A 137489-nucleotide genomic window follows, 5' to 3' on the forward strand; every position below is an offset into this window, starting at 1 on the left:
ACACACTGTATGTACTATGTCTTTTGGTGTCATATTGACCTCTTTGTCCTTCATTCAATACTGAATCATCTCCCATCATGGAAAAGGTCAGGTCCTATCTTACACCACGTCCTGCCTGGGTTTCAGTAGGGTATAGAAACATGTTTGCTTTTCTTTGTGTTACATCTACTAGCACTCAAATTGGCATCATTTCTTCCAGCTGCTAATTGTTTAGCTGCAGTGCCACGTTGGACAAAAGCCTCTGTGAAGCAATTGGGACTGATCTTCATTTGGCAAGTGGTCAGAGGACAATAGCCTTTTCCTCAGATCGCCTGTTGAGGTTAGAAAGTATTGCATAGCAGGGAAAAGCCTTCTGCAGTCCCTTCCTATTTGAGAATCTTGAACAGCTTTTCATTTGTCTTTCAAATAACATCAAATCCAACACCGTGACACACACAGGAATTATTATCTCTGTAGGAAGTCTCAGAAATGAAGAGAAATCAATTTCCCAGGACCTGCTGGAAGATTGCAACACTTTCAGAAAATTTTGTCTGGATTACAGGTTCGCATTTACTAGAATTGCCTTGCTGGGAACTCATGCTGTATGCCTCTCTCGTCCACTCAAACCCCAGAACTATCCTCAGTTCCTTCACCCTCTACACACTAAAAGCAAATAACGTGCTCCTTTTATATCCACAGAACTAGGTTATCATAAAGGCCGTCGGCTTTAGCCAGTGCCAGAGCCCATACATGATTATCAAGAAATATTAACAGAAAGGCAGTGAAATAGCATTTACTGTTCTTCCTGCTTTCACTTTTCTTTCTCCTTGACCTCTGCACAGCAGCCTGTTACTAAGTTAGGAATGGCAAGAGGTGTTGTCATTGTATGACGTATGCTTCACAACATGCTAGAAGCTGGAGCAGGAAATGTCACTGAATGACAGAACAAAAAGGCTAGAAAAGTCCTTGAGAGTCCATCTCTGTGCTTGGGCTGGATCATCCAGACTGAAACTACTCCTGGGAAACAGCTGCTTAGTAGTTTTTAAAACCCTGCCATGACAAAGGCATTGCAAGCTCCACAGTCAGTCTCACTGAGCACTGTCTATACCACTAGGAAATCAGTTCTAATGTCCAACACAAGTGGTGGAGAACAGATAATTCCTTTCCTCTCTATGGCTGTCTTTCAGTATTGAAGATTATGTTATACTCAATCTGTTTGAAAATAAACAAGTCTACTTCTTTCAGTCTCCTTGCAGATGATGTTTTGTATCCCGGGTCTTATTCTCCTAACTCCTTTCTACAGCCATTCTGAAATGCATCACATGTAGCTGGATGTGGTGCTCCAGCTGAGGCTTTGTCCCTGGCAAACACAATGGAAAGACTATTTAATATGTCTTATATTTTTACACATGCCAATAGCACATCGAGAGTTTATTTTTCCAACAAAGTCATCTGCTGTGTGACTGAGGGTCAGATTAACTCCTTCTCAGGTGGAAAGTGCAAACACTGAAGATAAGAAGGCTGTGCCAGCAAAGGGAGTGGTTGACTTCATGTGCCAGACTTGCTTTCATCATGCAGCCAATGGGACACGAAAAAACAAAGGAATTATGTGATTAATAAGCATGAAAGTTTCCAAGGGACAAAGGAAACTCTCCAGTGGTTACAACTGGTGACAAAATGACAAGGCAGTTTGAATAATGCCCATAACCATCTGGGTCACTTCACTAACCATTCATTTAAGCAACAGGACACTAGGCAAAACTGTCTTCAGCACTGCAGAGACCAGAAGAGAAATGATTTTTCACTGTAGGTAGCAGTGGAAAGACTGAGACAAGAATCAGTGCAGAAAAAGCAAGGTGCTCTGTTAGAATTTTTGAGGGTGGCCCTCTTTGGTTTAAAAACCCTACACAGCCCAGCAGGAAAGAACTGGCTTTTGGACAAGACTATGTAACCGGTAGCACACCGGTAGCACATGGACTGCTTAGAGACATGTGGAAAGAACCTGAGCACCAAAGTCAACTGCTGATATGGCACCAATGTCAGGCTCAAGGCAGCTGGCCAAAAATAGTCTACTAGCAGTTGATAAAAGCATTACGTATCTTGCAGTATGAATCAGATTTTAAAAAATACAAGAAAAGAGGTTATTCAGAGGAGCCATCAAAAAAAAGTCAGTAAAACTAACAAGATTTAGCTTAAATTCCTCTTTATTCAGAAGTGCGGGTTTAGTGCTAGCAGGTACTTAAGAAATACAATCAGGTGCAAGCTGTAATATGTGAGCAGGAGCTGGTCTGCATCAAAGATAATAAAAACCAGCTGCCTGTGGAAGGAGCTGGCCGAACTCCAGGAACAATTTAAGGTCAAACTGGGACTAAAGTCCTTCCTAAAATGAAATAGAAATTTGGGAAGTCAGAAAACAGAAGTGGCTGTCCTGCAAAATCCCTCAGTGTTAGAATCAGCTCAAATGATCTCTGTGCAAAAATAAAGAAATGAACTGTTCAAAGTTTACCTCAAAGAAGACCCTTCCTGCCCCCATCCCCCCCCCACCTCATAGATATAAAACCTGGGAAGTACCAGACAGTTCCTAGGAGTTTCAGGAGGGGATGTAAACAAGAGTACCAGTTCTGAGGTTTGAGGTTGTACCTACCTCCTGAGGGGCCCATCTGCAAAGACAACTTTGCAACACTGCGCCTGGAGCGTGAGCTCTGTGGGCTGCCCATTCCGCAACGACTGAAATGTGAAATTTCTGGGAGGTCTGCAATGGACTTGGATGGTTGTAGAGACCTGTTTTCAGTGTCTCTGAAACAGTTACAGCACACTGGGACCCAGATTTTGGATTACTTATGTTTTATTGGCAGATTCGTGTTAAGGCCGTAGCTGGCTTCTTAATGAGAACAGAATGGGAATTATTCCCTTCCTCCACCAGCTGGTGAGCTTAAAGTTTCTTAGCTGCCAGCCTGACCCTGAGATTAGAGCAAGGGGGCAATGCCGGATGATTTGACCTTTCATGGTTAAGGCGTGCCATCCACCTGCGAGGCAGTGGAGTGACAGCGGCAGCAGGGCTGGTGTAGGCAGATCCTACAAGCACACAGGGTTGGGTCCCATAAGCACGGCTGGCAGAGCACTTCTTCAGTGAGAAAGGGAAAGTGCTGAGTTGCCAGAACAGGCGGCACTTAGGGGCAGAGAAAAAACTAATTTCAACTGTTTCCCAGCGAGCCCTGGCCTCTGAACCAAAGGAAAAAAACAGTTCTAGTTCTCTTCCAGGCTTTGTGGACTAGTCACAGCTGCTTATACAGTGCCCTGTTGGATAGCACCTGTGTTCCTTCTCTGGCCAGGCAGTGTTATGGTGGCCACAGTTGATGTCCTGTACAGAACACAGGAATCCTTCTGGGAGGATGTTGGATATGCATTTACAAACCCCTATAAATCTTACATACAGACTGCATAATTTCAGCGCTGGTAATACAAAGAAATACAGTTAGAATCACACAAAACTGCGTAACAAAAATTAAAGTCACCTGTGAAACTATTTTGCTATGTAAAAATATCCAACAAGGTATTTTAAAGAGCGAGGTAGCTATTTAGCCCTGTTACGTTCCTCCACAGAGCCAGTATCTACGGCTTCTCTATCAATTTAAGGAAGTTAAACCCAGATATTGCTGTTGGGTCACTAAGGCAGCAGAGGCAGCCATGCAACTGCATATGGAGGGATAAAATCAATGTCATTATGGCTGGAGGAGAGAAGGCTCTGGGGAGACCTTTTATTGGCCTGCTGGTACCTTAAGGGTGCCTACAAGAAAGCTGGGGAGGGACTTTTTACTAGGGCATGTAGTGACAGGACAAGAGGGAATGGCTTTAAATTGGAAGGGGGAAGATTTAGATTAGATACCAGGAAGATATTCTTCATGATGAGGGTGGTGAGGCACTGGCACAGGCTACCCAGGGAAGCTGTGGATGCTCCCTCCCTGGAAGTGTTCAAAGCCAGGTTGGACGGGGGCCTTGGGCAGCCTGGCCTGGTGGGAGGTTGGAACTGGATGATCTTCAAGGTCCTCTCCAACCCAAACCATTCTATGATTCCATGGTTCTATGATTCCACTTAAACCCACCCTGCCCCTTTCTGTTCGTCCACAGCTTCTGTAATGATTCAAGTAAGTTAAACCCAGATCCTGCTGTCACGTCGCCAGGCAGCAGAGGCAGCCGTGCAACTGCATACAGAGGGACAAAAACAATGTCATTATGGTTAATGATGAGGAGAAACCCCCAGGGGCGGCCTGTTCATCAACCGAGGAGCACTGAAATACCTGACATACCCGTTCCAGTCTCCTGGGGCAGGATTGCTAGTGGGAAATGTTAATAGCACCTTGCCCGGCCAGTCAGAATTTTCCCAAGGGAGACTTCTGACTGGAAGGCCAGGGTGGTTAATTTTTTCCCTGGTTTATTACATGACAGATCGATAACCTCTACGCCGCCACCTCAAATCAAACCAAACCTACCCTCACAGCTGCAGCTTGGCAGGCCCTTTAAATCATAGAATCGCTTGGTTGGAAGGACCTTTCAGATCATCAAGTCCAACCATACCTGTCCACTACTAAACCATACCCCTGAGCACCTCGTCTACCCATCTTTTAAATACTTCCAGGAATGGTGACTCAACCATCTCCCTGGGCAGCCTGTTCCAGTGCCCGATGACCCCTTCTGTGAAGAAATTGTTCCTAATGTCCAATTTGAACTGCCCCTAGTGCAGCTTGAGGCCCTTCCCTCTCATCCCATCATGTGGCACCTGGGAGAAGAGGCCATGGCAGGGGTGTTGGAACTAGATGACTTTAAGACCCTTTTCAACTTGAACTATTCTATGCTACAACCTCCTTTCAGGTAGTTGTAGACAGGGATAAGGTCTCCCCTCAGCCTCCTCTTCTCCAGGCTAAACAACCCCAGTTCCCCCAGCTGCTCCTCACAAGGCTTGTTCTCCAGCCCCTTCACTAGGCTCATTGCCCTTCTTCGGACATGCTCCAGCATTTCAATGTCTTTCTTGTATGGATTATTTGAGGTCTAGATGCAGCAATACTGAGTACAGGGGGAGAACAACTTCCCTGGACCTGCTGGCCATGCCGTTTCTGATCCAAGCCAAGATGCTGTTGGCCTTTTTGGCCACCTCGGCACACTGCTGGCTCATGTTCAGCCGGCTGTCAACCCTCACCCCCAGGTCCTTCTCCTCCACGCAGCTTTCCAGCCGCTCTTCCCCAAGCCCGTAGCACTACATGGGGTTGTTGTGTCCCAAGCGCAGCACCTCGTTGAACCTCATCCTGTTGCTCTCAGCCCATCCATCCAGCTTGTCCAGATCCCTCTGACCTTCACAGACCAACCTCGCCTCCCATCCACCCTTTCCACACACGGAAACACCCACGCTCCCACCCCAGTCCCCGCCTCCTCAGGCAAGACCGCCCTTTTCCCGCCCTTTCCCCGCCCTTTTCCCGCCCTTTCTTTTCCCGCCCTCGCTCTCTGCGGCGCGAGGCGCTTCCCCGCCCCCCCCCCCACCCGCCCATCAAGGGCCGCCGGGGTGAAAGGCGGGGCGCGAGCCGAAGCCACGCCCCCTCCGCGCGCCCGCCCCACCCCCTAAGGCTATATAAGGCGGCGTGGCCCGCGGGGAAGCACGGGGCAGGAGCGGCAGAGTGTGGGAGGTGGAGGCCGTTGCGGCCGCAGCGGCGTCGGTGGTGAGTGGAGAAGGGGGGGGGTGGGAGGTTATCTCTGGGCCAGCGGACGGGTGGAGAGGCTCCTCTGCCGGCTGGGTGGAAAGATATGAGCTTCACCGATGCCCCTGATGCACGTCAGGGGGTTCCTAAGCTTCGCCCTCCCCCCGAGCTGCATCCATCTGACACACAAAATAGTTCTTTTTCCCCAAAGTGGAATATTTTAATTTAAGCTAGAGTTAAGTTTTCATCCAAGTAACTTTTTTGGAAGCTGGACAGAATGTCCCTCTGATTTTTTTGTTTTTTTACTTTTTTCCCAGTCACTGTTAGATTCTGTGTTCTCTTGGAAATAATCATAGAATCGTAGACTGGTTCAGGTTGAAAGGGATTTTAAGATCATTCAGTTCTAAACCCCCTGCCATGGGCAGGGACACTTCCCATCACACCAGGCTCCTCAGGGCCTCATTCAACCTGGCCTTAAACACCTCCAGGGATGGGGCAGCCACAGCTTCCCTGAGCAACCTGTGCCAGTGCCTCACCACCCTCATTGTGAAGAATTTCTTCCTAATGTCTAATCTAAATCTTCCCCCTTCCAGTTTAAAGCCATTTCTTCTTATCTTATTACTACAAGCCTTTGTAAGCAGTCCCTCCCCTGCTTTCTTGTAGCCCCCTTCAGATATTGGAAGGTTGCTACAAGGTCTTCTCTGAGGTACTTCTGTTCTCCAGGCTGAACAACCCCAATTCCCTCACCTTGTCCATGAGTGGTAGGTGCTCTAGCCCTCTGATGATCTTTGTGGCCCTCCTCTGGATCCCTTCCAGCAGTTCCATATCCTTCTTATGCTGGGAATTCCAGAACTGGACACCTTCCACTAGATCAGGCTGTCCAAGGCCCTGTCCAACTTGGCCTTGAACGCCTCCAAGGGATGGGGCATCTGCAACTTTCCTGGGCATCCTGTTCCAGTGCCTTACCACTCTCATAGTGAAGGAATAATGTCTTGTGTGAAGTATGATCTGTGCTGAACACATGACTCTCCTTCTCTAATCACCTCTGTTTGCAGTGTTTTTCTATGTGAAATGCAAGATCAAGCAGAGAATTGGAGCCAACTCTGAATTAGCCGGGGATTTGACTGCTGTGAAGTTCACAATAAAATTAGTCCTTGGAAAGTGATAGAATGTACATAAGGTTTCTTGCAACGTTTATACATGTAAATGTAAGTGGGAAATATATTCTGTAACCACCTCTTGTCTGATTGCATGTGATTGATGGAGCTAACACCCTCGTGTTGCCCAGTCCTGCATTAAAAGGATGCTTGCTTTCTAAAACTCCAAAACTAGTCTTAAAGACTTTATTTGCTGGCATTTTTGGTATCTTCTCTTCCTTGTTTCTTCCTGCCTCTGATGCTCATCACAGTAAGGCAAAGCCTGTGCTTTGTTTCGTAGGTGAACTCTGCCAAGAGAGAGTTGATAGGCGCCGTTGTTGTTGCCCCTTAATAGGTATTTGTGTCCTCCTTGCTCCAGCTGTTTAAATAGACTGGCAGTGCTGCTCTGGGAGGGCCTGCTGCAGGGGAGGAAGCAGGATGGGGGGTGAGTGGGGAAGTTTCCACTGGCTTCCCATACTTTGTAAGGCAGCTGGTATTTTGCAAGGGCTTGCTGTGATAGCTGTGAACTTTAGGCCTGAGTACTGTGTCCAGCTCTGGAAAGAGCCCAGAGGATGGCCATGAAGATGATCAGAGGGCTGGAGCACCTCTGCTCTGAGGACAGGCTGAGAGAGTTGGGGTTGCACAGTCGGGAGAAGAGAAGGCTCTGGGGACACCTAATAGCAGGCTTCCAATACCTGAAGGGGGTCTACAAGAAAGCTGGGGAGGGACTTCTTACAAAGGCATGTAGTGATAGGACAAGGAGGAATGGCTTTAAGTTGGAGGGGGAAGATTTAGATTAGACATTAGGAAGAAATTCTTCATGATGAAGGTGGTGAGGCACTGGCATGGGTTGCCCAGGGAAGTTCTGGATGCCCCATCCCTGGGGTTGTTCAAGGCCGGGTTGGATGGAGCCTTGAGCAGCCTGATCTGGTGGGAGGTGTCCCTGCCCGTGGCAGGGGGCTTGGAACTGAATGATCTTTAAGGTTCCTTCCAAACCATTCTATGATTCTATGCTTCCGTGCTTGAATAGGAAGTCTGATCTGTGTGTCTGCAGTGTAATCCGTGCAGGTAGAAAATATTGCCTGGATAAGTAGCTTATGTGTGCATGCTTGTATTACAGGTTATAACTTTAGTCGTAAAATCTCACATAGCATAAGCCTTCTGTAATGTTCAAGGGTCAAATCCGCTTTAAGTAGTTAAAACTACTGTAGGTTGGAGTATACTGTGTGCCTAGTATAGTAGCCTAGTAGCAATATTCTTAACCAATAAAGAAATTGATATATGACTCAGTATCTGTTCTCTAACAGGGAAATAACTAAATATTTGTTTTAAGTGATGCATCCTTTTATGGATCCTGGGCTTCTGATTTTTTTCAGTCATACTGCCAAATAAAAGCAATCTAACTTCCTTCTGACTTTTGCAAAGTGTGTGGATGAGTCGCTGTATTCGTTTAACTCCGGTGTCCTTTAGGGATAGTGTCATCTCTGTCATCTTACTGATAATCGAGGAACAACAGTTTATATTTGATAAGAACAAGTCTTTCTAGTAGAACTTGAGACCTTAATTTATTCAATAATGAAGTGTGGACCCCATTTTTAAGTAGCTTGCTGACTGAATTGCCACTGGAATTCTTCTAAGGATGTGCTTATTTTTATTGGTGTAGGAAAGAATTGGAGTGGGAAGCAAACCAAGAATTCAGAAAATGAGTCAACCGAGGTGAAAGGGCAAAATTGCTTGCTGTTTTTTTGGTTTTTTTTTTTTAAGATCTGCCACTCTGCTTTGATTTATTTTTTTTTGTCTTCTTCTCGAGCCTAGGAGGGATGCGAACCTAGAAATAAGTGGAAAGACTCACTCAGATTGTTAATTTGACCTAAATAACCAGAAAGGAGACTAGTAAGCCTTCCAGAGGTACAAACCTTGATAGTGCTGTGTAAGGTCTTCACCTTGGGATATGTCATGGGAACAGTCTACTATAAAATTTCTGCTTTAGGGTATCCTAGCTACATCAAAACTTCAGCTAGTATTAATAAATCTGTGAACAAACTGGAAACTCTGTTTGCCTGTGCTTGCATACTTTTGCATTGTCAGTGCCCCAGAATTAGAAAAACTGAGTAGTCTTTATTGTCTCAGCAGAGTGAAATACAAAAAAACCAAAAGTACAGGTGTATTTTAGTTTTCAGTGTTATGGTGTTTGACAGGTGAAAATTTGTTTTAATGTGTTAAAGGGAAAAGGTATCTGTATTTTCAGCTTTGACAAGTTTCTCAAAAGCGAAGAATGCGTGTGACTGATGGTGGGGAAACTGAACTTGGCTTTGTCTCTATTAATTGGTTGCCATTAATCCTGGCAGGACAGGAATATGAGGAGCTTGGAGCTAGAAAGTATTGTCCCTCTGGCACAGTGTCATAGCCATTTGGCTATGCTGCTTTCATATTGAAAGCTTATCTTAGTCTGTGCCTGCAGCTCCAGATCTTTGCACAGCACCCTTTTTGGAAGTATAGTGGGTGCCCTTGCTTTCCTTTTTCTTTGGTGGTGTTTTGCTTGTTTTACACACTTGGTGTTCTTTGAAGTGGCCTAAAAAGTAAGGTGGATTTCTGTGGGTGTTGGTGGTCGAGTACTTGAGATTGTGTGCTTTGAGCTCCTAGGGTTGTTTATTGTATTATCAAGAGACTGAAGGCCCAGGTAACTCTTTGTGAAGTAAAGAGTTCAAAAGGAAAACTAGGGCTGCAGTAACTACTTGGGTATGCTGAGTGTCTGCAATGTCTGTTAAAGTCATTTGGACGCTGGACTGGCATGTGTAGAGGAAGTTACTGGAGAAGGTTAGCTTTTACAAAAGGTGATGCTATGCAACTGATTGTGTTATTTTCCAGCTTGGCAGAACAAGTCAATAAACAAAGTATCTGGGAATATAAGTGCCAAGGGAAATAGTTTCAAGTACAGTTATTCCACAAAATTAATTGGCAAAAGATAACTGTCCAATGTTTGGGAGTTCTATTATAGAAAATAGGGAATAGAAAGTATATTATGAGAAAGGGGAAAAAATGAGCTGTAGGGAGGCCTACTTGGTTTGGGGAAGGGCTATCTTGTATTGGCTGGAGTAATGTGGTTTTGCATTTTTTGTCTTATCTTAGGTAACTAGTTTATTTTGGCATCTTGCAAAACCTATACCATAGTTAATTATGATTTGCAGTCACTGTCAAATTCAGTTAATTAACTTCTAAGTTAGAGCAGTCTTCTTCACCATAAAAGGCCCTATGCACCTGATTATACTATTTTCATGTAGTATTCACAAGAATGAGTTTTCTGAATGTTGACAGCAGAAATAGGCCTTTTAATGGAAGCAAAATGTTGTATGCACCCCTGTTTTCTGGGAAGCGTACCAGTTCACATGAGTATTGAAACCAGGAAAAAGAACAGAAGTTCAGTAATGACTGTCTGAAGTCCCATTTGGTAGCAGGATGTAGTCAAACTAATTCAGCTTGGTAAGAACCATTGGACATTATTCACTACAGTGCTTCTTAAGATCATGCCTGGTAGACAAACTAGTTAACATTTCATGGTGAGGGTAGGGATGGCCCAGATACATGCCGAGATACTGATTTGAATGCGGATGCCTTTGTGCAGTATTACTGACTTGCTTCTGATTGTGGAAGGTATTATATATCTTTATCCTCAGTATCTTTGGAAGGTTCATCTGAAACCAACAAGGCACAAAGTTTTAATGAACATTAGCATATGTAGTTTTATAACTGATGTACTTATAGAAGCATTAAATAGTCTTATTTCACAGAAAGAAGACTCAATAATGTCAGCACTAAACTGGAAGGCCTTTATCTATGGAGGTTTAGCATCGATCACTGCAGAATGTGGTAAGCTTTTCCTTTAACTGTTTGTGTGATTTCTTTTACTAGAATAATACATTTAAAAATGAGTTTGGTTCCATGCTACTGGTGACACAGTAGTATGTTGTTGTCTACAGCCTAGGAGTATTTTTCCTTTAATGCTGATTGAAGAGTTGCTCAGAACTTCATTACGATGTCAGACCACTTCTGTCTGCGAACTCTCATCCTTTGCAGCTTGTTTTTATACAATCTTTGCCTTTACATTTATTTGTTGTGTTGATATGTTCCTAGACAGTGGTCATAAGTATACACAGCTTTTTTTTTTTTTTTTGCTCGGTTAGACAAGTTAAGTTCTTCTGAGTAACTATGTTGCAGTTTAAATTCTTTTTTCCTGAATGTGAGTGGCTGATTAGATTTGAACACTTAAGTTCAGTTGGTGTGCAACATGGAATAATTGATATAGTGAGGCAATGCACCTTATGTTTTAGTGCCTCCTCTGAAGACAAACCTAAAATATGACCATCCTTTTCAAGTCTTTTCTGAAATGCCTGTACATGAAAATAAATCTGGATTTTCTTAGTAGCAGAGCATAGTCTGATACGTGGTGGGCTTGCATGTGAAGTCTGTCCAGTAAAATGTGGGTAAAATTATACTTAAAACTGTTAGTGTTGAGGTGATCTTTACTAAAGATGAGCACTGGAGAAATATGCTTTCTGAACCCTATCGTAAAGGGGGCATGGAGAGTATGAATCCAGCATAGCAGTAGGATGCAGGAAGAAAGCAATAACAGAAATGGCGGCGGCTGCTCCTGCTGCTGTTACTTTTCTTTAGATTGTAGGCTGGAATCTGTATACCTGGTCCTACGGAATTTCTTTGCCTTCAATGAAATGGTCCTCAAAGATGTTGGCAGAATACGCATGCGAAGTCTGTACTTGGTTGTGATTGCAGAGTCCTGTTCAGTGTGGCTGTTGCTTGGTTGTTAACATAGTGCCTGAAAACATAGTGAATCCAAAATGTAAACATAGAAAGTAGGCAAGGCCTCTGACAAGCTTTTAGAAGAAACAAAATTGACATAAAATTAATTACTTAAAAGAAAGTCTTGGTAAGAGACCTCTTTTCCCTATGGGAGTATATTTTTCCATATTTTGGTATATACTAAGTTATTGTTTCTTATATTTTGTTCTTTTTCTTTGGTCAGGTAAGTACTTAATTAATTTTCTATCTGAATTTTCGTACTTTCCCTATTGATTTGACCAAAACACGTCTCCAGGTTCAAGGTCAAGTTAATGATGCCAAATATAAAGAGATCCGCTACCGTGGAATGGTGCATGCACTAGTCAGAATATGCAGAGAAGAAGGATTGAAAGCCCTATACTCTGGGTAAAATTAACTGGCTTGCAATAATGGTTTATGAGCAGTGTGTTTAAGTGTAAGCCCATAGTGTGAGAGTCCTTGGTTTTCAGTTTTGCAAAGTATTTGTTTAGCCTTAATCTGGAAGTTGAAAGCCCAGTCTTGGAGTGCTTCAGTCTTTGCACTCTGCAATAGCAGTTCATGTGTTAAAAACAAAACCTACTTGGAAAAAAACTAAGCATAAAGTTTTTCTATAGAATATTGTTAAGGTTCTTCCATCTCGCAGGGGAAGAAAAACGGATTTAACCTGTGTATAAATGGGCCTGATTTTCTTTAAAGTGTGCAGGATGGTAAGAGAAAGATGAAACCTGAAATGTAAGCTGCAGATTACAAACTTGCCTGTTCCTTTATAGATCACAGATTGAGGCATGCTCTATTAGTCATCCTTTCACAGTTCATTCATGTTCTCACAGGCTTTATTTAAACAACCAAACACACAACCCAAACCTTGTTTAGTCTATAGAGAGTTTAAGTTGCTGATTTAAATGATCAAATTTTTCTTTGGTAGATGTTTTATGTTCAGTCTCTGCTGCTCTGAAATGTATATGCTAGCCAATCTTCCAATTTTGAGCATAATCGTTGCCTATTTTTACAGGATTGCACCAGCAATGCTACGGCAAGCTTCATATGGAACTATAAAAATAGGCACTTACCAGAGTTTAAAGAGAATGTTTGTTGAGCATCCAGAAGGTGAGTGGGTTTTTACAATTCAGTTGAAGTGATTTGCTTGAAGCTTGCTGTTTCCATTTGGTATCTTACTGTAGCAGTTTGAACAAGTCTATTGAGTAGATGTTGCTTGTACTAATTACAGTTAAGTGAGTCAGCAAGAAAACCTTGTCAGAGCCGTGAGCAGTTCTTAAGGTTTCTTTTCTGTAATTGTCATTCTCTGGTAAAAGGAGGGTGGCGTTGTCCTGCCCTGCTGCATTTTAAGCTTTGCAAATCTGCAGCTAAACTTTTTCTTTGTTTATGGAATAGATGAAACCCTGATGATAAATGTTCTATGTGGCATTCTTTCGGGCGTAATCTCATCATCTATTGCCAACCCTACAGATGTTTTGAAGGTAATTATGTGTTATGTGGAGTTTGTCCTTGGTGTTTGACCTCTCAGTGAGGAAATGCTGAATCTTCAGAGGAATGCAGGATTTGCTTTGTAACCCAATTTATTCTCATCTCTTGCCTTTTTAAAAATCGGTAGCATCTGGAATTAAGAGCACAAGAGCAGGCTGTCCCAATATCCCCATATGGTGGCATACAAGCTGGTGTGGAAGATGACCAGAGAGCTCTAGCTGGAACTCAGGAAAACAAAAGAGTTTATGGCCTTTGGAAGAAGGGGCAGGGAAATCAGGAGGACTAGAAAGGTGATGTGAGAGATTATGCAGGGAGAAAATTAGAAGGGCCAAAGCCCAACTAGGACTTAATTTGGCTACTCAGTTGAAGGTCAATTAAACATTTCTATAAATATCAGCAGCGAAAGGAAGGTTAAGGAGAATATCCAGCCTTTAGTGGATGTGGAGCAAAACATTAAGAAAGGATGAGGAAAAGACTAATGTACTTAATGCTTTCTTTGCCTCAGTCTTTAGTCAGACCAGTTGTCCCCTGGGTACCTGAGGTACCTTCCTGAGATGGAAAACAGGGACCAGGAGCAGAATGGAGCCCCATAATTCAAGAGGAAATGGTTAGTGGCTTGCTACATCAGTTAGACATGCACAAGTCTATGAGGCTGGCTGAAATCCACCCAAGAGTACTGAAGGAACTGGATGAAGTGCTTACCAAGCCACTTTCCATTATCAGCAGTGGGAAGGTCCCATTTGACTGGAGACTAGCAAATGGGTTGCCTATCTACAAGAAGGGCTGGAAGGAGGATCCAGGGAACTAGAGGCCTGTCAGTGTGACTGTGGTGCTAGGGAAGATTAGGGAGCAGATCATCTTGAGTGCCATCACCTGGCACTTCAGGATAACCAGGAGATCAGGCCCAGTCAGTATGAATTAATGAAAGGCAGGTCCTGCCTGACTAACCTGATCTCTTTCTTTGACAAGATGACCCACTTAGTGAATGAGGGAAAGCCTTTACTTAAGCAAACCTTTGACACCATTTCCCACCGCCTTCTACCAGAGAAGGTGGTGACTCATGGCTTAGGTGTACTTTTTGCTGGATAAAAAAAACTGGCTGGATGGGTAGGCCCAAAGAATTGTGGTGAATGAAGTTACAGTTGTTGGTTGGTCACAAGCAGTGTTTCTCAGGGCTCAGTGTTAGGGCCAGTCTTGTTCAATATCTTTATTAAGATCTGCATGGAGGGATTGAGTGCCCTCTTGGTAAACTTGCTGATGACACCTAGTTAAGCAGGAGTGTAGAACTGCTTAAGTGAAGGAAATTCCTGCAGAGGGATCTGGCCAGGCTGGATTGATGGGCTGAGGCCAGCTGTTTAGGGGTTCAGCAATGCTGAGTGCTGGGTCCTGCACTTTGGTCACAACACCCCCCTGCAATGCTACAGCCTTTGAGAAGAGTGGCTGGAGCACTGTGTAGTGGAAAAGAACTTGGGGGTGCTGGATGACAGCTGGCTGAATGTGAGCCAGCAGTGTGGGTGGCCAAGAAGGCCAGCAGCATGCTGACTTGTATCAAAAATGATGTGGCCATCAGGAATAGGGAAGTCATCACGCTCCTGTACTCGGCACTTTGAATACTGTGTTCAGTTTTGGGCTCCTTGCTGCGAGAAAGATACTGAGGTGCTGGAGTGTGCACAAAGAGCAATGAAGCTGTAGAAGGGTCTGGAACACAAATATTATGAGGAATGGCTGGCGGAATTGAGGCTGTTCAACCTGGAGAAAAGGAGGCTGAGGGGAGACCTTATTGCCCTCTGCAATTACCTGAAAGGAGGTTGTAGTGAGGTGGGTGTTGGTCTCTTCTCCCAAGTAACAAGTGATGAGGAGAAGAAATGTCCTCAAGTTGAGCCAGGGGAGGTTTAACTGGAGATTAGGACAAAATTCTTCACTGGAAGGGTTACTGGGCACTGGAACAGGCTACTCCAGGAAGGCAGTACCCTGGAGGTATTTAAAAGGTGGGTAGATGTGATGCTCAGGTAAATTGTTTAGTGGTGGACTTGACAGTGTTAGGTTTGTAGCTGGACTTCAAGATCTTGAAGGCCTCTTCCAATGTAAATAATTCTGGAATTCTGTGATTTTACGAATTCTTGGAACCTCCCTGTGATCCATACTAAGTAAGTACCTGGAAACTGATGGCTGGCGAGTTCTTGGTAACACTATTATACTATGATGTTTCTAGAGCTCAAAATGAGTTGAGATCAATTCAGAGGCACGAGTTTCAATGAGTGCTGTTGATACTGTGTGATGCTTTAATCCTGTAGAGAGGCTGCCATCCAGTGTTCCAGCATCAGTCACTTAGTGAATTGGTCATTCACCATCACCTCTAAGAATCTGTTAGGTTAATGATGGTCAATGACCTCTTTTCCATTTACTTAAAAAGATTAATGGTATTTAATTACAGAATTGTAGCATGTGACTTACATGGCTACCTCTAATGAAAAACTTAAGAAAATTTTCTGTTTTTGTAAAGCTACTAAAAACTTAATCCCTCATAAGGCTAGTGGGGTTACGTAGAGGCATTTCAAACATAAGCTTCTACTTCAAGTGTGGCTTCAGTTGGTTATTTCCCTAAATTATGTCCATGTACCAACTTGCTTGTCACCACACTTGTATTTGGTAGTTACCATTGCAGGTTCCCAAGGATGTTCTTAGAAATACACAAGTTTGAAGACCATGATTCTTGTGACCTGAAACCTTAGTCTCTTTAACATTTCATTTTAACCTGTTCCTGTGAGAACACTAAAATGGCCATGCTACAGAACCCATCTGTCAGTCTCACCTAAATGGAGTCATGTAGAAATACAGAAATAGAAGTGACTTAATGCATTTCAGAGCTACACCACATACTTGTTCAAAATTAGCAGCTGCATTAGGATAGTTAAGGTACTTCAAAAGATTGCATCATGGTTATAATAATACTGGCTATTAATTTGTATTCAAAGAGAAGTTGGATTTACTGCTTGAGAGACTGTTAATTAATGTTAAGAAAACTGTTAAACTGTCATTGGTTGTATGTTTGAAAATTATTTTTCCCATTTCTTTTTTCCAATCTTCAAATGCACCTCAGATCAGAATGCAAGCGCAAGGCAGTGTGATTCAAGGAGGAATGATGGGCAACTTCATACAGATCTACCAGAACGAAGGCACTAAAGGATTATGGAAGGCAAGTTTTTGCAACTGTATCCTACACTTTAAACACACCTCTTGCTCAACTGAATTTAATCTACTTCTACAGTATTCTCAGCTAAAATTAAGTCAGTAGCTAATATGTAATTTGTCATGACTGCTTCACTGCTGGTGTCTTTGTGCATTTTGCTAAAGGGCTACAGTCAGTCTTGCGTTCAAAGATTTGCCACTCCTGTAAAGGAGACACAAATGGAGGCTTAAATGCAGGTAATGGCTCTAGGATTAGTTCCACAACCCTTTGCAAGTTGCTTCTCAATCTGTGTGCTTATCTTTAAAACATAGACCAAAGAATATTTACAAGTAAAGGTGCTAATGAATGTTCCCTCTAGCTCATCAGTTCTTGCACTCAGTCTTGTAGTTCTGTTATGTCAATTATGCTCAGTAACTGTATGACTGACCAAGAATGGACAGTTGCTATGAAACAGCTGGAAAAACTGTTCTTCCATTAGCATGCTTTTCTTGGTAAAGTTTCTTGACCATTGCTTTTCTTCCTCAATCTTCCTTACCTTGTCAGTTTTTCAGTTAGCAGCAAGGGGACCAGGTATTACCTGGTTGCCGAGGTCTTAGAATTCTTAGATTGGTCAAACTGATTTTAAGCAGAGATGAAGAGGCAAAAATATACCGAAATAGATGTTTAGTGTGGGAAAGTGATCTGTTCATTTGAATCTGCATTTTTGGAGAATGTATATCTAAGACTTTTACTCATTAACTGTATCTGAATTAACCATGTTCTTAACATGTTGGTGGCATGTCGCTTTGTTCCAATAGCTAGGCTTTTCTAATGGCGAACAAAGGTTAATTTTAAACTTCATCTATATCTATTCTTTTGCCAGGGAGTGTCATTGACAGCACAAAGAGCTGCTGTGGTTGTTGGAGTGGAACTGCCAATGTACGACCTTACCAAGAAGCACCTAATTATGTCTGGGCTTATGGGAGATACAGTATATACTCATTTCCTGTAAGTTTGTATAATTGTTTGTATAACTGTTTGCATAGCTCATTGTTGGTTAATTATCATTATGGGGGATGAATCTTCTGATTTTTGTCATCAGTCTAGATGTAAATATACTTCTGATGTGTTTATACTTCTTAATGCAACAGCATCTCCAATTGTAGCACATAGCATGCAAGCTGATTTTACCTAGTATTTGGGTTTAACTTTCTTATGTTTTGTGGATGGTCTGAATAATTCAGCTTTGCAAACTGAGTTTAGAGTAAAATTCCGATTAAATGTTTGTGCCTCTGAGAATAGCAAATCTGTTCAAATATACAGAAACTGTATATAAGGACTGTATAGCAAATCTTCAAAATGCCCTGAAGGCCAGCCATATCCTGGGCCACATCAAAATAAGCATGGTCAGCAGGTTGAAGGAGGTGATTCTCCATCTCTGTTCTGCTCTCATGAGACCCCACCTGGAATATTGTCCAGTTCTGGAATTCCCAGCATAGAAAGATATGAAACTGTTGGAAGGGGTCCAGAGGAGAGCCACAAAGATCATCAGAGGGCTGGAGCACCTACCACACAAGCACAGGCTGAGGAAATTGGGGGCCTTCAGTCTGGAGGAGAGAAGGCTCTGAGGAAGTCTTACAGCAACCTTCCAGTAGCTGAAGAGGGTCTGCAAGAAAGCTGGGGAGGGACTGTTTACAAAGGTTTGTAGTGCTAAGATGAGGGGGAATGGCTTTAAACTGGAAGGGGGAGACTTGGATTAGACATTAGGAAGAAATTCTTCACAATGAGGGTGGTGAGGCACTGGCACAGGTTGCCCAGGGAAGCTGTGGCTGCCCCATCCCTGGAGGTGTTCAAGGCCAGGTTGGATGGGGCCTTTAGGAGCCTGATCTAGTGGGAGGTGTCCCTGCCCATGGCAGGGGGTTGGAGCTGGATGATCTTGAAGGTCCCTTCCAGCCCAAACCATTCTATGATTCTATGCTTTATAGTAAATGATTTTTCATGTCTATTAGCTGATGTAATTTTTAACTAAAATCATTAAGCACTCATTATTACTGCATGTGTTCTGGGGAGGGGGAATTCTTGTGCATCTTTAAATGTGTTAAGTCAAATTTCATTAAACCTTTCTTCTATTAGCTCAAGTTTTACCTGTGGCTTGGCTGGAGCCCTTGCATCCAACCCAATTGATGTTGTGCGAACACGCATGATGAATCAGAGAAGCCAGCAATATGGGGGACACTCAAATTACAACGGTACTTTGGATTGCTTGTTACAAGTAAGTAGTTAATGTGTCAACATAAGTAGGAACTGGTGCCATCAGGCAGTGACTTTGGTATAGAAGTTGAAATTGTTCCAAGCTTCCCTAGAAATTAATCCAAGTAGCTGGAATATGCTTTTTGCCCTTAAGCTCAAAAGGACTGTACAGCCAATAATGCACTTGGTATGAAATTTTTCTCCTGTCTTGCCAAAAAGGCAGGAAGGAAGTTAGTATATACTGCAGGCACTTGCTTCCTTTTGATGCTTGGATGGGGAGACTAAGCGTATCAACAGCACTGGCTCTTATTTAACTTTATACAAAGGTAGGCTGTTGGTAGGAAATAATAACTTCAAAGGTCATTTCTTGAAGAACAATGTCATCTGGGGCAGATAGTTTTCTCTGCTGCTTAGTGTGTAATGGAAAGCCAAGTAGCTGAATGTAATGTCAGTCTCTGATTTTGACTGTTTTGGCTTGGTTTCTTCAGTTGCTGAATTTGATATGAGGTGGGAGCATGATGTCTAATGTATGTTTCAGACATTACTAATCTTAGCTTCATCTAGTGAAATAATTCCTTGCCCCATCATATAACAAACTTAAGATTACAGCACTAAGCCATCCCCTTTGGTGGTGTAGAATCTTGTAGGCTGGGATGCTGTCTAGATTTCTCACTAAGGAAGAATTGCATTAGTGTGTTCTTGCTGTGTTGTTTGTTTTTTTTTCTCCAGACATGGAAGAATGAAGGCTTTTTTGCTCTATATAAAGGATTTTGGCCAAACTGGTTAAGACTTGGTCCTTGGAATATCATTGTATCCTTTTCAAAGGTGCATAAAACTAAGGTAGCCATACAGCAGCAAGTATTAACAGCCAATTTCAGAGTGCTCTTTGTGGAAATTCAGCGTAAATATTTTTTAATGAACAGAACACTGTGCAGTTGACTTTTTTCTTAGTCAGCTGGCTGTTGTCAGATTCAGTTATGTTCAGTGATGTGTTATACACAGTCAATATTAGAATGCAGTCATGTAAAATACTATTCTGTTCCTCCTTCAGTATCATACCTGTCCTCTTCCGTAGTTCGAGAAAATTGACTGGATGAGCTAGGAATGGAGGCAGTTTCCAGAACTGGTGAAACTGTTGGCAGTTAGCCATGAAATCTTTTTGTTTATCCTAGTCTCACACAACTTTGTTTTTGTCTCAAGAGCCAACTGATCAGAGCTCTGGGAAGTGGATTTACCTTGAGGGAACCCTACTTCAGGCTGTCAAAGCTAAGTGAGTAGACTCCTAAGGGATTTTGTAGTAGTCTCCTGCTTCTACAATCTTGTTTAAGATTCTGAGGAATAAGGATGGGAAAATAATTGGCATCCCCAGTCTTGAAGCAGGTTTCATTGTTCTGCCTAGTGCTGCATAACGAAAATAGCCAACCAGCAGCATTGCATAGGAGGAAACAAAGAGTGGAACAAAATATCATGAAGATGCAGCTGTCTTTCTAGTAGTGAAGTGACCATTTTACAAGGAATGGGAAATAGTTTTCCTTAATCACCTGTTCCAGTTCTTCCTGACATATGAACAGCTGAAGAAATTAGACTTGTGACATGCTGAACTGTCTACTGAATTCTGTAATGTACTGTTTGAGTTTAGAGCAGCTTGTAAGTTATCTTGAGTATCTGTTCTTGGTCTGAGATGCTGGCTGAAGAAAGAGGTCATCACAAGACTGCTGGGAATGAGAACTGGGAAGTGATTTCAAGGCAGGCTGGCTCCTGTAACAATGGCTTGCTTGTGCAGTTTTGTGGATGATGTGCACTATTTCCTAGATTGGCAGGAGGTGTTCCACCGTATTTGGTTCACTGTTTTAAGTGGTCTTGAACGTGAAGATCTGTAAAGCAATTTTATGCTGTTGGGACTTGGATGCAAAGGTGTAAGAAGTGAAGTATCTTTCTCTAAAGGAAGATGGTAGAACCAAAAAGCTGGGCTTTTTCTGTTTTCAAAAGTGTACAAAATTTGACTGCAATAGTTTGTTTCTAACTGGAAGCATCACAAGACATCTTTGTAGGCAATCCATTTGGCAAAATACCTTCTGCAATACAAAATGGACTTCTGGTTTTAGAGATTTCCTGTGCTCTAAGTCCTTAGACGTCTGCATAACTTGCAGGAATAAGCCAACTTTCATATGGCAGTGTGGTTGCTACAGTTGGCAGTTTTGCATAGCTGGAAGAAAGCTTTATTTTTTCCCAGTGTATCATTCATGGTTTTCAGCATAAGTGATTCTTCAACATATTCATATGTAAATTACAATTAGGAATGAAGTTCAAATGAGTCCAGGCTCATCTGCCTGTCTTGCAGAGAAACTTTTGATGCTTCTTCCATTGTTGGGAAGAACTATTTGTAATGGTGACTGGCTGTTATGTCATCTGAAAGATGCAAGTTTTACACTGAGCGGTTCAGGCTGTTGTGTGGGTGCCTGTCTAAAAAGACCCAAGCTCTCCAAAGGCAATTCTGCTGTAAAGGCTGTTCTCCTTTGTCGGAGACGACAAACGCAGAGCCACTGAGCACTTTTGTACAGCAAGCAGGCTCACACTGCTGTTACGTGCAAGTAAACACTTTAGAAATCAACCACACTTCCTTAAAGCATTACTTTTGGGGTTAATCAAAACTTCAGGGCTGTAATAGGTTGTGTCCAAGCTCTTACAAATGTTGCTGTTAATTCCAGTAAGGGAAATGTGAGATGCGAGTCACACTGTGTTCCTTCTGTGCTCAGTGGGTAGCAAAGCAGAATGTATAGCCTTGAGTTTTTGTGGTGTTGTATTAATCTCAAACTCCTTTGATTAATCATACATTCCACTTAAACTTCACTGATTTCAAAATTACTATAATCACTTAAAATTACTAATTTTGAATTCAGAAATGGATTTTCAAATGCACAAGGCACTTTCCTAACGCACAATGTTTTTTCTATGTGTATATGGGTATGCTTATGTGCTGTGTTTTTCCTTACAGCTGTTTCTATGCTTTAATAGAAATGTTTGTAAATATTTTTGTACACAATGTAAACTAAGCATATGTTTAAAGTTTTTAAAGCTTATTAAAAGTTATAATCTCTAATGACTCTGAAGTACTTGGTTTCTTGTTCTTTCTAACTGCAAGCTTGTTAAAAGTCCTTAGTTAAGCATAAGTGTCCAGGCACAGGCTAGCCAAAATTATGTTTCTATCATTATTCAAGCTAGTCTACATTTTAGTTATAAAATCACAAAATCTGTACATAATCATAGAATCACAGAATGGTTTGGCTTGGAAGGGACCTTCAAGATCATCCAGTTCTAATCCACCTGCCATGGGCAGGGACACCTCCCACCAGATCAGGCTGCCCAAGGCCCCATCCAACCTGGCCTTGAACACCTCCAGGGATGGGGCAGCCACAGGTTCCCTGGGCAACCTGTGCCAGTGCCTCATCACCCTCATGGTGAAGAAATTTGTCCTTATGTCTAGTCTAAATCTGACCCTGTCCAGTTTTATACCCTTTTCCCCTAATCACTACCAGCATTTGTAAACAGTCCCTCCCCAGCTTTCTTGTAGCCCCCTTCAGGTACCTGCAGGCTGCTCTAAGGTTTCCTCAGAACCTTCTCCAGGCTGAACAAGCCAAACTATCTGTCCTTGTATGCGAGGTGCTTCAGCCCTCTGATCTTCGTAGCCTCCTCTGGACCTGTTCTAACAGCTCCATATCCTTATGTTGAGGATTCCAGAACTGGACCCAGTACTCCAGATGAGGTCTCACAAGAGAGGAGTAGAGGGCCAGAATCGCCTCCCTTGCCCTGATGGCCATGATTATTTTGATGCAGCCCAGGATACGGTTGGTCTTCTGGGCTGTGAGTGAATGGTGCTGGATTTCAAAGAAATGGAAGAAGAGACATCTGTTCAGCTCAGCACAAAATGTTCCTCACACAATATGTTATCACTTTTAAAGAAAGGACAGTGTCTGAAAAACAGTTTTAAGGAAAATGTGCTCTCAGAGAAATCTATCAGAGGGACAATGTGTCTTAAGTTCCAAAACCCACGACTGCTTAGCTGAATCTTAACTGCATTTTAGCTTCAATTAAACTATTCCGCTTTGAAATATTCCACATACTCTATCAAAACAAAGGAACTTACACTGAATAGTTTAGTTTAACTCTTAAGACAGGTACTTTATACAGCAGTGGAGAAGACCCAGGAGTTGCCCTTGAGGTACTTCTACCCAACAGTGACTTCAGGGAACTTTATATATACACAGAGGTGAAGGGCCTGGAGAACAAGTCTTATGAGGAGCCGCTGAGGGAATTGGAGTTGTTTAGCCTTGAGGAGTCTGAGGGGTGATGTTATTGCTCTCTACAACTATCTGAAAAGAGGTTGTGGGGAGGAGGGAGCGAGCTGGCCTCTTCTCCCAAGTGACAGGGGACAGGACAAGAGGGAATGGCCTCAAGCTCCGCCAGGGGAGGCTCCCATTGGACATCAGGAAAGAATTTTTCACGGAAAGGGTCATTGGGCACTGGCACAGGCTGCCCAGGGAGGTGGTTGAGTCACCTTCCCTGGAGGTGTTTAGAGGACAGGTAGACGAGGTGCTCAGGGACACGGTTTGGCGGCAGGTAGGAACGGTTGGACTCGATGCTCCGGTGGGTCTTTTCCAACCTGGTGATTCTACGATCCCTTCCTTTGCCTCCTCGCCCAGCTGGGCGCACCGCTGGCTCGCGTTCCGCCGGCTGTCCCCCAGCACGCCCAGGTCCTTCTCCTCCCAGTCAGCTTTGCAGGCGCTCTCAGGGCCGTTCGCTATCGCTGCCTCAGTCCTTCTCCGCGCTTTGACACGTTCCCCGCCAGCCCCGTCCTCCCTCCTCCCCGCCGCCAGGGGGCGCCCTCCCGCCTCCCCGCTCCCCACTTCCGGCCCTCACTCCCCACTTCCGCCGCCGGGGTGACGCGGCCGCCACGCGACGCGCGCCCCCCCCGGAAGCGCGGCCGCTCGCTCTCGTTCCGCCCCAGCATGGCCGACCCGCCGCCCGCCGAGCTGCGGGATCGCCTCGGCCTGTGGGAGCGCCGCCCGCGGCCCGCCGCCCCTCTCAGCGACCGGCAGACCGACTCGGTGCTGGAGCTGAAGGCGGCGGCTGAGAACCTGCCGGTGCCGCCCGAGGTGAGGCCCCCGGGGGAGGCGCCGCGGTGCCACGGTGACAAGCGGGCCGCGGCCTGCGCCGGGGTCACCGACACTCCTGTGGGCTTGGGGGAGAGGCTGGAACCCGGGGCAGGGTGCTGGAACCGGCGGGGACGAGGGGTCTTTGAGGGCCTTTACATCCACTTCTGTGATTTGGCCTGGGTGGCCAAAAAGGCCCGCAGTGTCCTGGCTTGTAGGAGCCCCGGTGTGGCTAGCAGGAGCGGGGAAGGGATCGCCCCCCGGTACTCGGCACTGCTGAGGCCGCACCTCGAATCCTGTGTTCAGTTATGGGCCCCTCGCTACAAGAAAGACATTGGGGTGCCGGAGTGAGAAGAGCAAGGAAGCTGCTGAAGGGGTTGGAGAACAAGCTTTATGAGGAATGACTGGAAACTGGGGTTGTTTAGCCTGGAGAAGAGGAGGCTGAGGGGAGACCTTATCGCTTTCTAAAACTACCTGAAAGGAGATTGTAGTGAGGTGGGTGTTGATCTCTTCTCCCAAGTAGCAAGTGATTGGACAAGAGGAAGTGGCCTCAAGCTGAGCCAGGGAAGGTTTAGATTGGATATGAGAAAATATTATGTTGCCAAAAGGGCTGTCCAGCGCTGGAACAGGCTGCTCAGGGAAGTGATTGAGTCTCCATCCCTGGAGGTCTTTAAAAGACATGTAGATGTGGCATTCAGGGGCATGTTTTAGTGGTGGACTTGGCAGTGTTAGGTTTGTGATTGGACTTGATGATCTTAAGGTCTTTTTCATCCTGAGTGGTTCTGTGATCCTGTGGTTCTGATTCCTGAGGTGCCTCTTCTCATGGAGCTGCATTCCTGCCCTGTCCTGCAGGTGGTGGTGGCAGCTTTTCTCTTAAAATCCATAGGGCTTTCTCTGCCTGCCCTTACTGCTTCCCTACCTTCATCAAAGCTTTTCCTCTTAAAATTGAAAGCTTTAATCCTGGAGTTATGTGGTTTTGGGCCTCTTAGATTGATCCTGATCAATTCATAGCTTCTGGCACCAATGTTCTTTCCTGGTAAAACTGCCAGAGGCTTCAAAGAGCCATAGAAAGTCAGGAATAGTGGTTGAAAGCTTAATGGTTTGTTGGTAATGTGGCAGACGTGGTCTCCCACCCAGTTATAAAATGTCAAACTCTTGTCAAGATGAATATTTGTAAATGCTTCCTTGTCTACAAAGGGAGGGGGAACGAAATGTTGGCATTCTCTAACTGCACTTTGTGAGAGGTTTTGTATTTGAATAGAGTCATGGCACAAGATATAGTGCCGTAAAATCAACAATGCTGGCGCTCAGCAAGTGTCTGAAAGATTGAAATAACAAAGGGGAGGGGGCAAAGCAGTTCCTTCTTGAAATGTTTAATTTCATACTTCCTGGTTTCTTTTTTGTGTAACCTGTATGCAACTGTTCTAAAGTAAGTACTGGCAGGCATCCAAAGTGTTTGTAGAAGGATATGCTGCCCTCGGAGGGTGTTCTTAAGGGTCTAAAACAGTGGTGCAACAGGACAGGTACGGTATTTGCCAGTCAGGATGATGGGGATGCTGAGACATTGAGGACATCAGCTCATCTTGGCCTCTGCTGAAGTGGATTGGGACAGGGACTCCTCGTGGGTTCTGGAGAAGCAGGCTCTGATGGACTCATCTTTTCCTCAGCAGTAGCTGTCATGAGAGAAACCCTGGCTCCCCAGTCAGGGTCCTGCCAGTTTTGGAGGATGGGGCACAGGGATACATGGAATTTGAACAAATAGCTCAATCTATGTTTTCTTGTATATCTGAAATAATGACAGTTCTTTCTTTGTCAGACTAATATTACCAGACATTGAACATTTACTAAGTGAGTGATTTTTCTAGAGGGATACAACTTATTTTATTTAATAGTTTTTTCTAGTCTTATGTTACTGATGTTCTTCGGAATAGAAAACATACAGTACCTGTCAAATTAATTAAAAATGATATTACGCTAATGAATAGTATATAATGATATTCATTTACTTGAATGACTTTCTTCCATACAAACTAAATAATAGTCTCTAATCATATTTAAGTACAGTTTATCTCAAGTTACTTTTATATAGATGTGGCAGTTCTTGGTGTATTATTATATTGGTGGATAACATGTCCATTGCGTTTGTTTCTTCGAAAGTAGGTGCCTGTAATTTTCTGAAGTTGATCCCTTGGATTGCATAATTCTAGTTGAGCTGAATACACTCAGTCTTATTAATTTCTCTAACTAAAGTTTTGTGGGTTTTTGTGAGCAGCTTCCAATTGAAGATTTATGCAGCCTAACATCCCAGTCACTAACTGTTACACTGACGGCTGCGGTGCCAGAATCCACAGAGGATGTCCTGTTGAAAGGATTTGCTGTACTGGGGATGGAGGATGAAAGAATTGAAACAGCTCAGCAGGTAAATATTGAATAACCTCCAGGTTGCAGGAATCTTCTTTAGAGAATTCTCTGAGTTTCTGTCTCTTGCCTAGGTTTTAATGGGCTTGTTAATTTTTTTGTATGAAGAAACTTGGGGGGAGGAAATTGTTGAAGTTGTAGTCCTTAAGTGACAGGTACTTTTTGTGTACTGTCACTCTTCTGTGAGAGTCAGGCATTGTTTCAGTGAGGTAGTGTTGCTTATAATAAAGAAGAATGTTGTGCCCCTTCCTCCACTTTCTAATGTGACAGCCTTGTTCTTGTGCAAATAAAAATAGATGAAATTTGGTCTTCCCCATTTTAATTTAGTGGAGGAATAACACTGTAAGGAACCTGCAATGAGGAGTTATAGTTTGTTTTCTTGATTAATAATTAAGTTCTGAAACGTCTCTAATAAAGCTCATCTTCATTTCAAAGATAAGATCTTTTAATTTTTTTTTTAATTGATTGCATGTGATATCTGTGTTGTTCACACCATAAAATCTCTTCTAGTTCTTCTCCTGGTTTGCTCAGGTACAAACACAGATGGATCAAGATGAAGGTGCCAAGTATAGGTACGTGTTCTTCCTCAGTTCTTTTCACTAGCAATTTAAACCTTGAGGGGCTTCATCTTGTTCACACAATGTTAGTACTTGTTTGCATCCCACAGGTGGGGAATGTATTGGAACAGTTGAAGGTTTACAGGGCAGTATTCCCGACTCCCATCCTTCGGGGCTAACTGCCCTATGGCAGAGTAGTTTAAAGGTCTGCAGATTTCCTTCTGAACTGCCCAGGATATTAAGATACATTGAAATTCATTTTGGCTTATAGGCAGGGCTGTAGACAAAGGCAGCCTAAGAGCTTTCATATGCTCTTCCAGCTGCCACTGCCACTGCTGCTGCTGCCACAGCCTCACCCTCAGAGGATGCCATAGGCATGTGTGGCTTGCAGTCGTATATGCTATCACCATCTGGTTCATCAGTGCCTGTGGCTGTGACTCTGTATCTGCATTCCCTGCATTCTCTGACACTCCGCTCAACTCCAGTTTTGAGACTTGGCATTCTCATCTACTTTTGTCTAACTAACGTTTCGGTCAGGCTCAGAAGGCCCCCTTCCCACTGACTTTCACAGTTACTCCTCAAGAGTCTGAAGTACAGCTGAATAACTTAGTTTTAAGGAAACTGGCTGGTGTTTTGAGACTTTGCAAATTTGCCCTTGGCCACAGAGATAGATATTGCTGTATTCCCGTCTGCTGTTTTTCTCTGCCTTTCTTTGGTCTGCCTCTTCCTCTCTTGCCTCTGGCATGTGAGGATGAGGCTGTTCTTAAGAGCAGAAGTTTAAGCATATCTCAAACCCATGATCTAATGACCTAAAAAGAGTAGCACCCTTGCACTTTGTCAGTTGCCATGTTCCTAATAGCGCACACAGCTACGAGGGATGCCCTGGATGCAGAGGGCTGTGTATGGTGGGCAACACGTAATTGTTTGCAGGAGACCAGAAAAGCAGGTTCTTTGCCTGTTGTACTCGTAGGGGTTGCATATGACTACAGAGAATTCCGATTTTACTTGCTGCTGTGGGTGTGGTAAAGTAGAGTTCAGAAGTTTTAGCTGACATCCAGGAGTAATTAATGTTAAATGATGTTTTAGTACAGCTGAATGCTTGACGTATATTTAGGGATCATTCAGAGTTTGTGTCTGCATTGAGTCCTAGACACACTTTGTGACTTTAGATAGTGGATCTATTTCCTTTAAGCCTCTTTCAGTCCTCAGTAAGTTTTGAATCCTCAGAATGATTTCAGGTACTGTAGGAGAGTAAAAGTAATTTCAAAGTGGAAGCTGAAAATTGTATAGAAGAGACCCAAATTAACACCCTTATTGGAAGCAAGGCAGATAGAATTTGGCTGCTAGCAGCAGTTTGTGGTAGTCACTATGTCCGTGTTATCCATTTAGACAGTGTTTGCATGCTCTAATTGAGCTCTGGTGCATGCTGCTGCTGTTCCTTGCTTTAAGGAACGTTCAGAAAACGGAGTTAACTGCTATTCCAAACACTATAGCTCTGCTATTTCTGCTTACTGTGCACTCTTATGTGATGCAAGTGGTCTTTTATTGCTAGAGAAGAAAAGGTAGTGGCAGTGTTCCTGCAGGCAGCTGAATTTGCAAATACAGAAAGTGAAATTTTACTTCTGTTATCTGTCAATTCTCTTTTTCTAGACAGATGAGGGATTACTTGTCTGGGTTTCAGGAGCAGTGTGATGCAATCTTGAATGATGTGAATAGTGCCCTTCAGCACCTGGAGTCACTGCAAAAACAGTATCTTTTTGTGTCCACGAAGACAGGAACGCTGCATGAGGCCTGTGAACAACTTTTGAAAGAGCAGGTAATCTTTGACAGGAGGATTACTGGAAACTTCTCAGGTGCTGTAAACAAAAGTTTTTCTTAGGCTGTGAAAACTTGTGAGTGGTGGTGACAATTCCCCCATTTGCTTTGGACCTCATTCTTGGTGTGTTCCACCTGCAGCTAGCGTGCCAGCCTCTGTGCAGTAAAATGTTCATTCTGTCTTGATATGCACTTTAAATTGAGAAGGATGGCTAGCTGAGGGGACCTTTTATAACTTATGCCTGACAAGTGCAAACTTACGTTGAGATTAATAATTCATATCACTTACAGAGGTATTTTGAGCTGGTTATTGCAAGAAGAAGGATTTTTTTGAATTTAAAGCTTATTTTCCAGATATTTACTTTCTCCTCACAAACTGCCCCAACAGTGATCCAATAAAAATGCCTTTTTAGCATGACTTGATAAGGGAGAATTTCTAAAGGCTTAAGTCCTGAAATAGCTCATTTCTACAGTTCTCTTTAATACAAATAGCTGTGCTATCATCAGCATGCAGTAGAAGCTGTGAAATGCTCAGAAACCTGTGGATTATATGTTTTTAAATACACTATTGGGAGTAATGTGTCTTTCTCTGGTGAGAGAGAGCACACAGTGTTCTGTATCTTCTATTGTACTTAGGTAGTTGTAAGTTATCTATAGCGAGTTAGCACTGGTGTGTGCTGGGAGCTGAAAGGGAGGCTGAAATTTTATGTATATATAAGAATATATTTATTTGCTAGGTTGCTGATTTTCTTTTCTTTATTGTTTTTTAATAGTCAGAACTAGTTGACCTGGCTGAAAACATCCAGCAGAAACTTTCTTATTTTAATGAGCTGGAAAACATCAACACAGTAAGTATGTTTTCACTGTTAGTAGTCTTAGAAAATGAAACTGCTGTACTGATCATTTGAGCTTTGTCACCAACACTAACTTACTTGGGTTCCTTACAATGATGCTTTGTCTTATTTTCCAAAGAAATTGAATTCCCCGACGCTGTCCGTGAACAGTGAAGGATTCATTCCCATGCTGGCTAAGCTTGATGATTGTATTGCATATATTTCATCGCATGTAAGTAACTCTGTGTTGTTTTTAGTTAAATTTTAATAGTTTTACAACTATGTATTCGTACTAGTTTTGTGGTTTTTTTTTTCCTGTAAAATGTTCTGTCTGGCAAATGCAGTAAGAAAGCAAAGATGACTGTGTATAAACCTAAGAAATTTTAACTGAATGTACTTAATGTTCTGCTTAATTTTTATACAATGCTGCTTTTAATTTGTACAAACTAGCATTTCCAGCTAGTAAAAGAGTATATTAAGTTTTGATGAGTTTTCAACTCTCTTATTGTTTGTATTTAGAATAGATTTTTTTATTTCTTTCAGCCAAATTTTAAAGACTGCCCTGTATATTTGGTGAAGTTTAAACAATGCCTTTCTAAAGCTATGCACCTTATCAAGACGTACACTGTGAATACCCTACAGAACCTCACAAGCCAGTTAATGAAAAGGGTAAGGTGAATCAGTAAGTGGTAACTCAAGCTGTGCTGAAATGTCTGTTGTAAAACTATACAGTTTTCTTCTCTTTTTTTAAGATTTTTTTGAAGGTGGGATGTGTCAGCACTTTTGTGTGAAAATAGGTCAGTTCTATACCACTGTGTTTATTTAAATTAACCAAGTTTCAGCTGAATCTGACAAGAGATCATGATCCAAAAGATTTTTAAATAACTATTAAAAAAAATGCAGGATGTTGAAGAAGATGAAATAGGTGAATTGAGTAGGTGAACAGTAACCTCTATAAAAGCCAGGGATGGATAAACAACTGAGAGAGAGAGGCAGCAACCAGCTGGCCAGGCAGCATGCTTTCCTGACCCAGTTTGTGCGCCGTAGCTCTGGATCAGCTGCAGCAGATGCTGCTGTGTTGCCAAAAGGGGAGGGTACACAAGAGAATTACAGATAGTGTGGGGGTCTGCTCTGGAGATGGGCTGTTAGAGATGTAGAGAGGGGGTGCAGGGAATACTTGAAGGGTAACTGTAGGAACTGGGAATTGTAGGATGAAATCTGCTGAAGTGCAACAACTCTGAGTGTGTGATGTGACTCTTCTAGTATTGTATTCCAGTAAGTATTTTTGGTATAAAATTACTTTTTGTTTAAAGAAGATATTGTACACTGGTTTGATACCAATGGATTGCTGTGACCAAGCTGAATTCAAGCAGAACTGAACATAATAATAAGCGTGCTGATAACAAGCATGTCTGCAGAAAGAAGTGAAACCTCATTTCTGGATTTGAGTTGCTGCTTAGCAGTTTTAATTCAGGAAGGAAACCTCTTTTAGGAGTCAGATGACTTCCTCCTTCCTATCTACATGGGTATTTTGTGGATGCTTTTGCATATTTCTCTGAAATATCTGCTGTCTGCTTCTGCTAGAAGTGCAGTACTGAACCAGTGATCCTTAGTTATGATCAAGTATTGAGATTTCCTATTGCAACATGAGACCTCATCAGGACTGGAAAAGGGCTGATGAATCACAGAATCACAGAACAACCAGGTTGGAAGAGACCCACCGGATCATCGAGTCCAACCGTTCCCATCAAACACTAAACCATATCCCTCAGCACCTCATCCACCCGTGCCTTAAACACCTCCAGGGAAGGTGACTCAACCACCTCCCTGGGCAGCCTGTTCCAGTGCCAGTTCTAGGTGTTGTTTGTTACTCCTCACATGTGAGCATTTGGGAACTTTGATCTGTGTTTGTAGAAGGATGATCAGGTTGCTCACAGGGATGAAAGCAGGAGATGGGGAAAGTGGAAGAGTTTTCCTGTCCTCACCATGTTTCAAGGGAAGGCCAACTGCTTCTCTCTCTGTCCTTAGTAGTGATAAGGGGAAGAAAGCCAAGTGGCTAAATTGAGTCTCCACTCAGCTTCGCTACTGCTAGGAGATGTCTGAGATCAAGCTGTCTTTCTGCCCAGCTATGCTGAGGAGCGGCAGTGGGTCTGCCTTCAAACTTGACATTCCAATTGAAGCTTGAATGTGAGCTGGAACTCAGCTTCTCCTCTCTGGGACTGGCAGGCCAAAGGGAAATGTTACTCCACTTTAGTACTACAAATTAAGGAGCAACAGAATTTTTTTGTCTCTCATGGTGAATGCCGTAATTACTGAAAATGTTAATTTTGCTGCGGAGACTTGGTTGAAACTTATATTATGGGTTTGTTCATCTATCTGACTTTATCAGAGTTCTAAAACAAGCATGCCTTTCTAGGTGGAAAGCGGCAAAGAGCTCTTCCACTGGCACTATTAATGTAACCAATAGCCTGTGTTAGAGCCTAATTGTCTCAGCCATTTAATACTAGAAGCCAAATATAGTATTTTTCTTTTTAACCAATTACTCATCTTGTCTTTCAGGATCCTTCAGCTGTGCCAAATTCTGACAATGCCTTTACGCTGTTTTATGTAAAATTTAGAGCAGCTGCTCCCAAAGTCAGAGTAAGTAGACTGCTCATTAACTGTTAAAAAGGAAACTATAAAAGTGAGAGTTGAATTCATTAGTAGTGTGAATGCGAGGATTGCATATTGTGCAAGTGTGAATGTCCAGAGATTGTGTATTGTGTCCATGGAAAAATACTGCAAACTATTTTTCAATTATTAGAAAAAGTCATTTACTCATAATACTTTTTTCTTTTTATTGAGTAGACTCTTATTGAACAAGTGGAGCAAAGATCTGAAAAAATGCCAGAGTGAGTCTGTTTTCATGATTCATTTTCAACAATTTTAAGTTTTGAAAATCTTAACTTCTTTTTTTTTAATACTGTTTAACACATTATTTGTATAAATGAAAGTTTTAAAATTTGAAATTACGTTGACCTTAAAGAGTAGTAGAATGAATTTTATGTTTACTAGAAAATGAGCTTCAGGAGGCAGTTACTGCTTTAATTTCTTGGCTAGGTATCAACAAGTTCTCAATGAAATCCATCAATGTTACCTCGACCAGAGGGAACTCTTGCTTGGCCCAAGTATCGCTAGCACTGTTACAGAATTGACCAGTCAGAACAACAGAGACCATTGTGCTCTGGTAGGTAAAGTAGTAATGTGTTGTGAAGTTTTTGTTATGTTTTTAATCCCTCCTCCCCCAAGTAAAACATACTTATTTCATTCAGTTGTTTACATGCAGATTTGTCACTTCTGTTTGTGGTTTTGTATAATTGAAATTTTATTCAAGTAATGCATGTTTTGTGAAAGATCATTCTGTAAAAACTCTGCTCTGCTACAAACCTCACAAAGGGGTATTTGCAAAAGCATTAAATGTGGTTGCTTTAAGTTCATCAGAAATGAAAAGGGACAGAAGTTGCACAGCGAGGCTTTATTTCACTAGTAACATCTTTTCAGTCCTTAGTTTTATAGTTGATCTCAATAATTTCAAAATTCACAAGCTTCAGTTTAAACCCAGCTGTAGTAATGATACAGTATATAATATAACGGTATAATATAAAATATTATCTGTAATACCTCTTGTGGTACTGATGCAAGGAAGATAATTGAGCATTCAAGTATTTGTATTCCTTTGAATACAGGTACGAAGTGGTTGTGCCTTTATGGTCCACGTATGCCAGGATGAACACCAGCTTTTCAATGAGTTCTTCACGAAACCAACACCAAAACTGGAGTAGGTGGTACATGCTGGTTTTGTTTTATTGCATGTTGTATTTACTATGCTGTGAAATAGCTGGCAGTGTTATATGGTAAATAGAGTTGTATTGAGGTGCTGGTAAGAACTAGCAAGAAAAAACACCTTAATCACTTTATGCGTTGGAATTTGATGTTCTTTTGTTTGTGTGGGGTTTTTTTTTTTGTTATCTTCAAGTGAAGCTGGTATTTTACATTCTCCATAAGTAATCTGAATAATATAGGTGCTCTGTAGATGATCTGAAAGAGATAAAGACGCACAGTTGCTTTAGAAATAGCTGTAGGAATGCTGCAGCTCTCAGCTGGTTTTGTACTGCCTCGATTCCAGCCATTTGCGCAGTCAGATGCAGAACTACTTTTCATTTACTTCAGTGTAAAATTAAGCTGATGAACTCCAGACTTTTTTTCCATCAGGGATTTAGAGTTAGTTAGTTGCCCTTACTGTCAAGAAGTATTTGCATATGCCTGTATGCGGGCTGAACAGAAGACAGAGTATTGGACACCTGACAATGACAGTGTCTGTGTCTGTTCTCCTAGATCTAGACAGGTGGTTATCTTCACATGGTAATTGCATTATAAAAATATTTTAAGTTTTCTACAACAGGCCAGTAATATTAGAGCAATTGAGTAGATAATTTCCCTTCTCCAGTTTGCTGGTATGTTTTCATAATGGTATCTAATTTTGGAATTTGGGCAGGTCATTTTCTCTTGCTATGAAGTTAATAAATAAAGGATATTCCTAAGAATGTAATCTAGACACTGGTTTTGAGTGTTGTATTATCTTAGAATCAAATGCAGCTTGAGTTGAAAAAGTTTATCCTGGAAAAAATACTCTCCATGACTTTTCCTACCCTCTGGAGCTAAAGGATAACCATAAATGTATAAAGCCTCACTAGAAATAAGCCATAATGCAGGACTAGTAGCAGTCTTTTCTGAGAAATTGAGGTCTTACGTGAGACATGCTTAGGATTTGAGGTGACCAATTAACTTAGCTTGAGAATCAGTTTAGTTATCTCGGTCCAAATCCTGAAGTAAACATCTATAATTGAAATCAGCGTGCAGTCTGTCCAGATGGAAATTTTGTCACTCTTGCTCTTCACACCAAGAATGGGAACAGACGTCTGATAGTTTTTGAATCTTGATAGAAAGTAGGTACCTCCTTTTGCAAGAACTTGGTTCCCTTTTTTGCCTACGTCTAAATAAAATATTTTGAGGAAAATGTTTCAAATACTTGCTGTGTTATTAGGTTTTTCTTAGCTGCATAATAACTAGCACTTCAGAAAAAATTGAAGCTGAGGTGCCCTGAAGACGTAATAGCTAGCTGCCTATGTACAGGTAAAAGAGTTTACCAAAAAATCTACCCCAGAGTAGAGAGCTGAGGTTGAGTTTTGTACTTAAGACTGTTGAAACTTTCTCCTTTGTTTCTACTTTCAATGTGGAGAGTTGCTGGTTTATCAGCTTTTAAAGCTATAGAGTACATCAGAAGACAGAGATTAAAGATGTTTCTTCTGTGAGCATTCTTTTGTGAGCGTTTTTCAGTTGTACTGGGAAGTGTGCCCTGCAGCGTTGGAAGTTGTTGCCACACTTCTTCTGTGTTTCTCTTGGTGTGCTCCTGATTCTAATGAACTATTGACTACTTGGAATCAGATGAGTCTTTTTGCAAAGGGAAGTTGGGGGTATAATTCTGAGCTCAGCAGGGGCATTTCTTTACACAGAACTGGGTAAACTAGTTTGCAGTATCTTCTCTTTGTGCTGGATTGAGTTGTTGGTTGCTTTTTTGTTTATTTTTTTACTTTAAAATTAATTATTTTAAGCATTTGGCATCCTATATCTCTTAAAAGACTTTGTGGGAAATCAGGGTTCATGTTTTTAACGATCCTTTCTTAAGTCTTCTGTGATAAGTGTTGCATCATTTTCTCACCCTCCTTTTAAAAATCCCTGCCATAAAATAATCTGTGTTTGTGATAAAATTTTATTTTGGTATGGTGGCGTCCTAGAAGTGTTTTACTTTGTTTTGCTTTTCCTTCATAGTGAACTCTTGGAGAAGTTGTGTCTATCATTGTATGATGTCCTGAGGCCAATGATCATCCATGTCATTCACTTAGAGACACTTTCTGAACTCTGCGGGATTCTCAAAAATGAGATGCTTGAAGATCACGTACAGAACAATGGTAACTCATAGATGGAACCTGATTGGTTTTAACTATTTTCTTAACTGATAAGATTATTAAATTACATAGGAAAAAGAAATCCTTTTTTTCTTTCTATTGGGTCTTCAACATACCAAAGATGAGGTAAGGTTATTTAAAAAAAAAAAAATATGGCTTTTCATTTATAATAGAAAGGTCTGTATTTGTGGGTTTGTGTATGTCTTCATTGAAATTAATATACTGGCGTTAGAGTTGTATTTTCACTAGATGGATCAGATGCAAACAAGCATCCATCCAGTATGTTTATGTACACCAGGATTGATTGAAATTAATTTGTCTAATTAATTAATTGCTTTGCTTGTCAAAAATGCATCAATGCGATGCTAATCCATCATCTGTGTGGAGTTTTCAGCACGCATGGTAATAAAACGAAGGAATGCAAACCTGATTTTTTTCATTCTCGTTGAGGTAGTGTTTCCCAGACTAGAAATTGCAACTTCAGCAGGGAAATCGTAGAATTGTAGAATCCCTAGGTTGGAAAAGACCTTTGAGATCGTCAACTCAATTATACCTGTCCACTACTAAATCATATCCCTAAGCACTTCATCTACCTCTATTTTAAACACCTCCAGGGTGTTTTAAACACTCAGCTACCTCCCTGGGCAGCCTCGTCCAGTGCTTGATAATGCTTTCTGTGAAAAAATTTTTCCTCATGTCAATAGCTGGTAGAGATTTTTTAATTTTGTAAGTGGTCAGAGCTCAGAGTCACATAGAAGCGAGCTGACCATCAGAAAAAAATCTGGTATCTCATTTTCTTAGTACAACCAGTGTGTAGTGGAGTTGTTTCACAGTCTTAACCTTGCACCAAGCAATGAACAGAAATCATCCTTGGTTGCTGGCACATAACACAGTGTAGTTCTTTGTCTCTGCAGCTGTACTAGTTTCATGAGAAATCGCTCATTTTCCTGGAAAGGGAATTGAGATAAGAATTGGTGACATAATCTTTCAGCTGTTCTTAAGAAGTTACTTTCTACTACTTAAATTCAGGCTGATACAATCGTTCTTAAGTTTGATGTGAGCTGTTTTGGATCATCTGCTTTGGTGGGTAGGTAGGTGAGTCAGCTTGTCAGCTCCTGACAGTAACACTGCAGGCATCGGCTGTGATAGAACCAAAGCACGTTGGTTTGATATCCAAGCAGAAATGCCACTAGATGTGCCCAGGTCTCAAATAATTGGGATGCTTAATTCTAACGTGGCATCTGGTGTTGTCAGTGTGAGATTGCATTTTCACAATCTAATGAAAATTTAGGAAGCTGAAGCAATTGCAGCATAGAGCTCAGTAATTCCTTGTTTGTCACAAATTTGTCTTCATGCCACTGTTCCCAAAATAGCCTGACTTCATCATCACCAAGCCAGCTTTCTGATGGTTCTAAGCGCAGTACTTCAAATTTTTGTGCCTATAAGCTTGTTTGGTAACTAAATTAACAAATTTGTGCCTTTTTTGCCTTTGTCAGCTGAACAACTGGGTGCATTTGCAGCTGGGGTCAAGCAGATGTTGGAAGATGTACAAGAGCGTCTTGTCTATAGGACACATATTTACATACAGACTGATATCACAGGGTACAAGCCAGCTCCAGGTGATCTTGCATATCCTGACAAGTTGGAAATGATGGAGGTATAGCGTCAGCTTTTTTATTGTCCTTGATTGATTTTCTTTTTATATGCAGTATGTACAGTTGTGCTTTGCAGATGGGGTTTTCCAGTTCTAGGGTGTATTCAGTATTACTGACACTATCAAATTGGCACCTGTTGATTAAATTATGACTCTAAACTAGAAGTCAGAGAACACTTTATGTCAAACTCATTAAAACTGGCAATGGTTCTCATCAGTGAACAGTTTTATCTAAACTTGAAGTTTAAATTTAAATTTTCTTTTGTAACAGTACACTTTTATTTACTTTCATAACTAGTAGGTTTTACCTGGTGTATTTTCTAGTTGAGCTGGAGTTGATGAGAAGCTTTAGACAGGCACAGTTAGCTGCAAGTTTGTTTTCAGAACACTGGTTGAGTAGTGTTTGTTATGCATGTGTGTATGCTGTGCTCAGACAGTGTGAGAGGAGACTTGCTTAAACTTTTAGATAATTTAACATGTAGACTGTAGTTTCCAGTAGTCTTTTTCAAGTTCTTTTCAGTATTAACCATATTTGTAGTCATTCCAAGCCCTTTCTGTCAACGTTCCTGTTGAAAGGAATAAAACTAATTCAACTTACTTTAGAAGATTAATACTATATTGATGAAAGATTTCAGAATGAAATTGCACACAGAAATAAAAAAGTGGATGATGAAAGACTTTAGCTTTGAGTAAAGCGAACTGCATTTGATGTGCAACAGAAAGGGTAGCATTGCATGGAGGGGATTGAGCATAGTAACTCCCTCCCTCACCCCCCAAATAACTGTTGTTCTTCACTTTATAATGAGGCCCAAGCTGTCAAAGGATTCAGTTGACTAAGAAGGTTATGATATGAACTGGCAAGATCCAGATTTTATTATTCTTTTCTGCTTTCCATCTGTCTACCAGAGTAGCTGGTGGTGCTTAGAAGATTGTAGGACTTTGCAGCTGACCAGTTGGTAGAGAAGCTGTCGTTTGTTAGAGCATTACTTATATAAAATGTAGCTTTATATCTCTCTTTCTCTTTCTATATATATTTTTTTTTGCTGTGGGCTAGAAAAAATTAACATTGTATAACTGTACATTATTGTGTTCGATTGTTGCCTGTAAATAGACAAACACTGAGAAATTTCTTAGTACTGAACTCATATTGCTATAATCTTGGCCTTATACATGGCTAAAGCTTTTACTATGTTACAGATTACGCTTTGATGATTATAAGAGGTGTACATAGGTTTTTAGGAAGCATTTACAAATCCTGAAGCTATTGAGTTTGTAGAATACTTGTCCTTTTTAATGAAAGTTCAAGGACTAATAAGCTTTTGAAAGAGGAGTAAAAATAGTAATTGAGAAGCCCACCACACAAAATGTAGCTAAATGGGATCCCTCCTTTCAGAACAACTAGTAATCAGAAGTTTTACCAGTGTAACTGTTAGGAGTGCAGGTTTGTTTTTTTCTGCTGAAATTATGTGAATAGAACTCAGTGAAAAAAATGATTGTGAGAACTTTTTAATGTGAGCTATAACTTGTGTAGGCAAGCAGTGGAGATACTTAGTCTACAGAAGGCCTTGTTTTCTAACCAGGGTCCTATGGCTGTTCAGTTAGGAGGAAGAAGAAGAAAGTGACTTTTACAGTTCATTCTAAATCAAGAAATTACGCTGCTCTTCCTGTGTCCTCATAAGACATCGGTTTTGTCTGGTTTGAGATTCATTTGGCTACTTGATTGCTTTTAAAGCTCAAAACCTTGCTATTTAGAGAGACCTTATGTCTGAGTAAATGAATTATTAAAATGTTAAAAGCACAGGGCAGAAATATTTCTTGTGCTGTTCTGCTCAAATATTAATGCAGTTCTTTCCCCATTCTTGCTGCCTCCTGTTTCTTTGGAGCAGACCAAGTAGCGAAAAAGGTTGATGTGTGGAAATGTTGAGTGATGTTAGTGGAAAGCTTGTTGTTGAACTTCTGCAGGGAATAGAGAGTACTTTGGGGCCATCTGCACATATCATGCGTAGGAATAAAGCCATCATACAAATCTGTATGAAACCTAAGTGAGTTTTGAATTGGTTTCCCTTATTTTGAGCTTTTCTTTCTGGGGGCTTTATTGGATATTACTTAGAGGTCAGTAAAAGTAGACAAAATAGAAAGAAAAGTGTTTTACACAGATCTGTGTAATACTGGTGAATCTTAAGTTGATATTGAAATGTTTCTGCTACTGTTTTGGAAACCGATGCCTTTATTTGTTTTAATGTCTTTGAAACACTGAAGACCTGCGTGTAACCAACTCCTTTTGTCATTTACTATGCTTTTCTCTCATAATCGAAGCAGTGTAATGCTGCTTAAAGTAAGAAGAAAAAAAAAAATTTTGTTGTATATCTTTCTCTGCAGCAAATTGCACAGAGTTTAAAAGAGGAGCAGAAGAAGCTGCCATCTGAAGCTTCATTTTCAGATGTCCGGCTAGAAGATCCCGAGTCCTGCGGCTTAATTAAATCTGGTATGAAATATATCTCATGTTATCAAACTAATGCATAAAGCTCACTGAGAGTGAGCATTAACTTTAAACCATCAGTAAGAAACTTGCACATGTCTTAAAGTGTTATTTTCTAGAGAAGCTCATAACAGATTTTGAGAGGTGAACTTTGTCTCAGGGTTCTTAATAACTTTTTTATTCTTATTATTGAAAGAAAACCAACTTTATCTTGTTCTTTTAGTGGTATTTCTTTGTGCTTCCAGTATAATCCATTCTGTGAAGCAACCGCTTTTGTAGCTGACAGCATCTCTTGTACTTTGTGTAAAACCAAACTTCTATATTCTCTGCTGCAAAATAGCCCTACCATCAAGATGTGTACTCAAGGATGCTTCTGTTTGTTAGCTGTGCTAAGATGAGAAGGGTGGTTTGGTATGCCAGGCGTGTCTCTTAAACGAATGCTTTGAGCATCTAGGAAGTGTCCCTGTGTGTGCCTTTACCTGTGAAGGTAATGTCTTCCCTTCAATGCATTTCCATTTACCGAAACCAGTTAGTAATTTTAGCTCTTTTACAATAATTTAGAATATAGTCCTCGACTTTTAAAATATGTGACCCACGTGCCTGTAAATTACAGTGAACAGGAAGCAAATTCCATGAAATGTCTCTTTTGATGCCAGTCATTTGAGTGTTACAACCTTTTAAATTTTTAAAGCTTTGAAGAATTTCTCCGTTTATTTTATCATTGTACAGAATAGTGTTATTTTTCCCAGCAGCACTTTTCTCAGCAATTTGTTAGTTGTTTTTCATATTCCTTTAGATTACCTGGTAGTTTCTTGCTTTTGGCTTGTAAGGTCTGTGAAGGTCTTTCTGGCTGTTTTTAGCTGGACTCCACAAATCCTACCGGGAATGGAGTTCATCTTGCCACAAGCCAAGTGTGCGGCATTTGCAAGTCCTGTAAAGTCTGCCTGCATTTAGGAGACGGAAGGAACCAATATAATGTCATTTCAAGATAAGTGTCTGAGATAATTGGGATTATTTGCCCTTCAGAGGTGCATCTCCCCCATTTCAGCACCTGCAGGAGTAGCTGAAGTGAATAATAAATAGCCTGGAAACTCAAACTGATGACAGGCCTTCTGATCCCTATGGCATAAAATTATTGTTGCAAAAGGCAAAAAAGGTAATGCTGAGTTATTTTAAGACGATTTCCACACAGATCATATAAATATGTCAGGTGTTCTTTCCATTTCTTAAAAATAATTTTACTTTTTTTTTTGAATGCTTGCTAATTGGAATGAAAGTTCTGATGCTGTTGACTCATCTGTTTCCCAGGGTTTAAGGACAAAATGAAAATAATATAAGACCTCTGCCTGTCAGGTGTAGTGAAAATCCATTTTGAGCATACAAAATCATTACAAAGGTTACCCAGGAGGGTGACCTTTTTTATGATTATAGCCTCTTCATGGTTTTACCGTTATTTTTGGAGTTATTAACATGATGTTTAAACTCTACACTTTCTGCAATTGTTTAATCCATGTAGGATTATCCCCAGCAGAAAGGAATGCATGCAGAAGTAAAATTGATGGAATGTTGGATTTTTCTGAGCGTCTCCTGTAGTTCCATTGTTCACTAACCAATTTTTTTTCTTTTTTCTCCTATGCTTTTTTTTGGAGTAATTGTTTGATCGTTGCAGCTGTTGAGCTAAATGTGGGGGGATGTCATTGGAGACGCCTGCAAAAAAAATTAACTCATTATAAAATGCTGAGCTGGGTTGTCTGTGAAAGCAAATTCATGTCTTTCACAGCCATGTGCTTTATACACATCAGAAATATAGTACTCACCTGCTCAGAAGGAAAAAACCCAACAACCTAACCTGTTTGGGTGCGATAAAATATGTCTTATTACTGTGGATTCAGTATTAAGTGCAGTCAATAATGCAGTCCCCTTCAGCTGAGAGAACAGATGGGCAAGTTTTTCATTTGTGCTTTTTACTTTTAAACAGGTTCAGCAGAATCCCTTAATCTAAGGCACCAGACCACGATTTCACCAGCAGATCTGCATGGAATGTGGTATCCTACTGTCAGAAGGACTCTAGTGTGTCTCTCCAAACTGTACAGATGTATAGATGTATGCAAATATTTCTTAATCTAATTTTTTAAGGTGAAGTTATGAAGCACGTAGCAATATATTTTTACATTTTAATGTAAATTAGGAATGGACAAGTATTGGCCTCTGTTATCTCTTAGTCTTTTTGCTGCTATCTTTACATAAAACAAGTGAACTGACAAATTTAGGTCATCATTTCCAAGACAATTTTTTTTATTTGTAGAATTAGAAAAAAGGCACTGGTTTGTACATCTGTTGCTTTTGCTATTACAAAAATACTGCAGTGTCTGAAGCTCAAGATATTTTTTGCACCAAAGGTGAGGAATGAATACGACAAGAGAGAATAGAAAGTTCTCTGTTGATTGTTGAGAGAGCTCTTATTGCTGAAATTACTGGGTGAATGTGTTCCCTGCTACGTGCTTTGCAGGGCATCAGACAAGCTGATGTTTCTGGTCTTAAAATGGTGACTCTACTACTTCTGGATTTTGGAAATATTCCCAAATCTCTTTTTGTAGCACGTCTTTTCACTTTCCAAAATGGAGGAGGCATTTCCAGAGTTTAAAACAGTAGGACTTTTCATGTCTAACAGAAACTTCACAAGTATTTTGAGATTTGTCTTTTGGAGCTTGATTTTTATCTGTTGCCTAATAGCATAGAAAGCTAGTAAGTCTCTGAGAAACATAATGGAAGTGTTTTTGCTTTTCTGTACATGTTATATCTTTATTAGATGTATTTAATGCATTTCAAAATACCTTTGATAGGTGTTACATGAAGCTGCTACCAAGATGCTGTTCATTTGAAAAGAAGCAGGAAAATATTAGTACTTTATTACTTAATATATCAGTCTCATTAAAGATAAATGAGTATTTGGCCTTGCTTTTAGTGAGACTTTTGGAGAAGAGGTCATTTTTGCATTGCTCACGAGGCTTATTTATAGTATTACCTGCACAGTGATTCATTTTTTTTTTCACTGAGGTATTCTAGCAGAGCTGCCTTGCGTGCACCCTGTAGATAGAAGAAATGAGTGAAGTGGTGCTGGTGAATCTTGGGGCAGTCAGGGCTCTCAGGTACTGCGTTGGAGAGCTTGTGGAGGTGAGCTGTGCTACTACAGTAGCTCACCCATATAATCTAGTTGCTGCAGCTCAATGAGTTATTCCATGTCAGCCAGGCCATGGCAGCTGTCATGTTTGTTTATTTATCTGGTGAGAACGTGAGGTAATTCGAGTTTGCTTCAGGTTAAGGTCACTCGAATGATCTTGTGTCTATTGCAAGTATAAACTGCACAGACAGAGAGTTACTCTGACACATGAAGTGTCTAGTGAGGTTACCTGGTAAGCATCATTCATGCCGTTAGCTGTGAATCACTAGGTGTCACTGACCGTGTCGCTGCCCTGGTGCCAATTCCAAGCCAGAAGGTGAATGTGGCATTCTTGAGTGTGTTCCTCTGTCCAGTCTAAGTAAGTGCTGTAGCAAGCATATAAATAAGAATGCTCCATCCTGGTTTACTGCATTTAGATGACATGTTTATAGTGAATTACTGTAGAATTTTATGGGCTGGTAAGCACATCCTTCACAACCTGCAGCTCTTAAATTCTGCTTAAGCTTTGCTAACACCTTTTTTTGATCTGATTTCCTCTTCTCTGCAGAGGGCAGTGTTTCAGGGATTATCGCAAGAGGCCTTATCTGCTTGCATCCACTCGCTGCTGGGAGCTGCCGATTCCATCAGCAAAAACAAGGTCAGACTTAGCTCCCCATCCCTGTGTATATCTAAAGCCATGTTGCAGTTATTCAGAGTTCTGTTGAAATTTCAGTAAAAATCATGTTGCTCTGCCCTTAGAGACCTGATGGATTTGCCAGCTTTTAGTCACGGTTAATGGATTATAAAACAAAGATAGTGATTCACATGCCAGCCTATCTGTGTTTACAGGCTGTCCTAACTCACTTGATTGAATTCGTATGATACTTAAAGAAAAATTTCTGCTAGCATTCTCTGCTCCCTGTATTGGTTTTCACTGCCTGTTACTCTTTTCACTTTTTCTCTGCCTCCATTATTTGAATTTTCAAAAATCTTTCTAAGCATTAAATTAACTAAGAAGATTTGTTAAGTATCTCTGCTCAGAACTGTGTTATCAAAAGGTTTGATCTGATGTGTTTCTCAGAATTTGTTGCAGCTTCATCATTTCACCTTTAAGTGTTACTTTAAGTAGTTGGAGTCAACCTCCTTTCTTCCTGCCACAATTCCTTTAATAAAAATACTGTAGTAATTGGCTAATTCCTAACAGCCAGGAAGTGAATAATTAAAAAAAAAAAGGAAAATCTTAGTAGGCTAAAGTTGTTGGATTACTATAAGCAGTAAATAATCAGTAATGAAAAAAGTTTTACTTGCTATTAGAAATGAAGAGCCATTTTGAAAAATTTCTTTATTTTAAAAATATCTGTTAAATATGGTATCTTTAAAAAGAAATTCAAACCTTGTTTCCCTCTATCAGCAGACAACTATTTCACATGTAATTGATTCAGAGTTCTACAGTTAATGATCCATTCCAGCACTGTATATTGGGTCAGCATTGACTTAATGTATTGCAGAAAATGAAACTCATCCTGCAGTGAACCCTGGAAGGGTTGGCCCAGGAGTAGGATCTGTACCACTTTGTTATTGATGCATGTTAATTTAACATTGTCTGGTGAAATCATGCATGCAAGAATAAAAGAGATAAAAACTCAGAAAACCCTTCCGCCACTTATTTTTAGTAAGCGTTTCTATTTGTTAAAACTGCAGATCTAAATCTATTTTTTTTTTACTGTTTTATTTAACATTATATCAAGGGAAGTTCTCTTCCAGCTTGCAAAAGCAAATAAGAGTTCTTGAATCCTCCTCTATTTACCTCAGTGAGCCATGAACTTCAAAGATGAAAAGCAGCATGCAGTATAAAGCACACAGCTAAAATAACAAGCAGTCTAAAATTGATCATCTCGGTGATGTGAACTTGGCCTTGTTCTATTCTTTGTATCTTTGCTGTACTGTTTAGAAATTAACTAAGCTTTGTGTTTAATGATGTGCGAAAAATGCCCCCTAAGACCTTTGCATAAGCGCAGAATTAATCAAGGTTATTACAGAAACATGAACTGGTATGGCTTTTTTTTATTTTTTAAATCATAATGATTAAAAAACTTCAGAACCTCATATTTTTCAACTGTAGATTATATGAATTGCATGAAATAATTCCTGGCCCTTATGAAGACTAAGTTTCTGTCTTTCAAATGATGATTACCTGTACTTAATGTGGACATTTAGTAATACGGCTATGTAATCTAATTTTATTAAGAAATGTGAATAAACTCTGCCTCTGCAGAGCAGTGTGTTAGGAATAGTACGGAAGTGGGATTTGTATATCCCAGGGTGTAGTTAATGGCACTACAGGCTAATGGAAAAAGCTTGTTAGTAAGATTATTAGTATTAATTTTGTTATAGGAAGTAAATAATAAAAGCAGAGGTGTTGATACTTTACTCTTCATTTAATTGATTTTTTATTTTTCACATGTAATGCGTGTTCTTTCTCTTGTGCTGTAGACCCAGGTTGATGGACAGCTTTTCTTAATAAAACACCTTTTGATTCTTCGTGAACAAATTGCTCCTTTCCACACTGATTTCACCATTAAGGAAATTTCCCTGGACCTTAAGAAAACTAGAGGTACTAAACAGTTGCTGGCAACAGAATGGGGTGGATATGTCCCCCCTGAATGTGCCAGAAAAGGTTCTGGGTTTATTTTATGTTCACTTGCAATGACTTGTATGCTTGTGCTGATCTCTTGCTTTGTTTTTATCTTCTCTGAAAAAACCCAAAGCCTTTCCTTTGTTAAGGGTAATTTGACATATATCTAACAGTCTTTATTGTTGTATGAAATGCATTTGACTGCTTTTTGCTGCTGACCTAACTTATTTATCCAGTCCTTTTTAAGAACAGCTAAGTTACCTATGGTTCTTTTTCACACGGGGTCTTTCCCCTTTCTGAGCCTTTAAAAGAAGATCTTTCATTACCACCGTTCAGTAGGTGAACTTAAAAATACATAGTTGACTTGCCAGAAGGAATTAAGATTTCCTACATCTTTCTGTGCAGTTTTGTTTAGGAAAGGATTTCTTCTGTTGCAACTTCGATGAGCAATATTGCTGAATAGTTTTATGTAGCAACTGTATCTGATGTAGGAAGGGAGAATAGAGAATAGTGGCCATGGTCATGGTTTTTAAAATTGTATTATGGTTCCTTTGTAAAGTGCGGAAGAAACCCTCTCAATATAAAAGCAAACAGTCATGTACTTGTCAAGTTTATAAAGATAATGGTAAAAATAAGAAGCATGTCAAGTTTCACTACTTCTATTCCAGAAGAGAAAGCTGAAGAAATAACTTTTCTTTCCTGCCATCTGTGCTGCTGTTTTAACTCTGAAGCAAACAATTCTTACTAACAATTTCACCTGTTGCATTTGAACATCAATGAAAACTCCCACCTGTTGAGTAGTTTCTAGTTGACTGGAGGTTAAAGGGCAAATACATCCTTTTGGTGTCTTGTGCTGGCTGACACACAAGTTTATTCTCCATCTTCATCCAATTGAATAAATTTTTGTGCCAGCCAGTGCTTTGCAGGTGGTAGTGGTAAGTAATGGAAAACACTTCATTTATATTGGGGGTTGTTGTTGGTGTTTAAAAAATATGCATTGTGCTTAATTCCTTATGTAGTGTAGCATAGGCCTGTAGGGCTTTTATGTTTGGGATGAGTTGTAGAAGAAAAATAACATGGCTAATAGGAATTTTACTGTGTTCTGGCCAAGCTTTCTGCCTGAATATAGATTTAAGATTTAGCTTGGGCTATATAGGTAAAGGGACGCTTCTGGCCATTTTTTTAAAGTAGTATAATGCTAAAAAGTTCGTGTAGCTGAAGTATACAGTGGGGAGAGGCGACTTTCACACTGACTAGCTCATAGCCTTCATAGGCTCTTTTCGGAATCAGCAAAGTTTCTGGGAAACAATTCAGTGAACAAAATGAGTCTTTCTCTGCAGCCTTCTTTAAATGTGTAAGAGTGCATATTCTCAGTTCAGTACAGGACCTACATGCCTGTGTATCTGGTATTACCTCTTTATTTAATTCCTTTGACAGCCCTTCTTTAATTCGTATGTCTTGTTGCCCTCCCATTGTTTTATAGATCAAGAGGGGCACAGAATTACTTTCGAAATGAAAAAAAAAAAAAGCAGTTGGATGTGTGGGGTGATAAATGAATGACATTAGGATAGTAAGCCATACTGAAACTGTATTGATAATTTTCTTTCTCTCAGTTTGAATAGATTTCAGGTTGACAACATCCTGTTAACACTACAGGAATAATTTCAGTGTCTTGTGTTAATAACAAACATTGTTGCTTTTTCTGCTCATGAATTCTGTAGAGACTACAAACATGAATGTATGTCAGACTTGATGTTTTATTGTTTAGTCCTAAATAAATAATGAAGCACAGTGGAAGAAAGTGCCAATTCTAAGTAATTTCATGCAACTGTACTTGGTTTTCCCAGGCAACATGGGCCAAATTCTGCATATTGTTTCTGCATAGCTCATGTAAAAGTCTTTCACTTGTAGATACAGTTACAGAAGGAAAAGAGCTCACACAATTTGTGTGCTGGTAGCATTGCAGCTGGTGTCGGTCATTTGTTAGCTTCATGTGATGTATTTATCTGTTTAGACTGTGCAACAGTCAGGTTTACCATAGATCCAATGAAAAAATAGTGGATCTAGCTTTGTGTGCTTTTGTGCACGTGTACTTGTGCATCCATACCTAGCGGTATTGGAATCTTATGTTATAGTCCTAATCATTCTAGGCCATTTATTTATGCATAATGAGTGATTGAAGTTTTTAATTCCTGGAGCTGAATCCCATTGACTTACAGCTTGAGTGACTTTCTGATTCACAGATGCAGCATTTAAAATCCTGAACCCTAAGACAGTGTCAAGATTTTTTAGACTAAACAGCAACAACGCTTTGATACAGTTCTTACTGGAGGTAATACGGCATCTTACTGCATTAAGAGAAACCACATCATTTAAGTGGGTGGTGATCTCTGGCAAATAAAAAGGAGGGAATTGTTGTCTTCTGTTCAAGGGTACTCCAGAAATCAGAGAACATTATATCGACTCTAAGAAAGATGTAGATCGTCATCTGAAATCAGCTTGTGAGCAGTTTATTCAGCAGCAAACCAAACAGTTCATAGAACAGCTGGAGGAGTTCATCACAAAGGTACAAACATGTTTTATGTTCATTAACTTAATTGAAATACTGGTAGGACAAGGGAATTAGTGTTTAAATTTGGTATAGAAGAAGCTGCTTGTTCTGTCTGATTTGCTGAAGATGATGGCACTTCCTGTTGTATGGTTGTGTTTCTCTTTAAGTTCTGATAACAATTATCCAGGCATTTTTGAGACTAATGAATTAAAGGAACATGATATAGTTTGTCTTTAAAAGCAACCCTTCCCATACGCTCTTTGAACAAGAAGCTTTAATGTTTTATTGAGTTGAAACTCGTGTTCTTGAGGCAGGTCTTAGAGTATGACTGTGAAGTCTCTTAAAAGTTTATTTTCATCATGTTTTATACCTGTGATGTTCTGACTGAGCAAGACTTTCCTCCCAAGTCCTGTTTGTGACAGAAGCCTTGTCATAAGGCTTGGTCAGAAAGAACAGACATCCTGGAGGACAGGAACAAGAAAAGATATCTTGGTACTATACACTTTTCTAGAAGCTGCTCTAGAGCTCAGGGTTTCTAGGCATCTTGAGAATACCATGCATACAGGATCTGTTACGTGTGGAAAATGAAAAGAGATGTGGATCTTTGTGTACTGAGTATAAGTGATTTTACAGCATGACATCTCAGAAACTGGGACAATAGCACTGCATGGGAATGACAGATATCTCAGCTGCTTTTGAGATTTAGAAGATTACAGCATTACATTTACTGAAGTAAATCTACTGATACATACCATGCTGGGATGAGGGGCCAGTGGCATGCCTAAAATACAGATGGGTAACCAGTAAGATCGGTAAATGTCCAAGTGATCCCAGTGATTCATTGGGAATCTAGGGAGCTTGACTAAGCTGCTTAAGTGTAAATCTCTTTTGAGGTTTCTTTGTATACTTAGGTGCCTAAATGTCCCTGTAAATTTAATTCTATTTTGAATTTTACTTTAAAGAAGTGATCATGATTGTAATTTTGAATTGCATTTATGTTAAGCTGCTTCACCTGTGTGTGAGAAGAGAGAGCAGGGGAGATTGTGTACACTGCAGTATCTAAGAGACTTGTACAATTGTCACTTGGTCGCTTTGTTGTGAATTTGACTGAAACATGCATAATTTTGTTGATTGCATTTGTTTTAGGTGGCTGCTTTAAAAACAATGGCCACTCAAGGAGGTCCCAAATACAGCCTTTCGCAGCAACCTTGGGCCCAACCAGGTATTTGCTTTATTTTATAGTTATTTTACATCTGAGGTGCTTGTAGGCTAATAAGACCACTGATCATCTGCGACATTGAGACATCTTCTGTAAACTTCCTATCAAATGAAGAAGACAACCCTTTCCGTTCACCATTTTTGGTAGAACAATATAAGCTGCATAGCACGGGGCTCGAGACTTCAGAATGTCCTTTGTCTCTGTGCCTGACCTCTAAAGTGTAGGAATCTGAAAAGCTGGCCAGATTGATTAGGACTGCGTGATTTGGAAAAATACTGAATACCTAAGAACTGTCTATCTTTTCCTTGAAAATGCTGGCTTCCATTTCTACCTGTGTAAAAACAAAACTTCATAAACTTCAGAATATGCGTTTAATTGGCACAGTAGATGAATTACTTGACTATTTCTTAAGCTGTGACTGTTCTTGCATGAAATCAGCATTTCCACAACTGCATACAGAATGTTGTTAAGGAATTATTTGACTACATTAAGATAAAGCTTTTGCTTTTGTAGGAAGAAATGAATCTGCATTAAAGCTTGTCTGTACATTTGGTACCTACTTCCTTTTCAGTTTTCATGTCACTATGTAAAACTGGAATCCAGCTTTCTTTCCCTTTTCTTAAGAATTCAAATGTCAGTGCTTCGTTGGAACATTTGCAGTAGTTTAGGTATTTCTGGGTTATTTTGCTCTTCACGTTACAAAGTTGTGCTTCTAGGTGACACTGAGAAATCTGATTATTGCAATTAATATATTGGAACCTTCTGTTGCATCATGTTCTTAAAATGCAAAGCCATCCACATTCATTCATAATTCAGCACTGCTTCATGGGTCAGACTCACAAGGGCTAACTCAAGCTGCTACTTAATATCTCCTGCTTCTTCAGGAGTATTTTTAATGTTTGTTTGGAGATAATTATGTGCATAGAGGAAGATCTAAGCAGAGCTTCTGCTGTTTCTTGGAGTTGTTTGTTTGGAAAGCAGCAGTAGGTAGAAAATTCAGATATGGTAGAAATTGATGAAAAATATTCACATAGTATTTTAACTTTGGTAATTTAAACCTATGAATGGAGTTTCCCCTGCCCTTTAAGCAAAGATCTATAGCGCTATTAAAATATCTAGCAATAAAGAAAGAAGGCCTTGCCTGAGAGAGGGTTCCAGATGGTTGTGCAGCCTTTCTTCTTACAAACGTGGCCTGTTGTCAATAGGGAGAATTTGTTCTGTTCTTTTTACTAGCACTGTTTATGCCACAGTGGTTTCTTTTCAAGGCAAGTTTTCTAGGGGTAAGCACATGTAGAATTTTGTTGTTGTTGCAAGGCTGCAACTTCAGGAACTTTGGGAGGATGTAGTCACTTGCAGAAATAAATTGGATGCATTTTCTGCAGGGAAGGAAGGGCTGAGGTCTTGAGTAGGTCCAAAAATAAAAGCCTGGTCTCGCATGTTGTGCTCTTTCCCTTTCACACAACCCTGTGGTTATGATCAGCCCCAGTAAAGAGGAGGTGATCCTCTGGAGTGTAGATTTCAACTAGCAGACCACTGTCTTTCAAGACCACAGCCTTTTAAGCATGTTTTCTTTTACTTTCAGCAAAAATCAATGATCTGGTCTCTTCCACTTACAAGACAATAAAAACAAAGTTGCCATCAACGTTACGAAGCATGTCATTATACTTGTCCAATAAAGATACTGAATTAATTTTGTTTAAGCCTGTTAAGGTGAGTATTGCTAGATGTACTTCTGCATGTTGTCCTGTGGGTGTTGGGCCTTCCTTTAGCCAAAGATGTTAAACACATTTTGTGGGATCGATCACTTTGTATTTCTCTGTGTGTTTATATGTATAATAAATCTATATAAATGTATGTATGCATATATGTAAGTGTATACAGACACAGATTACATACATGTATCTGTAGAGTTATTCTAGGCTAGCAGTCCAGTCGGGAAACACGTGACAATTATCATGCACGTGGAACAGTGAACAGGTTGTTACAGTCACTCTGGTGTCTCTGATCTGAGAAGTTTGTTGAAAAGACACGTGAAATAATTGAAACCAAATAAATCTAATCATGTGTTTTATAATATGTTGAGCTTAAAAAAAAGAAAATGGCTGTCCTACTCTCCATTGTACTCAGCTTACATAACACATACGCATTATGGGGGATAACTGTTTCTATTCATTCTGCACATCTTCCACTTGGCAGCATATGAGCTACTGTAAAGAAAATTATCTCTCTCCCAGGCAAAACCAGTACAGCTTGGTCTGTTATGCATGGGCAGGAGCACGGGAGGCAGAGAGGATGCTATAGATTCAGTTGGGGACTCATTGTAAACCCACCTGAAAGAACCAAGCTTGAGTTTTAAGCTTCCAGTTTAAGTTTGTAGGACTTAGTGTTTCAGCTTAGCACATCTTCGCTGTATTTTTTATCTCACAGACAGCATGGGTTCCTTGTAGCTGTTTTGGGGCTTGTTTTCGAAGAAGAGCTCTTAAAGCTCAGCTGTTTCTTCCTACTTTGTCACGTCAGTAATTATTCCATGTGCATTGTTCTTATTCTGACTCATGTTTGAGATCAGTGCTGTGTGTTTTAAAAGTGAATTTTTTCTTCTTTCTTCTTGTAAAAGAATAACATTCAGCAAATGTTCCAGAAACTCCATGCTTTGTTAAAGGAGGAATTCAGTGATGAAGATCTCCAGATCATAGCTTGTCCTTCAATGGAACAGGTATATATTTGAAGCTTTCTTTTTTATTAGTTGCTCTTTCACGTGACCTTTTTCTGTAAACGTTAATTTTTCATTTTTAGTATTTTCAGTGTTCAGAATCCTTACTTCTTTATTTATTATCCCCCTTAATCCTGGATGATTAAACTCAAGGCTTTATCTGAACTCCAGCCTGTCAGCTAAAAGGGGGTTTTGTGGGGGTTTTTTTATAAATATCTAATACAGGTTTTGAAACTGCAGGTGGTGATTGATGTTACTGGCGATTGAGTTGTACAACATCGTTGCAGAGTCTTACCATTTTTGGGTGTTGTCATTTTAGAGAGATAGCAAAGCTAGTGAATTCATTTTAAGAAAGCCTGTGCGTGTGAAGGTAATCTTGCTTTTGACAAATAGAAAACCCAGCAACTTTTACATTTAGGAAGCATGAGGAAGGATTATAAGGATTCATTTGAAGTAAATGGCATTGAAAAGGTGCAGATGTTTATGGAAATGTAACCCTACATAATAAGGTCTTTAGTCTCAGAAATGATTTGGGTTAAGAATTCTCTGTATTAGGATGCTCTGATAGAAACCAAGTAGGTTATGAAAAACCTCACTTTGACCTTAGTGGTCCAGGGAATGTGGATGTGTCATGATTATCTAGTTTATGGGTTGGAGGACATTTGCCTGCAGTGAATGTGGCTGCAGGGATGTGTGATAAGTATTGTGAAGCATAGACTAGGAAGATGCATTGGAGCAAGATGGGGTTATCCTAGAGGAGATGGCTTCCTCTAGCTGATAATCCTTAGGGTCACTTCTCCCACTAATTCAAGGGTAAGAGAAAACATATTGTAACCTGTGGGTAACGAGCAATGGGAAGGATCCGAAATGTGTTCCAGATATCCAAGACCGATATTAACATTTTTTGCGAATGAGCAGATTTTTTGGAATTCCTTGACAATGCATGAAATCATTTTAAAAACTTTGACACATTAGGTTGCGACTACTTTGAAATGATTACTCAGCATGGCCAACAGTCACCTTTTAAAAAGACTGTGAGTAGGCATTTGACTGGAAATTCTAACCGGTGTTTTGTAGCTTATTCATCTCTATTTGCTTCCAAGGAGCAAATACAAGACATTGATTCTGAAACTACTGTATAATGTAGGCTTTCCTTTCATCTTGCAGGTGAACTTACTTTTGTCCATGTCCAAGTAGTCCAACAGCGAGGCTGCTTGAAATAAGGCTCAGCTGAATACCAGCAGTGAAGGGAATGCGAAGACATTTGCTTGAAGTGAACGAAGGATCCCACTGCGAAGACCAGTCTGTGTCAAAACTATCCAGAGGCTGCTTAACCCTGTTTAAGGAAAAAAACAAAAAAGAAAAAAACACAGTTTGTTAAAGGTCTTCCTGTTCATTGACTTGAGAAGTGGAGACAGAAAACAAAACATTTGCTGATCACTCTTATGGAAACTCAGTTACGGCCTTACCCAGATATAAGTCGAAATCTTGGGTTTTTTTAATGTAAAACTTTTCTTGCTTTCCTTAAATAAGCTGAAGTGTGCAGTAAAAAGCCGCACTTACAAAGTCACGCTGGAAATAAAGTGCAAGGAATAAAGTGGGAGCAGTAATAGGTATTTGCAAGGCTTGGAGACGAGCACATATGACCACATATGAGTATATGACCCATATGAGTTAAGCAGGTATGCTCCAACTTTTTTTCTTTAACTCCCCTGAAAATCCTGGTAATCCACCACATGCTTGAAGATAATTCAGTGATTCTTAGTTGGGAAAATTTCATTTCCTGCACGAGGCATTTCTTAAAACACTGTATGTGCTGTTTTTCTTATACTGTTGTGATTGGGAGCTGTGAGGTCTGATGTGCAGAGTTTTGTGCTCTAACCTTACTCCATGTAGAGAATCTCAGTTCCTTGGGATCTGCAATGGAAAGCTGTGCAATATAATTTCTCTTGTTTCTAAGGGAACTGCATATTTTCAGATGCTTTACTGCGTAGCTTAGCATTGAGATTCTCGGGTGCTTAGTTTTAGGTTAGAGTTGTTTTTTGGCCTTACCGAAGATCATAATGGTGTTGTGCATCATTTAAAGTGGGGACTGGGGCTTGGACTTGTACAGCCCTTGTGTGCTGGAGTAAGTGCTAACAGGGGTGTGTGAGGATGCCAGAAACTGAATGTGCAAGTCTGTCAAGTCAGCATAGTAAATAGGGGATGAATACTTGGTAACTAGTAAACAATGCATGGTGTTCAGTCTGCATTAATCGGTCACTTTTTTTGGAAAGCTGAATGCTAAACACTTGGCCATTGATCGAATGAAACACTACAAGCAGCTTTAGAAGGTCTTGATGTGCAAGTCTTTCTTTTGCAGTGCTGCAAAAGAAAAATGTGGTGACTTAAATGGCAGAATTGTAACTTATTTATAAAACCTGTTCTGTAGTTCTAAATCTGTAGAAACTTCCATGCACATCAGTGGTGTTTAGATTTAATAATTTTCCTGTTATAAATCACATAGCTGGAGACTAAGATGGTAGGTTGTAAAGCAGCTGCCATGACAAATGTTGCACCAGTGGTGCTGAGGTACTTAAATGGTACTCGTAGGACCTTGTAAGACTCCTTAAAAAATTAACTAAAGGAATTAACAAGGAAGAAAACTTACCCTTTCTTTTCCCTTATGTAGAAATACAGGCTGTAAAATAATGTCCAATAGACTGTAATATATGTATATTTGTTTTTTATAAAATTTTACAGAAGGACTGCATGGTCGCTGTACAGGTATGACTGACTTAATACAGATATTGTACAGAAAAAGACATGAAGGGTAAACCATTGCAGTAGTCACTCTTGGGCTTGGGATCTTTTTCTCTCTTAGAATACCCAGACAGCTCTAGGACAGCTGGCTGAAAGATTAGAAGAGCAATCAGTTTATACAGCCTGTTTGCTAAACAAACATTTGTTTAAACATGTACAGTTTCATATATTTACGTTTACAAATAGTGTAAATACTTTCAAAAGATTAATTTAAGATGCTTTATATTATCTGAGTAGAAACTTGCTGGTTTTAATTTTTTAAAATAAAAATGTTGCCTCCTATTTTGGTCCAAGAGTAAAGCTTTATTCTGTAATCTGAGGCTTGTCTGTCAAGATAACTGTAATACAAAGACAATAAACATCCTCTAAGCACAAGCAGTGCACTGCTAAGAAGAAGTGTTCTTTTTTAGCAGTAAGAGGATTGACTTTATTTGGCACAGATGTATACCTGAGTGCTGAATGTACAGCTAATTGTTAAAGTAATGTCTCTTTATGGTTACAATAAAGGTAAATTTGTATTTTCTTTACTGACAAATTAGCTCATGTGACTGAATGGTCTCGTTGCTTGCAGTTTTGGTAGGGGGAAGAAGCCACAAGTGTGACACACATTTTAACTCATTGTCTTAGTTACTAAGAGAAAACTTGGGAGCTGGTGGCAGAAATCACAAGTATTATTGTGTTTGATAGCTGTTGTTGCCTGGTTACTCACAGACTCACCTGTACTTCACTGCCACATACTATTCTTCTGGCCCTTGGTATTGTAGGAGCCCATCATCCAGAACCTTGACTTGTCCCCTCTAATGTCAATGTGCAGCTTCTTTTTGCCCTTTGGCTTTGACAATGTCATGTGAATGAACTAACCTAAGGAAAACCGCTGTCTTTGCAGTGGAACGCAGCTTCTGTCTGACTGGTGTGAAGCGGTGATGTGTGACTGTTGCTTCCTGGGCACTTGGAGCCTCCTTAAAGACGTTTTGCCCTTTGGAAGAGGCTGGAGAAAAAGCCTTAGGAGAGGCAGCTGAGTGAAATGGAGTTGTTTAGCCTAAAGGAGGTTGAGGGGAGACATCACTGCCTGCAACTACCTGAAAGGAGGTTGTGGTGAGGTGGGTGTTGGTCTGTTCTGCCATGTAGCAAGTGATAGAACAATAAGAAATGGCCTCAAGTTGCTCCAGGGGAGGTTCAGATTGGAAGTTAGAAAAAATTTCTTCACCGAAAGGGTTATCAGGCACTGGACCTGGCTGCCCAGTGAGGTGGTGGAGTCACCATTGCTGGAGGTACTTAAGACAGGTAGATGAGGTGCTCAGAGATATGGTTTAGTAGTGGACAGGTACAGTTGGACTCGATGATCTCAAAGGTCTTTTCCAACCAAACAATTCTATGATTTGATGATTGTATCTTACAAACTAAGGGAATTTCAAAGTGGCTGGCAAGGCATTCACACTTCCTTTTGTACAACAGTGATGCTCACAGCATAGTTTATGCTGTGCTGGGTGTTTTCCATGCAAAACCAGCAGTCCTTTCCTCAAACTGGATGTTTGCTGTTGACAAAGTGATGTGGGTAGGAAAAGGAGGGGCAAAAGCTCATGTTGTGGCTGTAGGTAAATCCAGCCCTGTGTCAACAAACGCTGCTTTCTCCTTCCCTTGTGCATTTTTATTCTCATTGAATACACCAAGCCAATACTGTGGAGCAAATCAGATCTTTGATACAAAGACCTATGAATAAAACAAAAAAGGAAAAAAAGAACCATCTACCATCAGCTGGAGCCCTGACACCAACAGGACCCTCATCTTCCCTCTTGGTTTACCCACGGTACCTGTACCCAAGCTGCTGTTCATCATTCCCTCTCCACCAGCATGTGGGTGTCCGGTGGAGAGCCAAAGTACAAGTTCCCAAAGTCTCCTTCAAAGTACAGCACACACGGTATATAACCCCACTGATCGTATGATGATCCATCAAATGAGATGAGCTTGGTTTTACAAGGACTTGATGTACAGGAAGATAGCTTGAAAAACAGAGTTTTATTTTCATCACAAAGTTACTGTTATCACCTTGATGAAGGAAAAGTTGATCTGAAACACGGATCTAACTGCTTACTGTGAGTCTTAATATCTTCATTTCAGTATTTCATGCAGATACAAGGTGATTAAACACAAAGAGTGATATCACTGAGAGAGGGGTTGCCACACTGCATCATTGTCTGTACTTTAGACAGCAGGCTCCTGAGATGAATCGTTTAGACTGGAGGAACAGCTGACTGAACATGAGCCAGCAGTGTGCCCAGGTGGCCAAGAAGGCCAATGGCATCTTGGCTTGTATCAGAAACAGTGTGACCAGCAGGTCCAGGGAGGTTATTCTCCCTCTGTACTCGGCACTGGTGAGACCACTCCTCGAATCCTGTGTTCAGTTCTGGGCCCCTCACCACAAGAAGGACGTTGAGGCTCTGGAGCAAGTCCAGAGAAGAGCAACAAAGCTGGTGAGGGGGCTGGAGAACAGGTCTTACGAGGAGCGGCTGAGAGCTGGGGTTGTTTATCCTGGAGAAGAGGAGGCTGAGGGGAGACCTCATTGCTCTCTACAACTACCTAAAAGGAGGTTGTGAAGAGCAGGGAGCTGGCCTCTTCTCCCAAGTGACAGGGGACAGGACGAGAGAGAATGGCCTCAAGCTCTGCCGGGGGGGGGTTAGGATGAACATCAGGAAAAATTTTTTCACAGAAAGGGTCATTGGTCACTGGAACAGGCTGCCCAGGATGGTGGTTGAGTCGCCTTCCCTGGAGGTGTTCAAGGGATGGGTGGACGAGGCGCTGAGGGGCATGGTTTAGTGATTAATAGGAATGGTTGGACTCGATGATCCGGTGGGTCTCTTCCAACCTGGTGATTCTATGATTCTTCACTCAAGTAGGTGACGTCTCTGGGTGTTTAACCTGCAAGAAGAGTCTGTGCAAAGTGAAAGGTGTCAATGCTGAACTCCACAAAGGGAAGCTGAGTGCGACAGCATCCCTTGTAACCCAACATTTTACGTTTACCCATGTAGTGTGTCCAGGATGCCCTTTCCCTCCATGCTAATGAAGGACGCTCCTCGTTGGAGGTGATTCTCTTCCAGCACACATACAAGGGGAATGAAGAGCTAAGCTTACAGCCCTGTGCTCTTTTGGTGGGAGTGGGCTGCCCAGAAGTAGTGGGGCAAGGAAGAGCAAGTGCAAGTTCTTTATTGTTCCACATTCTGACCTTGGGTTGTTGCCACCTTTCTGAAGAGCTTCTCCAGATGTCTGTTTCCATTAAACTACTGTTTCCAGTATAAACCACTGCTATGAGTGCTGCCAATGTTTGGTTTGTGCCTGCACCAAGGAAAACAGCTTGAATCCTTCACCCTGAGGACACAACCCCTAACCAAGGATGAGCTCCTGGTGACTGGGACCTGTGTCTCAGAGCTGACTGATTGTGTTTGCATCCTGTGGAGGACAGGAAAGCAGACCACTAGGCTGGGACGGTCACACTAGCACTGAGCACGGCTGAGCCCCAGCAAAATCATCGCAGCCACCTCCAGGGAAGGACTGGACGTGGGAAACCTGAGTAACAACAAATACTGGAGGATTTTGGTGCTCTCCTCCCCAGATGCCTGTTTCAAGATAAGTAAAATGCTGTTTAGATAAAATCAGGAGCTTTGTATTGACATTTAATATAAATGTTTTGAAAAGAAATAGTGTTTCAGAATGAATTTATGACAGTGCTGTTCTTGGCCTTTACAACAGCATTTCAATCATATCTAAGTGCTTTTCAGAAAGGGAATTTCATTAAGATTCATACAAGCAGGAAATTTGCTTTTGAATGAAATGGTGATTTTTCCACCTGAATATTTGTGACCAGTCCCATGCAGCAGCCCCAGATTATCTCCATCTGGCAATTTCCCTGCTGCTGCTCCCCAAGCAGGTGGTAGGCAGGAGCTGGCTAGGCAGGGCTACCACAGCAAGTGCTCACCATCACCTTAGAATCATAGAATCACAGAATCATAGAATCACCAGGTTGGAAAGGACCCACTGGATCATCGAGTCCAACCATTCCTATCAATCACTAAACCATGCCCCTCAGCACCTTGTCCACCCATTCCTTAAACACCTCCAGGGAAGGGGGCTCAACCACCTCCCTGGGCAGCCTCTGCCAGTGACCAGTGACCCTTTCTGTGAAATTTTTTTTCCTGATGTCAAGCCTGAACCTCCCCTGGCAGAGCTTGAGGCCATTCCCTCTTGTCCTGTCCCCTGTCACTTGGGAGAAGAGACCAGCACCCTCCTCTCCACAACCTCCTTTTAGGTAGTTGTAGGGAGCAATGAGGTCTCCCCTCAGCCTCCTCCAGGCTAAAGAACCCCAGCTCTCTCAGCCGTTCCTCATAAGGCCTGTTCTCCAGCCCCCTCACCAGCTTTGTTGCTCTTCTCTGGACTCGCTCCAGAGCCTCAACATCCTTCTTGTGGTGAGGGGCCCAGAACCGAACACAGGATTCAAGGAGCGGTCTCACCAGTGCCGAGTACAGAGGGAGAATAACCTCCCTGGACCTGCTGGTCACACCGTTTCTGATACAAGCCAAGATGCCATTGGCCTTCTTGGCCACCTGGGCACACTGCTGGCTCATGTTCAGTTGGCTGTCAACCAACACCCCCAGGTCCCTCTCCTCCAGGCAGCTTTCTAGCCAGACTTCTCCTAGTCTGTAGCACTGCACAGGGTTGTTGTGCCCCAAGTGCAGGACCCGACACTTGGCCTTGTTAAACTTCATGCCATTGGACTCAGCCCAGCGGTCCAGCCTGTTCAGATCCCTTTGCAGAGCCTCCCTACCCTCCAGCAGATCCGCTTTTCCACTCCAGTCGTAGCAGCCTGTCCCAGCTTGGCGGCAAGGTGGTGTTTGGCTAATGCTGACAAGGAGCACATGGCCTGTTGGGGCAGTGTCAGCGATGCTTTAGCGCTGCTAGGGATCACCTTGGCCTCTGGAAACCTAGCAGCTGGGTGATAGATGAAAGATTGGTGTGTCTGCAGGAGAATGGTAGGACTGCAGGAGTCTGAGGGAAGTGTTGTTGCAAAAGCTATTTAAAACGATCTCTAATAGCCAGTTAGACATTTAAGATGTCCATTAATTAGTCTCAACACAAGGAGGACTGGTAAAACTGAGATGGGATTTACTGATTCCCTCAGTTCCTAGCTTACTGAAGGGAAATTTTGGAGACTGAGGAGGGGAGATCAAAAATTAGCATTTTTTGGCTCAAATGCTGTCGGTCGCCTCATATTACAACTTACACTTCAAGAGAAAGGTCATCTAAGTTGTTCTCTGGTCAGGACCACTCACTGGATATGAGAAAAAAACAAAACCAATGTTGACTTTGAGTTAACTGACTCCAGCTATTGAAGTTTGCCCTTACATGGAGATAATAAACCCATGCCTTTATTAAGTGGCCACCTGGAGCTCTGTAAGAAGCTAGAAAAGACGATGCACTATCACACCCACACTGTAAAGGGGCCAAGCTGCCTCCGTGGCCACGTATCCAGCCTTGGCCAAAGTCAATCCTCACACCAGGGTCTCTGGACAGATGTCACTGGCAATTGAGTTGTGGTGATCTCCAATTGCCCTCATGCTGTGAATGCTGTTTGCACCCAGCACCTTGGTGCACAATGTGAAAAACCACCACTCTGGGGGGCTGCAGCACAGCTCTCCCTCCTTTTTGTGCACTTTCACAAAGAAAAAAAAAAAAAAGCCAGATCAAAAAAATGAACACGCGTGACCAGCAGGTCCAGGGAGGTTATTCCCCCTCTGTACTCAGCACTGGTGAGACCGCTCCTCGAATCCTGTGTTCAGTTCTGGGCCCCTCACCACAAGAAGGATGTTGAGGCTCTGCAGCGAGTCCAGAGAAGAGCAACGAAGCTGGTGAAGGGGCTGGAGAACAGGCCTTATGAGGAGCAGCTGAGAGAGCTGGGGTTGTTTAGCCTGGAGAAGAGGAGGCTGAGGGGAGACCTCATTGCTCTTTACAACTACCTAAAAGGAGGTTGTGGAGAGGAGGATGCTGGCCTCTTCTCCCAAGTGACAGGGGACAGGACAAGAGGGAATGGCCTCAAGCTCTGCTGGGGGAGGTTTAGGCTGAACATTAGGAAAGTATTTTTCACGGAAAGGGTCATTGGTCACTGGCAGAGGCTGCCCAGGGAGGTGGTTGAGTCCCCTTCCCTGGTGGTGTTTAAGGGATGGGTGGATGAGGTGCTGAGGTTTGATAGGAATGGTTGGACTCGATGATCCAATAGGTCTTTTCCAACCTGGTGATTCTATGATTCCATGATTCCCGTGGCTGCCCCTCCCCCCTCAGCATCACTGCTACTGGATCCTGATCACTTCCATCTAGGAACAGGACAAAACCACCTGTCCATCAGGATAACACCATCTTACAGGCTCAGGAAAACAGCAGCACTGCAGAAGCCAAACCAAGGGGGTGAGAGGCAGGTGGGGGAGCACTGAGGAGGTGCCTGCCTTGGACACAGGGGACAGGGATGCTCTGCCCCAGGCCTTCCTCTCCCTGCACCAGTACCAACCCCAGAGCACTGGCAAGCCAGACTCTCACATTTTGTGCTTTCCACCAAGCCTTGGGGTTTTTGTTTGTTTGTTTACTTACTTTTTAATTAAAACCATTTTAATACCAGAAAAAAAAATCCTTCAAATTCTGTGTTTTCACATTCCATGTACAAAGCTCAGCTCTTCTTATTTTATGTTATTAGCTGCTCGCTAATGATATAATTTGCCAAGAGCCCTCTTTCCATCAGACACACAAATAATTTATCCTGCAATGTACTGACAAGCGAAATAGAAACATTCCTTTGCTAAGGGCTTAGCTCCAAGCATTACAAGGGGGCTGCGTTTAATGCTTTCTAACAGGAATAAGCAGAATTACTCCAGAACAGAGAGCAGCTTGGAGAGGGAGGAAGCAGGGAAATCTTTCTGTTGCCTTTTAATATCATCTTTAAAAGCAGCGGCTAATTCTCATGTGCAGAAAGGGGCCATGCTCAGGTTTTGTCTGTTGTGGGGAGTTGAGAGACTCGTCCGCAGCATCTCCCAGGTGCAGGCATTTCATACACACGAAGTGTCTTACTCAGCCTGAGCCGCAGCACTGGAGCTCTCAGCCTGAGCTCTCAGGAGCGGCTGAGAGAGCTGGGGTTGTTTAGCCTGGAGAAGAGGAGGCTGAGGGGTGACCTCATTGCTCTCTACAACTACCTGAAAGGACGTTGTAGAGAGGAGGGTGCTGGCCTCTTCTCCCAAGTGACAGGGGACAGGACAAGAGGGAATGGCCTCAAGCTCCGCCAGGGGAGGTTTAGGCTAGACGTTAGGAAAAAATTCTTTACAGAAAGGGTCATTGGGCACTGGAACAGGCTGCCCAGGGAGGTGGTTGATTCACCTTCCCTGGAGGTGTTTAAGGCACGGGTGGACGAGGTGCTGAGGGATATGGTTTAGTGTTTGGTAGGAACGGTTGGACTCGGTGATCCGGTGGGTCTCTTCCAACCTGGTTATTCTGTGATTCTGTGATTATAACCTGATGCACATTTTGGCTCTGCAGGATAGGTAAGAGTTACTTCCTGGTGTAAGGGATGGAGTGGAACAAAAAAGCAACAAACGGACAATATTGCTCCTGCTTTCATTTTTTTCAGGCCTTTTATGAGGCTAAAAAGACAGACAGTCCCAGGCAGGAGGATTTGCTACCTCTATATAATGCACTTCTATGTCAAAAATAAAAAAAGCCAACAAAATCACTGATTGTGTGATAAATCACAGGTAATTTTCTCGCATGCCTGCAGAAACTGCAATGCCATCTGGTTTTTGAAGGGAGAATCAGGGGAGGGAAGAGAGAAGCCGTGCCACAGGTGGCTGAGCTGGCATGAGGGTCTCATCCAGACCCTGGCTGATGGAGCAGACCTCCACTCTCTTCTTCCCCTCTCAGGATCACTGATGCTGGAACAACAGGCCCTGGGGAGCTGCTTCTCATGGTAGCTCGGGTGGATGAGACACCCTATCCCTTGTTGGACACAGTGGTGACATCCCTATTGATGAATTTAAGACTGCCTGGACTCTGTAAAGCTTTTTCCTGTGCTGTTAAATTGTTGTACTGGGGCTTGGCATGGAACCAGGAGCACTACTTCTAGTGATTCCTAGCTGAAGAGCCTGGATCTGACCCCACTAGGGCAGCCTGTTCTAGAGCATAAGAGCTGCGAATGGTATAAGAGTGAGTAGAGAAGGGTCTGAGTATTCAGTATGGTTCAGGATCACTGGTTTGGGGAGAGGTCATGCATTCGTGGATCACAGCCTTCAAGCTGCGTAGGGTGCTCCATAATTAAAATCTTTTACACACACTCACTACCCCAGTAAAACCTCAGGGACACTAGATTTAGCCTTCCACCTCAGTCATGAACACCTAACTAGGTCCATCTTCAAACAAAAAACAAGTTTGATATGTCCTATAAACATAATGCACCGAATGAAAATCATTTTCATGTTTTGCTGAATCAGGTTCTTCTCCATATCTTGAAGGAGATATCTGAATGTGTTTCACTGGAAACACAGGACTCTCACAGGTTATAAGCAGACCCAATCCTGTGCAGCTCTGTACAATCCCTGCCTGAAAAGCAACAAGAAGAGGTCCCCTTCCCTTCCCTTCCCTTCCCTTCCCTTCCCTTCCCTTCCCTTCCCTTCCCTTCCCTTCCCTTCCCTTCCCTTCCCTTCCCTTCCCTTCCCTTCCCTTCCCTTCCCTTCCCTTCCCTTCCCTTCCCTTCCCTTCCCTTCCCTTCCCTTCCCTTCCCTTCCCTTCCCTTCCCTTCCCTTCCCTTCCCTCCCCTCCCCTCCCCTCCCCTCCCCTCCCCTCCCCTCCCCTCCCCTCCCCTCCCCTCCCCTCCCCTCCCCTCCCCTCCCCTCCCCTCCCCTCCCCTCCCCTCCCCTCCCCTTCCCTTCCCTTCCCTCCCCTCCCCTCCCCTCCCCTCCCCTCCCCTCCCCTCCCCTCCCCTCCCCTCCCCTCCCCTCCCCTTCCCTTGGATTCCCTTCCTTTCCCTTGGATTCCTCATGCCTGGAGATGTTTAAGGCCAGGCTGGATGGAACCTTGGGCAGCCTGATCTAGGGGGATGTTCCTGCCCATGGCAGCCCATGGCAGGGGGGTTGTAACTAGATGAAGATGGTCTCTTCCAGCCCTGACTATTCCATGATTCTATAAAATATGGCTTTGTGTAACTCGGTGTATAAATGACGGTGACAAACCCCATGAAGTATGCTTGATTTCAGGAAAAAAAAAGTCTCCAAGCACCCAAGGTTTGTGCAAACTTGAATAAACAATGTCTCTCAGTGATGTAGTTACTGGGTTATCCTGTGCAACCTTTGGGGTCAGAACGCTATGCTCTGTTCACCCAGCACTGGCCCCTGTTGTAGCGCAGAGCGGCACTGTGGAGAGTCTGTCTCTTGCCCAGCAGCACTACCTGGCACCAGGACCTCCCCTGGCAGCCTTGCTCGGGCTGTCTGGGCACTGTCCTCGACCCCAGCAGCATGTCCCACACGAGCCTTCTCTGGCTGTAGTGGGATGAGCCAGCTGAACTGCTGCCACCACTCCAGGTGAGCTCCTCCCAGGGCTGGGGACACAGCGGCACAACCAGACCCCGCAGCCGCCTCCTCTCTCATGCCCAGCACTGTCTGCTTCGCAGGGTCGAGCCTGACTCTGTGCAGCAGCGCACGCCCATCCCAGCGTCACCCAGGCCTTTGTTGTGCCAGCGCATGCAGGTGACCCAGGGCCATGTGATGAGAAAGAAGGACCTCTTCCTCTTCAGGGATGCCTTGGCCATTGCCAAACCTGGTAGGACACGTGGAACCCAGCTACGTTTCCTCCCCAGAGGTGGCCCTGGCACCAGGGCAGGAACAGCCAGGGAGCAGCCCCTGGCTTCTAGCATCCCAGTGCTGGATGCACCCATGGCCATGCCCATGGCAGGTGGACACCACAGGAGCGCCAGAGGGCTTGGCCACCTCCAGCTCACTCCCTGTTGCTCCTCTCTGCAGACGTGGCAACACCTGAGGGACATGGTTTAGTGTTTGATAGGAATGGTTGGACTCAATGATCCAGTGGGTCTTTTCCAACCAGGTGATTCTATGATTCAATGAATGGTCCTGGACCAGCTGCAGGTGCTGAGCAGTGGAAAGAGGCGCACGGTTATGAGGGGGAGGGAGACAAGGCCAACAACTCCCTTGTCTTTGTCTGACCTTGTGGCTGCTGCATGGTCTTTACTTTCTGGTAAGTCTCAGTGCTAAGCTGCACAGCAGGGCTGGGCAACGCCTCTGTCCTGACCCACGGGGCTCCATCCCAACTCCCTGGCCTTCCCTACAGGCAGGGCTGTGCTGGCATCTGTCTCTGCCCACAAGCTGGGGAGCAGGAGGCATCAGGCTGTTTCTCCTCTCCTTCTGCGGCTCCTGGGAGGTGAACAAGCTGTGGGTCAGCACACTCCTTGGGAAAGCCCTGCCTGGCAGTGCAGCCAGAGGGCTGTGCTCACATGACAGGAGGATGCTCCATGAGCAGCCCTGTGATGCAGAAACACCAGTCCCCAGCTGGGGAGAGGTGCTCCCATGGCTGTGGGCAGCTCTTGAGCAGGAAAAGCCAGCAGAGCTGCTTTGCCCAGATGTGACCAGTCAACACCTGCCCAGTCCCATCCCCCTCACTGCTGCCACTTTCCACTTGACTGCCAGGCAGCTTCAAGTGCTGGCAGGGAAAAGGCGACTTGGGTCTCACACAACTCTTTTCTGCACAGGCCACCAGAAGAAGTGGAGGGAGCTGAGGTGAACCATCTGCCTTCCATCGAGCTCCTACTGAAGGAGCTGAGTGGCTGCAAAATGGTGAGTGTCCTTCCTGCGTCCACTCTGCCCCCAGACGCTGCTCCAGGCCAGCATCAGGTGCATCGCTTCTCACCCTCTGCTCTTTTCCCCTTGCCCAGGTGACAATGCTATGTGCCAGGACCCTGGAGAGGCTCACTGAGGACCAGGCAAAGGTGAGGATTGCGTGAGGTGCAACCTTGGCCGTCCCCACCTCTCAGACATGGCCAGGGGCTGATGCAGCTCACTGAAGGCTCTCTCAGTGGGGCTGCTCAGTGAATACAGCATGTTTCTTGGAGTCTGGTCCAGAGTAGCTGCCACCTCTTGTCCCCTCTGCCAGCAAAAGTGGACTTGGTCTCTTGGCTGGCGAGTCTGAAGAAGACAGGGGCAGGACAGCCCTTCTCTTCTCTTGCAGGAGGGCACTGGTGCTGCACTGGGACTACTGCTGCCTTTCCCACAGGGGACATCATTCCCCATCACTCTGTGGTGGGAAGAGAGCTGAACTCCGGCACCTCTCATTCCCAAATGATGCTTTTCCCGGGTGCTTGGTGGTGGGGGGACATCACTGAGAGAGTCTGGGAGTGCTTCCCTGGTGCTTCCCAGCCAAGCAACTGTCCTCTGTCCCATGCAGGACCTGCTGACTCTTCTGCATGAGCACAGGCCATCCACAGAGGGGATCTTCTGGCTGGTGGCAAGCAAGCATGCCTCCTGGGAGCTCAGGGAGGCCCTTGACAACAGAGTCGAGGTCCATCTTGAAAGCCAGCCTGTGAACCTGCTGGCCATCATCTTGAAGGTGAACCCTGCTGACCTGTGTAAGAGACTGTTCTTGAACTGTTTTGTCTCAACATTGTTGAACCACAGACATCCTATTGCTGCTCCGAAGGAGACGAACTGTCCCCAACGAAAACCATGACATCCGCCCAAAGCAGTGCCTACCAAGCTGCACCTGCGCTGAAGCCGGGTAGAGAGGACCACCATGAACACCTGGGCATGCGCGCATGGAGGACAATGTCTTCCTGGAAATGGTCGGACTGTTCGGGGAAATAGTGGGGACTGGGGCGATAAATCGGGGGCCTCCTGCTTCTCAGTTGCTTCGGCCTTGTGTATGTTGCTGCGTGTGCCACCCCTGGTCTTCCTGGAGCTTGGAGCATCATCACCTGCACCAAGACCGATCCGACGGGACATTGCTGGATTCCTGGTGGTGATAATTAGCTGCATCTCTACCATTTTCTTGCTTAAGGACTCTGACTTTTCCTTTCTTTTCCTCTCTGTCCTATTGCTGTTATCAGTTGTTCCAGAAAATAAAGCACTCAAGATTGTACGGCATGTGACCTCGTTTGTGCCTTAATCTCAGACTCTTGGGATCGTTTAAGAACCCTCCCTGATATTGGATCAGGACAACCTGTAACCCACGAGCTCTAGGCTCTGTTGGGACCAGAAGCCAAAATCCAGTAGCCTGCTTGTGAACCAGAGTGCTGTGGATGCTGCCTCTGCTCCTGGTAGCAGTGGTCAAAGCCTCACTTGGAGCCCTTGGCATTGCAGGACTTCCTCCGTGAGCTACCCTCCAAGCCCCTCGAGGCTCTATGAGGAGTGAATGAGCACCTTGCAGAAGACCAGCAGGCAGGACCAGCTGGCAGGACTGAAAGAGTAAGAGTGGTGAGCAGACTGCCAGCTCCACAGGGAGTGGAAGAGGCTGGGAGTTGCCTATAAAGTGATGGCCTCCTTGAAATAGCTGTGTTTTCTGCCAGCCACCTCCTGCTGCTGGGGGGTGGGGTTTTGGGAGACATGGTACAGAAAAACATTTCTCTCCTTGGAGCATTCCCGAAGACTGGGAGGTGCTTCACCAAGTGCCTCTAGCCAGAAGAGAAGGGAGGGAAGTGGCCACATCCCAGTGAAGTCAGTCCCTCTGCTGTAGACCAGGACTGGCCAGGGAGACTTCCCTCAAGTGGTCTTGGGCGCGATCAGCTTGGGCAACTGACAGTGTCAATATCAACTTTATTAACAGCGTTCCGTCCTCCTCAGGCTGGCCAGCAAGTTGCTCAAGGCCAACTGACTGCTCCTCGAGCTGTGGCTGTCCCTGCTGGGAGACATCAGTAGAAACGTGGCCACCACCAGGATGACTGCTGGCAACCTGGCCATCTGCATGGGGCCAAACCTCCTGAGCCCATCCGAGGAGGGCGTGCTCCCCCTGGACATCCTGATGCAGGTGACAGCAAGTGTTTACTGGCCTGCTATAGTCTTCTGGGCCCACCTGAGCTTTGCTGTCCAGAGGTACCTGGCTGCTTGCTCTCTCCAACACATGCTGGTCAGAGAGCTGCCAGGAGGAGCAGCCTCAAGCCAGAGCTTTTTGCGCACAAGCAAGGGTCAGGAGTGGGAAAGGCTGGTTGACTCATTCTCAGTCATCTCAGTGGAAACCAATGGCTTGCTGTGTGCAGATGACGTGGCTAGTGGAGCTCCTCATTGAGTGCCACGGTGAACTCTTTGAGAAGGAGGTGCCTGGGCTTGCCAGTGCATGGCCCCAGGAGTCGGCAGCACCAGAAGCACAAGCAGATCCACCAGAGGTATGTCAGGGCCACAAAAAGCGTGACAACAAAAGCCTCCTCCCTCAGAAGGTGGGACTGCTGCTACTGCAGGCCATTCACCAGCTAACAGCTCTGCAGAAGCTCAGAGTAAGCCTGATGCAGGTTCGCCATCACACTTTGAGTGCTGATCCCACCAGAACTGTTTCAGCTGAACTGCACAAACCCATCCAAGGGATCTGCCTTTCATAGTTAAGGTAGCAATTGGGCAGGTAGGTCCTTGCTACCTGTGAACTTCCATGTTTCCACTGCAGGTGCCTCCAGTTGCTCTGGAAAGCAAACACCTGAACAGGTCATCCAAGGACATAAGTTAAAATGAGCTAGCATTGATTAAGAGCAGAATTAGTTCCAGTTCATCATGACTTTCCTGTCCAGCAATTCGATTGAATGGAAAGCTTGACAGGCTCTTCACAAGAAAATAGAAAGAGCAAATTCATATGGCAAAGAGGGGAGCAATGGGCAAGCAGACAGGAAAGTGGAGAATTGGAAGAAGAGCTCCCAGTGATGGACAACTGAGCTAATCCAAGCAGGCAGGAAGACAAGGGGCTCCGCTGTGTAACAGACCCTGCTGCCCATCTTTCAAAACTCTGAACGCTGCTCTGAGTAAAGGAAATTTTTCCGAGGTGCACAGCGATGGCCCCAGACAGGAGGCAAGAACCTGCCCTTGGGAGAACAGCTACGTCAGCAGAAAACTTCCACTCCAGTACTGGCAGTTTTCATTTTGCACCTGCTGAAGCTCTGCTTGTGCGAGGCTGAGCAAATGTCCCAGCAAGGCCACAAGACTCACAATTTTGATCTCTTTGACCACCACCCACGTAACAAGGCCAAGCCCCACTTTTCTGTTGGTGTCACTGCAGTCACTGCCAGTGAGGATTCTCTCTCCCGTGCCAGGAACAACCCCACACCACTGAACTTCCCAAAGAACGGGGGACAAAGTCATGCCTGAGCCTGCTTCCATGGTTTCATCAGTGCTTATTTCTGTTTGCTGCTCGGATTCCCCTTATGAGCTCTGATGCCTGAGCTTCAAGGGGGACGATGCAGCCCCAATACCACCTTGAAGGCAACAAAGACAGAGGCAGCCATGCCCTTCTGCTCTGGCCAGCAGATTTCATTCATTCATCACCCAGCTGAAGCGGCTCTGCACTGCCCTTGGACTCATCCCACCCTTCTCAGGAGGCCTCAATGGCTCCCTCATCAGCTCTGTGGGCAAATGCCCACCAGCTGGCCCATCTGCCCAGGTGGGGAGCTGGCATATTTCAAGGAATAAGCCCTATGATGACCCCAGAGGTCCTGCCTCAAGGGGTGTCTCAGGCAGCTGGGGAGAGAGAGCATTCCAGAATGTTCCTGGGGAGACATCTGCTGTTACTTCTTGTGACATGGCTGGTGCCTCAGCCACTCCTGATCTGGAGAAGAGAGCATTCCAGGGTGTTACAGGGAGGAGCCTGATGTCATGTTGGTGTCTCAGCCCCTCCCACAGCTGGGGAGAGAGAGTATTCCAGAATGTTCCTAAGGAGGCATCAGGTGTTACTTCTTGTGACAGGGGCGGTGTCTCAGCCCCTCCTGCAGCTGAGGCGGAGAGAACAATCCAGGATGTTACAGGGAGGAGCCTGGTGTCACTGCTCTTGAATGGCTGGTGTTTCAGCCACTCCTGCAGCCCTTCCCTGAGGACTCTCTACACCAAACACCCCCGCTGGCAGATCCAGTGCTGGATTCAGGACTGGTGATATTTCTCTCTCTTTTCCTGTCTCTCTTTTCCCCTCAAAGTTGTTAAGTAACACAAGATTTACCTTGAGCTCCCATAAAGCTGCACAGCCAAGATAGATTTGCAGGATGGTCAATGCATTCCAGGGTTTTTTTTCATGCATATGCAGTTTTTTTTTTTTCCCCAGGAGACACAGGTCTTTCCACAGCTCAAAAGACACTTTGTGCCTGAGTCACTGACATCAATCAGGTCCTGGTTTTCTGATGGTTAAGCTTAGGTCTCTTAGGAGAAACTCTGCCCTTTGGAGCAGTTTTTATTCCACAGTCAGAGAAGTGGCACTATCTTCCTTTCTCCCTCCACACCCGCAGGAGTATCAAATCACCTTCCCAGAACATTTTTCTGGAAGCTATGTGCCTTTTCCAGAAGGTGTCTTGCCAGAGATCTGGCAAATCCTTTACTGCCTGGCTCTAAAGGATGCAACAAGAAATTACCTGGGTCGGAGAGGAGCAGGAAAGATGCTTAGGGTGATCCCATGGCTCCAACATGCAGTGCTGGACAGGGATGAGGAACCCCCCATTGAAGCGGTTCACTTTCTCCTCTGAATTAATTTCACCCTCATGTTCAGAGCCAAAGTGATGCTCAGCCCAGCTCCTTTTGCCTACAAATAGCAGCAGCAACTCTCTAGATTCTTCCCCTAGACAAGGATATCCCCAGCAGAAAGAAGTGCCCCTCATTTTTGCCCTCATGCCACTGACCCCTACGGGGCACTGATGCAAGGTGCTACTGTCTGGGGTAAAAAAAAACGCCACCAAAAAAGTGCTAGTCATGGTAATTCCTGGTTCCTCTTACTAACAGACCATCTGGGTCTCACTTTGCTCCGGCTGAGGTCAGTTTCAATCCCAGTATCCTCACACTTTTCTGCCGTGGACAACAGCTCTTTGTCTGATTCCAGACTCTGACTCCCCTGGGCAAGCTCAGCAGGGTCACATGTGACTTTTGTCAAGGAAGAGTACCCAGTTAGCTCCTGTTTGTTCAAAGTGGCATCTCACAGCTTTGTGCGCAGAGATTTTCTCAGAGAAATGCTTCACCATCCATTGCTTCCTCTCTGTCTCCTCCCCTGGGGTCCCAGGACCTCAACACGCCTCCTTGTGCCAGGTCCCAGCTTCAGTAGGAGAAAGGGCCACCATAACCCTCTCCATCTCGCACTGGCCTTGTATAGTCTGGTGGAGCAGGCAGACATTTATTCCAGCAAGTGTATCACCCCTGCATCTATTTGTGCAAGGGAAGAGGTAGATGTGTTGGTTAAGCACAGTGCAATCTATTCCCAGAAATGCCAACTGATCTCCAGTGGCATCCTAAGAGCTTGGAAAACTGCATTTCTTCCATCTTCTTGGGACCTGACACTTCAAATTTGAGAGGGAAGGCTGCTAAATTAGCCTAAACATTTGTCCTATGCTTTTGAAATATTCATAAATAATCTGAAAATAGCAGTAAGAAGGGAGAGGAGAAGTTTACTGATGATATTCAGAGTGATTGAGGCAAAGGGATGACTGTGAAGAGTTGCAGAAAGACCCTCATGGCACTGAATAAAAGGGTAATAAAATCACAGATGAAATCTGATGTAGATAAATGTAAAGTGATGCGCACGGGAAAAGACAATCCTAGCTTTATGTATGAAATAATGGGCTCTGAGCTGGTTATTTCCACTTGGGAGTGAAATCTTCAGGTTATAATAGATAGCTCTATGCAAATGTCAGCTCAACACTCGGTTGCAATCAAAAAAGCAAACAGAAGGCTAGGAATTATTAGGAAAGATAGAGAGAGAGAGCAAAACAGAGGAAATCATTATGCTGCTGTATAAATCCATGGGCTCCCGTCTCTTGAATACTATTGTGCAGTCCTGATTCACCAATCTCAGATATGATACAGAAGAAATGGAAAAGTTACAGAAGAAGGCAATTGGAGATGATCAAAGGCATTAAAGGACCTCCATTCAGGGAATGACTGAATAGATTAAGACTTTTTATCTTGGAAGAAAAAAAGACTGAAGAAGAAATATGACTGAGTTTTGTGATGGGAAGAGTGGCGTGGCTGGGGAACAGCTACTCACATTTTTCAGTGCTCTTCAAAGGAAGAGAATGATCATCAAAGGAAACTATTAAGTGACAAGTTCAAAATAAACAAAAGAGATTTTGAGCTGTGACGCTCCTTGCCATAGGGTACAGTAGATCTTTAAAGCCTGAGTTGGTTCAACAGGGTGTAAACTAATCTATGGAAGAAGAATCTGTCAAGGGCTATTAAATGCAGAGATGGGGTCTACAGTTCAGGGGGTTCCTGAGTCACAGACAATAGTGAAATGGAGAGTATTCTGGGAAGTATAAAGAAATGTTTGTTCTATTTTTGTATTGCTTCCTGAGCATCTCCTGGCTCTTATCCAGGGCAGGATGCTGGGCCAGGCGCGCTTTGTGGATGACTCTTTGCAGTCATCCCTGTGTTCTGCATTTCACACCAGTCTATGTATCCCACTAAGGCAAAGCAACTTGAATGTAGCCAAAGGTGTCTATTGATGCTGCTCTCACTGTTTCTGACACAGCCCCTTGAATCACGGAGATATTGCTGCTTGGTGGCATACCAGCCTGAACACACCAGGTGCAATTTTCAGATTAAAAACCCTTCCAACAGGACCCACAGACAGGTGCATCTCTTTTTTCCTTTCGGTCCAAAAGCAAAAGCCTTTGTAGGCCTGACACTTCAGAGCATGGACCACTTCTCATTGGATGCCCGTAATGTAGAAGACAAAGCCATGACCTCTGTGCCTGCTGGTGGCAGCCCTGAAACAGACCTCAGTGACTGAGGCAAAGCACCAGGACACCTGAGTGTGGACTATCCCCTGTGAGCACAATGACATACAGCAAAAGGCACACGCTGCAGGAGCCAAGCTCACACCGTCTCCTGTCATTGCCATGTCTGGGACCTGAGGACGCTTGTCCAGTCCACTGTCTCCTGCATGGACAAGCCTTCTCTGCAGATCCTCAGCTGGTGGCCAGGTTGTTCTGAAACATGGCACACCATGCTACATGCAGACCTCTAATGCACATATTGCCTTGTGGTAGAAATGTGACCTGGCAGTGGCTGTGTCTCACAACAAGGATGTTTTATGACAGTCAGCTCACCTTCCCGCAGCCTGACCTGGATCATCTTGGTTTTTATTCTGAGACACCACTGAAAGAGAGAGGCTCCTGTTCTGCCTGTGATGCATGGTTATGAATGATGGGAAAGCAAAAAAAACCCAAAATGTACAGCAGCGGCTTGAATGGTCAGTCCAAATCTGAGTGACTCACTCAGGTTTTCCCCATTTAAATTAGAAAAAACCACTTGGATGCTCTAATGACACAATATATAACTGTCTTTTCTGGCTGAAAACTCACCACCTTAATGACAGGGACATTTGTGTCCCTGTGCACTTTCCTAAGATTGCCTTAAAAGCCATGCCTTGGCTTTTTACCAGCTGATGGATACAAACTAGGAGCTTCATTTTGTGCCTCCTTTCCAGCTAGAAATGAGAATGAGGGGTAGTAGCTATTACAAGGTAATCACACCCCAGGGGGAAATTCCTGAGCTAGAGTATCTCTGTTCCCCAGATCAGAGTAATCTCCTTGTGCTCTGCTAGCCATTGGCAAAGATTGTCAAACCAGGCTGGCTTGTCTGTCTCAGCATTTAGGAGCCTGCCCTATTTCTGAAGGTTGCTGCATCGCCTAAGCAGCCTCATGTTGACATTGCATGCTCAGTAATGTGGGGGAAAGGTTTATTTTCTGAAAACCTAGCATTCTTATCCATAAAGCCTAATTTAAAGCAAATCTAAGGCCAAGTTCTATTCTTATTGACACTTGTGCTATTTTGCAGCAGCTCTGAAGGAGTAATGGTGATATAAGTTGAAACAGGAGGACAATCAGACATCCGTCTGGTCGATTGATCTGCAAGAGGAGGAGCACAAAACCCGCTACTACACACACTGAAGCAAATAATATGGTAGTGATTATTATGGGGGAAAAAAACCACCGGCATTTCTTGCCCCTAGGTTTCCATAAGGAAGGAGGCCCCATTGTATTTGGCTCTGTAGGACAGCGAGGAAGACAAGAGTACTGTATGAACTGATAGTGCAGCATGAACTGCAGATGCGCAAGGGCTGGAAACCCCAGCTTTTAGCTGAAACCCAGGGGAACCACGTGGGTTCCTTTCCTTCTTCTCTCCTGTTGTGGCTGCCCCTCTCACCCACTCCTCCTCCTTGGGTCTCCCCATCTGTCACTGGCTGGGGGTCTTGCCACTCCTGGGGTGCCCTGTGGCACCACAGCTGAGCAGATGAGCCAGAGCAAACTCCAACCCAATTCGCACATGTGGGCTGACCCCATCTCGCTGGGGCTGGAGGGAGTTTTTAGTCACAGAAAGGCAGAGCCCTGGCATTTCAAGGCCACAGCCCTCATGCATGGGCTGCTGGTGCAGCATCACTGACTCGGGCTCCTCACTCCCGCAATGGCCTTGTTTTAATGTGTTTACACTGAATAATACATATTTCTTGTGAAGAAAGGCAAGTATTTCTGTGCAGCGGAAACTTGGCAGCTCTGAATACTGAGAAGCTATTTCCTCAAAGCAGTAGGATTCAACATGGTAATAAACCTATTAGCATTAAAAGGAACTGTCTAAATGTCAAGCCAGGTTCAATAAATAAGCACTAACACATTTAGAAATAGCTTAGAAAGGGGAATTAAAAGTTTTGCTGCTAATTATTTTTCTTATTTTAGATTTTCTGTCAATTCTAGCTCTTCCATTCAAATGAGACAATCACTTGCTGCCAAGATGAAGGAAATGAGATGGCCTGAAAGCTGAGGGTGAGCAAAGCTTCCATAACAGAGAACTAATGCGGACCTCGGTTCCTCTCACAAGCCTCTGGAAGTTCCCTAAGGATGGGGTCAGCAAAACATTTGGTCAAGCACCCTACAACCTTCTGTTACAGTGTGTCCCAGATCCTCTTATACCTCTTGGTCCCACCAAAGTTGGGAAATAGCAGGGGATGATGCAGCTTTTTGTAGGCCATAGAGCTTCCTCTCTGACTGCAAAGTATCAGAATGGTGATGAGGAGCCCCAAGAGTCCGTGTGTGAATTGGGCTTCTGAAAAACCATGTCATAGGATGATGTTTTATGGGACAGCAGCCTATATATTGTACTGCAGGACTTGGCCCTTGCAGTAGCAGCAGGGGAGGGCTGTGTTTGGCTGTAAGAGGATAAGGAAGTAAAGGATTGGCTCATCTTTTGAGCCGAAGGCATGCAGCGTGCTGTTCAGGAGGTGGGTGAGCAGAAGCAGGGAGCTGGAGGTGCATTTTGTAAGCACATTCAGAAATCTGTGCCAGTTTTAACAACCAGCTCTACTCCTCCAGACTCAACCACCTCCAGCGTTGCCTGAATGGAATCGGCTGGTGCTTTGATGCAGTAATGACATATAACTGGTACTGATGGCAAAGGCTAATCCGCTCTGCCCTGTAATGTCCCCAGTCAATCATGCAATATTCTGTTATTGGAAAAACTCATTTTTGCCCCTTCAATGGTAATCAGTGTATCCCCTGAAGCACAAGGCCTGATAGCCTGTGTAATTTGCAGTCACACTAAGTGTAACTGCAGATGTTAATCCTATTTGTACAAATGCCTGACAAGCAAAGTAGGGATGGAAGGATGGGCAGTAAAGTGGTAGAAAGTTCAGAGCAGGGTTTCCAGGAGTTCTTCTCCTGCAGATTTCAAGCCATTGCACCCCAGTGATGGGTGGCCGAGAGGTTTGGAGTAGGCAGAGGGGAGGTGGCACAGGCAGTGACTCTGCAGTTGTGCCCCTCAGTTTGCCTGGTACCTGTTCTGGGAAGTGCTGGACCAGACTTCACTGTGGGGCATGTCCCCTGCTCCGTGCTGCCACTCTCTACCTATACAAGTGTGTGCCAAAGCTGCTTGTGAAAATAAATAACTTTTTTAAAAAAAAAAGAGCAAGAAATTCTTCTTTCTGCCCTTTCCCCTTTTGTCCCCAAAATGAGCACTTTTTATCCGAAACAGAAAGGAAATGCTTTGCAGTCCCAGATTTTTTTCTTTCACAGCCTGGTTCCTCTGAGGACTGCTGATATCCAGGCAGAAGAAGAAAAGAAGAATAGCCTTATCTGCACAGTTTTGTTACCAGACTTTCAATGAATGACCAGGAGTGCTGTCTTGCTGAGCCTGTCTCCTCTGCTCTCTGGAATTAGCCACTCTTCACTTTGCTGTTTTCATTTTGCAAATTTGCTTATTTCTTCTCTAAGTTTTGCTTCTAATTTATATCCACCTCCCCTTTCAAAGTCCCTCCCTCTGTTTTCCCACATTCCTGTCAGTTCTCTCTCCTAATCCCAATTCTTGTTTTCCTCTCTTCCCTGAGGTCTGTCTGCCTTAGTTTTTCATTCGTACCCCCACAGCTATTGATATTTTTCCGTCATATTTCTTGCCCTCTTCGACCTCTCAGATTCCCAGTTTTCCTTCTTTCATCTCCTTTCCCAACTGCTTTTTTTGTCCAAATCACAGGTTTTTCTTGCCTCCTGCAGTCCCTGACATCTCATGGCCACCCTGCTCAGATATGGCAGAACTGAAACCCACTGAAACTGATGAGGAAGGCCAGAGGAGGAAGGTCTAAGAGGTTGGTGCTAGGTTGGTGCTCCTAGGCATCCACTTGGCCCTTTCCTAGAGGCTAACACTAGGATTCTGACAAAAATGCTCCCATTCACATTTCCCTCCTTATTTTAGGCTCATTTTGAGAGTTGGGCTTGTTTAACCTAGAGAAGAGAAGGCTCCATGGACACCTTATAGTAGCCTTCCAGTATTCAAAGGGGCTTATGGGAAAGGTGGGGAGGGGCTCTTTTGTCAGGGGCTGCAGTGATAGGACAAGGGGTAACGGTTTTAAGCTGAAAGAGGGGAGATTTAGATTAGATATCAGGAGGAAATTTTTTTCTGTGAGAGTGGTGAGGCCCTGGTGCAGGTTGCCCAGAGAAGCTGTGGATAACCCATCCCTGGGGGTGTTCAAAGCCAGGCTGGATGAGGCTTTGAGCAACCTGATCTAGTGGAAGGTGTCCCTGCCCATGGCAGGAGATTGGAACTAGATGATCTTTAAGGTCCTTTCCAACCCAAACCATTCTAAGATTCTATGAATTTTTATTATGGCCCTGGATGACTACACAGGATCACTTGTTCTCCATGGCCACCTAATTGTGTTGATCTCTGATCCATGGTGACAAAAGGAGGACTTAAAATGCTTTGGTTGTGCTTACGAACAAAATGATATTTAGTTTAGCTTGGGATTTTCAAAGGATGGCAGATGGACATCTAGAAAGCTCAAATTTATCTCACAGTGGTTGTGATTATTCCAACTATCTCCTTGTACCTTGCTCACACAGTCCTGCTTTGTTATTATCCTCTCCACCTTCAGGTGCTGCCTCTTACTTGGTTTCTGCTCTCCCCTTTCTCTCTCCTGCCTTGAGGTACCGTTGGTATCCCTGGAGAGCACCTCCATGGCTGGAGGCTGGATTTTCCTGCAGTGTGAGGACACGGTGCTAATGCTGCGTCTGCACCACCACAGCCTCCAAGGGGTTCCAAAGTGGGGTGGGGACCACGCAGCCCCACTGTGACCAGCCAGGGTGGAGGACTGTGGTGGCCAGCTGAGCATGGCCGCCTTCTGCAAATATTTCAGCTGGGCCTTTTGAGAAGGGTGTCCCACTAGTCAGGAGACCTGTGCAAGCTGCACTGAAGCTCAGGGTCGCTCCTGTAAGTGAAGTGCCTGAATTAGGAGCTTGATATTGTCAATAGCAAGGAACAGGCATCTCCAGCAAGTGATTCAGAGGAGCAGGCACCTAGCTCAGGGCAGATGAGACAGGGACACAGTTGTCTGGTTGCACACTCCTAAAAAAGCAGAAAAAGGCGCTTCCTCACCTCATCAGGGTGCAATGAGACCTAAACGTGTTAAATAACATATTCTGGTTGAACTGTGCCTTGAAGTGATGCTCAGTTTCTCTACTCAGCTGCTCAGTACTGAAAATAGTCTCCTAATTGCCTGGTTAAGGACTAAACTGTGGGAGGAAGGGTCATGCATTCAGAGCGGCATGAAGTCTCCTCCCATCACACGTGTGTACTCGAAACACATTTGCACTGGTGATGGGACCTATGCCTGTGATTATCCACTCTGCCTATTTCACCAAGGAGGGAGAGAAAGGGAGGCCACTGCTTTGTAACTGCAGGAAGGCCTCAGTTTCTAGGAATTCACACCTTTGAGTGAAATGTGGCCAAACATGTATCTCAGGCCTCACAGAAAGGGAAGGTTTAATGGCAGCGAGCCTAGGCTTTGCAGAAGTTGTGACCTGCCAATGATAACGATCTCATCAGGACAGGAGGCACTCAGTGTCACAAGGATCCAGCTGCCTAGCAGCATCTGACTGTGGATTTCCCTGGCTTTGCTCGCCTCCCAACAGCCCTACAACACCCAACACTTACACCTCAAATACGTTACTGCTGCCACCATCCCTTGCCCTACAGGATTAATGAAATAGCTGCATTCCACTGGTCTTATTCCAGGTTTAGCTAACCTAAACTGAACAAAAACAACAAAAAACCCCCAAATCCAACCCTTGAATGAGAATGGCACCCCTGGAAAACATAATTATAGACCACACTGAGTTTGTTGTGCTTTGTTTTCCTGCTGTTCATCTGTAGGGATGTCTTCTACTTGGGCAAGAACTAAGAGCCCACACTTATGGGTGCACACCAGTGCATACGCTCTGCTTGGTTACACTGAGTCTTGTTTGCCTTTTAGAGCAAGGCATGTTTCCATAACTCCAGAAGCCCTGTGTGTGGCCGAGAGTCCCCACTTGCTGTGGTTTTAGCTGCAGGGTCTAAGGACGGCAGGGAGGGTGAGCTGGCAGTGAACGGTAATATAGTTGGAAAAGAGCAGACAAGCATTTGGGCACTTCGGCTTTCTTTCAGACCTGAGAAAGAGTTGATACAGCCAAGAACATTTTCCACCCCAACTGCATATTATAATTTGTTTAATAATAATGTATTTAATTTGCCTACAAAATTCACTCTTCTGGGCACTTTACAGCTGTAAAGCTTGCTGTTTCCTGTTCCTGGCTTCTTTTCAAAGACCAGGTCTTGCTGTTTTTATCCGTGGATGCACCAGACATGTTATAGCCAAGTGAGCAGTGCTGTAGGAGTCTTCACATTACAGTTTTCTAGACTCGATCCTCCATGGGCTTAAATTGATTTTACACTGATGGCACTCCTGGGACACCTAGGCAGATGCTTCATGTTTTCACCAGTGTAAGTAAGATTAGTCTCAGACCCGGGAGCTTGTGTGCCTTGCAACAGCCTCCAGGTCGCAGGGAATTCTATCTCAGTGAACTCCTATCTGAGTTTCCAGAGGACAAAGAGTAGGACTGGAATCTGCGACTGGGATGCATGCAGAACAGATTGTTAGCTAAGGGAATGGGCAAGCAAACCCAGATGAAAATAGGCAAAACCGTTTTAGGATCTGGTTGAGATACACATGCCAGCAAGTAGCATTTGGTCCTTTTGGCATCCCTGAGACCATGGCTGAGAATGGGTCAGTCAGAAAAGGTGTATTAAAACCAGAAACTCAGTGCCACTCATCTTGATCTTCTGAGGGTTTAATGCTGCTCCTGCCACCCGCAGCCTCATAGCATTTCTTCTAATTTTCTATTACTGAAACAGCCTAAACATCATGTCTTAGTTATAGAGTGAGTTTAGTGGATGGAAGGGTGGGAGAGAGAGGGGGATTAAATTTACTGCCTCAGTGACTACAGATCTGAAATAAATCTCCAATTCAATGATAGATCAATAACAACAAGATTGGGTTTAAATTATTAATAAACTATGAGAAACAAGATAATTATTCTGAGTCACAGCTCTCTAATGCACTGCACATTTTTTTTCCCGAGACATCTGCATTGAAGCACAGCCTGCTTATCTCTTGGCAGAAAACTGTAGCCAAGAAGCAAATGCTTTTTGTTTTGCTAGCTAAGCATTTCATAAACCCTCATAGGCTGAGACAGTCTAGTGACAAAGTTGTGCTTCTTTCATAGAGAAACCCTTAGGTAAGGATCCCCTAAAACTTCTCAGTGTCTAATTTATTTGGATCACATTTGTGAATGGTTCAGAAGGCCCTCAAATGTCCTTCTGAAACTGGATGGCTGGAGATTCAGGAATTGCATTAGCCTAAAAGGAAACGCTGGCCTTGAAAAGTGACCTTGGGTGGTTGCAGAGGCCTGTACTGTTGATGGCAACTTGGAGGGTCAACCTCAGGATTGCAGGAGGCAGAGAAGGAAAGGAATAGCTTTCACACATTGTTGGTAGCCTACAGTGACAGCACCATAGAAGCACTTGTGAACTTCAAGTGAAGTTCACTTCACTACTTCTCTTTGAGCAGTAAGAGGAGAATTCATCATTCTAAGGAGGCCTATTAAAATCAAGAAGGTGAAAACTAAAATATTCCTCCATTGTGGGTCATGACCACCTATGTTGACTGAGACAAATTGTGCTGGTGCAACCTGGGCTGCGGGTGCTGAGCACCACTAGGCCTCCTCCCACCTCAGGAAGAGTCATCTCTCAGCTCCAGCATCATGGGTTAGGGCCGTGATGGAGAGCAAGTCTGATTTCAAGGGGCAGGTCACTGCAAAATCAGCTCATCCCTGCGCCTTGACACAGTGGGCTTGGGTCATACGGGTTCAGAGTGCTCTTGATGATGCTCATCAGCTGCTGGACTATCAGGTGAGGTGCTCAGCTTCACCCTGGCTTACCCAGAGAGTACCTTAATAGGAGAGGAACAGAACTCATGATGCTGGGAACAAGAGGCATTTATCCTTGTCAAAGTGCTTCAACCGAACCAAAATTTCTGCTGAATAAAGTCTACCTTGTGAGCATTATTTTTTTTTTTTTGTAAAAAGGCCAGTTTCAAAAAGAAATCTGCAATTCTGAGTACTTGGGATGTTGGACAGGGCTGCTTTAAATGAACTTACCATCCTCCCTGGCAGCCAGGTACTTGTCTGAATAACTTCACTGTGTCTCAGTCATCTTGTCCTCGATGCTGTGCCTTCTGCTGTGGCAGGAGATGGGAAGGCCCTCTACATGCCATCTGCAAAGAAGCAACACTGGGTACGATCCTCAGAGGCAGTTCGTGGCCACGCAGATTTTCCCAGCTGTTTCCAGTGATTCTTGGTGACATTATTTTGGGCAAGGAGCACCAGTGACCTTATCTGAGTTCTGGCTCAAAAGACGTGAAAGTTCGGTTTTGCAGCGTGCAGAAGGGAGAGATGTACTTGCAAAGCTAAGGGCAGCAAGATGCAGAGGGGTAAGTGGGGCTTTCCAGACCCTTTCCCACTCTGTATGTCCAGTTGTCTGGGAGGGTATGAAATCATTCTCAGCCTATGACATGGAGTTCCCAAGGTGTCCAGCTGCTTCTGTCTGTGTAATACAGGGAGAATTTTTTGATTGTTCCTGTGATATACTAATTTAAAGGTGCCCATGGCCTTGGCAAATGAAAAAAGGGCATGAAATAAAAAGACGCCGAACAAACTGTTGTTAGAGTTTGACTTGATCTGACTCAAGCGAAGGAGTGAAGGGTTTTTGATTATTAGTTTGGGGTTTTTTTTGTTTATCTTCATTAGTAATTCAACTGGACCTTTACACATCGCTGCTTTTTTATTAGTTGCCTATGAATTTTAAAGGATTCTGGACACATTGCACACAAATTAATGCTTCTGTGGATGCAAACCTTTAAGGAATAGGGGTAGAAGCAATATTTTGGTGCCTCCATTACGTATTTGCTCTCCCAGCTGTGCTGAGGTAGCAAAATGCCATCATCTCTACCTCACACACGAAGCACAAAGCCCAGTAAAAGGCTGTGTGCAGGTTAACTGGGACTGGTATTAAACCCAAATGTTACAGGAGTTCCTGGGACTGGGGTGCTAGTGGGCAACTCAGGCTGCTCCATCGGTCAAGCTGGTTTTTATTCCGGATGTGTGACGTGCTCAGACCAAGCCTGGGAAGAGTCTGGATGCAGCCCCAGCAATGTGCAGGCAGCAGGCTGCATGAAGTATTCACTTAAAGAAGGTTTAAGACATCCCTGTGGGGAACTAGGTCTCCTCCAGCTCCCACAGTGGTGGCTCCACACCTTGCAGGAAGGCACAAACCTCTCATGCAGGTTGGAGATCTCATTTTTCTTCCATTTGTGTAGTGACTTTCTGTTAGCCTGGAAACCGCAAGACTGATTTCCCTTGATACTGCAAACTCAGACCACAACATTTTCATAATTTGGGGAAGAAATAGAGCCTATGCTCTTTCTCAGGCTGCAAGTTATGAATTTATAACCCTGTAATGAAATAACCACCTTGCTGCACGTTCAGATATCCCTGCAACAGCCTTCCCTTAAACAGGTGTTTATATCCATTTTCCTTGGTACCAAGTACATGTGGTAATGTCTTTAAGGAAAAAAAGTAAAAAATTCCTTTGGATATTCATATAAGGAATGTTATCAATGAACTGAGTGCCATTTCAAGTACCCTGTGGAAGAATGTGGTCTTTATTTGTCTCTTGAACAGGAGCTGCTATTCAATTTCTCTTCTCTCCCCTTCTCTCTGCGTGCAAGGAAAATTAGGTATGTACGTCTAATGTTTATATCACAGGAGTGGGCAGCGTCTTCGGTCACTGTAAATCCACGTTGCTGCCGCAGCATTGGTGGTGTGAGAGGTGGTGTTACACTGATTTACCGTGGCTGGGGAATGGGACCTCCCTTTCTTCTCCAGCTGGAAGAGTAGACTGCAAAATAAAAATTACATGTTGCAGCTGCTTGGAGAGATGCTGCATGGGATTTATCTGTCTAATAACAACAAAGAAAAATTAAAAAAAACCCAACTCTGCAGAGGCCGGCAGCATTCCTTTTAATAGAGCAAATGTTGAGTGGCCAAAAGACAACCCCTTGGACAGACATAACTTCCAGTTTATTAACAGCAGGGGGGCAGCAGCGGCTGTCAGGCTGTGGCTGTCTCAGGCATACCATAAATTTCCAGTTGTTAGGTGTTCCTGCTGCTCACCTGCTTATGGCATAAATACAGCCTAACGTGACTGAATTATATAGAAAAATGTTACCAATTACTCTCCTTACTAGGATTCCTTCAGCTTAGAGCCAGGGGCTGAGCTGATGGGGAATCTATCACTGGTGCTGGAGGAGAGAGAAAAAGCTTTCTTTAAAAAAAAAAAAAAATTCTCTTTTTTTTTGTGTAGAACAGTGGGGTTTTTTTCCCCTTACCTTGTGATTTCTTGCCATTTCATTATTTTATATTTCAGATAAAACCTTCGCACCTTAACGAGGAACATTTTTCCCCATCGGTTTTAATGGTATAATAAATTGTGGGAGAGCGAAGAGAAAGCCCCTAAAAAATGAACTGTAAAAAAGTTGCTGGTGACCGAGAGTGGGATTTGCAGAGGAAGAAGCAAGAGTTACAAGCTAATTTGTTTTGCCTTTCCGCTGAGGTTTCATCTGTAAGCATCTTGGGTCTCTTTATTTTACTGACTCTTTGGGAGGGCATATTCCCAAGCGTGTTTCACCTTCACTGCTTGTGCCAGTGTGGCTGCACCGGGCAACAGGGTGATAGGGACTGGGTCTGCCCCTCTATGACATGATGCTACAAAAATAGGGAGGAAACCAGGAATTTTGACCCAAACGCCTTTTACAGGCAGGTGGAGTGCCATGGGAGGTTTTGCCAGAGCAGCATCCTTCTCCTCCGTGTTTGCCTTAGTGGCCACAGGCTGCATGTTTCCCCCTGCACACAGAACACAGCAAACCCGGTGTCTGTTGCAGCCCCCATCTACTGGGTTAATTGTACATCTCAGCTCAAATGCACTATCAGATAAACTGCTGCTTATGCGGCTGACCTCACTGCCAACATCCCAAATGGTGTTATTTCCAGAAGAATTAGAGACAACAGAAGGGGAGCTTTAGGGGGTGCAGAGGTCTGGGGAAAGAACATGGACAGGGAGTCATTTGGGGAGGACAGTAGGGTGGTGGAAAAGAAAATGTAAAAGAGTAAAAGAGACATGGAAAAAGAGAGGCATGGCTGTGACAGGGAGATAGGAAAAGAATTGAAATGAAGGTTACCGTTCAGATTACATAAGACAGTCATGTAAAAAAAGAAAAGAAAAGCAATTGAAAAAGGTCAAAAAAGCCCCGTGAATCAGTGTTCCGTTCAAATTCTTGAAGACATTAACTGTGCACTCTGGGTCCCTAATGAGGCATTCCCATATTTGATTTTTCTTGATAAATCTACTTGTGCCTAAATACCAGCCATCTACTGAAACAGATTGAAAGAAACTTCATACTTCATCTGAATTTTAAATTGTGATGTGGAAATCCAACAAGTGATTGCCTGGGATAGCACCGAGTGAGGTTTCTGCTTGCATTTTCTTCCAGTCACTCGTGGCTGTTTCAGATCCTCAGCCTCCTGCAGGAGCAGATTTATCCTCAAGGATGCAGCTCACGTGTATGTCTGCTAAGAATACTTGATTTCCACATGGAAAGCTCTTCAAAATAAACCTTACATGTGCAAACAGTCAATTTTTCTTATTCCTGGGAGCTGGCAAATTTGCATTGAGAAAAATGCGAAGTGAGAACAAAACACTTCTGTTGCCTCCCAAGGAGGACCAGTACATGAATTCTCTAGGAAATAGGTAGCCCTTTGCTTCAAGGGTTAGTGTGGGGTTTTCACAGCAGCTGTGCACTTCTGGTTGTGCCAAGGCAGGTTGTGAAAAGGGCTTTCCTATAGCAGCTGTAATGCATGCTCATAGCACGTTCAAACTGAAAAAAATGTAAAAGTCCAATCTTTCATCTAAAAAAATATAAAGCCAATAAAGCCAAGTTGTCCCACTTAGATCCCAGTTTGGGATCCAGTCTCTGATGTAGAAAGCTGCACTCTCCCTATGTTGGGAGCCAGCCAGTTGCAGTTCTTCACAGCTGCTGTGTGGTTTGCTTCCCGTGGCTTTCGAAGGGGCTAGTTGTCCCCTCCTTACCCACTCACAGGGGACAGCTGTGACCCTGTCCTGCATACAATCACAAGCCACATCCTGGCTTACAGGCAGAGGAGATGGGCTGTGTCACCACAGGCAGCCAGATCTGAAATGGGACAAGTTCTCATCATCCTTAAAAAAGTGGATTTTTTATCCTGTAATTTAGAGTTTTCCTTTCCATGCATTAATTACAATTTTGTCCCTGCTATCTGCCTCCAGACATTGGCTGGATTACTTGGTGAGCTGCAAAATATTATTAAAAGCAGGATACATAAATATATAAAAAAGATAAACATAGCTTGAGATATCTAATAAGACACATCATTGTCTAATATTAATTCACTGTTATTTACATTCAACAGAGCAGCTTTGCTCCAGGACAAACTACACCACAGTGTTTCAACTCTGAACACTTTGGTAAGTCGGAAGTGGTGCCTAAAGTGGATGTGTGGGTTTTCTGTTTGCACTCTGCCTTAGCTTCACTCTGCTTTTGTTTAAATAAGTTACTAGTAAAATCCCATTTTTTTCCAGCTGGGGCACATAGACTAGTACCTTGCATTAGTGATGAGCTCTCTGAAAAACTCCATGGCTGGTGTTCAGCTCTGGGTGCTGGTGCTCCTCTCTGTGCTCTCACAGCTAAATACCTTCGGCTAGCACAGCACAAACCAGTCCAGTGGCCCACACTTCTGCAGCCCATGCTGGCAGACAGGGAAGGGCAGGCACACATTGCTCCTCAAAATCCATCACCATTTTAGGTGCCCGTGCATGGTACTCGCATTTACCATATGCAAATAGAAACATAGAAAAGATCAAGGGTAGCTGTCTGAATTCTCTTCCCTTCCCACTAACAGATTGCTGAAAAATACCTGTTAATAGCTTATCTTTCCTTGAAATTTCTTCGAAGGTCTTCCAGCACACTTCTTTGCTGGTTTTGCTCAACTTCATGGGAAAGGATGAGGAGGCTTCTTCAGTTTCTGCATCCCAGACAATCTCTGTGCTGCTTTTCCTAGTCATCGCTTTGTTGAGGAGAGCAAGATTAGTCTGCTTAATATAATCCCATATTCTCTGCTTACTGAATGCTCCTTGAGAAGCTGTGTATGTCTTTTCCAGCCTTTTCACATTTTCTACTGTGAGAGCAGAGTTGGAATCTGATGAACCAGTCCCAGAGGGAAATATTTTTGGTTGGATGTGGTTACTGCCAAAACTTGACAGCTTGCATCCATTAAACGTATCTGCAATGCATTAAGGAGATGAGAATCTTCAGCAACAGGCAAAGTCAATTCATCATTCTGGTAACAAAGAAAGGAAGAAAAGAGAAATCCCATTAGTCATTTACTCTTGACGGGCATATTGATTGATGTAGTTAAAATGTTCACACTAAGATAACCTTATTAGATTGAAAATCACTTTCTTTTCAAGAGGATCTACTAGGCTCCAGTTCAACAAAGCACTTAAACAAATACCTGATACTAAGGGCATGCCCAAGTCCCATTGGTGGGATTGTCTTAAACAGTTTCCACCTAACACTTAAATGCTAAATCTTGAGACAGCTAAAAAAACCCTTATAATGTCTCTCTGTGCTTAGATAGGCTTGAAGTTATGCAACAAAATACCTCATATTGTAACATGCAGTGGTACCCTTGTCCCCATGAAGGCTGTAGTAAAGTTTGCATCTGTGATTTCATTATTAAACCAGTTTGCTTTGGCTGTAAAACATTGAAACTTGCTGTGTGCAGGCTGGGACAAAGTGCTAGTTTTGTATTCATTACTAGTACTCAGACAAATTATTCTGGACATTTTATGCTATATGCTGATGAAGAAAAAAAAATGTACAGTGTAATCTATTGAATCTGTTTAATTGGACTTGCTGGTAGCCATCCAACCATGCCAATTAAATAAAGACAAACAATAGCAGCTCTCAAAGGACTTATAATGAATAAACCCAGGGTAAATGCCATATGATTTTTATTATTTCATTATTCTGTATAGTTGTGTGTCTGAAAACATAAACTACTCATAAAAAACAACTTGCCCTCCTGTTTGCAATATCTGGTTAAGTGTGTCTGCATCGTCCCTTCATCCACTCAGCCTGTTTAATGTCAAAAGAGAAAGGAGGGAAAAACAATAGGTTAGTTTGGCCGAACTAGTGCTTTGCAACATCCTCTTCTACCTGCCCCCCCTTGCCAGTTCCCATCAGGCATGATGCTCCTCTGCTCTGACAGACTGCAAACTGAGACAGCTATTTCCAGATGTTTTTCTGGTGCAGGAGGCCCAAGGACTACTATTGCCCTGTTTCCATGTACACACATGCAGGCGCTGTGGAAGTGCAAGGAATCACTCAGTGGGACAAGCTCCTCACCCCTCAGCTGGGCTTCTCCAGTGGGACAGTTTCTGAGAACAGGGTAGGCAAATGTCAAGCAGGAACAGCGCTGTCCATGTTGAAGACACTGAGAAGGTGAGGTTCTAGTCAGCACTGTTTTTGTGGTACTCTGGCAATGGTCATCTGAAATTATTTAGTGTGTATTAAAGACCATAAAATCATAGAATCTTAGAATGGTTTGGTTTGGAAGGGACCTTAAAGGTCATCTAGTTCCAAGCCCCTTGCCATGGGCAGGGACACCTCTAACTAGATCAGGCTGCCCAAGGCTCCATCCAACCTGGCCTTGAACACCTCCAGGGATGGGGCAGTCACAGCTTCCCTGGGCAACCTGTGCCAGTGCCTCACCACCCTCATGGTGAAGAAATTCCTCCTCATGTCTAGTCTAAATCTTCCCCTCTCCAATTTATACCCATTCCCCCTCGTACTATCACCACAAGCCTTTGTGAACAGTCCCTCCTCAGCTTTCTTGTAGCCCCTTCAGGTACTGGAAGGTTACTATAAGGTCTCCTAAGAGCCTTCTTTTCTCCTGGTTGAACAACCCCAACTCTCTCAGCTTGTCCTCATAGGGGAGGTGCTCAGCCCTGCTGGTCTGAGACCTGCTGGTTAGTGCATTTTAATCCATAAATGTAATGTAGTTTAGTTTTTTAATACATTTGCCTGGCAGAATCAACTCAAATGCTACAGAGAAGAAGATGTGTAGGGTATCGGTACTTTTGCCTTTGTCAGCTGAACTTCTGAATCTTATTAAAACAAATCACTGAGCTGGTTTGGCAAAAGCCACACTCCCTAACTCTGTGTTGATTCACATTAAGGACTATCTTTATTTCTTCTCTTGTCCTTTCAGGAATATTTTTTGTTTCCAGTTCTCTAGAACTTTCCTTCTGATCCAGGACTTCCAAAACCCATTACCAATGGCCCAGAGAGATCCCAAAGGTTTCCCTTTTACTACTATTTGGTTTAGGCTATCTGTCTGCATCTGATCTTAAAGTACTTAGGTTTATCAGTGGCAGTCTAACTCTGTGTCCTTCATTTCTGGGACAAAAAGTATCTCATCAGACAATCTAATTACATCATTCAGTTATCATCTCCTTAGAGAATTAGCTTTGGAAAAGTCTGTAATTTCTGCCTTTCATGAATAATTCTGTAATTTCTCATTTAAGAAATCCATGTTAAGATTTCTTTCCTTCTTCATCATTCTTTAAAGCATCTCTGATGTCATTGACCCTGTTGATCATTGTACTGCTGTCCTTTAGCTTCCTGTGTCAAGTTTTCGTGCTCACAGACTGTTAGAACAAGCCAGGTTGGAAGGTGCTTCTCGAGGTCATCTGGTCCAGGCCCCTCCTCAAAGCAAGTCAACTAGATCAGGGGCCTCAGGGGCTTGCCCAGTCAAATTTTAAATATCTCCAAAGACTGAGATCCTACAGCTTTTCTGACTCCAGTATTTAACCTCCTTCATGCTGAAAATATTCTTGCTAATATTTAATTGGGGTTTCCCATGCTCCAGTGCATGCCTATTGCCTCTCCTCCTACAGCCACACAGCTCTGAGAAGACTCTGACTATCTTCTCTTCACCCTCTCATTTGGCAGCTATACACAGGAATGAGGTGTCCCTGAGCCTTTTCTCCTCCAGGCTGAACCGTCCCAGTGCTCTCAACCTCCTCTTATGCACACAGGCTCCAGTCCCTATGTGTCTTGGTGACCCTTTGCTCCAGTACATCCATGTCTCTCATACTGGGAGTCCCAAAATCATAGAATCATAGAATAACCAGGTTGGAAGAGACCCACCGGATCATCGAGTCCAACCATTCCTATCAAACACGAAACCATTCCCCTTAGCACCTCGTCCACCCATGCCTTAAACACCTCCAGGGAAGGTGAATCAACCACCTCCCTGGGTAGCCTGTTCCAGTGTCCAATGACCCTTTCTGTGAAGAATTTTTTCCTAATGTCCAGCCTAAACCTCCCCTGGCGGAGCTTGAGGCCATTTCCTCTCGTCCTATCTCCTGTCACTTGGGAGAAGAGGCCAGCACCCTCCTCTCTACAACGTCCTTTCAGGTAGTTGTAGAGAGCAATGAGGTCTCCCCTCAGCCTCTACAAAGCAGTCCAGATGTATCTCACTAGTGTCAGGCAGAAGGTAATAATCACGTCCCTCCACTGATGTTTGGAAGACAGATCTCACTCAGCCATTTTGGTTGCTGCTTCTTCCAACCCAGTGTCACCTTCGTCTCCCCACTCTAATGCTCTATAATTTCCATTTTCCTTGGATTGCATGGCATGGACCCAGGCAAGGTCACAGGCTGCTCTGTGACAAGTCACTTTGGCAATGTCTGCATGGCAGGGACTGTCCTAGCTCTGTGTCTGTGCATGGTGCTTCTCTTCACCTCCAGCCAGGTACCACATTTCACGTAGGCAAGTCCCTGTGCACCATCACCACTAAAAACTGACTGCCACCTTTGAACTTTTCCTTTGCTCAGTGTCCTTTTCACGTATGTTTTAAAGGACATTTTGTGGTGCATTCTTAGAAAGGCTTTTTAAACATTTTCTTTCACAACTGCAAAACCAGGGAGTTTGGATTAATAAAAGCACAAATGAAACAAGTATGTGGACATGCCAGTTTTACTCACTTGCCCAGCTCCACGCCCCAGCAGCATCTAGGCACGGGTCTCATCGTTAATATAGTTTGTCACCCTTCCTACCCTAATTTCCCCCTTAAACAAAAGAGAAAAATCAGCTTATACTGCAAGTGTGGAGAATTTCCAGCAGTGGAAAGTAATTTCAAATGGATTTTCACATTCTCCCAATGCCAATCCTCACAAAACCATATAGCTGACCCTATGGGAACTGTATATCCAGGAGGGTAAAGCCTCCAGGACAGGTGGCCTCTGACTCTGTGCTCATACTTTATCTGCCAAGCTGAGCTTTCATGCTCATTGGGACAGTCCTACTGCATAATATGATTTTCAGTAGGTTTTAGAGGACCCTCTCTTGGCACATGGCACAGCAAAGCTGCCCAACCAACAGATCAGCAGTTTCCCTGCAATTTGAAGAAATGCAGTACTTGAATGTTCATGTTGAACTTTTCCAGGAAAGAGAAGAGGATCAAATGAAGCGTATTATTGAATTCTAAATAGGATTTTTTTGCTGTTTGCATGCTTGCTTTCATCAAAAGAAGTGTTTGAAACAAAAAGCCTATGGCAAATTAGAGAGATGAATTGCCACATTTTGAAAGTGCCAAAATTAAAGATTTCTGCTTTGGAAGTTCACCTCCCCCTCTCCATCACAAGCTGTTCTGGGATTTTGATATTAAACGATCACATTTTCACTTGACCTGATATGTATTTTTATTACAAAGCCCAACATCTTTTGCAAAATGCAAATGAAAATTTTGCTAATCTGGCCAGATAGAATCGCCACACAAAGAAGAGTGCTCTTGCTTTTGTAAGCTTACAGTTTGTGGGGCTTGGTATTAAATAGAAAAATCAGTCACATCAAAATGACAGGCTTAAAAATCTGATAGATAATGGTAAGCTGCCCATTACAATGTCACAGGATATTGTCCACAAAGTATTCACAAACACATCTGCAGCAGAGCAATGCATCTTCTCCAAAGCCATATCTGTCCCTGACATCAGAGCTTGCCATAAAAAGCAAGTGAATTCAACGCAACATTTATTGGCTATTTCCTCTGTGAAGCTTCACTTTTTCTATAGCTTTTCTGTTCTTATAATAATATGCTGAAATCTAGTCAGAGTATTTGAATCTTAGGGAAACAAAACACAGCTGAAGTAGCTGGAAGGCAAATGGCTCAGGAGGCAATTTCCTCTGATTCATCAGGAGACAAAGGCAGGGTGATGACTGTGTTTGTGTTAATAATAGTGGAATTGCCTCCCTGTGCCATTACCCCCATATTTCTTTGGCTCTTGCTGTCATACCCCATCTTGCACCTCCCCTCCAGTCTTCTACTCCCAGCTACAGCTGGGCTGGATGTGTCCATGGGAAGTCATGGACCTCTTGCCACCTGTCCTGATTTTGGCTGGGATAGAGTTAATTTTCTTCCTAGTAGCTGGTATAGTGCTATGTTTTGGATTTAGTATGAGAATAATGTTGATAACACACCAATGTTTTAGTTATTGCTAAGTAGCATTTATGTTATGTCAGGAACTGTTCAGCTTCCCATGCTCTGTCAGCTAGGAGGTGCATAAGAAGTTGGGAAGGGGCAAAGCCAGGACAGTTGACTCAAGCTGGCCAAAGGTATATTCTATCCATATAACTGGGGAGTTAACAGGGGAGGGAGGGTGGTCACTGCCTGGGGACAGACTAGGCATCAGTCATTGAGTGATGAGCAATTGTTTTGTGCGTCACTTGTTTTGTGTACTCTATTATTATTGTTATTTTTATCATCATCATCATCTCTCTCTTTTGCTATCCTATTAAACTGTCTTTATCTCAACCCATGAGGTTTTGCTTTTGTCACTCTCCTCCCCATCCCACTGGGGGTGGGGAGTTAAGCAAGTGGTTGCATGGACCTTGGGCTGGGGTTAAACCACGACACATCCCTGTCCTGGGGCTAAACCACGACACATCCCTGTCCTGGGGCACTGCCCTGAGCTTGGTGAGGCTGGCAACCTGAGCTGCCGGGCCCTGTGGGTACTCCCATCACAGCTGCCTGCTCTGCTCAAAACCTTGTTTTCCTTACTCTGAGCAGTCCTATCACCCCCCATTAAAAATAAAACAGAATTCTATTTTTTATAGAAAAATAAATTTCTAAATTTATTTAGAAATAAAACCCATTTCTATGCCTATGGTTCTTGTATCCCCTTTTAGGTGGAAAGATAACCAGTAAAACATTGGCTGAGTTGAAGATGATGCCAACCCCCAGGATCAGTCCAGGGGAAATGGTATTATTTGCGTGACTATAACTCCCCAGGCATTGCAGAAGGCAGAGAGTACAGTGCCATCAAATGAGGATTAAACTCCGCGCTGTTCCATAAAATGTCAACTAAATTAATTCCGGTTGTAAGCTCCTTGCACATATCCCAAAAGGTAGAGGAGTGCTATGTACACAGTGATAGAGAGACTTTCATACATAGACATTGCAGGGTAATTTCCACACTGCAATGGGTCTGGAGACAATGCTGTGTAAATACGAGTTTAGTCAGCCTCTGCTTTTCTTTGCTATTTTCAAGACATTTGTGCTTGTTCAGGGAACCTCTCCCTCTAAGCAACACCTACTTGATCCTACAGGATTTACAGTCTCCTGCTGTACAGTCTGCCGCAATGAAAATCTTCTGACGGTGTCTCTGTTTTGCTTAGATGTGACTCCGTGGCAGGACTTTGCAATGCAATATCTGATCTTAGGAGTTTTCGGAGGGGCTGAAGCCCCCGGTGAAGCACTCCCATCGTGGTATCCATCCCATTTTGTTGTAGTGGAGGGACCTGCTCACACCACGAGTGCTGCGATGTGCAGATCTACAGCTTAATTCTACCTACCAAGAACAGGTTGGGCTGGTGTGAGTCTACACTTCCTTAAATGCTAAAGAAGCAGCTATGTATGTAAATATATGTATATACACATGCATATAGGTTTATATGTATCTATTTACAGATCCAAGGAGAGTAGGTGACTACTTGCCTAATAGTGTTTACATTATATACTCACAATTATTATTATTATACACACCATATCATTTTTTTATGTGTAATGTAATACAATATAATATTACATATATTTTTTAAAGTGTTTATGGGCTTTAATTGCAGAACAAACCCATTAAAAACAAGCAGGGTATTTCCTGTATTTCTGCCTTTGCAGCTGTGTCTAGACTAGTTCTTCAAATTCTGAGTTATAACCATTGCACTTTTAGAGAAAATAATCTCCTAAAATAACTCTGCTTCTGCACTTCACACTTTCAAACACATCCAGAGAGCAATTGGTCACCGTAAATTACACAGAAAACTCTTCAGTGGTCTCTGGTTGTGCAGCCCTTGTGCCTGTTGCATCTCACCAGTCCCATAAGCACTAGCAGAGCCACTAACAGTCATCTCAGCAGTGTCCTTCAGTTTGCAGCACTGCATCTCAAAGCCTGGATCTCACCATTGTGGCAAATGTCTCTGACCAAGGGGCTGCCTACCCCTCTGTAGGCAGTCAGGAAACACAAATACAGCAAATATGCATTGATCCAGGGCCTAGTGAATTCACTCAGCCTTCAGGTTATAGAGACTATGCTATTTCTGCAGGTCTGTGAATAAGAACCAGCTGCCTCTGCCTGCAGCAACTAACACCTGCAAATTAAGAGTTAAAACCCTTTATTATGGTAAATCAGGTAAGAATTATAACTTCTCTCTCTGTGTGTTTGTAATACATAGGCACAAGCAGCAATCCTGCTTAGGAGGGGCAAGTAGAATCAGACTATCAACTTTTACCACCGGGATTTTAAAGCAAATCTGATTTTAGCAGTTCCCATTGTCTGGGCTATGAAGCACATAGCACACACCCTCTACTCACAGCTACAGTCCATGAATATTCTTCAGAAAGCCTGGCTCTTCAATAGGATAGCAATTACACTACATGGTAAAACAAAGCAGCTCAAGCTGTGAATCATGGTTATTAGTGTGTGTTCTGGGATTTGTGTTGTGGGAGACAAGAAGTAAACTGAAGTTAGATCATCTGAAAACACAGAAATCTCCAATTAATGTTACCAATGGTTCTGGCTCTTCCCTGCTCTGGAAGTGCAAAGGACTTGTCCAACAGCACCGCTAGAGATTTACTGTGTTTGGCTCTGGGTAATACAGAGCTGAAGTTAGGGTAATACAGAGCCAAAGTTACTGCCAGCTGTGGGTTTGATTTCTAACACTGCAGTGAACTGCTGGGAAAAACATTTTGTGTTCATTTTGGCAAGAAGCTGATCCTCTCATCCATGCAAAGTTCTTTCGGCAGAGGAGTCCCTCCTGCTTCACACCCAGCAGTGTAAAATGTAAGCCCAGTGCCACTGCTTTTCACCCAACCCTCCACAGAAGCCAAATATTTTAGCAGAAATCAGAACAGCATTTGTTACAGGTGGCAAATAATGCTTAATTGATCCATTAGCCCCTAAACACAGAGCTAAAAGTTGCAGTCACAATGCACCCAGTGAAACACTAGTGGTGTAAATTTGCAGCATTAACTACCATTAATCTCGATTTGGAGCAGCATACATCACAAATTCACAGAGTCACACTGAGAAAGGACTAAGAAGCTCTCTGATCTCTTTTCTGTCTTCTCCTTCCCCCGAAGGAATAAACTATACTTCTTCTATTCAACTGAAACCCTCTTTTACGCTATGCTTGCTAAAGTATGCATACAGAAATAAAAACGTTGTGGTAAATCTCAAGAAAAAGTACATATATTCAGAGACATGTCTATTAAAACTACAAGTTCTGACACAGAAATTTATGACGGCATAATCGGAAAAAAGATAAGAAGATAAATTAATGTGAACATTGTTTATGAGAATGAAGCCAAGAGCACTGACCGTGCTGAGGCATGGTCCTACCAAATGCCCTAATAACCACCCGATGCGCACTATGCATAGGCACCTGGGCAAGAGGTTGCCTGCAAGGCTGTGCTGTCCCCGTGTGCCATTTGGAAGGCCTGCCAGCCTGAGTTTTTCTGTTTTTCTCCTTTTCTATTTTATTAAGGTATGTTACAGTGTGGTCTAGCCTACAGTTGCTCCTACATTCCAGGGAAGTCTGATTTCAGGGAGGGTTGAGGGGGCTGAAAGAGGAGGTTGACTCTATATCGCTCTCCTCTCCCATCACCCACTCTTGTGTTTCCACCTCTGCCTGCTGCAGGGAAGATAAAACCCCTCTGGACCACCTGCAGCTTCCTCCCTCTCCCTCCATTTCATGCAGGGGTTTGGTTTTCATCTGCCAGGAAAAATGGGAAATGAGAGCAACAAGCAAACCGGGAGAAAATGGTAAAGCAGCATCTGACAGTCACAGTAGGGCTCCAAGAAGTTTTCCCAATGCCTAAAACGCTGGACAGGCATCCGAGGACAGGCTTAGCTCTCTCCAGGAGGAGAAGCAACTACTCCAGGCAGAGACCTGCTTGTCAGGAGGTGCCCAGGACACCCTCTTGGACCTCAGTGGTCCTGAGGGTTGGTGGATTTCTTCTTCTTGTTTTCCCCTTGGCCCATTGTTCCCCCATTCTGTCCAGCCACTGGTGTTATGGTTCCCAGGTCTGTAGCAACAGTGCAGACAGGGAGATGGGAGCTTCTGCCAGCTTATAACCCTCCCTGGAAAGTTCAGCAGGGCTATGGGAGATGGAGGGGACAGGGACTTGCTGTACTGGAGGGTGTGCAAGACCGTGTCCAGAGAGGCTGGGGATGCCTGGCTTGCTGGAAGTGGGATGCCAACCAGCAAGCTTATCACAGTAGAAGGTCAGCATCAAGTAAAGCATCTTGCCCCAGACAAGCCCTGAGAGGAGACAGGTGAATTGGCCTTGTGTGCTTCTCCATAAGGAGAGCCTGGGCATCTCACACTTGGACCCATCCATCTCAGTCATGGTGGATGGTTTTCATCCAAGAGCTCCCTCACTGTTTTTTTTGCCGTGTCCTGCATCCTGAGCACTCTGGCATGAGCTGCCCCCATGGTCCCAGCGCACCCTCCTCTTTGCAATCTCTTCTCCAGCTGCTGGTGCTGGAGTGTGGAGTGAATGCAGAGAAGAGCAACGAAGCTGATGAAGAGGCTGGAGAACAAATCTTATGAGGAGCAGCTGAGGGAACTGGAGTTGTTTAGCCTTGAGAAGAGGAGGCTGGGAGTGACCTTATTGCTCTCTACCACTACCTGAAAGGAGGTTGTAGAGAGGAAGGAGCTGGCCTCTTCTCCTAAGTGACAGGGTACAGGACAAGGGGGAATGGCCTCGAGCTCCACCAGGGGAGTTTCAGGCTTGACATCAAGAAAAAATTTTTCATGGAAAGGGTCATTGGGCGCTGGAACAGGCTGCCCAGGGAGGTGGTTGAGTCACCTTCCCAGGAGGTGTTTAAAAGATGGGTGGATGATGTGCTGAGGGGCATGGCTTAGTGGTTAATAGGAATGGTTGGACTCAATGATCCTGGAGGTCTTTTCCAACTTAGTGATTCTGTGATTCTGTAGTTCTGTGAATTAGTGACCTCCTACTGTCCTCAAAAAAAGATCCTTCAGCACTTCGGGGTTTGGGTCTTTTGCATATATGCCTCTTTCACCCCTATTCCAGAGGTGAAATAAGGTTGCTTCCTATTCTGGCAGCCGAGCATCTGAGCTGAAAGAGCTTGGGGTCCTGGGGAAGTTGCAAAGGACAGTGATTCAGGCAAAAATTGCTTTTTCATTTCGTTCAGAGATTTCTTGAAAGGAAAGCCAGGTTTAAAGAGACCACTTGCTAAAGTCAGCTGTGAGATGTACTGGTGTCATCAGGAAGTTTGTGGCCTTGTCACTGCTGTCTCCAGCTGTGTTTTACCTTTTATAACCAGTTCCTTTGAATCCTTCCATTAGACTGTGGGATATTTTCAACACCGGCTACTGTGCTCACAGTGAGCCTGCTGGATGATGTTACAAAATGCACAGAGAAGAATTTTCCTTGTACTCAGCAATGCCTTGGTGTTTTTTTTTTTTGTTTGTTTGTTTTATAGGGAACACATTACAATAGGCAAAAGTTAAAACCAGCTGGCTGCCAGTCAAAATTGGTGTTCCCCAGGGCTCTGTACTGGGGCCAATTCTGTTTAATATGTTTATCAATGACGTAGTTGAGGGAATTGAGTGCACCCTTAATAAGTTTGCAGATGATACCAAGTTGGATGGGAGCGTTGATCTTCCTGAGGGTTGGCAGGCTCCACAGAGGGACCTGGACAGGCTGGATCAGTGGCTGAAACCAACTGCATGAGGTTCAACAAGGACAACTGTTGGGTCCTGCATTTGGGTCACAACAACCCCATGCAATGGTGCAAGCATGGAGAGAAGTGGCTGAAGAGCTGCCTGGAGGAGAATGACCCTGTGGGTGCTGATTGATAGTCAGCTGAATATGAGTCCAGGTGTGCCCAGGTGGCCAAGAAGGCCAACAGCATCCTGGCCTGCATCAGGAATAGTGTGGCCAGCAGGACTGGGGAAGTGATCACGCCCTGTACTGGGCACTGGTGAGGCTGCAGCTTGAATTCTGTGTTCAGTAGGCTGCAGCTTGAATTCTGTGTTCAGTTTTGGGCTCCTCACTACAAGAAGGACATTGAGATGCTGGAGTATGTCCAGAGAAGGGCAACAAAGCTGGTGAAGTGTTTTGAGCACAAGCTTTATGAAGAGTGGCTTAGGGATCTGGGGTCACTTAGTCTGAAGAAAAGGAGACTGAGGGAAGACATTACTGCTCTCTTCAACGACCTAAAAGGAAGTTGTAGTGAGGTGGGTGTTGGTCTCTTCTGCCTGGTGGCTACTGACAGGACAAGGAGAAATGGCCTCCATCCCTGGAGTTGTATAGAAGAAGAGTAGGTGTCATACTTGGGGACGTGGTCTAGTGGCGGACTTTGCAGGGCTGGATCAATGTTTGGACTCAGTGATCTTAAAGGTCTTTTCCAACTCAAACAATTCTGTGATTCTGTGAAACAAAACAAAGCTTGACAAGGTCAGTGGGCACACAGCTGGGTTGCGTGCAGAACCCTTCATCTCAGCGCTGCAGCCTGGTTTTCCTCTTTTGTGGGACCAATGGTAAAAATTGATGAAAATGTCAGTGGATTTGACCTTTGCATGTGGTCTGAGAAGTTACAATTCATAAACTGGCAGCTGGAGGGCTGGTGGGCTGCTTGAGCTTTCCTCCTCCTGGTTCCTGCTGCATAGAGTGGGGAGAAACTGTCAGATGATGGTCAAAGACATGCTCTTTGGGGCTAGGGACTCACCTCCTCTCCTGGACAGCTGTGATTTAGATTTTCACCTTCTGTCCTCAGAATTTCCCTAAGGGTACCCAGATGTGGGCACTGGCTCATGCAATGGAGGCTGGAGCTCATCTTCCCATTGCAAAACCATGAGTGGTTTTGTGGAGGCAGGAGACATTCCATAATATATAGTAATTTAAATCAAAATAATGTATTGTACAGTACATACCTCTAATATACTATAAATATTATAATTGACTTGAATTTCTCACTAGGAAAAAGTGAATTCCTGCATGGCAGGGCAGCCAGAGGAAAGAATGCTTTAGTCTGCTCAGCAAACGAGGACCTATTTTTAATCCAAAGGCCCTCTGTTAGCTCTTACCTATTAAATATAAAAGCAGGATTTACTACACATACAACTTAATCCCCTTTTTATATTTGCACAGAGATCCCAGAGCATGTGTACGAACAGTTTTTGAGATAAGAGAGGGAAGGCCTCAGGAGTCAAATTCATTATGTTTGCATGAAGTATTTAATGCTAAACATAAATATTGAGAAGAGTGAATTCCCTTGCACTTGCAGACTTCCTTCTTGTGCTCCTGAGGATTTTTGTTTTACATCCAGTTATTAAGCACATGATTGTAAGTGAATGAAAAAAAACTTAGAGGAAGCCTTTGTAGCAAAGACACGTAACAAACTTCATTTCCCAGTTAAGAGGAGAGACAGGTAACAGACAAAACAAAAGGAAAGGTAGTATCTTTCTCATCTGACCAAGAAGAGCATGGTTATGAGTGGATGCGCCAGGCAGTAGAAATGCAGCCCTAGGAAAGGAGTTTCTCCAGTGATGACCTGAGAACGGATTGAAACCAGAGTTTCTGTGTTGCACATTCATCAACAGCTCGTTGTAATCTGCATGATTTATGGGAGAATGGGTACATCAGGATAAAAGTTCCACTCCAGTACCGGCAGTTTTCATTTTGCACTTGTAGAAACTCTGCTTGTGCGAGGCTGAGCAGGCATCCCAGCAAGGTCACAAGACTCAGAATTTTGATCTCTTTGACCACTACCCACATAACAAGGCCAAGCCCCACTTTTCTGTTGGTGTCACTGCAGTCACTGCCAGTGAGGATTCTCTCTCTCCTACCATCTTGAAGGCAACAAAGACAGAGGCAGCCATGCCCTTCTGCTCTGGCCAGCAGATTTCATTCATTCATCACCCAGCCGAAGCGTTTCTGCACTGCCCTAGGACTCATCCCACCCTTCTCAGGAGGCCTCGATGGCTCCCTCATCAGCTCTGTGGGCAAATGCCCACCAGCTGGCCCATCTGCCCAGGTGGGGAGCTGGCATGTTTTAAGGAATGAGCCCTATGGTGAGCCCAGAGGTCCTGCCTTAAGGGGTGTCTCAGGCAGCTGGGGAGAGAGAGTGTTCCGGAATGTTCTGGGAAGGGCTCTGATATCAGTTCTCTTGACATGGCTGGTGTCAAGCATTATAATCTGCATGATTTACATTCTCACAGTCATGATTAGGTGGTGAAAAAAATCATGTACATGCTGGTTGACTTAGAAAAATGAAATTCTCTGCCAAATCAAGCCCTGTGACAGGCAGCCCTTTTTATTTAGCATTAATTTTAAAATGTGTGGCCCTGAAAATAACTCTCCTAGCTTTAGGAACCTTGGAGATGAAAAGGCTATTGGGTAAGTACTGGGTAGAAGATTATCTTCGACAGCTGTCATTTCTTCCTCCAGAGGCAGTTTTTGCTGGAATGAAGAATGGGATGATGTACTCGTCTGAAATTCACCTCAAAAAGGTAGTCAAAAGCAACTTGCTGGGGAAATTTACTTCCCCAAACCTAAAAGATGGTCTGGGGGAGCTCTATCAGAATGGCTCATGGAATTTTTGTGGACTGCACAGTGTAATGCAGTGAAGTGTAGACTTAAGCCTTACAGGGATAATGCAATCGGATTAATTTTTGCTCTTTTGCTTCTAATGGTTGTAATAAGACACGCAAAATGTCTTTACCTTTGGATGCAAAATCTCCGATTCACTTGATGTTGTGACTTCTATAGCCCAAGATTTTCTGCTGATACCCCCTGCTGCTGCTACTCAAAGCTTTTCAAGATAGTCGAATAACAACCTGGTTCTTGCCTGCTGACAACTGGGCTCTCCATTACAAATCAAAGAGTGGAAGCTGGAAAACTGCATAGACATTCTTCTGGTTCTTGCTTCTAAACCAGGAAGGCAAAACCCCAGGCAGCATCTCTCCAGGATGTCATCTACATCACCTTGCTGTATCAAACTTCAGAAGCAAATCGTGACCAGTGCTAATAAGCAAGAACATTCTGGGGCCAGTCATTCAGGCAGACAGCTTATGGGTACGGGGGAGGAAGAAATCAGAAGAAATGTGCTACTTAGCTACTGCAGGCTGAGAGAATGAGCTTGAACCCAAAATTTGAGTGTGATTCAATCAGACAGACAAATGAACAAGAGCATTTTTATTAGCATACTACGTAAGAAAATTAAGGAACCATTCTCTCTTAATAACATTTTTGAAACCATTAACCAGTTACATTATGCTGGTGACAGCTCTTTCCCATGCTTTTGAGTGGTTCTCCCGCCCTACAGTTTTTCTCCTATGAGCAGAAAGCTGTAGTGCTGATTGCAAAGGACAGATACCTAATTATAAGGCTTGTTATAGTAGAGTCTGGCAAATAAAAAGTCTGCCGTTCATATAGCGTAGAGAATGATGAAGCATCTCAAATCACTAATGTAACTGAAAATGGCGTCTATGGAATTTTTACTTTCCCCACCATTAAGTCCACGGGAAAGCCTTTTTGCAGCAAGATTTGGAAAGCTTTGCAGTTATTTTTCTTGACTTTTGCAGAAACTAAACTTTAAATATTTTCCTGAAATGTTTATCCTGTTGATCTATCGGTCAAGCTCACAATGCCCTTCATTCAAACCTGTCAGGGTGTTCCATGATCCAGTGTTTAATAGATGTCTTGAAGGAAGAAACGTTTGACAACACCTCAGAGGCTTGAGATCCTGCTGCGCTCAGGCACATCCCATCGAGTTTCTGGGACAGAGTATCCTTTTGCTACCCTTGGTGCATGCTCATGGCTGATCACAGTGTTGCAGGCTCATTGTCCTCAGGTGTAGCTAACAGGGAACGACCTTGGGAAGGAGCAGAAGCTGGGCTGTTTCCAGTCAGCACGCACCTCTGTCCCTGTTAAGTCTGCTTTATAGTTGTGCTTAAGCCAGATATATTGTTTAGACTAAAACAGGAGGGAGAGAGGGAGAGGGAGGGAGACAAGAAAGCATCCAACATAAAGATGTGAAGTGAGGGGAAACGGGCGCTTCTTTCTGTGTTGCTGAAGGCTTTGTAAAGATAACAAGCCATTAAGCTTTATGACAAAGATCTCACGGTAGTGCTGGTTTGGTTTTTTATGCTGCTGTTGTCTGCACAAGTTCTGGACTACTTTTGACCCCTCTCCTCCCCTTCTGCATTTTCCTCCCTTCCCCCCGTGCATTTCTGTGAGATATTTGGTCCTTTGAATAAATTGCCCCTATTCATTTCTCACGGGCTTGTTGTCAAGTCCAGTGCCTGTCTCTTAAGGTCAGTCCATCAGGCTGAGTTAACCTCATTTGGTGATGGTGTAAAGCACAGCTGGGCTTGTCTCTTTTTAGTGGATGTTCCTAGAAATTTTCTGTGCTGGTACTCACTTGGCTGATGAGCACTGCGTCTTTACAGTCTGAAATACCTGACTCCAGTGTCTCTGTTACATGACACATGGTATGCATGAAAATAAAACCTGGGATTTCTCTATGATTTCAGTCTGGACAAAAATACAGGGGAAAGACTTGTTTCTAATTCAGGGCTTTTCAATTTTCACAAGAAAAAATATAGATCCTCCAACCTTTCTTCATTTTCACATCCTCTTCCAGAACTGTTACATCTCAGGCTTCTTTTAAACTTTGGCCAATATCCAGAAGATATACAGCTCATAATCAGCAAATTACAACTTGCCAGACCCAGAGGTACTAATGCAAAAGGAAAAAAATGAAGAAAAATAAGAAGAAAGAAAAATGGAACATTCTTGGAACTGGATGAAAGGAATTAGACTTTAATGTAATGCGCAAAGGAGTAACAGAACATCTTATGTTAGAAAGATGTGGCAGTGGAACCCACTTAAATGTTGGAAATTTTGGTCCTTGTAAGTTTTGTAGGAAACCCAAGACAGTCTCCCAGAAGAGGAATAATGTTATCTTGATGTTGCTAATGAGCTGGTGGCTGTCGGATCCTGAAACAACTGCAGATAATATAAAGAATCAAAGGAAATCAAAGATGAGAAGAAAGCTGTAAATAGAGAGACAATGACAAAATTATGTTTCAAGGATTCTGGTTCTCCTTGACATAACACGTCAAAAGCTGGAAATATCCAGGCATGGGCTGTAAACAGCTTTGACAGTCTGATTGATGTGGGCATTAACTGAAGTTACAACATAAAATATATGATCTTGCAAGTGCTTCTTTTTCCCCATGAAAATGATTACCATGAGCACTTTGCACAGTGACATGTATGTGAACTTGTACCTGTGGTTTCTCAGGCAGGCTGCAGAGAGATGTCGGTATAATGAAAAGCCACTATCTCTATCATTTATATTATATGTATATGGAAGTGACAAGGCATTTAAAACAAGTATCTTCTAAATAAACTCCATAGTCAGACCATATTTTAATTCTAGTCTCATTACCCACATCTGGTTTTTTTTTTTTTTTTTTTTACTTTAGAAGTTTTTCAGTGATTCTGTCATTTGGAAAAAAAAAAGAAAAAAGTTGTATGATGTTACTTCTGAGGTACTGATGTTTTATAAGCATAATTTGGAGGAAATGTGCTTCAGATTTCTGTAAGGTTTGTGTTTCCAGTGCTATGTATTTTTCTTCCCCAAGAACAAAGGTCTCCCACAACGAAGGATGCAGCTTCACTAACATTCACCTAAATCTCAGAAACAGTTTCTTTATTAGGCCTCCTAGGCAATCTGCAGCTCAGCCCAAGCCATCACTGAAGTATGTCTGTGCTTTGGTGGCAGTTGTGAATCAAAGAAGAAGTGTTTAATCACAGGGTGAGCAATTTCTGGTCTCATGCATGTTTATGGCATCTGAATTTTTGCCTTTAAACACTACCACCTGGAGCTTCCTCAAAAAGGAAAACCTGAGGGTTATAGGTAGGTGTAAATGGAGGTGGTATGAGGTGGTTTTAAGGGCTCAGTATTTAGTGGGGTGAGGCTGGTGCAAAGAGAAAGAAATTGAGGTAGTGGCAGGTAACAGAACTGATAGGACTGTAAAGGCTGCTGATTACCCCTCTGGCCAGAGGAGCTGGTGGTAGGTAGCTGTCTAGTCATTTGCTTTTCTCTTCTGAGGTAGAATTGCATGAAGTAGGTGCTCCAGAGTGTGGTCTTTTACTTCCTATATAACAAGGAAACATATTCTGGCAAGGAAATCCCACAGCAAATGTAAATATGGCAAAACAACGACAATCATTAGGCAGATGACTCATTATTGTGTAAGACAGTATCCACTGTCATCAGATAGAAAGTTTTCTGTCTCCCAGGGCTGTGAAGGAAATTTGATCTCTAAAATGGTCGAGAACCAAGATGTGAAATAAAAAGAATCCTACCTTTTATTTTTTAAACTATCTTTATTTTCAGAAAGTTTTATGATCATTGAAGGTTTGGGGTTAGCAAGGCTGAACCCTGTCAATGAGGCTGTAGAGTACAGCAGATAACGCCTTTGATCAAGCAGGCAAAGCAGATAAAGATGCACTGCAAAAGAATTGTCCCACAAGCCACAGAAGTATATTTTTTTCTGTCATTCATCAGTTCTTGGAATGAGACTTGTAGAAATTTATCAGCATTGAGGTGGAAGGTGAGGGAGATATAGGCTGATAACATGTACCTTGTCTGTAAGCTTATGACAGGCTTTGGTTCAGTCATTTCAGATGAGGCTTCCCAGGTCACTGGAGTGCACGTTTCTGCCTCAAAAAGGCAGTGTTGGGATGCTATCTTCTTATTAATGTCAGGTAGAAATCTTTCCTGGAAATAGGAGGACAGTCTCCAGGTACCTTGTTAGACACAGAGACACGACAATCACAGCAGCAAATAATACAAAGCATTTCATGGCTCAGAAAAGACTTTGCTGTCTCATAAGAAAAGGGTTTGCAGAGATTTTGCAGCCAGGACAACTGTTCTTTTCTATGCAGTTCAAACTTGTGATTAAACATGCAAGCAGACACACATTTAGAGGAGCAGTTATGCAGCTTTCCCCAAGCTACAAAGTGATGACAAATTTGCTTTAGAGAGGAACAACTGACCTGTTATTGTCTTTCTATTATACATATGGGAACCAGTGTCCTTGTCGATTGTCCATTCAGCAGTGAGCACCATAGTATTTGGTCTGTGATAACCTGCAAAGCACTGATGAGTATGAACAATAAATCGTATTCCTGATATCAGGAATCAGGCTTAGGTGGTGGCCATGGAGTGCAGAACACAGAAACACAGAATCACTAGGTTGGAAAAGACCCACTGGATCATGGAGTCCAACCATTCTTATCAATCACTAAACCATGCGCCACCATAACATGTGTACTGTCCAACAGGCTTACTTACCTATATGTAAGCCTTGGATCACTGATTTACAGTGTAAGTTCTCATCTGTAAGGTGTCTCCTCCAACATAAATCATTAGAGCCAAAGTGTTGACTTGCGCCAGCTGCCAGTCGTCTCAGACACCACGAGGCATCCCTCCTGGTCTGAGCAAAGCTGACTGTGCAAGAAGTAAAACTAAGCCTCTGCTGTTTGGGGAGGAGACAGTTCATCTCTTCGCAGCTGTGGAAATACATGGTGCCCATTCAAATATTTTGCATAGTATGTAACTTGACCATTGTGATAGAAACCATAAGTCACCTGGATAAACATACAATATGTGGCAGTCAACCCATTAACTGAAATACTGTTTTACATGATACAAACACGAAGGTTACACATTGTGCTGATATTACTCTTCTATCTTACCTAAGTCACTTTCTGCACTCCATGGCCACCATATCACAAACCTTGTACAAGGGGTCATTGCCATTGCTTGAGTGCGCTGGTGAATAGCTTGTTTAAAAGAGTCACTGGAGGGGAACCAAGGACACGTGCAAGCTAGTAGCACACACCTAATGTGCAGCTGTATGGTCACAGAGACTCTCACTTGGCTCCAGGAGTAAGGTTACCTCCTATACTCTTCCCACCTGTTGTGGTAGCAATCTGGCTGCAGTTCACATTCAGCAATGCAGGACAAGGTTACAGCTGTGTTTGATGAGTGTCTCTCCTCCATCCCATCCCATCCCATTCCATCGCACCTCACCCCACCTAAGTCTTTTTCTCAGACTTTGCTCACTGAGTCATTGACATGAAAGCAATGTGACTGTCTTCAGGGAATTTGTCCCTTGACCTAGCTGTGATCTGTGCTTTGACTCTGTGACATATATACTTCCTTTCCTTCTGGATGGTTAAGAGTGAAAGTGCTGCACCAAGTAAAGAACAACAATAGGAATAAAAAGTGGCGTAATATTTTTTAAAGCCCAGTAACTCTATATTTGCTCTTGGTGAGATACACCTTACTACAAAGCTTATACCTGTGATAGGACTGTTCATTTGAGCATGGCAAAGCAGCAGGGACATCATAATTAATAATGCTTAGCAGGAAACAAATCATTGTGCTTGGTGTGAGAAGGGGAAAACTATTCTCTATTATTTTCTTAAGAGTTAATTGGTAGTAGGCGAAGATTTGCTGCGTTGAGCCAGCAGGTGCTGCTTTATGACTACATTAATGTTAATGATATCCTCTGAACACATATGAAGACAGTTTAACGTATTTCTTTCTCATTGCATTTCTCTGTGTGTGCATGTGTGTGTGTGTGTTCTGGTTCTAGTTATATTTTGAGTGCCACGACAGAGCACTTGGGCAGACAGTGACCCCAAATCTGCACAGATGCTTGCAGGCAGTTTTGTAAAACCAGGTAACTTTTATAACCTCCAAACACCCTGTGACAGACTTGGCAGATTAAAGGTTGAGGGAAATGGGTAACAAGGGCTGTGTCTCTGGCATAGAATCATTCCTAGGGGTGGTATAATATTTCTAAAATTGCCCATTTAACTGTTCCTAGGTGTGCTTAACAGTAGTACCTGGGACCTAACTGTTTATTCTCTTCTTTTATCACTGAAACTTCTCTTTTTCTGGCATATGGTTAAAGCAGCACTCTGGCAGCAATTTAAACCCTTAAATGAACAGGTGCTAAAATTGTCTTCCTCTAAGCAAAGCATGCTGTGGCTCGTCAAAGCACAGTACGTGCTACCAAAAGTAAACCACTGGCTCCACAGAGCTTGAAATGGTCTCGTTTCAGCATGTGAAGTTTATTTGTTAGCCTATATTCCCTGTTTTTTCCAGTACTTTTTGCATACCTAGTTTGGCAAACCTAGCAAAAGGCTTCAGACACTTTTCAAGCTATTTATACTTTCAATAAGGTATTTGTTTGGCACATGTCCATCGTGTCCAGTCAAAATCTGAGTGCCAAAGGAGTAGGTAAAAATGCTGTGAAAGGACAATCCTTGGAACTGGGGGTATAACTCTCAAAACTTAGGTGACAAAGCTACCATTGCTGAAACCCACTGGATAGAGGGTATTTCTGAAAGCCAAACCTGATATTTTAATAAGATTACCAGATGGGTCCTGTGCCCCATTAGAAGTCTGCCCATGCAGATCTAGTGATAAGAAAATGGGAGAATAAATCTTGCAAGTCTATAAAGACCAAAACATTGTACGCAGCTGTGTTTGCCCATCAGGGCAACTACAAGTAAGTTATTTCATAATTTATTGGACGGTGAAACATGGGCATTTGGTGTATGTAGTTTTAGAGAGACATGCCAGAAATATGAAGCAGCAAGAGGTGGTACATGGAGTTAAGAGCAGAAATTGGTTAATGAGGAAGAGAGGGAAGAGGCTGCATAAAATCATAAGAAGCAGCATGGTGACCTACGTATTCATCTTTTTTTTTGGAAATGGAATGTGTCAGATGAAATGCTGTTTTGCGAGCATAGGAATAGGGGAAAGAAACCAGGAACAGCAGTGACTGGGGAAGACAAAGAGGAGGTGCTGATGGAGCTGGGTTGTTGTGGAGAGCTACTAGGAAACCCCATATATCCAACAGATCCGAACCTAGTGTTTTGGGATCTTCAGGTTCCTTGGTAGTCACCACATATCTGTGAAATTCATTGAGAGTATAGCTATCTCCTTGCAGCATGTGTGTTCTGTAATAAAAGAATCATTTATTATTGCTATAGCATATACAACCTCTTTAATTCAAATTGTGGAGATGTTACCAGTCCTACCGGTGACATATATAGAGATCAATGCAGTTGTATATAATCTAATTTTCTTGGTTCATCTCTTTAAAAATGAAAGAAAATGCACAAGCACAACCACACTTCAATTGGAAAATTGGCTGTAAAGTCAAACAGTCAAGAGACTGGAAGTACCTGAGCTTGCCAGTATTCCTAAATGAGAAGTGTTTTTTTACCCTGGTAGGTTTCCACCATGCTTTGCCATCTAATCATCTGGGTCAGCATCCAAATGGATTTTGTACATTGTTTTCATGATCCTTTGTATAACATTTTTTGTAGCATAGCATATAGTAAATCCTAATGCGATACTCATTTTGTAAGATCTTAACTTCCTCTTCTTTACAGCTTTTAAAATAAAATGAAATGTTTAGAGTGCAGTTAAACAGATACTTATTCAAACAGGAGCTAGTCTGATAATGACTTAAATTGGTGCTATGTGGCCATCACATGTTATTTGATAAGCATTCCATTATAATTATGAAGTGGCTAATAGACAATTAATATACAGAATTACACACCTAACTAATTAGATGATTTTTTTTTGTTGTTTTTAGATTGAAATGTACAGGACCCCATAAATCACTATTAGAGATTGTTTAATAAGCCTGAACCCTCAATTTTCTTCCTGTCGATCAGGAATGGAGGTGCTAACTTTTCCTTTCACCCGGTGAGACTTGTCTTGTAGAAGAACCACTGTGTTCTAAAGGACTTGGAAAGCCCTTGACTCCCAAACATCACACCCATTCTCAGGACATCACAGCTTGAGTCTGTGCTCTCACGGTCTGCTTGTGGAGACTCTCAGCTCCTGCACTTGTGCATGAAAGGGGACGCTCCTTACTGTTCCTCCCATCCCCACATCTTTTGCAGTTTCTTGCTTGATGCCTGTGAGGGACAGGGATTTTGCACATGGCAAAATGTTTTGAAACCCCTGGGGAGAGGGTGCTTATTTTTCACACAGGTCTTTCAGTTCTGCTCAGCTGATCCCATTTAGTCATCCCAGGCCACGCAGCAGCCGTGAGCTTGGCAGCACCTTGCAGGATGCGTGTGCAAGCCAAACCACACTGCAGCGATCTGTGTGTGATGCTCTACTTTACCCTTAATCACCTAATAGAGGTGGTTAACCACTGCAGACTCTTCTGCGAGCCAGTGCAGGGAGTGACAGCTGCATCTTTAGGAAGTGGCACACTGAGGCCGTCAATACTGCAGCCCAGGGAGGGTTCACCCCCAAACTGTAGACACCTGCTTTGAGCTCTCTACACATGCCTAAAGGACAGAGAAGTGTTTAAGCTCTTCTGCAGTCAGCAGAGACCTAATCATAGAATCACAGAATCATAGAATCACCAGGTTGGAAAAGACCCACCAGCTCATCAAGTCCAACCATTCCTATCAAACACTAAACCATGCCCCTCAGCACCTCATCCACCCATCCCTTAAACACCTCCAGGGAAGGTGACTCAACCACCTCCCTGGGCAGCCTCTTCCAGTGCCCAATGACCCTTTCCATGAAACATTTTTTCCTAATGTTCAGCCTGAACCTCCCCTGGCGGAGCTTGAGGCCATTTCCTCTTGTCCTGTCCCCTGTCACTTGGGAGAAGAGGCCAGCACCCTCCTCTCTACGACCTCCTTTCAGGTAGTTGTAGAGAGCAATGAGGTCTCCCCTCAGCCTCCTCTTCTCAAGGCTAAACAACCCCAGCTCTCTCAGCCGCTCCTCATAAGGCCTGTTCTCCAGCCCTTTCACCAGCTTCTTTGCTCTTCTCTGGACTCGCTCCAGAGCCTCAACATCCTCCTTGTGGTAATGAGGGCTGGAGCATCACTTGACTGATGAGCCACCAAGGGCTCAAGCCTGGTGCCTGTTGCTGTTCAGGGTATGTGGCTATTAAAGATCAGGGCCAGCAGATTGGCCAAAGCCTGGTGGCAGGCTTGCCCCAAAGAGTGGCTGCTGCAGTCCACATGGGATACTTCACAGTCACACACAGCACGTTGAGGTAACTGTAGCCCTCCAATTTGTCCCAATGTAGGGGAAGACCAAAGAGTTTCTTTGGATGCAATGTCAGCTCTTCACCTCCATCACCCTTGGTGAGCACGCCTCTGGTGTCTCAACAAAAACAAGTGCAGCTGCAATTATTGCTGCCAGTACTCACTCAGCAACAAACAACTAATGGGCTTTTTCAGCAACGCAGTGTGTGCTGTGAAGTTTGGGCAGACAGAAGCATGAGAGTGATACAGTAATTGGGCTGTGAGTGTTTTGTTGGCAAGGCTCATGAGCAGTATATCACACAGACATGGCACAAAGGAATAGCATTGACAGGGAATGGCTTAGAGTTGACCAAGACATTGTACATAGTTTTGATATAGTTTTTTTTTTTAATATTCATAGCTGAAATAGAATGAAAGCAGTCTAGGAGCGAGATCTAAGATGGAACACCACAAAGCCTGACATCTCTGTAAGATGTTGGTTACTTGCGAAAGTAAAATGTTTTGTTTCAGCTTGTAAACAATGTGTGCATTACGATTGTGGGGATAAATAAGAATGGTGTGTTGGCTTTGTGTTCAAAGCGCTTTACAAGTAAAAATTATTTTCTTTTGACAGTTTGCATCATGAAGTCAATATCCCAGACTGAGGACCCCATGTCTAAAATGAAACTAGGACCAGAGGCCAGGTATAAAGGCAAGTGTTTCCACCTCTCATTTCAGCTCTCAGCTGATGCAACCATCCTGGCTGGTGTTGACGTGAGCATGTAGAATGGTGTTTTGCACAGCATGGCATGCATGAGGGTTACACTGCGATGCACTGGCAGCAGCACTGTGATGCCATCCCTGAAACGAGAATTAGTCTGAATGTATGGTGACAAAGATGTGTCCCTAAAGCCATTTCTCTCTCTGAAAATAACCCACTCTGGAGGTTTTCATAACTGATTTTTACACTGCCAGCCAAGCACACTCACATCTTCCTGAGCAGAAGACAATGCTGAGGCATCACCACCTCTCCTCCCAGACACTTCATTGCCTCAAAAACTAAGAAAACATAATTTGTACTCCCTATCAAGTTATTCAGGTCAGGAGATGATTCAAGATCACTCAAATATGCAAGAATTTTTAGTGACTCAGTGGGATTTGCATCCAGGCTTAATGGCATGGAGAACAGTAGGCAAGTGCAGTGAGACCAACTTGTGCTGACATGAACAAAGTCAGGCATTTCAGAAGCACAAATCTAAATAGGATGGTTGAAAGTGGCAGTGGATGCCTTTGTTTTTATCAAATAAAGATTCAGGAGTATAACAGACTTATAAAAAGAGAAAAAATGGAGAGTATGTTCCAAGTTCCAAGTACTATTATGCTTTTGCTGAAAAAGACCCAGATTATTCTGATTGCTCAAGACCAAAGGAAGGATAGGATTCAGATTTACTGTAGGTACATGACACCACTCCTAATGGGAAGGAGGATAGGATGAGGTTTCCAGAGTCCTTCCTGCAAGATCTTCGTGGCAGCAGCTCAGACCTTGCTCTTCCATTTCCAGCCCATCACTGGATGGTGACCTCTTGCAGCTCAACATGGAACTGAGTTTCTAAACTGAGGAATATTGTATATGTGTGTAGGATCATTCACTCTCTCCCATTGGATCCTTTCCAAAAGCAGATAATCTCAAGAGAAGAAGGACAGCAAGGTCACCTGAACAGCGGTGTAAGGTGTGCAGGTAGGATGTGGGATGTGGTTTTGATTCCAATTAATATTTAATTCTTTGTATACTGAAACAGCTTCAACTGGAGATATTGAGAAACTGCAGCTGTGGACAAAGCACTCAGTTGGGGAGTAAATTCAAACCCTTCTTACAGAGCAGGGGTCACTTGTGTCTTGGCAGGGAGGGGAGCACACTCAGCATTATTTCTGCCTTTGTGATCTTCTGAATGACGTCTCAGTCCGTTTGAGAGTCCAGCTCAGAATCAGTGTAGCAGCTAAAAAGAATCTGCAGCGAGCTGTTGCAGCATTTCCAATTCTGATTTATGCCTCTGTCTATGCGTGTACACATTTGATGATATTCACTAAATTTGATCCAAATATATTAGTATATGAAGGTGTAATTTTCAGCAAATATATTCTTCTTACCAAAAGAACTTCATCCAGGTTTAAGGAGAATATTGCTGAAGGAAAAGCAACTTAGTTCTTAACGGCTCTGGATTAAGCAGACTTTTTCCTGCTGCACTTATCTCTATTAAAACAGTTTCCAGTTGGCCTTTCGACCCTAAAATGTTCATCAAAGGTCAGTTGCAGTGGTCCATAGTTTCAGTTCTTCAGAATTCAGACTGACCATTTCAGTCACCTCTTCTGAAAGCTGCTGCACCTGGGTAGCACCCTTAAATTTCCATCTAATGGAAGGCCTAGCACAAGCACCTTAAGATAAAATCTTTTTCTTTCTCTTTTGAAGACATTTTCCTGCTTTCCTTTGCAAGATCCTGGAGTTCAAATAGAGGAGAATGCTCCCTGGGGAGTCACCATAGTAACCTGGGATGTTTTTTTGTTGTCTGAAATTAAACGTAAGGAATGGAGAATTCACAGAGAAGAATTTTATACCTGAGTTTATCATCTTTATGTAACACCAAAGCTGACCTGTACCTTGAACTTCCTAAAGAAATAACAGTCACCTTGAGACTGATGTTAAGTTAGTAATTTTCACTGGAAAAGAAATTAACTGCTATATTTATTATTCAAGAACCCTGATTAGAAAATAAAAAAAATCCACATCTGAAAGATGTGGCAAATAACAAAGAGAATGAGATCATTAGAAATCATAGATGTAAAGACATGGAAGTGGGAATAGCTGCTATAATACAAATAATATCTAAACTTGCAATGCATGAATGCCCTGCATATTTTCTTCTTAGTAAGGTTCAGTGAGAGTCTGCTCTTAACCTTACAGTCAAAGAACAGCTCCAAACCCACACTGTCCTTGGAAAATAACTTCAAGTCTCATAGTGCATACAAGGAAGTGATTTTTGAAGGTATTGATATTAGTTCAGCAACAAATATAATTTGAAGATTCAGAGTAAAACCAAAACTTCTTTTAAGAGGGCGTGATAAAGAATCCACCCAAACTGCTTTCAGCTATGAACATCAAAAGCAGATCAGGAAGTCCGGGTTCAGGAAAGGGCATGAGAGCTGAGCTACCAAAAAAGTAATTTCCATGAGAAATATCTCAGAGCCACTGGAAAAAATCAAAGATGATCCTTGGAGGCCAGTGGGGAAAAAATGCAGATGAGGACTGTGTGAGAAGGGTCTGTGGGAGCTCCCAGCCCCTGGGGGAGGGGACAGGGGCTGGTTCTGAGGTGAGGTTCCCCATCCATGCTTGCATCACAGTAGGTCCCTTCTGTGCTCTGCTCTGCACCCCAGTCCCCTGCTACCTTGACAACAGCAGAAGCTCACACAGAACTGCTTGGCATGGGAGGGAGAGGGAAGACCATTGGCCCTGGGGAGCAGGCGAGCACATGCTGGGGCATAATTTAGCGCTGCTGAATTATCCAACCTGGCTCAATTTCATGTGGCTTCCCCCATCTGGCTGCCCTGCCTGCCCACACCAGCTGCCCAGCATTTCCCAGGATGATTTAGTTCAGAGATGGGGGGAAATGATACAGGATGCCGGGGAAGTTGGAGCGTCTCTGTGAAGCCTGGGTCGATGTCTCCTCTGCAGTGCAAAAGAGCTGACAGAGATGCTGTCAAGTTTAATTTTCCCCAAGATAATGTCCTTCAGCACCATATATATTAGATGTTTCTGTTTATCCTGAAAACATGCCATATAAAACTTCAAATATATGTGACTTTAACAACTCCAGCTGCCTTCCCAGAGCATCAAGAAGCTGGATGCTTTCTGCTTCTCATCTTGTTACTTAGGGGTTAGTTCCCTCTGTGGCTGATTTACCTCCCTGTCTTGAGGTTGATGGTGGAAACACTGAGACTGGAACATCTGGAGGGGATGGGATGGTTTGGAAAGGCTGGGAGGGAGAGGGTGCAAGGGAAGGAGCGATATATGGCTCTGAGCGCGGCATAAGTGGAAACAAAATCCTCCAAAACTGAGAGTTTTGGGGAAAATCCCTTTTAGCAGGGGAATATATAAGGAAAATGCAAGTCTAATGTGAGATAAACCAGATGGTGATGCAGGAGACAGCCCTGGAAGTCAGACTGAGATCCTATTGCATTAAAAGCTAGCGTTACTGCAAACAGACCTGTATTGCAATTACCCTCTTCTTCATTAAGGGATTTGGACTTTGAATGTGACCACTAATTCTTTGAGATTCTGGAGAAGCTTGGGAAGGAGGCAAAGGAAGCATGTATAGATGTTGGCTCTCAGAAGTGACCTGGAGGACCCCCAGGCTGCAGTGCTGCATGCTGGAGATGGCAGGGAAAGGAAGGAACAGAAAGTTTTGGAAAAGAGAGTGTGAAAACAGGGCAGAAGATGCACAATGTGATAGCTAAGCTGGAGGGTATGAGGAGCTTGTGCACAGTTGTAACCTTGTGCCTAATGCTCAGGTCAGAGACATAGGGGCAAAAATCATGAAGGTAAAGCTCTCCTGACTTGCAGAAAGGCAGAATTTGGTTTAATAAAGAACAGGAGTGCAGCTGAGGGACCTCAGGACAGGAAAGAGTAGACCTGGGTGAAATTTGTTAGCCAACTTTTTTTTTTTCCGACTAGGAAAAAGTGTATTTGTGCTGTTAGAATCACTGCACAGAAACCCTAGGAATTGCAACAACTTGGTTACAAAAAATAATTCAACTTCGGTTCACAGGATTTCATTTTTAAAATAACAGAAATTTACTTTAGTAAAAACTGCAAAAACCAAGGTTTTGTTTGTTATGAAGTATTTTGTGTGTGTGTGTTTTCTTTTGTTCTTGTAAAAAGACTTAAATCCTTCATTTGCCCAGGTTTACTTAGGACTAGATTTAAGCAGCAACATTTTAGGCAGAAGGAAGGAGGTAAGAGTGTTGAACAGATAAATCTAAAGCTTCTGTGATTGAAATGAGAAGCATCGGAGGTGCAGACCAGCAGCATGGATTTTAAAGATGAGGTTTCTGGTAATGAGAAAAAGAGGCAGACAGACTGTTGGAAAGAGATGAGCAATCACTATTGCAAGGCTAAAAAAGCAAGAAAAATAATGGAGCTTTCAAAAGAAACAAGAAGGAAAGATGGAGAATTGCTTATGTGTTGTGACAGGTTTTGGACCATGGTGATGGGAACTTGTTAGAAAAACATGTAAAGAAGGACAGAGGTCTCCTGGTCCTGATATTCTGGGACTGTGTTTTGGATTTTTAATTATTTGTGTGAATTGTATCATTTGCTACTCTTCCTGTGGATTTTAAGATTGAAAGGCACAACTGCCCCAACATTTTTGTGGTGTCTTGTTAACACAGCCTACTCATCATCAATGAGAAAAAGCTGCTCTTGAGGTCAGTATTTCACTGTCATCCTTTAAAAATATTTTCTTTTGAAAAATTGGTTTTGGCCTCACAACAATTTTTCATTTGCTTGCCTGTCACTCAGTTGAGACGAGCTATTCAGAGGTACAAGATACTCTTACCTACTTACATGTTTGTAAAAACAAGGTAAAGATATAAACGGTGAGTCCAGGTTTATATATCAAAGCATGTGGTTCTGCCATATTGCTGCTTTATGTACCAATGCCAGTTTTCTCAGCTTCTATAAACTATGTTTCTGGTTTATTTCTTCCCTTCCAGAGTCAAAGGGGCCACACGGTCAACTGTGAGAACTGACTTATTTGCTTATTCCTGTTGTTCAATGGACTTTAATCCTGACCTTGAATTTTGGCAGTAATTCTGTTCATTTGCGTTCCCTGTTCTTTCTGTCCTGATCAAGCTTCTCTAGCTCCACTGTGTCACCTACTCTGCCAGAGGACAGTGGCCTCTTAACTGAAGTCCTGCGAGAAGCCTTTTCACACAAACTGCATCCTCCTCAGTTTACTACAGGAAGGCCATGGCTGCTTTTGATCCAACGAACCAGAGCATGGAGCATACAGAGCCTGAGATAGACTATATCACCCCACAGATGAAGCTGTGGGATGACATGTTTGTCTCTATTGATGGTAAACGGGTGAATGAGATCTACTACCAGCCACCCTTTGTTTCCCACCACAAACTTTGTGGCAAGAAGGCTCAGAATGAGTGGAGCATCTGGGAGGGGAACAGAGCACTCTGGGAGGAAAACCATGTCCTCTGGATTGAGAATAGAATGCTCCGGGAAGAAATCAGAGCTCTACAATGTCTCAAGTCACAGAATAAAGCTGCTCCGGTTGTTTACACCGACACCATTCAGCAAAGCCTCCAAAAGGAAAATAAGCCATTCCCATCCTTCCAAGAGATGAGTATAGGCTTCCAGGACAGTCCAGGCAACAAAGCTCTCCAGGAAGTCCAAAAAATAATGGAGTCTCAGAGAATATCCAGCAGAAACATAAAACAGCCCCCATCATCTGTGAAGACAAAAAAGCCGTCATAGCCCATGAAGAGAGCAAAGATGCCAGCTCAGATCTCCAGAAGGACACTAACACCATCACAGATGTGGAAGAAAGCAGCCCTGGCCCAATGCCCCAGCAGGAACATCGAGCTAAAAAGAAGAGCACCACTACAAGCAAGAATAAGATTCAGTGTCCCCCAAGCACGCAGGGTGATAATGAAATCCTCCAGGCTATCCAGGACTTATACAAACTCCTCCATATCTATGTGGAAGAGAACTACCTCCTTGGGAAGAAACAGGATTGCCACATCCTCAATGATGTAAACAGATCCTTCCAAAAAGAATACAATAAATTGAAGATGCAGCTGAAGGCTGTGAAAACCACTGTGTCAGGCATTACAGCTCAAATGGAAATGTTGGAAACTGAACTCATTACCATTACTTCCCCAACGAAGGAAGAAGCTGGCTACTAAACATCAGCTTGGAGAGATGTGGAGCTTAGTGCTAAGACTTGCTAGTTCAATCTCCTTGGAAGCTTCTCTCCTTGTTTCAGGAAACTTAATACAATCCCAGTAGAACCTGAAGACAGTGTGAGTGACTGTCACTGTCACAGAATCATAGAATGTCTTGAGTTGGAAGGGACCCACAAGGGTCACCGAGCACAACTCCTTTCCCTGCATAGGACAAACCCAACATGCATATTGTGTGTCTGAAGGTGTTATCCAAATACTTCTTGAATATTACCAGGCTTGGTGCCATGATTACTTCCCTGGGGAGCTTGTTCCAGTGCTCTATCACCCTCTGAGTGAAGAGCCTTTTCCTAATATCCAACCTAAACCTCCCCTGGCACATCTTCCTGCCATTCCCTCAGGTCCTATCATTGGTCGCCAGAGAGAAGTGATCAGCACCTGCTCCTACTCCTCCTTCCCTTGTGAGGAAGCAGTAAACTATGATGATGTCCCCCTCCATCTCCCCTTCTCCACGCTGAACGGAGCAAGTGACTTCAGTGGCTTCTCATACAGGTTCCTCTATAAGCCCTTCACCAACTTTGTGGTCCTCTTCTCAACACTCTCCAGCAGCATTATGTCCCTTTATACTGTGGTGCCCAGAACTGCAGAGAGTACTCAAGGTGGGGCTGCACCAGGGCAGAGCAGAGTGGGACATTAATTTGCCTTGTGTTGGGAAATCATCTTTTTCAGCATTTTTTATTTTTGAGTTTCTGAAAATAAGGCCTAGATGTTTCAAAAGGTAATTCACACTTTTTGTTCTTAATTTGAGTATCTTATTTTGGCCATACTTTTCAGAGGGATGGGTCCTTCCTGAAAATGAGGCTATCAGCTGTGAGCTGAATTTGATCCCTCGTGGTCTTTTTCTGTCTTATGGCTGGCCAAGTCCTGTGGCTGAACTGTGTCTCCTGCCTTTCACCAACCTTCCCTCTCTCATATAGGGTAAGCAGAGGATCACAGAAAATGCAGCCTCCCAGAGTTGGAAGGCCTTTGAAAGACAATGGGACATAGGAAAACACACTATATGTGCCATATATATACATTCTTGCTGTTTCGTTTTGCCAGTCCCATATTCCCACTTAAACCATTGTCTCTTTCCCTTGTTTAAAGCTCTTCCTTGGAAGAAAATTAATCTTTTGCCTCAGAGTATAACAGGACATAAAGTGAACATTGCCCACCAGAACAGCACATCCCCTTCTGCGCTGGTTGTTTGTAAATTACCTTAAGCATTCTGTACCTAAATTAGGCTTAATTCTTCTCAAATTGCCTTATTTTGGTACACTTGAATAATGCCATTGATTTCAAGTTAGACTATTATTTACTGATAAATGGCACTTCTAGGATGCAGTGTATATAGGAAAGACTGTTTAGTGTCCTATTTATAGCTCACTGCTAAAAGAAAATCTGTGTAGACTTTGGTGGATTTTTTGGACTAGCTCTTCTTGGTGGCCAAGAATTCTCTTTGTCTGCAAATGATCACATGTAGTTGTGGAGCTAATAGCTCTTTAGCCTGGAGAAGCATTGATATTTCCAGTTGTATCACAGGGCAAGGGAAAGGGCAATGCCATTCCCCTGTGCAGCAGAAGCCACTTTATGAGTCTGAGCTGTCTTTCTGAAATCTTCCATTGGACTTGGAAACCAGAAAGCAGGACCACACATTCCACGACAACTTACTATTACATACTGAGGACTGGACTGGGATAAGCATGCTGGGAAGCCAAGCCCCAGTTCCCTCACCAGCCCCACTCCATCACCCGTCGGGTCTCCATTGGCCTGTGAGGGGTGGGCAAGAAGACTACAGTAAGAAATGTGAGTCCCAACTCATAGTGCAAAGACATATCCACAATTCTCTGCTACAAAGTGCTGATGAATAAAGGAGGATTATCTTCTCCCAGACATCATGGTATGGCCATGGGAATGAATGGAGCAGGCAGTAAGGCACGTCTAATTCACAGAGCAGTGAGGTCCCTCTTAATTTTCGAATGGTCAGATAAAGCAGCTCTGTAGCAAGTAAGTTACTGAAAGCAGCATTTTCATGGCCTTTCCACTGCTTCAGCTGGTACTTGAATGTGTATCTGCTCATGCTCTGAATGGACACACCAGTCTCAAGTGATCTGCTGATACAGGAGATGGAGAGCCTGTTGATGTGCTCATGTTTAAAAATTGAATCTACTCTCAGTTGTGTGGCCAGAGTGCCTGGAAACACATTTTCCTCTGTCTTGGACATCCCTGATGCAGTGCAATTTGTCACAGTCTTTCAGACAGAATATGTGAGTTTTTAGGTAATCTAACAAGACAGGCACAAGGAGACTTTTGCAGAGCAAATGTAGGAACATTATTGTGAAGCAAAAGGAAGGTTATGGTGGAGTTTATCTCCTGCAACAAGATCCAAGAAGCAGGTTGTCACTGTAATTTACCTCAGTGATTTGGCACCAAATTACCCAAAGGACAAATTATCTTTCACCTTGTATTTCACTCAAGACAACAACAGACCAAGTACTAGTAATGACTGTTTACTTCAGAGGTTTAAAGTAAGGGCATTTTCTTTGCTGTTAGGGCTTCAAGGTGCTGAGACAAATCTCCTTTCATGGTTGAAGGTAAAGGGCTGCTCTCAGTGTGCCAGGACAGTTGCATGTTTAAGGATCAGGCTAGAAGAAGAGGAACAATGTCCATTGACAGGAGTATGCGCTGACAGCAAGTTGCTCCTGCATAATGATGGGATTACAAATATTATACATTGATAAATACCTCAGCCCTCTGCTGGGGAACACATTCATGTTTCTGTGCCTTCAGACACACTTCTTTCCTCAAAACTGTCTCCCTCACCATGTTTTAATTTGTTAAGAGACAGGAGGGGGCCTATGAAGACTGCAGTGCTGAGCTCCACAGCGGAGTAGAGGTAGTGACAAGCTTTGCTCATGTGTTCATATTTTAAGAAGAAGAAATAAACTGCTCCTATGCCAGTGGTCAGAGCACTGACTCCTGCCACATCCCTATACATGGACAGGAAAGACACACAGACATGCACCTTACCACCAAGGACTTGGGAGGAAACATCTTACCTAAGGTCTGTTGTCCATGCTGGAAATGACATCCAGATCCCAGCTAGTCACTCCAGTCTTCTTTTCTAGCCCGTAGGAAGAAATAGGGACCTTCAGGCTGTGTTTTATCTCACCTTACTCGGACAAAACTTTTAGGATGGGCTGAGTCAGCAGATGTAGTGACCTGCTTCTCTCCGTTGCCTCTATAATTGTTCTGGGGGCAATTAGCTCTAACTTAGATGTTCAGCTTAGAGCCTTCTGAATTAAAGGGGGCATATCCTGCTCTCTGAGTGAGGAGCTTGTCAGTCCTGAGCAAAGAAGATGCTCTACCAGATGGTGAAGTGGCACAAGCTCTTAAGCGTGTGGTGCTGGTCCCTGGTTTTGCTTTGTGCAACATGCCTTTATTAAGCAGCTGACTCAGATCTCTCCATTGTGTGGGGAAATTATCACTTTATGGATAAAATAGAGTTAATCTGGGCAGAGCTTAACTGTCAGGAACACATGTAGTATCCTCAGGGGAATCCAAATGCTAATGATGTTCCTGGAGGGAATTAGACTTTGTGAGCCCTTTGTGCTATGATCACTGCTTTGGATCTTTGATCCTCCTGGTTATAAAAAGCCTGTACCTGGCATATGTTTTTTGGCATCTCTCATAGAGAAGTTGAATTGACTCATGCCTTAAAGGTTTCTTACGTCTGTGATGTGCTGAGATAACAATGCCCATAATGACTACCCGGTGCCTAATCTTGCAGAGGACTGTGTTTATAAGTAAACTCTCAAAATCCTAGGAGGGACCAAGTCTCCATTCTGTGCTTATTTGGTTACCAGCTGGACAGTTAGTGAGAGTGGTGGAGGTTTGCTTCTGGATGATGGGAGAAAAGCGGGTGATCATGAGTATTTCTCACTCTACATGAGTACTGCTCATTCTGTTGCTTAATGGATGCAATGAGCATGGATGGTGCAACTTGGTTGAGTTGCCTGCAGAGTGTCATAGGACTGCATAGGGACAGTCTTAAACACTGCTGTTCTCTGATTTGTTCCATGCCCCCAAGTAAGTGCCATTAAACTCTTCAGTGGGCCATCTGGGGTTGATGTTCATGAGGAGAACCGGACCCACTGCTGTTGCAGCCCACTTAAAGTACAAATGGGGGAAAAATCCACCAGTAGGTAGGTATTTACAGGAAAAACTTGTTAAATTATTTTAACATTTAGGTAGCTTTGGGAAAAAAAGTAGAGTAAGCTTATTTTTTTCCTAGGCTGTTTGCTGATTTACAAGTTCCAGAAAACGGATAGATATTCTGGTTTTAAATGGATGGATGTCATTCTTATATTGCACAATTTACCTTTTCCAGAGAGACAAACTTTCTGTCCCTCTCCTTCTTACTCTTGCTGATTATTGCCTTATTTTTACACTACTCATTTGTCAAAACTATTTTTGGAAAGCTGGGTTTTTGGCAAGGTCACCAAGAGACTCTTGCTTCCCTGTAAATTGGATTATTGCCTGTAGCTGGACTCTGTGCAAATGCTGACTTTCCTGTTCTCATTTCTTATTAGGCAGTCTAATACAGCTGGTTTAGTACTGTCTCCACATAAAATCCACCCTGGACTTCTGTGCTTGTGTTAGCAGGCCCACTGTATCCTCCAACCTCTAAATTGCAATTTAGGACATTTTTCAAAGTGCTTTGAGCTTTCTTGAGCTCTGGCTTGCTCCTGTTAACTGCTGAAGACAGTATTCCTGGAGTTTTTCTTGAGATTTCATGAAGTTGGGGGTGTGCTTCGGAAGCTGTGGCACTCACCAAAACCCATGCTGTTGGTGGTGGCTGTTTGTTAGGGTTCTCAGCAGCCTGGTCTGATCTTCCCAGTGTCGGTCCCATTTCAACAGAGAATTAACCATGTGCATACTTTTAAATGCAGGATATAGTGGAAGTCGTTTGCTTAGCCTTTGTGCGGAAAGGGGGTTAGTCATCTTTTTTTGACGTTCAGATTTGAATGCGTACTACTCATGATATTCATTCAGTGAGGTGCAAAGAAGGTGGGGGAACAACTCTCCAAATAAGCAGTAAGAAGACATTATTACCTACAGAGGCCATTCACTGGTTTTAAAGCAGACGAGCTTTATAATTTCACAGTTTCCAAAGTGGTGTTCATCCCATCTGGGTGAAGGAACTTCAATGAAAGCAGTAGATGCGAGTCAGGCCATATGAGATATCTTCTGCATCTGATAGAGTGAGACAGGTTTACTGGAAAGACCTTCAGCTCCAAGAGGGGCTGAGCCCCTCTCCAGGAGTCCAGGTCTTTCCCTGCTGGCTGTGGAGAGCCTGGAGTGGCCAAAGTTAGGTGGGGAGAGCCTAGTCCTGAATGATGGTCACATCCATTAATGCATATGCCCTGGCAGCATCTCAGAGGATTCCCCAAAGAAAGGGAAGTGGGGGAGCGCTAAGTGATCTGGCAGAGGTCACTTGTCTCGCTCTTCTTGTAAGACAAAAGTGAATGTTCATTTCCTGAACCCAAAATCAGCTCCCTGGGTTGATCCCAGGGGCTCACAGCCGGTCACTTAGCCTCGGAGTAAGGGATTTAGACACCACACTGGTTTTTGGCATTGCATTTGTCTGCTTGGTCTTACACTCTTTGAAGCCCATGACAAAACTCCAGCTGAGCTGAGCTTCATCAGGACAGAGGATCATAGTCAGACAGCACAAATAGCACAACCGTGTCTCACCGAACTCATTGTAAATATATGCATTTTAGCTTTTCAGCCTTTCCTTGCCTCTGGGTTTTGTTGCTGTTTGGGGTGCAAAAGATAAAATGGCAGAACTTTCAATTTTTCAGAAAAATATAATTGACAGAAATGTTTTCTAAATGCAAATTTAACATCTTCCTTTTGATTGTGGGCTATGCCAAAGCTCTAACATACATCTTTGATCTTATGGTAGTGTCTGGAGAAATTGTGGGATTCTAATATGGAATAATAGATTCTCATCAAGACTTCTAGCTTTAGGAAATTGTTTAATCTCCACTCTCAGTAGCTGTTTCTTTGATGCAGCTGTGACTGAGGGGTCCCAAGTGCTGGAAAAAAACAGCTTACCAGCTCAGAACAAAGCTGATTATGTAAATTGTGCATTAAGATTCAGCTTTGATTTAATTTTATTCTGTAAATAAATATCCCATTAACATCCATCTGTTAAAAGTCAGGTAAAACATTTTCAAAATCTCCATTGCTCTGGCAGATGTGACTGTACCATAAATAGTGACAAGGTGGTGTCGTGAGGACATCAAAGTATAAAGTGCAAAACACATTTTAAGCAAGGAAGATAAAACAAAAGGGACTTTGTCTGATTGTTGGAGACAGACAGTGCTTCCGCTTGTGGTTCTGCTTTTTGCACCATGCAAAATGTTTTCTCTGATCACTGTCTCAGAGATCAATAATAATTATAGATCATTAATTCACTTAAAATACAAAACTATTTCAGCTGATGAAGGTCATTACTGAACAACATACAAGCCTTTTGCTTAATATCTTTTTAATTCAGCAGCTTACCTCTGAGTAGTCATTTTTCCTTGATCTAACTGGTACTCCACCACCAATGTTGTGAAAGATTATACTGATCAGGAACAGAACGATGAACCCTGTCAGGTTTCCTAAATTACTCTTCAAAGAGTACGAAAAGTTCAAGTGCTCTTAACCCATAGCTATTTTTAACTGTTTTAAATAATCAGAGATTTCCTGGGCACTGCAAAGAACACTTGACAAAGAAGCTGGTGGGGGACTGGAAGAGATTTCACTTACACTGGAAGTATAAAGTAGTGTGTCTCTGTCAGCTAGAGATCAGAAACAGGTTCTTTATATATTCTTTAATATCCTAAAGGAAAAATTGTAACAGTGGCAATTTAAATCTATAATGACTATGGAAAAGTTATTTTTTATGGGACACACTGTAGGGCATGGTTAGAGGCATTGCTGTACGCCTCCAAGATGGAACAAACAGGGGAGCAACTGCAATTCTTCAAGGTACTGTCAGCCCTAAAAGCAACCTCCTCGTCCTCTGCTATTCAGCCTAGGCTTCTTTTTTATAGGAAATCTGCACCATATGTGCATACCCTTACGGTTTGGCAGAAGCTAGCCTCAGGCACAAAATTACATGCCTGTAAATAGTAAATGTTGGTACAACAAAATAACATATGACATGCTAAAGCTGATGGTCTAATTCCCAGTAAAACCAGTGTTCATAAGTGCTTCACTGAAACCTTTCTACCAGAGCAAATAAAAGCAGAGCCTGGTTTCAAGAATGGTTTACTGCTCCATTTAAATGTGGTTGCAAATCCAAGACAGCTCAGTGGTTCTCCACATATCACATATTACGAGTTGTGTCCTCATTCCTGTACAATTTTCCGAAGAAAGTATGAGGTCGTAGATACAACTCAAGAATATGGCTGACATTACAGCCTCTCTCCATCCATCAATATGCAGCAAGCCTGTTTTGACTGTACATTTTCTCAGCTATCTTAAGCTTTCATCTTCAGCTGAATTTTCCAGTAGTGTGGGTGTAGGGCAATGAATAGAAGACTATGCAGCTTTGATCACCTCCCACACCCCTAGCTGTCATAGGAGCAGCCAGATTAGAAAAGAGACTTTATCTCACTTGACGAGTCCAGAGCCAGGGCTCTAAATGGGCAAGAGTGACCTCTGCAGAGGATGTGGGAGGAAATGGCCCTGAGTTTTGCTGTATTCATCACTGCTTCCCTGCCCATTGCTGGGTGAGGCTAAGAAGGCCAGTGCAGATCCCTCCTCGAATATTGACCCAGCTTCTCCCCCATGTGAGTTGGTTTTTCTGCCACCAGAGCTATGAGTATGTCTTGGACAGAAACAACTTCTTCATCTCATGTCCTTTAATCTTCCCAAGATGCAGAGATATGAGCAGTCTGGGGAAACTGAACTGTAACAGAGGAATGTGTATGGAACATTATTACCATAAATAAAGCCTTGCTCAGGTGCAATTTGAGAGACCAAGAAATGTTACTCGGTTCTAACACCATGTGTGAAATATAACACACAAATGCAACCCTCCAAGAGGATGGGACACCTCATTTGCAGCATTATTCAGGCTTATGTGTTGTGCCAAGATGGGGCAGAGGGAAGCAGCAAGTGACCCTGCAAAAGAACATCTCTGCATCTGGAGCATTAAATTGACCAAGACTGTCCAAGAAAGTACTGTATGCTGGCATGAACACTGAATGTTCTGTAAGTGGAAAGCTGAAACTCCTTCTGTGAATAAGCATGGGCAGAATGTGGATGCACACAGTCCATGGAGCTGTTCTTCACCTGGCAAATGAACAGCCACAAACAAAGTGTGAGCCGCACTGTCTGCACTCTTTTGCAAAACATAATCACAGTTTCATCTGATATGGTTTTCAGAAGTTTTAATGAAAAAATAAAATTGGTCTTCAAAAACATATTTGCATTTCTCTTCTCTTGACAGCCCATGTCACAGATTTGCTATGCTCCCCAGTCCACTGTGTGACACCATGGTTATCCTTGTCCTCACTATATTCCTCAAATCCTTGCTCACTCTCATCTTCTAAACACCAAGAGCCTTAGCTGGGACAAGTTACTCGAAGTCATATAACACATGTTGAAATCAGTACTTTTCTGAGGAACGAGTTTCCTTAGGACCCTTGAATGTGTGACCGTTTTTGCTAGAAGCTAAAACTGGGCTTGGGTTTCAAGCCCAAAGCTGATTTCAGGAAATTATTTGAATGTAGGACAGATTAGAGCTATTTCTGTTTCACTTACTTTTGGCAGGGAAGAAAAAACTTGCTGTAGCTGATGGGCATCTTGTGGCAGGAAGACAGTAGTAGGACTCTGGGGGCTGGGTAGGCTTGGTGAATGGCCCCTTCACCCCACGTTCACTAAGGGACATTTCTGATTCGTTACATGTTGCCTATCTGGGATGAAAATCCTTTTAAAAGAGGATTTTTAGAAGACATGTTATTCTAATCAGATGCCTCTGTGATCTTTGCAGCAGAGAGGCCAGGGATTGTTGGCAAGCTTTATTGAGTGTGACTTAAATGCATTAGATTAGAAAGCACTCAATTTAGCTGGTTGTTTTTCCTGATTTACTTGGCTACTCCAACCATCTCCCCCTCCCACTCCTTTATTGTGATGGAGATGCTGCAAGGCTGGCATGCAGAAAAGATTACATGTCAGCATATTCATGGTCCTAAAGGAGAGATGCATCTATGATTGTAGAGTACAACGATGAACAGAATTCCAGGGCTTCTTAATTAACCTATCTAATTTATCTTCCCACCATATGGTAAATCAGAATTTAAATACAAGAAAGGAGTAATTCAAGACCTCTTTTTTCAGAAGGTCAGCCTTGCGATTTGCATGGGCTCTTTCCAAATGAGATTGAAAAGCAAGCTCACGTAAAACTGATGCCACCTCCGTCTCTTTACTAGGGTAAAGGGAAGAGATACAAGTACACAAGAAAGTGTTTTGCAAGTGCAAACATGGAGATGCAGTTTTTACAGGTGAAAAACATCATCAGGCAAAAGGGAGGGCCAGACCTTGTCCCATTTGAAATATTTCCTCTAAATAAATTAGCTTTGCGATTGGGGCAAATTTAGCTTGGGGTGAATCTGTAGGGTTGATGTAGCCTCAAAATTATTGCTTCAAAATGGTGGGACTTGACGTAGCTGTAGTTCGTAGAGGGCTCTGCCATGCTAGTAAGACCTGCCTTCTCCTTTGAACGTCTTAGGTTTCAGCGGAACAGACTTACTTAGACATTGAGCTGTACTAATTTAGCTGAACAGATGTTTAGGAGAGCCAGGTATGGTTGAAGTGCCTGGTGGTTATCTGTACCCAGCTGAATTCTCCATTAAAAGGGAGTATGTTACATCAGAAAAGTTGGTGTAGTGAGATCCCATGTGGATTGCAAGGAGTCTTTCCTCCCGAAGGCAAAAGGCATATTACTTCTGTTCCTGCAAGAAACAGTTTGCAGGATGTATGACGGAGGGGGATTTAGGTGAAGGATCTGATGATAAACCCCCTTCCCAGGGCTTGCATCCTCCTGGGGTGTCAACCATCAGTCCTTTACCTCATCCACTCCCTCCTTTGAGTCTCCTGAGCTTTCCACCATAGCAGTACCCGGTAACAGCTCTGTGCTGCTCTGCTCCTTTGCTGGATGGGAACAACATTTTCAACAGAGAAAGGGGGCAAAGGAAGGAAGAGGGACAGGGAGAGAGCCCTGGACTGTCACCAGGTCTTGCTCCCAGCATGGTTGCTATGATGGAGGGGCAGGCAGCACCCCCCTTGCTCTGGGACAGATGGGGTGAAGGCAGAGACCAAAAGGCAGCTGCTTGGTAATTTACAGTGATTTAATAAAAGATATCCCCAGGTAGAGTCTCCAGGAAAGGGATCTAAACTCATGTGAAACAGCCTGAAGACCTGCCCATCTTCCCTCAGAGCTTGACTGGCCCTGGAGGTGGGCCAGGCTTCTTGACAACTGCTTCTGGGTCTTCAGAAAGTGACTCAATTGTCTGCTGCACCCAACCTTGGAGAAGTGAATCTTGGGTCTTGGGCTATAACACTGCAGCTGGAACTTGAGCATCACTTAGGATGACCTTGTTTACTGATAGATTGTTCATGTAGAGCTATGGCTTTCATTTCTGCCTGGCCCCCAACCCACATACTATTAAGCTAATTGATCTGTGCACCCAGTCAATACCCCAGGAAACACTATGGTTGGAAATGTCCTGGTCATTTGGGAAGATAGGAGCCTTCTTGCTTCCTCAGCGTCACTGCTTCACCATCCCACATGTGTTGCAACAGGCTGAGGTGACAGAAACACGGGTGGTGACGGTGGCAAAAAAGCACTCATGATATATAAGTATCATAGGTAAAATGAAGGTGAAGAGGCATAGTTCATGCCTGCTTAATTATTTTTCTGGATCATCTATTTCTAGCATAATTCCAAGTTATCCATATATATATATGTATAATATACATAAGCCATATATATAATTTATATAATCCATATGTAGACATGCATACATGAACACACATGCCATATACACACACATGCACAGATTCAATTAATTTTAATCAATTTCCAGATCTTTCAAAGGTGTGCAAGAATAAACAGTAGTGCCCTCTCACAAGATGGATTTCATGGATGTTTACAGAAGACTAATATGCTCAAGTATGCAGCAATAAGGCTGGTGATGGGCAGTCTTGAAAACACAGTCCCAATAATATTTACACAGCACTTTGGAGCTTCACAGTGAGCTTAAAACACAAATAAATCCCATGAACTGAACAGCTTGGTAGTGCTACCTGCATTTTTTCAAATGGATTACGAGGGAAGAAATGCTGCCATTATCAACAAGTGGCTTCATTTTTTCACTAAGGAAAGAAGTCAACAACTTGAGCTCAAAGCTGGAAATGTGGGATTTCAAGTTTTAAGGAAAAAGTAGGCTTACCCTTGAGAAAGGCTGTGGGGACCCACTGTGGCCACGGTGAAGGTCTCTGGTGGGGGGGTCTCCTCTCACCAATGCCCACACTGATGACCTCCAGCAGCAGCCCAGGAGTGTTTATTTCCTTGACTATAATGGAAGCCATAGTAATTGGTTTAGATGTAAGCACCTACACTTTAAAATATGAAGCTGGATGAGAGATCTCTGATTCCTTGTGCTACAAGATTTGCTGCTCCCTAGTCCAGCTTTCTGCATAAAGAAAAGCTAACAACAGCAAAAAATTTAGAGGTTCCACACTAATGTTCGTTTCTCTTTACTGTAGAAAGAGTGAGCTTTAGCACAGATACATTTTCCATCCTGAGAATGTTTGCAAATCATTCTACCAGTAACCCATTGAGTATTAAATGTGTATGTAAGTAATCTGCTGAATCAGGACCTGAAGCAAACAAGTTCAGTACACTGAAAATTCAGTTGGTGAAATAGAAAAAAAGAAGAAAAGCAACTTATCCATTTTTGTCTTGTCTGCGACAATGACTGAAATGAAACCCTGTGGGATTACATTTCACTAAAATAAAACTCACAGAAGAGATGGCAAGAAAATGGTCACGAGTCAATGATGTATTTTGCTTATCCCTTTTGGCTCCATGTGCACTGGCAGCCAAGAGCTCTGCACAACCCCACAACTTCCATCTTCTTCTGGGACTGATGCTAGAGCTGAGGCTGAAAAATGTTTCTGCATGATCCATGTTTGCAGTCTTAGCTCCTAATATGCAATTTGCTTCTAGGTAGGAACTGTTGGGGAAATTAAGTTGTGAGAAATAAAGCTTGAAGCAGGACTGCACATGGCACTGAGGGTTCCTTGCAATATGGTACACCTTTCAGAGCAATGCCCTCTGGTTTAAAGGGCAGGTGACAAAAAATACTTACACTAAAATTTTCCCTTCTGCATTAGCATCTCAGATAAATGATAACATCTCTTGCACTTCTTTCCCCTCAGAGCAGAACTTAAATTTTACATTTCATGGTATACTGAAAAGAAAACAAACAAAAGCAAATGACAGAATAAATCTACTGGGGAAAAGTAAACAATGGAGAGTTGTCCCAGTGACTTCCAAACATTAGAGGTATCCACTTAATTTCATGGGTATTACAGATTCAAAGTGACCAGAGCAACCTCACTACATTACATACAGTCACTGCATTTCAGACCTGAAGGTTTGGCTACTAGTTTTCACTTTAACATTTTCAAATCCAGAATGAATTAAAAAAGGAAACCATTAGAGAAAAAAAATGGCAAGCTCAGGTAATCACATATTTTCTGGACTTTGGCCTGCCAAAGCATACAACCCAGGTTAGGGGCTCACATGCCATTGATCTATGTAAGCAGTAACAGTGGGGACAGAGCATTGAGCACAAAATTATTTCGTTTATACTGAGTGCCTAATTAGGTGCAGATGCTCATGGAGGACAAGGTGCACTACCTCAGTCAAGACCCTTAGCTCCAGCTCCAAAGCAGGAGGGTAGGTAAAGCCAAGGATAGATTGAGAGACCTGTGAGATGAGGCAAGTCTAGCAGCCAGGGGCTAGGCGATCAGGCTCTAGCCTCTCATCCAGGCAGACAGTAAAACCCCAAACCATGTTTCTTTTCCAGGACAGTCACAGCTGTAGCCTGTAATGCTTTATTTGCTGTCTTCACCCCCACACCTTGCAAGAGCATTTCAGCAAAGACAAAGCTATTCAGGCTAGTCAGATCAAGGAAATAATCATTACTTGTAAAATTACTGCAAGATGACTTTCTCATTAAAATTTCATTACTTATTTTTTTTTCCTGACTGTGCTAAATCCCATCCTTTTTAAAGCATCTCATTCTATTATATTTCCATTAACACTACCCACCATATTAATAGCTTGAAAACACAGGTTGGGACATTTATACTGCTAATGAGCATCCTCCCTTCTCAAAACATAGTCATGCTGTGCAGAATAAATATTGCCACTAATACTCTGCATTCCTCCCATGGATGTGTTTTAAAGACATCAGCAGGATTTCCAGTTGATCTCAAAGGTCTTGTCTGTGTTTGGTTTGGAAACAAAATTACACCAAGTTATTATTGTCTCCATCTGAACATACTCAGAGCCCAGCTGACAAAAGAAAAATGTCACATTAATGCAGGCTGCTGCTTTTGTCATCTTCTCCAGGCTCTGAGAAGGTTTGTTTCACAAGCAGAGGCTTGTCCTGGTGCCCCTCAGTAGGGCTTTCCGTCTTCTGGTGGCGTGGGTTTCTGTGGTGGGTCCCCTGCCCCACGGTGCCTTCACTTCTCCAGAAGTGTTTCTCTGCTGCGTCTATCCTCTGAAATGGGTCTTTTCCTGATGAAAATCAGCAGCCCTGTATAGAGGCACTGATAATACAGTGGCTCAAAAAGATGAGGGAGGGAAATTAGTCAAGGATGTGTCTCACTGAGGCGAGGAACAGTTGGCAATGGTGGGATCTGGGAAAAAAAAAACAACAAACCTCTACTTTCTTCAATCCTTCCCTGTCGGTTGTGCAACAAAGCCTTGCACGCCTGCCTCAGCTTTGAATGGGAAATCAGCCGGAAAAAAATGCTCTGGGGCCTCACGGGAGAGGAAGGTGTTGGGAGGACACCAGAGTGGTTCACCATGTATGCACGTTGAGCATCTTCTGAATGCTTATCATAGAATCATAGAATCACTAGGTTGGAAAAGACCCACTGGATCATCAAGTCCAACCATTCCTATCAATCACTAAACCATGCCCCTCAGCACCTCATCCACCCGTACCTTAAACACCTCCAGGGCAGGTGACTCAACCACCTCCCTGGGCAGCCTGTTCCAGTGCCCAATGACCCTTTCTGTGAAAAATTTTTTTCTGATGTTCAGCCTAAACCTCCCCTGGCAGACCTTGAGGCCATTCCCTCTCGTCCTGTCCCCTGTCACTTGGGAGAAGAGGCTATCCCACTGGCTATCTGAGTTACAGGACTATCTCTGTCCCCTTCCCCAGAGGACATCAGCCATCACAGGGCCTGACTGTGGGGTGTCAGCTCCTTAGTTCAAAACACCTAAACACACCCTTCCAGCGTGCCGTCGGGAAAGCAGCCTTCACTGCCTGTCCTGCTGACGTTAAAGGCAGCTTTTAAGGATGGGAAGATCTGGCTGGATCGGGAGTCTTGGAGAGATCAGAATCACCCCTGGTGCGCACAGATCATGCAAAAAATAATCCCATTAGAAACATATCTCCTGATGACCAGAGGAGCATGTGGGACCTGAGGAGGCAGACACACCGCGGTGCCCCAGGACGCCAGTGATCTCCCTGGCAGCACGCCTGCTCGCTGCAGATTTGCACTGGTGTGATGGGAGGAGAAGTCAACAGATTGCATCAGCGTGCTGTAAAACACCCAATAACCCTCAAGGGCTGGGAAAAGCCCCCTTTGCTCAGCCTCCCTGGCTGTGCAGGTGAGCTAGGTGTGCTAATAAAGCAATCGGAGAGCTCAGAGCTGGCCTGCTCTGCTACACCAGTTACTGTGCAGTCAGCAGTGTTTACTTTCTTATACTTTACTAATTAGAGGGGAGAGAAAAAGCAATATCCATGCATGTTGTCTCCTGGGAGGAAATTGAATTTTAAGACATAACGTAAGGAAAAGAAAGAGTTATCTTTTTCAGGACCAAGGCTAATCTCCCCTTGCCATGGGGGAGGATTAGGGTTAGGGTTATAGGATTTGCAGTTTTAATCAGAGGAGCCTTGACAACTTTCATTGTCTGCCTCAGATTACTCTGGCGTCTCCATATCCTCCCATCACTCTGAATAATGAGGAGCCACAGACTGAATCCTATCTTAGTGATACTGCTGGACTTCTATGGCTTTATGGAAATTTGCAGTAACTTAGGCTGCTGCCTCCTTTTTCAGAGAAAAATGAAGGTTTCGTTGGCACTGAAGTCTTACCCTACTCCCCTCAATGACCCAAAGGATCAACAGAACTTAATGAAATCTTTTTTTTCTGGTGGTGAGGGCAGCAGGTCCAGTCCTACCTGACCCGAGCAATACTTCATAGACGACCCAGAGCAACAACTACAGAGAAGAGGAGAGGAGTATGTCCCTCTGATCTCACCACAGGTTTATGCTTACGGCCTGAGAAAGCCTAGCGGCTTAAGGGGAAATATATAGCATTCTTTAGGACTGGATGATTCAAGAAATTGATGAATGACTATAGAGGGTTTGATTTGTTTTGTTTTCCTGCAAGAGTAATGTCATCAGTAGAGGCCAATACATTTTGGAAACCCACTCTTTATTTACACAGGATGGAAATGAATTCTCATTCACCTTACTGAAATATAAGCAAACACTCCTGGCATTTTGTTGGCTCAGCAGTCCCATTCTGGTGAGTTCTGTGACCAAAAAAATCTCATCTCTCTCCTTGCACAGCCAACCTACCACTGCTCCATAGAGTTACTGCTGCCAGTGCCCTCATGGTGCAAATCTAAGGGATCAGCTTGAGCTTGTGCAATCAGAAAATTCCATTACCCACATTAACCAGCAATGACCAGACCCTGAGATGAAGATGATTTTATTGATTGAGGAGCTAACACTGTGTCCACCTATCTGACAACAGAAAAAAGCTTAATTTTTACTTCAGCTGGACCATCTGGGAAGAAACTGTTCTTAGGAGAGTTGCAGAGAGAATAATTTTTAATTAAAAATATATTTTTTTTGCTAGCTTTTGTTTTCTTCTGAAGAAGATATTTTGTAGTTATATATTTATTTTGACTGTGTTTTCCCATCTTGCTTTAGTCGAGTTTGAGATGGACAATCTAGTTATATCCTTTAGAGAGGAAAACAAAGGGGGAGAATAGAGAAAGCCCTGAAAGCCCTGACCTTTTTGATCCTCCAAAGGACCTTTTCAATCTGTTTTGACATAATCCCCTGCTGTGGAAACCGTCACAAGCTATGGAATTTCTTCTAATGGGAAAATTAAAGTAGATGTCAGAACTTCAAAAGCTCTTGTGATGAGAGCAAAGTGAATTGCCACCCTCCAGCTGTCCTTCATGCCTTGCACAGCCAGGTGCTCAACCTGGCCTGCTGCTGACCTTGAGTCATAGCTGGCCTGCTGGCCACCGCTTATCTCTCTCATCCTTATGAAATGAGTCCTTTAGCTTATGTTTAGCAGGTCTGTCCCACAGATGACAATAAGCAGCTCCAGAAGAATGATGAAGAGAGGTGGTAGGAGCTTTCTTCTGTGCGGGAAGTAGTGTGTGGGAAAGAGACTGGCTGAAGCTCTTGGGAGCAGGACATGTGTAGATGTGTAGCAGGACTCAGCAGCTGAGGACGTTCCTGGATCCAGTTATCTACACACAGATATGGTGAAAAAAACACCCTTTCACCTTGGGGAGGTTGTGAGGGTGCCTGGTGTTCCACATGAGGACCTCCTACAAAATAGTCCTGAATGATTTTTCAGAAGCAGCAGTGATCCACAAAGCATGAAAACACATGCACAGGTGGTTTACTAAGTGAAAAAAATAATTAATCCCTAAGTGTTGCTGTATTTATATGGATTGCACACAATTGTGCTTATACTCTCAGTCTAGGGATACCAAGATCTCTATACAGTGGTTCCTGGGGGTTGTTCTGTATTCCCTGTAGTATGCTGATACAGCTGAAAAGGGCCCTAAGGAGCTGGTGTTGTACTTCCTAGGAGAAAACCAAAATTTGCACAAGAATGTCTTGTACCTGTGCAAATTATTTTAGATTAACCTCAGTCATGTCAGTGATCTTGGTAGGATAGTAGTTGACCTCTTTCTAATTTCTTCTGTATTCCTTGATTTAGGACTGATCAGCTTTCAGTCAAAGCTGATATTTTTATAAATAAATCTGGAGGCAAATTGAGTTTACATCCAGTCCCTTTGTCTGTAATGCAGTTTTCATTGATGCAATAAGTTTGCAGAATTAATTTCTTCTGAGAGTCTTTATTATATTTGTTAACAAGAACAAGGCTATTCCACTGGAGCATTTCTGCCATAGTATTTTAAACACAGAGACATTTTAATCTCTCAGCTGCTCTCATTAAACTTAGTGGCTTAAAAAACGTGACTCGAAGTGGACAGTTGCAGGCATGAAGAAGTTATAATTTGTTCAAAAATAAACCCTACTCATACCCTTCCTGAATCTGTCCTTGTTTTGCCTGTAGCTTTGGGAAAACTACTTTTTTTTTTCTACAGATATCTACAGCCTCCTGCATTACCCTGTCACTTCCAGAAAATAGGATTTCTCACCTCACATGGTGAGGAGAGAGGAGGATAGCCGTGAACATTAGGCTGAAATTACTTGTCAAGTTTGATCAACTCATAGAAAGACAAAATCCCTTTTGAAAAGGCACAGTTGATTTTTGAAGATTAGCAGCAGTGTCCTTGCAGCTCCATTGTTTGGGTAAATCATGCAAGGGTGCAGTTTATTACCTAAATGAAAGATACATTTGCATGTAGATGGTACATAAATTATTTCATTCTGCGCTGGACGATACAATAAACAACCCCTCTCCTATTCATATGCACACAAAAACGCGCACATGCATTCACCTATCCAGGACTCATAACACAGGGGATAGTTCTCTTTTTTTGTGGGTTTTTTTTTCCCTTTTATTGCCTTGTAAGTAGTTTTATTTGATAAAGTACTAAGGAAGGAGTACATTAATCTGTTAAAGATAACAAAGCTCCATTATGACATGAAACCCAAGAAAGCAGACAAATAAATCTTTCATAACATGGAATAGCTGGTCCCTAGCCCTTCCAGCAAAGGAGGAGTTGATCTTGAAATGAACACTAATCTGAATCCCACTGTTCTTCTGGTGACTTCTTGTTGCAGCAAATTCTTCTTACAATTTAGTCATGTCATGATGCATTAATTACCATCTGTGTGGTTCTGTTTAATGGGAGCATTAAGAGACAATACCTGTTTTGTTCCCTCTTGGAGTAGTATTTATAGGAGCATGTGTTTTGCAGAAAACAGCTTCTGATCTGCTGCATCCTTTATGGTCCAGTGATGTAGGCTGCTCACAGGCGCACAGTTGGCTGTCTCTAACGGGAGCCCCTTCCCCCCTGTTCATAAACACTTCTTTTGGAGATGAGTTTTACGCAGCCCTGTGCCTCATCATGCTTGAGCCACTGGCCAGTTTTGCTCGGATGCTTAAGAGCTGGGGGCAGCTCAGCCTCACCACTATCATCCAGACCTGGATTTCTGTTCTGCTGTGCCTGTGATCTCCACAGGAGCAAGTAAGCCCTTCCCTCTGCCCCATTTCTTTCCCAGGGTGGTTGGACATCTTGTTGCCCAGAAAAAATAGTGTGTGAGCTGTGTGGGCAGCTGGGGAATCAGGTGTCTTGTGAAAGTGGGTGTCTAAGGCTAATTTGGAGATAGCAGATGAGTTTGGAGAGGAGGGGTGGCCAAGCTGAGGACAGGGAGCTCTGAGCAGTGCCTGCAGTGGAGGACAGGCTGCATCATAAGTGCACTCCTGGGGGACAGTGTAGAGCCTGGGAAATGGCCACAGGGCTGCAGAAGTGTCCCAAGGCTTGCAGAAAGGTCCAGCTGGAGCTCAATCTGTCTCTTGCACAAGCCAAATATCTGAGCTTTGGGCTGGAATAAAAAAAAAGTGTGTATGCTTCAGCATCCAGCATCTACAAACCAAGGAAAATCAAAGTTCTGTGGAAAAAATATCCTAACCCCATCTTGGCCTATGCAGAAGTCCATGTGAGATGTTATGAAATCCCTCTCTGATCCACTCTGCTGATCATGCGTGAGCAGCCTCAGAAAAAACAAAGCAACTCTTGCTTCTAGTTGTGTTCTCCTCTGTCCATTAACATTTCATTTTCCTACTATTAAGAAGAAAAAATTGAAGACCCAATCAGCCCCATGTTCCTGAGCACTTTGCAGCAGCAGAAAGAAACAAAATGAAACAATCCCTTAAATTATTGCATTTTCAAAAAGAATTATCTTGTACAGACGTTGTGCTCCAGGCCCTCATTTAGCATCCCGGGCTATTTTTAGCTCCTGTTATTACTGCACATGAAATTTGGCTGTATGAAAGGAACTACTACTCTACATTCCCCAAACATTATTTTGGTCCGCTGAAAGCACTCTGACCTTTCCTGACTTCTCAGCAAACTGGTTGCTCTGCAACCACCAGTGTATTTATTAATGGGGAAGTGGAGAATAACTGCCAGATCTCCCTCCTCCATCATCAGCTCTTTTAGTTTGTCTGGCATGAAGAAACATGTTAATCCCCAAAGAGGTGGACTCCTCTTTAGACCTTGTTGAAACAGATTCTAGGATTGTGCTGGCATGCCAGAACAAATGAGAACAAAGGAAATTAAATTCTGTTTGCTGCTGAACTGGAGACTGATGCTAACCCACAGCCCAGGATGCTCCTTTGGTAACCTTTCATTATTGGCAGCTGATAAATCAATGAACTCCCCAGGGGATTCTAGCATAAAGCAGGACTGCAAGCACAAGGCACCCTTCACTTCTAGCCTGCAATGTTTGGAGTAGTTTTTACTCTGGTTTTCCAAGAGACGTAAGCCCCCAACAAAGAGGAGTGGTTGATTTATCAATGTAATGATATTATTACTTTCCTCCCAAAGCAGGTATCTTAAGAGCTGATATTGGTTACATCCTCAAAGTGCCTTACCTCCACCCTATAGAATGGAAACTATTGGTGACCTATGCAGACACATCTTCCAGATGTCTAAAATCAGAGAGGACAACTTCCGTGCTTCTTGTCCAAGGGGAGAAACTAGTTCTCGTAGTCCCTTCAAGTCCGTTTTCACTTGCACATATAGCAGGAAATTTCAGGTGCCTGGACTCTGGATCACATACAGTTTTCTTCAACTGTTCTGCTGAATTATTTAACGCGAGCTCGATGTCCCTCACAGCTATGGTCCAGAGGAAGGCGTAGTAATGAGGCAGTAATTTGTATGAGAGACAACAGGTCAGCTGAATGTACCCTGCTCTGAGAAGAGGGTGGAGATTGCTCCAATAAATCATGAATATTCATCTTGCACATCTGGTCAGTTTTGATCACTCAGCTCTTTTCAAGGCAATTTCTATCAAGCTTCATGAGTTGCTGAAACAGGTTTTGGCAATAAGAAAGCAAAGAAGACGATTGATGTTAAAAGGAATTGACAGGCAATACGGTTAGAGATCCTGCCCAATTCTGGTCTTGAAAATAACCAACCTGAAATTAAAGAATTAATCTGTGAAGGTCCTTAACAACTTATGGTGTAGCACTGAAGTATATTCCCTGTTAATTGTCCAGAAGCAAGCAAGCAAACAAAAAAAAATCAACCCCCAAACCTGAAAGCAGTGAGGAGCAGCCACGTGTTGTTTCTATTTAGTGAAATGAAAGGAAGATTAGAAAATGCAAAGAACTCCTTTCTTTGTTTACCTGCATGACCAGCTTTGGACCAAAGCTCTGATTCCCATGTGGGCTTTCAAGCTCCCACCACCAAACACAGGTGATGCTGAATCCAGTTCATGAAGGCAACTGGGGAC

The 137489-nt window shown here is 43.2% G+C and overlaps 3 protein-coding genes across 6 annotated transcripts; all 3 read left to right on the forward strand.

Annotated features, from left to right (window-relative positions):
* Positions 1-530: 530 nt before the first annotated feature.
* SLC25A30 (solute carrier family 25 member 30) lies at positions 531-20355 on the forward strand. 3 transcript variants are annotated; one of them, XM_069881110.1, is made up of 10 exons: positions 531-541; positions 10591-10669; positions 11875-12022; positions 12648-12742; positions 13028-13113; positions 16221-16320; positions 17177-17297; positions 18423-18561; positions 19269-19349; positions 20090-20355. In XM_069881110.1, the coding sequence occupies exons 2-10, from the start codon at positions 10606-10608 to the stop codon at positions 20129-20131; spliced, it is 876 nt and encodes a 291-aa protein (XP_069737211.1). In that variant the 5' UTR covers positions 531-541; positions 10591-10605; the 3' UTR covers positions 20132-20355. The 3 variants fall into 3 exon arrangements, with proteins under 3 accessions (XP_069737211.1, XP_069737204.1, XP_069737195.1); XM_069881103.1 differs by lacking the exon at positions 531-541 and adding an exon at positions 5680-5687 and having other exon boundaries at positions 10578-10669; XM_069881094.1 differs by lacking the exon at positions 531-541 and adding an exon at positions 6730-6874.
* A 3175-nt stretch (positions 20356-23530) lies between these two features.
* On the forward strand, positions 23531-53154 carry COG3 (component of oligomeric golgi complex 3). Of its 2 annotated transcripts, XM_069881270.1 has the most exons (23): positions 23531-23692; positions 25962-26108; positions 26618-26679; positions 28315-28480; positions 29253-29327; positions 29452-29544; positions 29856-29981; positions 31872-31952; positions 32160-32203; positions 32412-32538; positions 33038-33129; positions 35181-35320; positions 36814-36974; positions 39351-39456; positions 41429-41553; positions 43179-43268; positions 45104-45224; positions 47489-47577; positions 47677-47811; positions 48943-49018; positions 50598-50725; positions 51630-51728; positions 52893-53154. In XM_069881270.1, the coding sequence occupies exons 1-23, from the start codon at positions 23546-23548 to the stop codon at positions 52920-52922; spliced, it is 2460 nt and encodes an 819-aa protein (XP_069737371.1). In that variant the 5' UTR covers positions 23531-23545; the 3' UTR covers positions 52923-53154. The 2 variants fall into 2 exon arrangements, with proteins under 2 accessions (XP_069737371.1, XP_069737374.1); XM_069881273.1 differs by lacking the exons at positions 23531-23692; positions 25962-26108 and having other exon boundaries at positions 26621-26679; positions 28319-28480.
* Positions 53155-115320: 62166 nt separating this feature from the next.
* Positions 115321-116497, forward strand: CBY2 (chibby family member 2). Its single transcript, XM_069850003.1, is given in 2 exon segments — positions 115321-115880; positions 115883-116497. Coding segments are annotated over 2 exon segments (948 nt in total). The 5' UTR covers positions 115321-115441; the 3' UTR covers positions 116392-116497.
* Positions 116498-137489: the final 20992 nt, after the last annotated feature.

This window comes from Phaenicophaeus curvirostris, chromosome 1 (genome assembly GCF_032191515.1).
Source record: "Phaenicophaeus curvirostris isolate KB17595 chromosome 1, BPBGC_Pcur_1.0, whole genome shotgun sequence".
Taxonomy (NCBI): Eukaryota; Metazoa; Chordata; class Aves; order Cuculiformes; family Cuculidae; genus Phaenicophaeus; species Phaenicophaeus curvirostris.

What these genes read in the sequence shown, in the direction of transcription:
- SLC25A30 (XM_069881094.1), top strand. Translation starts at nt 6,836, where the DNA reads ATGTACATAAGGTTTCTTGCAACGTTTATACATGTAAAT. An exon ending in ACCCTACAGATGTTTTGAAG is followed by an intron (nt 13,114 to 16,220) that starts GTAATTATGTGT and finishes AATGCACCTCAG; the next exon opens with ATCAGAATGCAAGCGCAAGG. An exon ending in TTGGTCCTTGGAATATCATT is followed by an intron (nt 19,350 to 20,089) that starts GTATCCTTTTCA and finishes CACCTGTTCCAG; the next exon opens with TTCTTCCTGACATATGAACA.
- COG3 (XM_069881270.1), top strand. Translation starts at nt 23,546, where the DNA reads ATGGCCGACCCGCCGCCCGCCGAGCTGCGGGATCGCCTCGGCCTGTGG. An exon ending in CAAGCCAGTTAATGAAAAGG is followed by an intron (nt 29,982 to 31,871) that starts GTAAGGTGAATC and finishes CTTGTCTTTCAG; the next exon opens with GATCCTTCAGCTGTGCCAAA. An exon ending in AACTGTACAGATGTATAGAT is followed by an intron (nt 41,554 to 43,178) that starts GTATGCAAATAT and finishes TCTTCTCTGCAG; the next exon opens with AGGGCAGTGTTTCAGGGATT.